The sequence below is a fragment of the Thalia democratica genome, chromosome 2 (assembly GCF_965202585.1).
Source record: "Thalia democratica chromosome 2, ktThaDemo2.hap1.1, whole genome shotgun sequence".
NCBI lineage: Eukaryota > Metazoa > Chordata > Thaliacea > Salpida > Salpidae > Thalia > Thalia democratica.
In genome coordinates, this window is record NC_139166.1 from 67,567,108 (window position 1) to 67,711,286 (window position 144,179).

At 30.9% G+C, this 144,179-nt stretch overlaps 5 protein-coding genes across 5 annotated transcripts; 1 reads left to right on the forward strand and 4 right to left on the reverse strand.

Annotated features, from left to right (window-relative positions):
• Positions 1-7,458: 7,458 nt before the first annotated feature.
• LOC145829522 (uncharacterized) lies at positions 7,459-10,684 on the reverse strand. The gene is made up of 9 exons (XM_082937348.1): positions 10,559-10,684; positions 10,088-10,277; positions 9,436-9,754; positions 9,210-9,370; positions 8,936-9,143; positions 8,757-8,866; positions 8,433-8,619; positions 7,904-8,195; positions 7,459-7,833 (listed from the first exon to the last, which is right to left on the reverse strand). Exons 1-9 carry the CDS (start codon positions 10,592-10,594, stop codon positions 7,540-7,542), a joined length of 1,797 nt encoding a protein of 598 aa, XP_082793474.1. The 5' UTR covers positions 10,595-10,684; the 3' UTR covers positions 7,459-7,539.
• Positions 10,685-17,843: 7,159 nt separating this feature from the next.
• Positions 17,844-21,045, reverse strand: LOC145829293 (uncharacterized). The gene is made up of 9 exons (XM_082937052.1): positions 20,930-21,045; positions 20,466-20,655; positions 19,816-20,134; positions 19,590-19,750; positions 19,315-19,522; positions 19,136-19,245; positions 18,817-19,003; positions 18,287-18,578; positions 17,844-18,216 (listed from the first exon to the last, which is right to left on the reverse strand). The coding sequence occupies exons 1-9, from the start codon at positions 20,963-20,965 to the stop codon at positions 17,923-17,925; spliced, it is 1,797 nt and encodes a 598-aa protein (XP_082793178.1). The 5' UTR covers positions 20,966-21,045; the 3' UTR covers positions 17,844-17,922.
• Positions 21,046-26,879: 5,834 nt separating this feature from the next.
• On the reverse strand, positions 26,880-30,036 carry LOC145829332 (uncharacterized). The gene is made up of 9 exons (XM_082937097.1): positions 29,900-30,036; positions 29,503-29,692; positions 28,854-29,172; positions 28,622-28,782; positions 28,343-28,550; positions 28,166-28,275; positions 27,844-28,030; positions 27,322-27,613; positions 26,880-27,252 (listed from the first exon to the last, which is right to left on the reverse strand). Exons 1-9 carry the CDS (start codon positions 29,933-29,935, stop codon positions 26,959-26,961), a joined length of 1,797 nt encoding a protein of 598 aa, XP_082793223.1. The 5' UTR covers positions 29,936-30,036; the 3' UTR covers positions 26,880-26,958.
• Positions 30,037-61,320: 31,284 nt separating this feature from the next.
• LOC145829511 (splicing factor 45-like) lies at positions 61,321-99,776 on the forward strand. The gene is made up of 11 exons (XM_082937332.1): positions 61,321-61,445; positions 65,489-65,587; positions 67,654-67,811; positions 94,394-94,475; positions 95,072-95,141; positions 95,357-95,425; positions 95,961-96,018; positions 97,000-97,093; positions 98,323-98,505; positions 99,157-99,351; positions 99,577-99,776. The coding sequence occupies exons 1-10, from the start codon at positions 61,353-61,355 to the stop codon at positions 99,265-99,267; spliced, it is 1,017 nt and encodes a 338-aa protein (XP_082793458.1). The 5' UTR covers positions 61,321-61,352; the 3' UTR covers positions 99,268-99,351; positions 99,577-99,776.
• Positions 99,777-106,365: 6,589 nt separating this feature from the next.
• LOC145828883 (kelch-like protein 6) lies at positions 106,366-107,941 on the reverse strand. Its single transcript, XM_082936629.1, has 3 exons — positions 107,911-107,941; positions 107,301-107,754; positions 106,366-107,257 (listed from the first exon to the last, which is right to left on the reverse strand). The coding sequence occupies exons 1-3, from the start codon at positions 107,939-107,941 to the stop codon at positions 106,366-106,368; spliced, it is 1,377 nt and encodes a 458-aa protein (XP_082792755.1).
• Positions 107,942-144,179: the final 36,238 nt, after the last annotated feature.

Below are 144,179 nucleotides of genomic sequence, written 5' to 3' on the forward strand. Positions count from 1 at the left end.
AAATGACTTTTAGCTATATACCGAAGGCTTTTTAAATTTTACGTATTTATTTAACTAAAATATACTTTGACTAATATAATTAATTCTTAATAAGCTATTTACTGTTTTGGAAACTTAATACATTTAGTACTAGGTAAAAATCCTACGACAAAATAACAATGCTTTATTAACTAAATAAAGACAAAAGCATGATTTATTTTGAACTTCTAATAACTAATCGGTTGAAAACTGATTTTGCTATTTTTATCTAAGTAAAAATTATAAAAAAGTTGGAATCTGGGAAAAAAAAATTCAAACTAGTATGAGCTAGCCTGGTTTTTACAAAATTTAACACATGTCTGAGAATGTCTAAGTGTATACAAACACTAAAAACTATGATTTTTATCAAATAATAAATCTAATAAACAATTAAAGTAAACAAAAATTATTTTTACATAGTACAAACAACAAAAAAAAATCTTAAAAGTTGTATTAGTTTTAACCATAGAAATAAGTAGGTTATTTTTTTATATCTATCATATTTTTTTACTGTTTTGTTTTATGAAAGATCGTTTTTCCTGTGTAGTAACCATGGCACATGAAAAACAAATAAAAAAATTTTTGTGTGCTATTTTAACCCTTAGAAATAATGTAAACACAAAACACGCCATGAATACTGTGTTATTATATATTTTTATTCTTTGTAAAGTCAGTTTCGTATACTTTTTTTACAAAGCTAGGTATTGTTAAGTACAGCTTTGTACTATAAAACAAAGTTTAAAAGTAAAATAGTTTGTTTAAATTGCTATTCAAGTTTAAGAGGATCAGGGCTTACATGACTTTAAGGTAAAGGAAAATTAGTCTTAGTGACTAAAACCTAGCATGAATCAGCCTGGGTTTATTAAAATATTTCAAAAAATAGTTTTCAGGCTTAAATGCAGTTGCCTTAAAAGCCAGTGTAAACTTAAATCTATACAATTAATATAAATTTTATTTTAATACATAGCACCTTCAGGGTTTAAAGTTTTACATATAAATGTAACCAAAACTGTAAATTGAAAAAGACATACATCATAAGTTTTGTTTGCCACATTTCAAAGCAAAAAAGTCATCCTGATGATCAAAACCTATCCGAAGATTTAAGAATTAATAACAGTTCAACTAAAAATATTTTTTTTTCAAAAAATTAAGAAGTGTCGCTATAAAACTTTCGTTAAGTCGCCTTGAATTGGGTACAAGTGTTTATGTGATGATTGTCACATGTAAAAAAATTGAAATAAAAACATTCAGTTTGCATAATTTGGGTCCTATATAATTTGTATTGGGGTGGTTTTTAAAAATCGAATATCGCCAAGATGAAAGTTTCTTCAAATCATCTAAAGTTTTACACAGGGTGTTTTTGTGGTATTTACCACTAAAATAATTAGCTGAAAACTTAAAGGTCACAACATATATAAGCACCTTTATTATGAAAAAAGTTTTCTGTTACATAAATTCTTATTAAACTAAGTTTTTTGCATTTTTTAGCAAAGTCTTTTGTTTTAATTTCGTCTCAAACAACATAAAATTTTGTCCTTATATTACCCCAAACACTTAATAAACTTGTCTTATAGTTCTTAATTGATAAAGTTTACCTTTATTCAGTTAAAATTGAGTTTTTATTTTAAAATTGTAAACTATATTCAAATAAGGTGATACGAGAAGTATAAAAGAAAAGTCTTAACAAATTTAAGGAAACTTGTAATGTAAATTAAAATAACTGGCTAAAATTAACGAAGTATATGTTACAAAGTGCAAATTAAATTAAGCTAAACTTAGTTTAAAAATTTTAGTAGATCATACAATAAGTCTAAACTGGTTTAAAATGATAAAGACACAAAAAAAAAGTGTTAAACTAGACATAAATATCTTTGTAGTGCAACTAGATTTTATAATTATCAACAGTATATTTTGTATTTGTTTAATACCTTTAAACTACTTGTTCAAGTAAAAGTTAACTGCCTTCTAAAAATATTAAACTTATATGTGTTAGTTTTTAAAATCCAGTTTAACTTTTTTTTATTAATAGAAAACCTTTAATCTTTAACCATAAGAATTTATAGAAAGTAGTTGTTAGTAGTCTTGCAAAAGTTTCTTTTCAAATCTTTTACAAATTAAATATCAAATTTACTAAGAAATATAACAGATTTTTGTAAATTACTAAAATTCATACTTTTAGATTTAACAAGGTATATTTAAAAACAATCTTATGTACTAGTTAATTTTCAAACTGTATGAAACATATGATCTATTAAATGATACTAATTTGTTATAACTTAATTGCTTATTTAAAATATTGATATGCATAAAAATATTTTTTATACAAATCTTGTACGGACTTAAACTTTTATAGACTATATAAATATAACACCCGGGTTTATTAAAACTTGTTATTTTATATTTTTAACTTAAGATGTAACAAAGCTATTTTTAACTTAAGATGTAACCTAGTTAGTTTTAATAACTAAAAAATGCGGAAAAATTTTGTAGAATTAAATTATTAAATACAAAAAACTTTATAGCGAAGGATGTTAAATAAATGAAGTTTGCTTTTATAACTGTCCAATAATCGGGTGACATTAAATATATTGTAATTTTTTTAAAAGAACTTCAGACAATGATCTCTATTTTTTCAGTCCAAAGCAGTTTTAAGTACTATATTTTAATTGAAGTTCAGTAGAAATTATTGCCAAATATTTTCGAAGTTGCGACTATAAATTAAACCAAAAATCTTCCCAGTCTGTGAAATTTAAATAAAAGTATGTGCACAAATTATTACAAACACTCATTGTGTTTTCTATAAAGACTTCCATTCATTATTTGATTCTTTTGAACAATGCAGAAAAGTTAAAAGCGTTTGAGATGTTTTTGTCCACAAAATACTTACTACTAGATTAGCAATATATGGCGGAACTGGCCCGTAACTGAATTCTCTGGCCGCGACGTATTTTAGCAATAAATCACCTGTTCGAATGAAACAAAGGCTGATTAATAACATATATTTCAAATGTGCACCAAACTTGGTTTTTATGCATTTTTAGTGTAACTGCAAAACAGTTTTAGCGCAATTCCACTTTCAAAAGAGTTTTTATGTCAAATATTTAAATAAAAAATTATTTGACACTAAAATAAATTCTTTAAAACAATATAAATAAGACTCAATTTTTCAGAACAAAATATATTTCATGCTTTTTTCGTCAGTTGTATAATAAGCAATAAAAATAAAATTTCAAATCTAAATTATATAGTGAAAATGCAATCAACGTAATTAATAATAATAAGGCAAAGAGTAATTAACAATACATAAGTACTTCTAATTACAATGCAACTAAAAAAATAATAAAACAGAGCAACAACTTATAAAACAATTTAAGAAAACAACGAAACAGTATAATCAAAATCTTTATGTTTACACAACTTAGGTTTTCTTAACAAAATACAAATAGCTTCAAGTTTAATTAAATCCAAAATGTGAAAACAATTTTTAACAATTTTAAATCTTTTTAAACTATAATTAATAACACAGTCAAGGTTATTTACTAAGTGTTCAGCAATAGCAGATCTTTTTGAAGCATTTATTACTCTAAAAGATTTAGTTTTCTTATTACTCTTACAAAATTCATCGATACTTTTTGGACTATGTTCCTTTATTCTTTTGCCAAATTGTCTTGAGGTCATCCCGACATAACTAGCTTCACAGAAGCAGTTAAACTGGTAAACTACCATACTTTGTTTAAATTCTGCTATCGGATCTTTTCCTCCAGGTCTGAACATTGGTTTGGATACGAAAATAACAATCGACTTTGCCGAATGATAAGTCCTACTTACTATTTGATAAATCTCTCTTTCTAAAACTCCTGAGTTCTTATTGACATAAGGCAATACTAAAGAAATCAAGCATTTCTCTGGCCCAGCTGGCTTTATTTTGTTCAAACTAGTAAGATGTAAATTTATAATTTTACTAACAAGTTCTTGTGGATAGCCATTTTTATTTAGTATCAATTATATCTGTTTTATTTCGTCATTAAATAACTCTCTTAAACAAGTCTTATGTACTCGATGGCAGAGCGTTCTTATTAAATTTGTCTTTCTCTTCATGCTACAGAATGAATGAAAGTTTAAGTAGTTCCCAGTGAAAGTTTTCTTTCTATAAACGGATGTCAAAAAGTTGTTGCTCTGTTTTATTATTTTTTAGTTGCATTGCAATTATAAGTACTTATGTATTGTTAATTACTCTTTGCTTTATTATTATTAATTACGTTGATTGCATTTTCACTATATAAGTTAGATTTGAAATTTTATTTTTATTGCTTAGTATACAACTGACGAAAGAAGCATGAAATATATTTTGTTCTCAAAAATTGAGTCTTATTTGTATTGTTTGAAAGAAATATTTAAAAATAAAGTGACTCGCAAAATATGTTTTCCGGTAAATTTTTAAAAAGCCGCCTAACCCCACACTGGAAGGTTTTTTTAAGTAAAATCATAGTATAGTAGTAGTTTACGGCCCAAGAGCCATATCTTGCAAAGTACTTTTGATTGAAAATAAATTTTGCAAAATACATGAAATGAGTTTTTTGTAAGAAATTCTTTCAAGTGCGCTCTCAGTTTTTACTCTCAGTACACAGTAGTGTCTATTAGATTATTTTTAATTACAAGTTAGCTTAAAAAAAGTTTTGTTTTTATATATTAGATCTTCAAAACAAATCAATCTTCTACCGCTTTTATTTTTTAACAAGTCCGTCCCTTAGAATAATTTCTTTGGTGAATCTGGCCTGTCTACTAGAAACGTTGCCCACCCTTATTGTAATACAAGGCACATTTCCTCTTAGTATTTAAATTGTAACAAAATTGCATTCAAACCAATTTTTATTACACTTTTAACACTAACTAATTATCTGAAAAGCCAAATTCATAACATATGGTAATTAAAAACTTTTTTAAATGGTTTAAAACGAAATTTAGATTAAGATAAGACATGCAAAGCTGTAAATAGGCTGACTTATTTTTATGTCTTGTTTTTTTTAAACTTATAAGTTTTACTTATAAAATATACACGTGTTTTTAGTTGTAAAACGAAATAGAATACCCATTTTTAGTAAAGCATTGCTTTATAAGCTCTGACTGGGACACGTTCAAAATCCACCCTGTCAAATTCGAGAACAGCTTACCGATCGAGGGTAAGGATTAGAGGTAACATGTTAATGAAAAATAATAAATAAGTAAACAAAAAAATGCAAAAAAATATAATAATAAATTAATAAACAAAGAAAAAAGAAATCGGGTAGATTTTGGTAGTATACCGCTCTGAACATGTTTGTACACTTTTCATATTAATACAGTCTTTATGTAACGAAAAACAAACTTATTTGATTTACAACAGAAGTTTAACTATTCAGTTTGATGGAATAACTAACTTTAGTTCAAACCAATGGCGTCGCGTGGTCTTTTTTTTGGGGGGGGGGGGGGTGCTGCAGATTGACATTGTCAAATTAAATAATCCCCTAGTTTGAAACATTTAGATTAAAATCATAAAGGTAATATGAAAAAATAGCAACATTTTCGGAAAATTAATTGAAAATATTTTTTAATTAAATAATAAATATAAAAATAAAAAACACACTTCTCATACCTTTGTATATCATCACCCTTTCCTAACAACTATAGCTATTTTCATTTTTATTTATGCCCATGTAAGTTTCTGTATTTGCACAATTAAAAATTTACTAACTTAATTTTATGACATGTCTAACTAGTAATAAAAAACAAAAAAAAAACATGCAAGTAACTTAAAAAACGAGGTTGCCTCTGCTCCAGATGCTCCTGCTCGAGTTTTTCTTGCTCGAGTTGTTCCTGCTTGAATTGCTCCTGCTTGAGTTCAACTTGTCTTATTGTTCTCGCGGTGTAGTAAATTTAAAACAACGATCATGATTTAATTCACATAGAGCTGCAAGTCCATTCAACTTTTCAACATTTTTTGTATTGAAAACTTGTTAACATTTGATATGCAGCTGACACAGATTGAGATTGCAGTTCCAATTTTACGAACAATTTAAACATCAAATATAAGATTTTGAAAAAAAAAAACAGAAAATTAGCAGAGAAATTAACGACGTTCATGTACACATTTGGCTGTATTTTTCGTACAACTTCATGATAACATAACTTTCTTATTTTTAAGCTAATAAAAAAAATATATCATTTAAAAGCTTAATTACTCACCTTTAAAATAAAGTTACTTTGACGTAGTTTCGGGTGATACAGCTGAAGCAGGGGCCATTTAAAGCAGCGTTTAAAGGCTTAAACTCTAAAATACAATAAAAAAAAAATTAGCATAATTTTTAATTTTTTTAGGTGGAGCTACAACTCCAGCGTTCCACCCCACGCGACGCCCCTGGTTCATACTAAAAAAAAGGTCTTACAGTTCAATAATTGCAGTCGTGCTAACAAAATATTTTGAATTACGTATTTAGTTTAAGTATTTAAGTTTACCTGCGTTCAACAAAGAACAGTCTTGTATGAGTTTTTAAACTTAATTAAAAAAAAAAAGTATTATTGCAATTATAAACGTAAAATTATAACTTATCTATAAAATCGACTCTATTTTTTTGAAGTTTAAATTCTTCTATTTTGATTCTTCTGTTTAGCTCATTTTGCTTTTGACATTAATAAAACTACTCTGCCGTTTAATTTGATTGAAAAAATTGTATTCAAAGAACATTTAAATAACTTTATCTGAAAGCGGTAAAAAAAAGTCCTAAATTTTAAACCAATTATAGAATCTTTTTAAAAATGCTTTATAACAAACAGTGAAAAAAACATTTACTTAGTAAAAATGCTGTTAAAAGAATTTCTTTTTTTTTTGATATAGCAGACTCTTATGCTGTTAACAATTTTTTGAAAGCATTCTGAAAAACAGCAAAAAGCGGTTAGTTTCCGGTTTGCATAAATACCGTGCATTTTTGCTTTATCCTTCGGAAATTAAGAACATTATGACGTAATAGTAGTATCATTTTTTAGCTCATCCACATCAGAGCGAGCATAAACTAACTCTTAAAGGCGGGATGTTTATTTTTGATAAATGCACTTACAAATGTACTTTTAAATATTTATTAATGTAAAAAAGTTTGTAATTTTTCTAGCTACTGTCCGAATAAAGCAGTTACTTTTTTTTAAAATCTAACTTAAACATGTGTACGCTTTAAATAAATTAAACTAAATTAGTTTATAAAGAAAACTTATATTGCTTGTTTAGAAATAAAGTGTTTGATTCGATCGGTGAGTTTCTTCGATTTTTAATTAAGATTTGTAAAATTTCTTTTCAAATAATTAAGTTTTAAATGTATATTTAAAAAAAAGCATTTGAAAATTTTTCTACGAGCAATAGTTTGTTTAACAGTGTTATAACTTAAAAAAATTTCAGTTACAAATAAAAAAAGCTTTTTTTTGGGTTAACAGTTTATTTCAGATAACATATCAAAACAATCTGTAATTTTTTTCAAAGACTTCTATTGTTCAAAATTAACAATGGAAGACACATGAGTGAAGTGATGGAGCACAGAGTCTCCAGTTGAGGCAAAGTCTCATGCATGGAACCTTGTAGTGGATGTTGATTCTGTGGGTACAGCAGTAGTTGACGATGATTCTTGGGTCCCAGTAAAGGTGGAAGTAGTCGTATTTGTCGAGGACCTTTTGGACCTTTTCCATGACGCAAGCGCAGTAGTGAGTTCTCAAAGTCTTGATCAAATCATGTGGGTTAGTACCGAAAGCACTGTAGAAGAACTTGTCGAATTGGATCAAGTGACAACGGGCACGCTGCAAAATAAAATAAGTTATAGAGTTTGTGATCAATCGCTAAAAGAAAAACTATAAAAACAATACTTACTTCCTTCAATCTTTGTTCAAGACAAGCACGAGTGTGATCACGTTTACCGTAAAGGCACTTAGTGAAGATTGAGACCTTTGATTTTCTTGAAACCATGCAAGCTTCCCATTTAGCCTTGACAGTGTAGACCATTTGTTCGGAGCACAATTTCCATTGTTTGATGCGGGCGTCCCATTTTTGGTAGAGGCATTCGACTTGACGGTAGAGTTTGTCTTTTTGGAGACGGACCCAGACCTTAGCTTGTTCTCTGAGGAGATCATGGAATTGGTCGATTTGAGCTTGAGTTGGGGATCTGTTTTAAAATAATATATACAAAATTGGTATAATTAGTGTCGAGCTAAACTTGAGTTATGATTCTACGTTACAATCATACACCACAAATTATCCCTTTTGTTTGTTATTGATATAATTCTATGAAATATTTTTTAAGTGTGTTGAATCATATATCATATAATCAATGTTAGTTTAAAATAAGTTATACTGTTTATCTAAACTTTGAATAAGCTAATTATCAGTAAAAGTTACCAACTTGTAGTATCTTGGGTATTTGCACAAGAGGATTTGTTCAAGACCAACCAAAGCTTTACCGCACCATTCATCGATTTGTCTGTGCCATTCAGTGTAAGCCAAGACGAGTTCTCTGTTGTAACCTTCGAATTTCTTGTTGATTTCGTCGATGTAGAATTGGTAAGGGAAGAGACCTCCAACAATTTGTTCTAAACATTCAAGGTGGTTGTTAAAAATAATCATAAAATTTTTGGCTATTTATTACTTTTATCGATGTGTTTTTAAACTAAAAAACATCAAAATTTATAAATATCTATGTTTAGTTTCTATTTTACAGTTATCTTACCTTTAGCACAGGTCTTGAGGTTTCTGTAACCGCAGTGGTTCCAGTCGGCCTTGAAAGCACTGACACCGCAAAGTCCGAACTTGGTTGAAGGGGCACATGGCAAACGGACACTAGAAAAATATTATTGGTACAGAAACATTTTCACAACATAACTATATTTACAATGTAACTAAACTTACCATGATCTTCTGCGGTGCATTCTTGACAAACCGTAGCAGTTGCCTCTGAAGTAGACTTTGTAGAAACATCTGTAGTCGCATTCGATGGTGTAGACGGCTCTGTAGACTTCGTTGTAGAATCCTTGAACCAAAACTTGGTTGTAACGGACTATTTCTTCGCTCCAGTGAGTGATGACTTCTTCGAAGTTTTCTGGCATAGCTTTACCGGCTGTCAAAAAAAAAAGTTAGACTATACTTGTAAGCAAGCATAATTATCTTATTTTCTAAAATTTACCGTAAAGACAGGTGAAGATGTTTCTGACGAAAGCGATCTTTCTCAAACGAAGTTTTTCAAGAGCTTCCTTGTAGCAAGCGATCATTCTGTCGGCTTTTTTGTACAATCTGTCGTGGAAACAGGTGACACGGGTCTTACGGGTAGCAAGAGCTTGTCTGAATCTGTATTTTTTTTTTGTTAAGATTTTGTTTGTTTATATACAAGTGAGCTAATGTAAAATACTCACTGAGCAATGATTTGGTTGTGGAAGTGTTCGATTCTGAGCATGAATGAGTGAATTTGGTTGATGTAGCGGCCTTCGGCTTGTTTCTTGAGAGATTCAAGTTCAGCTTCGTAAGCACCGACTCTTTGTTCGTACATGTTCATGGTGTAAGCTTGGTAAGCACGACGGAAGTATTCTCTGAAGATTTCAACGTAGTATTTGTTGACTTCGCAGACTTGTTTTTTCCATTGTTGCATTTGAGCGAAGAGGTCCAATTGGATCTTGGCTCTGGCTTCGGTGAGCTTTTCGATCATTTCGTTGACACGAGTATCGGCTTGGTCCTCTGAGAATTAAATAAAATTAACAAAATGGTTTTAAGTTTCAAAAAGTTGCATAAATTTTATAGAATGTTTTAAAAATTTGCAGGCCAATTCTTTTCAGTATTATATAAATTAGCCTTTTATTAAGGATTTGCTTTTAATTATCATTAGTAGAACTACCTAAAACTTTGTACCATTAGCAGAAAGTTTGTAAGATTATAAGTTTATATAAATATTTCTATATAATCGACTTTAAAATGAGAAAATAAGTCTTTAGTGTTAAATATTAAGTCTGTTATAAAGTCAAAGTTACAATTTAATGATTGACTAAAGTTTGTAGAACTTTAGAAACTAACCGGCTTCACAACCCTTTGGAATAAAGCATTTTGGGAATTCAACAAGGATGTCTCTGTAGTAAGCACCGGTGCACCAAGCGTGGTTGAAGTGAATTCTGTAGCAGTAGTAGCTGTTTCTGGGCAACACATGGAAGTTGTGAGCGCACCAGTAATCGTATGATGGGCAGCTAAAAGTAGCGGCCTGGGCAGCCTGAGAACAAAAATTTATTTAAAACAAGTTGTCTAATAATAGTTTTTACAACATGCAAGTAGAAAAAGATCAAATTACCTCTTATTTGTTAGCATTTAAAACAGTATAAATATTTTTCCTTTTTTGTAAAAATGATACAGCAAAAAACCTTTACTAAAGATAACTTAACTATAGAGTTTAAAGTATAAACTATCAGTAGTTTTACTTAAAGATTAAAATGTTGTAAGTTAAAATTTTCTAAAATAAGCAATGTTATTAAATATATAAAACTATAAACTTACAACAATGCATGCCAAGAAGGCAACGACGAATTTCATTTTTATTGATTGTCTGTATACCAAACACTCAATATCAATGTGTACTGTCGATTGAATGTCCAGCCCTTTTATACGAAACTATAAAAAGCTGTTAAATAAACAGAGCTTAATGTATTTTATGTAACAACATACGACTAGTGCTCGTAATTCAAGTTAAAACAACAAACTGAAGTGATTTGTTTATTTGCGTTTAATGTGGTTTGAAATTAATCTAAAACAAATGTCATAAGAATTTGCAATGATTAATTAATTGTTTTAATTGACAATATTACAATGTTGTTTTAACTAATTAGTGTTGTTACAACAGTAATTTTAAACTAAACGTAATACGCACTTATGATAAAATTATGGCTAAAAATAATGATTCAGTGGTTATTTAAATAAAACAATAATAGGAAATTAACTCTCGACCAAAAAAAAAAAGCGAAAAAATTAAATATCTATTTACTAAAGGTTCTTTTTAGAAAATTGTTTAGTTAAATACTTGAAACTGTTTCATATACATAAAAATCAAGTAAATTATTTTTATGTGTGTAATACCCTATTAAGGTTGTTGTAAAACCAAAATCAGTTAACCTTAAATTTTAAAAACTTAACTGCAGCAGCTTTTTATCAAGCCGCGCCTTATAAATACAGTAATCTTCTGCATTAGTACGCACTTTGAACTTAAAAGAGCGTACTTAACCGGAAGTGGGCACTCAACAAAAAGTAAATATCTAAGAAGTGCGTACCACAGAGCAAGATTACTGTATTTACTTAAGTCATATTTATGCTCAATATAGAAGTACTTAGTATATTAAAAGCCATGATTTATAGTTTTTTACTGAAAGTTATGTTCAGTTTTCTAACTTACACCAAAAAGGATTTATTTTTGTTACAAAGTTCCACTTGGATCAAGAAAACTTTCAAGAAAACTATCAACAAAACAGATAGGTTTTACTTAATATAAACATTAAATTAAGACTTAGCTAAACTTTTCTAAAGGTACAGCACAACTATGTTGAACTATACAAATATATTATTCAATAACCATTTGAAATACGACTAAATTTTAATTCTTTATGTTATTTTAATTAATTTAAATTATTTTTAGCAGTATAACAACTTTTTTATAAAAGTAATAATTGACTAAAAACACTGAATTATACTATTAGATAATTAGTTTAGTAAAAAGAGCTGGAAATTGATATTAATATATTTAAAAGTGTGAAAAGTAACTTAAACTTATAACAGAAATACTTTGATGCATTTGAACATATACTTAATTACTATTTTTAACTAATAGTAACAACTATTTCTAAAACATTACGTACTTTTTAAAATAATTTAATGATAAGTTTTTTTTCTATCTAGTATATGATTTGTATAAGAACTAATTTAGTTTTATCCTTTATTTACTTCAAACATCACTAAACTTAAACAAAGATTTTTTAAATGTCATTCTTATATGCTAGTTGTAAATTATGTAAATCTTAATATATATTAATCATTTAGTTATATTAAATTCTCTATTTTCCTACAAAAACAACTTAGGTTAGTGTCTATATTTAACTTTATTAAATTTTAGTTTCACATATATAAGTTCAGCTCGTAGATCGAAAGTTTTTAGATTGAGGCTGAACAACAAGTTTCAATAGAAAGGAAATAAAGATGTCACTCTACTGGAAGTTTGTTGTCTGATGGTATTGGGACAAAAATTTTTTTAAGTTATCAGCAGGGGCGTCGCCTGAAATGGAACACTGGAGCTGTCGATCCACCTAAAAAACAAATATAAAGTGTACAAAAATTTTCAATATTAGATTTTAAGCTTTTAAACACGTTGCTTTAAATGGGGCCCTGCTTCGGCTGTACCACCCCAAACTGAGTCAAAAAATTTTTTTTAAAGCTTAGGAATTGAGCTTTAAAATAATAATGAAACTTTTGTGTAAGCTTAAAAAATAAGTAAGTTATTTAATCATGAAGTTGTACAAAAAATACAGCCAAATTGATACAACATTGGTCTTAATTACCCAGCTAAATTATTTTATTTCAATATTTTTTATTTGATGTTCAAAATGGCCATAAAGTTAGAGCTGCAAGCTCAATCTTTGTCAGCTGCATCTTAAACGCATACTAGTTTTCAATGCAATAATTTTAAAAAGGTGTATTCTGGAGCTCCATGAACTTTCAGCACTATGTAGATTAAATCATGGTAGTTGTTGAAAATTCACTACAACGCGAGAACAACGAATAAAAGCAGGAGCAACTTGAGCAGGAAAAGTTCGATCAGAGATAACTCGAGCAGGAAAGCTTTAGGAGAATCAGAACAGATTTTTTTTCGATTAAAAGTAGTTAAAACTTTTAAGAACCTGTAATTTTTGCACTATATATATATTTTTATAATCATTTAGATTTTTATAGCAAACAAATGTTTTGTTACATTTACAAATTTATGTAGTTGTATTAAAAAAGGCCTGGACTAGTTCAAATAAAAGTTTAGAAGTATGGTAGTCTTTTTAAATCTCTGCATTCCCTAACAAAAATACCACGCGACGCCACTGGTTATCAGTAAAATTAACAAACAAAGAACGGTATTTAAACACTAGTGTAGATATTTTTTATTTGATGTTCAAAATGGCCATAAAGTTAGAGCTGCAAGCTCAATCTTTGTCAGCTGCATCTTAAACGCATACTAGTTTTCAATGCAATAATTTTAAAAAGGTGTATTCTGGAGCTCCATGAACTTTCAGCACTATGTAGATTAAATCATGGTAGTTGTTGAAAATTCACTACAACGCGAGAACAACGAATAAAAGCAGGAGCAACTTGAGCAGGAAAAGTTCGATCAGAGATAACTCGAGCAGAAAAGCTTTAGGAGAATCAGAATAGATTTTTTTTCGATTAAAAGTAGTTAAAACTTTTAAGAACCTGTAATTTTTGCACTATATATATATTTTTATAATCATTTAGATTTTTATAGCAAACAAATGTTTTGTTACATTTACAAATTTATGTAGTTGTATTAAAAAAGGCCTGGACTAGTTCAAATAAAAGTTTAGAAGTATGGTAGTCTTTTTAAATCTCTGCATTCCCTAACAAAAATACCACGCGACGCCACTGGTTATCAGTAAAATTAACAAACAAAGAACGGTATTTAAACACTAGTGTAGATATTTTTATAATGCTTTTTAAAAACGTTCATCTTGAGTAGCAAAGACAGTTTTAACAAAAAAATTCTGTTACACACCATACAAGGGTCTGCAGCCTTTTTAAGTCGCTGGTCATTTTTCTATAAAAGTTGCTCGTAGGCCGCGGGTAGTTGAAGTAGTAATAAATTAAAAATATTAACCTAAACCAATGATGTAAAAAAATATGCAATAATGAAGCTTTCGTAACTAGTAACAACTTAAAATCGATCCTAGTTGTAAGTTTTTACAACATTTATTTTATTTTTTAGAAATAGTATCATTTTAGCAAACAAGTATCTCGCGGGCTGCAGCTTTTCGCTTCGCAGACCACAATTTGCCAAATTTTAATTCATCTTACTTGACATCAACTTAAACTTTTAAATATTAGCTACAATTTTATTTTCAATTACTATAAAGAGGTCAGTCTACTGGAAGTTTGTTGTCTTATAGTATTGGGACAAAAATTTTTAAGTTATCAGCAGGGGCGTTGCCTTAAATGGAACACTGGAGCTGTTGATCCACCTAAAAAATAAAAATAAAAGGTACAAAAAGTTTTAGTTTTCGAGTTTAAGCTTTTAAATACGTTGCTTTAAATGGGGCCCTGCTTCGGCTGTACCACCCCAAACTGAATCAAAATAATTTATTTAAGCTAAGGAATTGAGCTTTAAAATAAAAATAAAATTTTTATATTAGCTTAAAGAATAAAAAAGTTATGTAATCATGAAGTTGTACAAAAAATACAGCCAAATTTGTACATGAACGTCGTTAATTTCCCTGCTAAGTTAGTTGTTTTAATATTTTTATTTGATGTTCAAAATGGCCATAAAACTAAAGCTGCAAGCTCAATCTGTGTCAGCAGCATTTTAAACGTATACAAGCTTTTAATACAATAAGTTGAAAAAGGTGAATTCTGGAGTACCATGAACTTTCAGCACCATGTATATTAAATCATGGTAGTAGTTTAAAGTTCACTACAACGCAAGAACAACGAATAAAAGCAGGAGCAACTTGAGCTGGAAAGCTTAAGGAAGGAAATTCGAGCAAGAAAAACTCGAGTAGCGGCAACTCGAGCAGGAAAACTCGAACACAGACAACTCGAGCAGGAGAAACTTGAGCAGGAAAGCTTAAGGAGGGAAAAATCGAGCAGGAAACACTCGAGTAGCGGCAACTCTAGCAGGAAAAACTTAAGCAGGATCAGAATAGATTTTTTCGATAAAAAGTAGTTAAAAATTTTAAGAAACTGTAGTTTTTTGCACTAATTATATACTTTTATAGTCACTCAGATTTTTATAGCAAACAAACGTTTTGTTACATTTACAAATTTATGTAGTTGTATCAAAAAAAGGTCTGGAATAGTTCAAATAAAAGTTTAGAAGCATGGTAGTCTTTTTTAAATCTCTGCATCCCCTAACAAAAATACCACGCGATGCCACTGATTTTCAGTAAAGTTAACAAAAAGAGAACGGTGTTTAAACACTAGTGTAGAGACTTTTATAATGATTTTCAAGAATGTTTAATAAGTCTTGAGTAGCAAAGACAGTTTAAAAAATAAAAACCTTACGTCTTAATATTGGACTCGGCAGCCACTTATAAGTTGCGGGTCATTTTTCTATAAAAGTTGCTCGTAGGCCGCGGGTAGTTGAAGTAGTAAATAATCTAAACCAATGATGTAAAAAAAAAATGCAATAATAAAGCACTCGTAACTAGTAACAACTTAAAATAGGTCCTAGTCGTGAGTGTTTACAACACTTATTTTATTTTTTAGAAATAGTATGTTTTTAGCAAAATTCTATTTTAAATTCTATTATTTTGATTTTAGCAAAAAAGTATTCCGCGGGCTGCAAGTTTTCGCTTCGCAGACCAAAGCTTATCAAATTCTATCTAAATATAGTTCATCTTACTTGATATCAACTTAAACTTTTAAATATTAGCTACAATTTTAGATTAGCATGTTCATCGTAATCTAATAATACAATAATTAACTTGGTCAATGTTACTTGCAATGCAGAGGTGATGGATAAACAGAAAAACTTTCACTTTTAGTTTGTATACCGTTTGAAGTGTTTCAATTAAATTGTAATCACAAAACAAAAATTCAACTAAGTTAGAAAACAAGTTTTATTGTATCAGGATTCGGCAGCTTTTTAAGAGGAACGGGCTAAATTTGTTAAAAAAGAACTTTGTGGACTAAAATTAGTTTAAAAAAAATAGTGCACCTGCCGAACGAAATAAACATATAAAAGGGAGCATCACATACATAAAAAAGCCGTATTTGTAAAGGTTATTACATTAAAGTATATAATTTATTAAACGACGAAAAAATACGCTCAAAATATTTGGTCCTAGGATCTGGTGCACAAAGAACCTTTCGATTATCGAGTCGCACACCACGGATACCTTTTAACGTCTTGTACAGAGCGTTAAAGCTTAGATTTATATTTTCAACCAGTTGTTCTCAGTTAAAAAACACGTCGCGGGCTATAAATGTTTGGTTATCGCAGTTTGTTGATCCCTTACTTAAAACTTTGTGAGTTAAAAGTAAAGAAAAACTAACTTAGGTCGCTTTACTACCCATAAATTTCTCTAAGTTGCTATAAAGTGCGAATTAGTTTACCAAATTAGATATTTTTGTTACTTAATAAATGATAGCTAGCTATTTATACAAGATGTATATAAATATTTTTTCATATAGATTTAAAACTTCACTACTTACATATTTCTTTGTATTGCTAAGTGCATGTTCGCTTTTTATAAAAAAAATACGTTTTAAGTTTAAAATATATAGCAAAGTTGTTGTAAATTTATTTACAGCTGTTTATTCTTTTATAGATATTTCTTAAATCGTTAAAAGGAATAATAAAAAACTTTGAAAAGTTTACCGAAAGAACATGATATTGAAAAAGAATTCAAATTTTTTATTACATTTTTAAAGCTGTAAGTTGTTAAATAATTTCATCTAAACTTTGAAGAAAAAAAAACTTTGATTAACACCTGTAAAAGGAATAATGATTTGTTTTAGTATAGAGACTTATTTCAATGCTATGCTTTAATAGTGTCTATAAATTGCTGTGATGCAAAAGTAGAGAAAGATTATTTTTTTTGAGTCTAAATATGTATAAATTTAAAACGTTTTCTTGCATCATTCATGAAATGAAAAGAACTTTTATATAAAAATTTATTTTGTTAATGTAACTAAACAGTGAAAAAAAATTCTCGTAAGTAAAAATGTATAATTGATTACAAAAGTAAAATAACACTTCCAAAAAGAACTGTAAAATGAACTTGATTGCACAAATACTCTTTTCTTTTATTATTAATGTACCTTTACTGTTGCTCCATGAGTTAATCAGCTGTTGAATTAGCTGTTGTTCATAATATTTTAAATTTTAGCTTTCAGCTCTAAAGTTATGTTGGTTTGTCATTAAAATAATTCATAATGAGTATTTTTTTACTCGCTTACTTATTTCCGTTAAGATTGAACAATATTATTACCATAAATAATTATACTTTTTTTAAGAAAAAAGCCTGTTAACCTATGAAATAGTAATTAGTCGTTAATTAGTTGTGTTTAAGTTTGTGATAGCTTAAAAGTTAAAGCAGTATAAAATAGTGGGCATTTTGTGCATAATTGTTTTCTTGAAACTAGTACATTTTTACAATGATTTGTCTTAAAAGAAGTCAAAGTTTTGTTTTAGTTTTATTCTAAAAGTAAAATCTTTAGTTTTAAGCATTTTTAGAAATTTTTATATATAAATATGGACTACTATATGTATGTGTTAGGATTTTGAAAGGTTTAGAACTTTTGTAACTAAAGTGTGGGTATATTTTTACTAAAATTTAAAATATAAACTTAAATCTTAGTACTTTTGACATGTCTGAGCTTACTTAAAATCAATAAAAAACAAATAATGACTTTTTTCAAACTGTAAAGTTTCTGAATACAGTTATCAGTTTCTTTCCATTCTTACGTAAGAATAGTCAAAATAATTTTAAATATATATTTAGATAATGGTTTAAATAAACAAAAAAAAAACTTTAAAATGTTTTATCATAGAAAATAATAGTTTTAAAAATACAAGATGTTTTTGGTTTACAGTTTATTTTAGACAAAATATCAAAAAGAATCTGCAATTTTTCTTCAAAGACTTCTATTGTTCAAAATTAACAATGGAAGACACATGAGTGGAGTGATGGGGCACAGAGTCTCCAGTTGAGGCAAAGTCTCATGCATGGAACCTTGTAGTGGATGTTGATTCTGTGGGTACAGCAGTAGTTGACGATGATTCTTGGGTCCCAGTAAAGATGGAAGTAGTCGTATTTGTCGAGGACCTTTTGGACCTTTTCCATGACGCAAGCGCAGTAGTGAGTTCTCAAAGTCTTAATCAAATCATGTGGGTTGGTACCGAAAGCACTGTAGAAGAATTTGTCGAATTGGATCAAGTGACAACGGGCACGCTGCAAAATAAAATAAGTTATAGAGTTTGTGATCAATCGCTAAAAGAAAAACTATAAAAACAATACTTACTTCCTTCAATCTTTGTTCAAGACAAGCACGAGTGTGATCACGTTTACCGTAAAGGCACTTAGTGAAGATTGAGACCTTTGATTTTCTTGAGACCATGCAAGCTTCCCATTTAGCCTTGACGCTGTAGACCATTTGTTCGGAGCACAATTTCCATTGTTTGATGCGGGCGTCCCATTTTTGGTAGAGGCATTCGACTTGACGGTAGAGTTTGTCCTTTTGGAGACGGACCCAGACCTTAGCTTGTTCTCTGAGGAGATCATGGAATTGGTCGATTTGAGCTTGAGTTGGGGATCTGTGTTAAAATATTGCTAATAAAATTAATACAATTAATGTAGAACTAAGTTTGAGTTGTGGTTTTTGTTAAAATCGTATACCATTAAGTAATCCATTTGTTTGTTATTGATATAATTTTAAGAAATAATTTATTTTATTAATATTTCAAATATCATACAATCAATGTTGTTTTGAAATATTATACGACAGATTATCTGAAATTTGAATAATTATTTCTACCAGTATAAGTTACTTACTTGTAGTATCTTGGGTACTTGCACAAGAGGATTTGTTCAAGACCAACCAAAGCTTTACTGCACCATTCATCGATTTGTCTGTGCCATTCAGTGTAAGCCAAGACGAGTTCTCTGTTGTAACCTTCGAATTTCTTGTTGATTTCGTCGATATAGAATTGGTATGGGAAGAGACCTCCAACAATTTGTTCTAAACATTCAAGTTGGTTATTTCGAATAATTATTATATTTTAGCTATTTTTTACGTTTATCGATGTACTTTTAAAATGACATCATAAGTTAAAAATATTTATGTTTAGTTTAATTTTTTCAATAATCTTACCTTTAGCACAGGTCTTGAGGTTTCTGTAACCGCAGTGGTTCCAGTCGGCCTTGAAAGCACTGACACCGCAAAGTCCGAACTTGGTTGATGGGGCACATGGCAAACGGACACTAGAAAAATATTATTGCTATAGAAACATTTTCGAAAAATAACTATGTTTAAAATGTAACAAAACTTACCATGATCTTCTGCGGTGCATTCTTGACAAACCGTAGCAGTTACCTCTGAAGTAGACTTTGTAGAAACATCTGTAGTCGCATTCGATGGTGTAGACGGCTCTGTAGACTTCGTTGTAGAATCCTTGAACCAAAACTTGGTTGTAACGGACCATTTCTTCGCTCCAGTGAGTGATGACTTCTTCGAAGTTTTCTGGCATAGCTTTACCGGCTGTCAAAAAAAAAGAGTTAAATTATACTTGGAAGCGAGCATGATTATCTTTATTTCTAAGGCTTACCGTAAAGACAGGTGAAGATGTTTCTGACGAAAGCGATCTTTCTCAAACGAAGTTTTTCAAGAGCTTCCTTGTAGCAAGCAATCATTCTGTCGGCTTTTTTGTACAATCTGTCGTGGAAACAGGTGACACGGGTCTTACGGGTGGCAAGAGCTTGTCTGAATCTGTATTTTTTTTTTGTTAAGATTTTGTTTGTTTATATACAAGTGAGCTAATGTAAAATACTCACTGAGCAATGATTTGGTTGTGGAAGTGTTCGATTCTGAGCATGAATGAGTGAATTTGGTTGATGTAGCGGCCTTCGGCTTGTTTCTTGAGAGATTCAAGTTCAGCTTTGTAAGCACCGACTCTTTGTTCGTACATGTTCATGGTGTAAGCTTGGTAAGCACGACGGAAGTATTCTCTGAAGATTTCAACGTAGTATTCGTTGACTTCGCAGACTTGTTTTTTCCATTGTTGCATTTGAGCGAAGAGGTCCAATTGGATCTTGGCTCTGGCTTCGGTGAGCTTTTCGACCATTTCGTTGACACGAGTATCGGCTTGGTCCTCTGAGAATTAAATAAAATTAAGAAAATGGTTTTAAGTTTCAAAAAGTTGTATAAATTTTATACAATGTTTTAAAAATTTGCAGGTTTATTTTTACAATATTCAATTATTTAGCTTTTTATTAAGGATTTGCTTTTAATTATCATTGGTAAAGCTACTTAAAAGTTAGTATCACTAGCAGAAAATTTGTTGAATCATAAGTTAGTATAGCTATTTCTATATAGTCGTCTTTTTAATAAGAAAATAAGCCTTAATTACCAAATATAAAGTCTGTTAAAAAATTTCACTTGCAATTCAATATATGACTACAGTTTGTATAACTTTAGAACTAACCGGCTTCACAACCCTTTGGAATAAAGCATTTTGGGAATTCAACAAGGATGTCTCTGTAGTAAGCACCGGTGCACCAAGCGTGGTTGAAGTGAATTCTGTAGCAGTAATAGCTGTTTCTGGGCAACACATGGAAGTTGTGAGCGCACCAGTAATCGTATGATGGGCAGCTAAAAGTAGCGGCTTGGGCAGCCTAAGAATAATATTAAAACCAAATCAAAATGTTTAGTAACAGTTTTTACACAACTAATGAAGCAAGTGCAAAAATACTGAATATATTTATTGTTCACTTGTTGATCCAATTTAAAACATTAAAATGTTATTTTGTTTAAAACTGATTTAGTAAAGATAACGTAAAAAAGGGATTTGAAATAAGCTACTTTAGTTTTACTGAAAGTTTTAGTTATTACTACGCATAAGCTTTTAGGTTGAATATTATTTTTTTAATACTTCAAATTTAAACTTACAACAATGCATGCCAAGAAGGCAACGACAAATTTCATTTTTATTGATTGTCCGTATACGATACACTCAATAACAATGTGTACTGTTACTTGAAAATCATGCCCTTTTATAGGTTTCTTATAACAACAAATTACTTGTACAAACAAGTTTAATTGGATTAAGCTGCAAAACTGCACTTGAAAATAAAGTTAAAACAACAGACTTAAGTGGTTTGTTATTAATGTCGTTGGTTAGTTGTTTTAATTGCAAATAAAGTTACAATGTATGGTTAAACACTGACTGCTGTTTTTATCCAATAGCGGTTGAAGTTTTAAACAAACTTTTGCATATTATAGTACTTAACGGTAATAAAGTAGTTTGTTTTCGAAAAATAGTGAATTACAATAAAACTTGAATCATATTCAAAAACATTCACCAGCTTTTATTACTGCCTGCTAATTATTTTAAAATTTAAGAAAAATTTAAGCGAAATTTTCTTGTTAAAATATAGCTGAGGTTATATAAGTAAGTATTTTTTATAAACATATAGTTTAATTGTAATCAATAATTCACCTAACAATTTTTTTTGATAATACAAAAACCTTTCTTTAATGTTTTGTTTTATAAATGATGAAATACATAAAACGTTAAAAACTTAACAAAGCTATCTTTGAGGAAACTTGTTTTTTATATTGTTTTATTTACATTAAATTCCTACTATAAAGCAGGGGTAGGCAAACTGCTGCCTGCCAAGCAAAATTTCTGATCCCTGACGTTTTTAAGCTACCATGCAACTAATGCATTTAGAAGCAAGTATAAGCTTTTTCATTATTAAGATTTAAAATATGGCACTTTTTGCTAGAAATGTTTGTCACATGTGCTATATTTTTATGCATACTCACTTATACAGTAAAAGCGATTATTAAAGGGCTGTTTCTTTTCGAAGTGGTTTGCAAAGAACTTGTACCAGTAATTATTGCTCTATCCTCATAAAAAGATAGCAGATCTCTATTATAAAGATTATATTTGAGTTGAAACGGAATATATTTTGATATATTATTCTAGATTTTTTAGTCAGTTATACTACATTTATCTATTTATTTCAGCTTTTCTCAGTCGATTTCTTAATTGTATAAATACTTTTAGAAAAAAAGTTGAATAAAATGTTGATAGTTATATCAAAAAGTTGTTTTTAAATCTTATTTTAAAAGTTAAATTTTAGCAACTTGATTTAAACACGTTTATGTTAACCATTTAGTAAAAATGTGTCAGTAAAAATTTTGTATTTCAACTTGAACCAATTGATTATTTTAAGTGTGTAAAATTCACTAAAAAAAAAACTAATTTAAAAAAATATTAACTTTTTCTAAACGGTCAAAGTAATCACAAAACTTAAAAAAAAACTTATTTTTATGAACAATATTAACTAGTTATACAGATAGGTTAGCATATAATTACTAAAAATAAATATTAAGTAGCCTAAACTTGCAATTTGAAATGATTGAATGCTTTTAGATTGTTTATAACTAAATTTTAGTTGAAACCCTAGTTCAAGGGTCGGCAGCCTTTATAAACTAAAATCCTGATTAACAAAAAAAAACAAATTATCAAATCTGTGTTCTTCGGAAAAATTACATTATAAGAAAAAAATATCTTTATTGAAGTAGACTGCAAATTAAATTTATGTTTTGTAAATAATTTAACTTTTATTTTAAGCTAGTTCAAAAAAAACGTAAAAAACGTTTAAAAAGTAAATTACGGCCTGTAGTTTTGTATACTTTTCTTTGAAAAAATATAATACAACAAACGTGTAACTAAAAGAAATCACTAAAGTCTCGAACGAGATGAAAACTTTTTTTAAAACTTATAGTCAACATAAAACCTCTTAACTAGTAAACTTTTAGCTCAATTCCTTTTTTTATAATAAAATTTTTTGGAAGTTGTTTGACTTGCAAACTTATTTATACTCTTTTTCTTTTCTAGCCAAGTAAATTTTGTTTATCTATTTAGAAAAGTAATTCTCTGAGTAATTTTTATTTACAGGAAAACTTGTTACAGTATTTTGGGTTCTTTAATAAAGTATCTGATAGGTAAAATTCCTTGTTTTAAGTTAAACATCTTAAAACTTTACGGTTCTAAATAATTTTAAAAAGATTATTTTAGGCAGTTAAAAGTTACAACATTTGACATAAAAGTACAAAATCTAAATTTTGCGATGTTTACTAAACAAAGTTTTTAACAGGTTTTTGTTTAATTAACGTGGTTCTGTATAATATATCAGTTTATTGTTTAAACAAGTATTCTTTGATCGTAGTTTATTTTTGTAATAAAGTTGTCTTTTATTTTTAAAGTAATACTATTGAAATCAACATTTCATTTTATAGCTTATATTTTTTTAATAACTTTAAAGCGTGTCAATAAATATAGAATCTTTTGTAAAAAAAATTCTTTAAGCTTTTTCAAAACAATTTATCCAATTTCCAAAACAACATTGTTTATTTGAAAGAGTTAATTTCTTTACAATTAATACGTAAGAAACGAGAAGTTTTCTTTACTTTTGTCATAAAATAGACAACATTTTGAATGTTTTTTGGCATTTGGCAGTAATTGTAGAAGACGATGTGCTCAAGTATGTTTTATTACAAACACGTTAAGATGCTCCTTTTTTTAAGCTCTAAGATACTTGTTAGTATTCTTTGATCATTTGTGTTCAACTGTAGTTATAGTACAGCGTGGTGTAGTTATCATTTATATTTGATCATGATACTTATGTTACTTCTAGTTAAAGTAAATAAAACATTAGTTTTCATTCGATTTGTATATTGTTCTGTATGTTTCTACAACCTATTCTCTATTCTCTACAAGCAGCCCCTTTATGGAGATAAATTCATCAATTACAATTGTACACAATTTTATATTTTAACAAACAGGTATATTTGTTATATATGAAAACTATTTACTTTATACAATTCACGGACTGGCTTAAATATGGGAGTAAAGCCAGAAATATTTTGTATGCGATAAATATTTAGAAACATGTAAACATTTAACAACAATAGGTGCATAAAAGATCATAACTGCTTATTTACTTTATTAAAGATACTATTTAAATGTCTAACTGTTTTATATCAATGTTAATTTTTATAGTTAATAGTTAGGAAATGTATAAAGTTGTAAAAAATTTTATTACTTTCAAAAGTTTTTGTTAACAATGACAAAACTTAACAAACTATTAATTAAGGATGCTTTATTTTTGTATCATTATTTTCTGAAATTCCTTTAAGTTTTTAGTAGGTCTAATAACATTATGATCTAAATAGTAATTTATCTAAAATTTACCTACTATTTTCGAAATTAAACTAATGATTTAGAAGTACATAGTAAAATAAACATAAAACAACAAAAAATTTTAAATAAAATTCTTTAGAAATCTCATATGTTATTATTGTATAAATTAAACTTAAAATTTCTTTTACGCATTAGCTTATTTTTTATGTTTTAAAACTTTTTAAGTGTTTTTATTTTAGAAAAGTGACTGACCTAATACGATTTTTTAATCAAAATTTAGACGAAATTGGTTATAGGTTTTTTAATTATGAGGTCGATTCTGGAACCGGATCCAGATAATTTTAAGCTAATAAAATCATACATATAATACTTTATTTTGTTCAAACCTACAATGGAAGAATATAAGTTTTAAAAACCGGTTTACCAGGAAATCCTTTAGCGGACTTTGTCTTATATCAAAAATTAAACCTCGGCAGACCATGTATTTTTTTAAAATCAAAAATTTTATTTTTGATTTTAAATGCAAACTGTATTGTTTTTAAACATCTTGTTATCAGTACTGCTGTTAACGGTAAACAAAATTTGTAACACATTGTAAAAGTTATGCAATATAAAGCTTAACATAAGTTTTTATAAGCTAAAAATCACGTTGCGCAAAAGAGCTTTGGCAAGTTCTGCACGTTGCTTATCTCCACAGTTGCGAAAATTATTTAGCTATCAATTGCCCTTCTATTAGCTTAGTAGGAAAAATGAGGTATAGAATTTTTTAACCGTTGAGTGTCGCTCAAGTGCTAAGTCTGACTACAATTTATAAACTTTGATAACTTGTTTTTCAAAACGTTTTATATGAGGCGATTATTTAGTCGGCTTCAAGGTCAAAAACATAAAAAGTCTAATTCAAAGAGGCCTATGCCAAATTAACAGCCGTTGTAAAATAAAGGTGATTTTAGAACAAACTTTCAGCGTTACTTTAGTTTCTATGCTCAACTCTGAACTGCGGCTATGATTTAGCGAACAAATGTTTAATTTAAAGAAAACAAGCAAACAGTCGGTAGTTTACTTATTTTAAGTTCAGCAAGTTCTGTCATAAAACAAGAGTGGACAACAAACGGCTTACAATGTTAGGATATGGCCCGCAATTTAAATTTTAACGACAAAAATCTTATATAAAATTAAAAATTAAAAATTTGATTTAATAACATTTTAGAAGCAGAATAAAATTTTAAACGAGAGTAAACTGTAATGCTAATTTCGCGGTCATAGTGTAACAAATTGTAACTTACAACTAGGTGCAATTACAAAACATCACAAAACAATAGTAACACTTTATTGTTACTTTCTAAAAGAAAAGCAGATATTCTAAAGAAAGGCAATAATTGATGGCGGAAGAATCCGGTCCGTCACGTACAGAAAGGCTATCACGTTTAGATAAACTGCCAAGTTCTTTTATAGAACGTTAAAAAAGGTATACAACAGTTGATCGAAGTTCAAAAAAGTTTTATTACAATTCACACAGTAAAAATAAGTCAATAAAGATAATATCAATATGTACGGGAAACAAAGAATCGAAACTAATACTATCAATCTTATTGCTTTTATTGGTTCAATTAATGATAAGATAGGCCAATGAAGGCAAGTTAAAAATATACCTCTAAATTTTTCAAACACCAACGAGATAAGATTTATATATATTGTATGTCTACCGCAGGGGTCGGCAAGCTGCGGCACGCGGGCCAAATGCAGCGCTCAAACCCAAAATCTGCGGCCCACGATGTACTTTTCAGCTAAAAACATACTTTTTAAAAAATAAAAAAAACAAAAGGTCTTGCTATAAAGAAATATTATTAGGCTCTTAATTTAATCAATACTCTTTACTAGTGCTACTATACTGTTTATTTAGTTGTACTTTTGGTTTAAAATAGTAACTTTCTAATAATTTTAAAGAACTGCGGCCCTCGAAGACTTTTTTCTAAATTGTGCGGCAAGCGAGCAAATTTTTTTGAAAAAACTGGCTCGCGAGTTACAAAAGGCTGCCGACCCCTGACCTATACATCAAGTGTACATCAATTATAGTACTGAACATAAATTTGGAGTTTTTCAGATGCGAGTATTACTACAGCATAGAACTTTCTTTATTTATTTAAAATCACTTTTTGTTGTGTAAGGCTAGAAATTTTAAAATTTTGTTGATTAATTGTTTTTAAATTATAGAACATAATTAAATTAATGTATTTCTTAATCGGAACAACAATGGTTCTATAAGTTTTTAGTTATAAGAAAAAGTAGTTATTTTGTTTTATGAGGAAATTAGTTTGATTTTCGTTAGTCAATAATTAGATTTGAACAAGATTAGTATTAATCTATAGCAGTTATTTTAATTCTAATAAAAATATCTTACAAAGTACCGTTCAATTTAATGTTTCTTAAAATTCAAAAAATTTAAGGGCTTGTTTCAGGAATTTCAAATTATTTCTAGATAAAGTAAAAACAAAATGCTGCATTTTTATAAGATTGTTTATCAAAACCAAAAATATTTTTTTTCGCTTTAGAACTTTAAAAATAGTTTAATAAAATAAAAAGTGTAGGTCTTATAGTAGAAAATATAGCTTTACTGTTTTTAACTAATAAAAAAATACTTAACTACACTGAAACTAAAACATATCACAGTTATATAAATACAAGCTGTTTTTGGTTAGCAGTTTATTTTAGACAAAATATCAAAAACATTCTGCAATTTTTCTTCAATGACTTCTATTGTTCAAAATTAACAATGGAAGACACATGAGTGGAGTGATGGGGCACAGAGTCTCCAGTTGAGGCAAAGTCTCATGCATGGAACCTTGTAGTGGATGTTGATTCTGTGGGTACAGCAGTAGTTGACGATGATTCTTGGGTCCCAGTAAAGATGGAAGTAGTCGTATTTGTCGAGGACCTTTTGGACTTTTTCCATGACGCAAGCGCAGTAGTGAGTTCTCAAAGTCTTGATCAAATCATGTGGGTTGGTACCGAAAGCACTGTAGAAGAACTTGTCGAATTGGATCAAGTGACAACGGGCACGCTGCAAAAAATAATAAGTTTTAGAGATTGTAATCAATCGCTAAAAGAAAACTATAAAAACAATACTTACTTCCTTCAATCTTTGTTCAAGACAAGCACGAGTGTGATCACGTTTACCGTAAAGGCACTTAGTGAAGATTGAGACCTTTGATTTTCTTGAGACCATGCAAGCTTCCCATTTAGCCTTGACAGTGTAGACCATTTGTTCGGAGCACAATTTCCATTGTTTGATGCGGGCGTCCCATTTTTGGTAGAGGCATTCGACTTGACGGTAGAGTTTGTCTTTTTGGAGACGGACCCAGACCTTAGCTTGTTCTCTGAGGAGATCATGGAATTGGTCGATTTGAGCTTGAGTTGGGGATCTGTGTTAAAATAAAGCTGATAAAACCAATACGATTAGTGTAGAGCTAAATTTTAGTTGTTGTTTTTTTAACAATCACTTAGTAACTCAATTGTTTGTTATAGATAAAATTTTAAGAAATAATATCTTAAATGCATTAATATAATATCATATAATCAAGGTAGTTTTGAAAAGGGATAAAATAGATTATCTGACTTTGAAAAATTATTTCTATCAGTATAAATTACTTACTTGTAGTATCTTGGGTATTTGCACAAGAGGATTTGTTCAAGACCAACCAAAGCTTTACTGCACCATTCATCGATTTGTCTGTGCCATTCAGTGTAAGCCAAGACGAGTTCTCTGTTGTAACCTTCGAATTTCTTGTTGATTTCGTCAATGTAGAATTGGTATGGGAAGAGACCTCCAACAATTTGTTCTAAACATTCAAGTTATTAATGTTTACAAACATTAAAATAAATTTTTGGATTTTTTTATTTTTGTTGATGTGTTCCTAAACTAACAAACATAAAAATTTAAAATTGTTTAAGTATCTTTATTACAATTGTCTTACCTTTAGCACAGGTCTTGAGGTTTCTGTAACCGCAGTGGTTCCAGTCGGCCTTGAAAGCACTGACACCGCAAAGTCCGAATTTGGTTGATGGAGCACATGGCAAACGGACACTAAAAACATTTTTCTTATAGAATCATGTTTAATAAATGACTTTGTTTATAATATAGCAAAACTTACCATGATCTTCTGCGGTGCATTCTTGACAAACCGTAGCAGTTGCCTCTGAAGTAGACTTTGTAGAAACATCTGTAGTCGCATTCGATGGTGTAGACGGCTCTGTAGACTTCGTTGTAGAATCCTTGAACCAAAACTTGGTTGTAACGGACCATTTCTTCGCTCCAGTGAGTGATGACTTCTTCGAAGTTTTCTGGCATAGCTTTACCGGCTGTCAAAAATAATTGATATGTTAGAGTTTTATTGACTAGCAAGTAGAACTTATTATTTTCTAAAACTTACCGTAAAGACAGGTGAAGATGTTTCTGACGAAAGCGATCTTTCTCAAACGAAGTTTTTCAAGAGCTTCCTTGTAGCAAGCAATCATTCTGTCGGCTTTTTTGTACAATCTGTCGTGGAAACAGGTGACACGGGTCTTACGGGTGGCAAGAGCTTGTCTGAATCTGTATTTTTTTTATTGGTTTTAGTAACATTTTGTTTTTTTAAATACAATCAACTGATGTAAGATACTCACTGAGCAATGATTTGGTTGTGGAAGTGTTCGATTCTGAGCATGAATGAGTGAATTTGGTTGATGTAGCGGCCTTCGGCTTGTTTCTTGAGAGATTCAAGTTCAGCTTCGTAGGCACCGACTCTTTGTTCGTACATGTTCATGGTGTAATCTTGGTAAGCACGGCGGAAGTATTCTCTGAAGATTTCAACGTAGTATTTGTTGACTTCGCAGACTTGTTTTTTCCACTCTTGCATTTGAGCGAAGAGGTCCAATTGGATCTTGGCTCTGGCTTCGGTGAGCTTTTCGATCATTTCGTTGACACGAGTATCGGCTTGGTCCTCTGAGATATTAATATATTTTAAATGATGGTTGTGTTTATCATATTGGTATAGATTGTTTGTAAAAACAGCTAATAAAAGAAATTTGTCACAGGTAACTAAAAGTATTAAAAAAGACAGGTTTAATCTGAATGCTTTTTGTTAACACTGTTTGAAATTAGGAACCATAGTTAGAAAGTCGGAGAAATCAGAAGTTTTTCATTAATACAGTTTTTTGCTACAAATTTATCTCTTACTTGAAAATTAAACCTATTCATAAAACATTTAGTTTATTAAAAACCTGTATTGATTATAACAAGAACAATTCGAGTTTGTAGAATTTAGAAACTAACCGGCTTCACAACCCTTTGGAATAAAGCATTTTGGGAATTCAACAAGGATGTCTCTGTAGTAAGCACCGGTGCACCAAGCGTGGTTGAAGTGAATTCTGTAGCAGTAGTAGCTGTTTCTGGGCAACACATGGAAGTTGTGAGCGCACCAGTAATCATATGATGGGCAGCTAAAAGTAGCGGCTTGGGCAGCCTGTTAGAAATATTCATTTTTAAATTATTTTTTTTCGTCACGCTAAATTAGGTAAGTATAAAATAGTTTTAGACACTCAAAGTTTAGTTTTTTATTCCATTAAAAAAAGTTAAAGATATTTTTGAAATACTTGAAGTAACAAAACCTTGAATCAAATTGTGTTTTAAAAGTTTATTTAACTAATTAGATATCAATTTATTAACTTACAACAATGCATGCCAAGAAGGCAACGACAAATTTCATTTTTATTGATTGTCCGTACACGAAACACTCAATAACAATGTGTACTGACAGTAGAAAACCAAGCCATTTTATACTAACACTGTAACAACAGTTCTAATGCAATAGGCTTTAAAAACCACTCCAGATATTATCTAAAACAACTAACTGAAGTGCTTTATTGTTCCCCTTTATTGTGGAACATGCTTTTTAATGTATTAATTAATTATAACTGTCAAACTAACCCATGCACTTTGTTTATTTAATGTCAGCTGATTCGTGTAGTGGATTGATTTCTAAATAAACTTTTTGTTGTAACACTCATTATAGATTGCGATTAATTGCATCTATTTTTACGCGCTCTGTGTTTTTAACGGCCAATTGAGTAGTTGGCTTAAATGTATTTTCCTTTCCGGGTAGGACTTAATGTTACAAAAGTTTTGACATGCTTGTTTTGAATGTGTTCAGTACGAACGAAACTGTTTTGTAAAAAGCGCATAATTTAATTTTAGCTGTAGTTATTTTGTTAGTAACCAGGTTAATCAAAAACTTATTTATCTAAAGAAAACTATTTAAATGATAATTGTTATTAATCTAATAAACTATGACTTTATAAAAAACTTTAAAAAATGTAAATTTATAAAGAGTTCATTTACTTTATAATATATAAAATTTAAAAAAAAACAAGGATTTTTAAAACTTATTTAGGCTTAAAACACATTAAATTAATGATACATTTTTATCAATAGAAAAAATAACTTAAACTTAACTAGTACTTTTGTATTTTACATATCTCAGAAACAAAAAGAACAACTAAACAATAAGTACCTGCACAAAAGTAGTTAGAAGTAAATAAAGTTACACGTTAAAAACAAGCTATAGTTACGGCAAAGATATACTTTAATGTAATGTTTTAGTAAATGTTTGTTTTTTAGAAAACTATTATTACTTTTTAAGCTTTTCTTAAAAAAAAACTTTTAATTTGTTTAAAAACTTCAAAAGCTGCTTAACTACAGTACATATTTTGTATATGATTATTAGTTTTCAAAGATAATTTATATCAGATGACTATAAACAACTTCTAAAACAAACAACTTCTATTGATTGTATAACAAATAAGTTGCTAGAGTTTTAAAGTTTTTTAAATGTTTTACAGAGAAATTGTTTACTTTAATGAGTTTGCAGCTCGATAAAAAACCACTTTACTTGTATAAATAAGTCTGAGCCCTTATATTTACATAATTATTTTAAGTATATGTCGTTATATTTATTATAAAATTAAACTTTTTATCAACACAGCATGTTCGTAAAAAACGAGCATAAATTGAACGAAACAAGTATAACGAATATTATGAAACAAATTTCGTAACTTAATTTTTTATCATAAGTTAGTAGTAAACTTAAAATGCATATACAGTAGTTTTTTTCCCAAATCCACACTTCATGTTGAGTACGCACTTTTGGGTTCAAAGTTCGTATTTAAGACTAATTCTACTTTACCTGATTATAAAGTGACAATACTTATGATTTGCTTAACCCGTTGTTCTAAAAAAACATTGATTTATTTTTGCTTTATCACGAACCTAATATTTCATAATAAACTAATAACTTCCATCTGGTTTGTTTAAATAATCTAAAACTAATGGGAAAATGAGTTACATTCGTTTTACTATGTAACAATAAAAAAATTTTATTCGAAAAGTGTATATCAAAACTTGATGGACAGTTACACTATAATCTAATTTAAATTCAAGACTAAGTCGTTATATTTTTTATGAATTATGTCTCATATACTTAATTAAATGATAAAGTTTCCTACACGATAAAATAATAGTAGCGTTTTTTTTTAAGTTTAAATGTAACTATTACTTTCCACTTAATTATATTAATTAGTTTTCTGAAAACCATAATAATTTTTTTCATTTTTATACAAACGCAAACACTGCTTTGAAGCTCAATCTACGTTATTAAATAGCAATGGCTTAAGTGTAGACAACTGTGTGATACATTCTTTTTCCAAAAATAAATCAGCCTGCAAACTCATGGTTTCTAGTGTTTAAAACGATTTAGTATGAATATATAAACATAGTGCATAAAAGAAACACGTTTTGCGAGTTTAATAAACTTTTTGAAATGTTCCAACAATACTTTAGAAAATATTTAAAAAAAAGTTTTTCAATAGTTATTACCCTAAAACATCAATTATTTATACCAACACTATTTTATATGTAAAAAAATATCAATTAATGTACTGTAACTAGTTTATCTGAAGATGTGTTTAGAAAAAATTGTAAGAGCTTAAACAAAACAAATTTTATTACATAACCCCTTAACATTTAATTTAATCTTTTAGTATGGTAATACTTTAATTTGAACGAGAAAAACAAAGAAATTTTGATAAAATTAAATCAGAATACAGGTAAAAAAAAGCTTGACTCTAGGTTTAAGTATTTTGAGTGCAAGTCTCTAGTAATTAAAGCAATAATGTTAAGAGACTTGTCAAGGCAGAATAAATATTTAAATTTATCATAGGTATAATGAAGATCAATTTAGATCAGGGTTTTCCAAAGTGGGCCATGACAGATACTCAGGGGGTCATGAGCAGCAAAGGAGTAAGAAGGAGAGGGGGCATGATGTCACAATTCGAAAATTACGCTAGATATTCTGGACTTGATGATGAAGATTAAAAAAAAAGTTTTAGGTGTTTTTTATGGTAGTTTTTGAGTAATCTTGGTACAAGATGGCCATAGCTTTTTTAATTTCTTTAAAAATAGCCATTTGATAAAAAGTTTGGGAAACCTTGATTTAGACTCAATAAAATTAAAAACGTAGAGAAACTTGACTCTCATTAAGGTCGAAAAAAGTTACTTTATTCCAAGAAAAAAAAAACAACAATAACATATGCAGAAAAACACTGCCAAAAGCATTAACAACTCAACAGATGGAATACAAACTAATAATTAATTTTAATTAATTAATATATTTATTTTATTTAGTAATGTAAAATTTAAGTGCAGTTGTTAAGTAAACGTTGACTTTCTTTTCAAAAAAAAACTTACGCTTAAGAATTTTTAAGTCTCATGATTGATAATAAGGTTTATCTTATTAGTCGAACACATGAGCCAAGCAGGATATAATTCCCCTTTATCCGTGAATTGTACGAATGGCCGACCTTCTTTAAATACTAAATAATTGCTGAAAGTGGAGTTTTTTGCCTTTTTAGCAGGGACCTCTGGGACAGCAATATCATTGCAGTTTTTTAAAAATTGACTTAAAAAACTATCTAGTTGTTGGCTATTTAATATAATTTGAGGATCCCGATAACGAGGAAACTTAAGATCACTATCCCCTTTAAATGCCTTCCTTACATTAATAAATTGATTGTGAATTAGCACTTTCAGGTCACTCACAAAATCCGTTGGACTTAAATACAATCTTCCAACTAAACGCTTCACAAAATTATTACAAGATTCAGCAAGTTGTTAGTTAGGAGAAATTTAGGTGCCATTTAGGAAGTAGAACATGTAAATAAATAGTTATTATTGCATTGAATATATATTTTTCATTAATATTTGTTATGTTTTTTAAATTATTACTTTGTAATATTCGACTTACATTATAATTGAAAAATTGGAAGAAATCAAGTTTAAATAATTTACTTATCTTTTTACTTTAATCGATGCTATCCACAGTACTTTAAATATTTCCTTGTCAGTGGGTATTACAATAAATTTTAGTGCTGAAAGGAAAGGATTTTCTAATTTTATTACTTATTACCTTTTCCTGATCTGAATAAAAGTTCATTTTATAGTGATAGTCATTATTACAATTTAATTTTACACTTAATTGATCAAATGGTCTTTGTCTAAATTGGAGTTTTAATACTAAAAAATAAATAAAAGTTTGTAGATAGTAATTTTTCTCACAAAATTTTAAGGTGGTGCAATTGCGGCAGTGCAACACCCCTGTTTGGTACGAGTTTATATATATAAAATAATGAATTAAAATTAAAGCTTTATAACACTAGTACTAATTTTTCTACTACTGTAGAAAAATGGTGTATATAAGAGCTTTAAGATCAAAAAAATTGATTAAATTAAGTAGGAATATAAGGCTCAGATTAAAATGGATTTGAAAAAGTTAAGAAAGTTGACTTTGTAGACCGTCTAATAAAACTTCCAACTCATAATTCCAAGAGAAAATGCATCAATAATAGAAGCATTAAGTACCATCTAAATGCAAAGTGGTAAAATTTAATTACTTGACGGAAAGAAAACCGATTGTTGGAAGATTATTTTTTGGGAAAGTTTAACTTGTTCTGTCAGTGAGCGTCATGTGATTACAATGTACTCTCCAAAAAATTACAAAATGCCAGCTGTTCAAAGAAAGTAAAATTAGTAAATGTTCACAGGACTGATAGTCAAAAATGTTTTGCTTCAAAAGCTATTATTATTGGTAACAATCTTTAGAAAAATGATATCTTTAAGTGTATTAAGATTCCAAACTGAACAAAGATATTTTGATGAAATTAATAAAAAAACAAATAAAAATCTGGCCAGCTCCGGGTAAAATACTACAAATTCTCAATACAAACCTCTTGCAGTTGTAGCTTTAAATAAAAATGTAATAAACATTACAAACAAAAAACTTATACTTTGAATATATTGAAGACCAGTTCATTTATTAACCATGTACACTCAAATAAAAAAGTAGATAAAATTGTAAAACAATAGGAAACATATTTTTTATTAGAATTGAGTTTGCAAAAATGCAAGTGAAGATGTTTAAGTGAATAAAGTTTAAACACTATTATAGGAAGATTTGAGAAGAAAAATTCTCTGAAGAAAATCAAGAAGCTTAAAAAGTAGCAGTTAAGACAAATTAGGTTTACTTTCCAAAAATTCTAATATGAGAAATTATAATTTTTTACAAAAACTAAAATGAATACTGAAAATATGTTTTACACTTCAGCATTTAAAAACACATATGAATTACATAAACATCTTTGTTATTTTTTGTAATCTCACGGGGGAGGTGGATGTATAATTTGATTTAAACAAATCCAATTAATCTTCCTCTGCTTGAGTATTCACGAGGGTTAAACGGACAGCAAATGCCTGCAGTAAAGAAAAATACTTTAGTTTAGATGGCTCCGCGAAAGTATTGGAAGATTCAGATGTTGTTGTTGAGGGTTGTGAGCACATAAGAGAAGATTCAGATGTTGGTGTTGAGGGTTGTGAGCACATAAGAGAAGATTTAGATGTTGGTGTTGAGGGTTGTGAGCACATAAGAGAAGATTTAGATGCTGGTGTTGAGGGTTGTGAGCACATAAGAGAAGATTTAGATGTTGGTGTTGAGGGTTGTGAGCACATAAGAGAAGATTTAGATGCTGGTGTTGAGGGTTGTGAGCACATAAGAGAAGAATTAGATGCTGGTGTTGAGGGTTGTGAGCACATAAGAGAAGATTTAGATGCTGGTGTTGAAGGTTGTGAGCACATAACAGAAGATTTAGATGCTGGTGTTGAGGGTTGTGAGCACATAAGAGAAGATTTAGATGCTGGTGTTGAAGGTTGTGAGCACATAAGAGAAGAATCAGTTGCTGGTGTTGAGGGTAGTGAGCACATAAGAGAAGAATCAGATGCTGGTGTTGAGGGTTGTGAGCACATAAGAGAAGATTTAGATGCTGGTGTTGAGGGTTGTGAGCACATAAGAGAAGATTTAGATGCTGGTGTTGAGGGTTGTGAGCACATAAGAGAAGATTTAGATGCTGGTGTTGAGGGAGGTGAGCACATAAGAGAAGAATCAGATGTTGGTGTTGAGGATTGTGAGAACATAAGAGAAGATTTAGATGCTGGTGTTGAGGGAGGTGAGCACATAAGAGAAGATTCAGATGTTGGTGTTGAGGGTTGTGAGCACATAAGAGAAGATTTAGATGTTGGTGTTGAGGGTTGTGAGAACATAAGAGAAGATTTAGATGTTGATGTTGAGGGTTGTGAGCACATAAGAGAAGATTTAGATGCTGGTGTTGAGAGCACATAAGAGAAGATTTAGATGCTTGTGTTGAGGGTTGTGAGAACATAAGAGAAGATTTAGATGCTTGTGTTGAGGGTTGTGAGAACATAAGAGAAGAATCAGATGTTGGTGTTGAGGGTTGTGAGAACATAAGAGAAGATTTAGATGCTGGTGTTGAGGGAGGTGAGCTCTTAAGAGAAGATTCAGATGCTGGTGTTGAGGGTTGTGAGCACATAAGAGAAGATTTAGATGCTGGTGTTGAGGGTTGTGAGAACATAAAGAAGAATTAGATGCTGGTGTTGAGGGTTGTGAGCACATAAGTGAAGATTTAGATGCTGGTGTTGAGGGTTGTGAGCACATAAGAGAAGAATCAGATGCTGGTGTTGAGGGTTGTGAGCACATAAGAGAAGATTTAGATGTGGTGTTGAGGGTTGTGAGCACATAAGAGAAGAATTAGATGCTGGTGTTGAGGGTTGTGAGCACATAAGAGAAGATTTAGATGCTGGTGTTGAGGGTTGTGAGCACATAAGAGAAGATTTAGATGCTGGTGTTGAGGGTTGTGAGCACATAAGAGAAGATTTAGATGCTGGTGTTGAAGGTTGTGAGCACATAAGAGAAGATTCAGTTGCTGGTGTTGAGGGTTGTGAGAACATAAGAGAAGAATTAGATGCTGGTGTTGAGGGTTGTGAGCACATAAGAGAAGATTTAGATGCTGGTGTTGAGGGTTGTGAGCACATAAGAGAAGATTTAGATGCTGGTGTTGAGGGTTGTGAGAACATAAGAGAAGATTTAGATGTTGGTGTTGAGGGTTGTGAGCACATAAGAGAAGATTTAGATGTTGGTGTTGAGGGTTGTGAGAACATAAGAGAAGATTTAGATGTTGAGGGTTGTGAGCACATAAGAGAAGATTTAGATGCTGGTGTTGAGAGCACATAAGAGAAGATTTAGATGTTGGTGTTGAGGGTTGTGAGCACATAAGAGAAGATTTAGATGCTGGTGTTGAGGGTTGTGAGAACATAAGAGAAGATTTAGATGTTGAGGGTTGTGAGCACATAAGAGAAGATTTAGATGCTGGTGTTGAGGGTTGTGAGAACATAAGAGAAGATTTAGATGCTGGTGTTGAGGGTTGTGAGAACATAAGAGAAGAATTAGATGCTGGTGTTGAGGGTTGTGAGCACATAAGAGAAGATTTAGATGCTGGTGTTGAGGGTTGTGAGCACATAAGAGAAGATTTAGATGCTGGTGTTGAGGGTTGTGAGCACATAACAGAAGATTTAGATGCTGGTGTTGAGGGTTGTGAGCACATAAGAGAAGATTAAGATGGTGGTGTTGAGGTTTGTGAGCACATAAGAGAAGATTCAGATGCTGGTGTTGAGGGTTGTGAGCACATAAGAGAAGAATCAGATGCTGGTGTTGAGGGTTGTGAGCACATAAGAGAAGATTCAGATGCTGGTGTTGAGGGTTGTGAGAACATAAGAGAAGATTTAGATGCTGGTCTTGAGGGTTGTGAGCACATAAGAGAAGATTCAGATGTTGGTGTTGAGGGTTGTGAGCACATAAGAGAAGATTCAGAAGCTGGTGTTGAGGGTTGTGAGCACATAAGAGAAGAATCAGATGTTGGTGTTGAGGGTTGTGAGCACATAAGAGAAGATTCAGATGTTGGTGTTGAGGGTTGTGAGAACATAAGAGAAGATTCAGATGTTGGTGTTGAAGGTTGTGAGCACATAAGAGAAGATTCAGATGCTGGTGTTGAGGGTTGTGAGAACATAAGAGAAGATTTAGATGCTGGTGTTGAGGGTTGTGAGCACATAAGAGAAGATTCAGATGCTGGTGTTGAGGGTTGTGAGCACATAAGAGAAGATTTAGATGTTGGTGTTGAGGGTTGTGAGCACATAAGAGAATATTCAGATGCTGGTGTTGAGGGAGGTGAGAACATAAGAGAAGATTCAGATGCTGGTGTTGAGGGTTGTGAGCACATAAGAGAAGATTCAGATGCTGGTGTTGAGGGAGGTGAGAACATAAGAGAAGATTCAGATGCTGGTGTTGAGGGTTGTGAGCACATAAGAGAAGATTCAGATGTTGGTGTTGAGGGTTGTGAGCACATAAGAGAAGATTTAGATGCTGGTGTTGAGGGTTGTGAGCACATAAGAGAAGATTTAGATGTTGGTGTTGAGGGTTGTGAGCACATAAGAGAAGATTTAGATGCTGGTGTTGAGGGTTGTGAGAACATAAGAGAAGATTCAGATGTTGGTGTTGAGGGTTGTGAGCACATAAGAGAAGATTTAGATGCTGGTGTTGAGGGTTGTGAGCACATAAGAGAAGATTCAGATGCTGATGTTGAGGGTTGTGAGCACATAAGAGAAGATTCAGATGCTGGTGTTGAGGGTTGTGAGCACATAAGAGAAGATTTAGATGCTGGTGTTGAGGGTTGTGAGCACATAAGAGAAGATTCAGATGCTGGTGTTGAGGGTTGTGAGCACATAAGAGAAGATTTAGATGCTGGTGTTGAGGGTTGTGAGCACATAAGAGAAGATTCAGATGCTGATGTTGAGGGTTGTGAGCACATAAGAGAAGATTCAGATGCTGGTGTTGAGGGTTGTGAGCACATAAGAGAAGATTAAGATGGTGGTGTTGAAGGTTGTGAGCACATAAGAGAAGATTTAGATGCTGGTGTTGAGGGTTGTGAGCACATAAGAGAAGATTTAGATGCTGGTGTTGAGGGAGGTGAGAACATAAGAGAAGATTCAGATGCTGGTGTTGAGGGTTGTGAGAACATAAGAGAAGATTTAGATGCTGGTGTTGAGAGCACATAAGAGAAGATTTAGATGCTGGTGTTGAGGGTTGTGAGCACATAAGAGAAGATTAAGATGGTGGTGTTGAAGGTTGTGAGCACATAAGAGAAGATTTAGATGCTGGTGTTGAGGGTTGTGAGCACATAAGAGAAGATTTAGATGCTGGTGTTGAGGGTTGTGAGCACATAAGAGAAGAATCAGATGCTGGTGTTGAGGGTTGTGAGCACATAAGAGAAGATTTAGATGCTGGTGTTGAGGGTTGTGAGCACATAAGAGAAGATTTAGATGCTGGTGTTGAGGGTTGTGAGCACATAAGAGAAGATTTAGATGCTGGTGTTGAGGGTTGTGAGCACATAAGAGAAGAATCAGATGCTGGTGTTGAGGGTTGTGAGCACATAAGATAAGATTTAGATGCTGGTGTTGAGGGTTGTGAGAACATAAGAGAAGATTCAGATGTTGGTGTTGAGGGAGGTGAGAACATAAGAGAAGATTTAGATGCTGGTGTTGAGGGTTGTGAGCACATAAGAGAAGATTTAGATGCTGGTGTTGAGGGTTGTGAGAACATAAGAGAAGATTTAGATGCTGGTGTTGAGGGTTGTGAGCACATAAGAGAAGATTTAGATGCTGGTGTTGAGGGTTGTGAGCACATAAGAGAAGATTTAGATGCTGGTGTTGAGGGTTGTGAGAACATAAGAGAAGATTCAGATGCTGGTGTTGAGGGTTGTGAGCACATAAGAGAAGATTTAGATGCTGGTGTTGAGGGTTGTGAGCACATAAGAGAAGATTTAGATGTTGGTGTTGAGGGTTGTGAGCACATAAGAGAAGATTTAGATGTTGGTGTTGAGGGTTGTGAGCTCATAAGAGAATATTTAGATGCTGGTGTTGAGGGAGGTGAGAACATAAGAGAAGATTCAGATGCTGGTGTTGAGGGTTGTGAGAACATAAGAGAAGATTTAGATGCTGGTGTTGAGAGCACATAAGAGAAGATTTAGATGCTGGTGTTGAGGGTTGTGAGCACATAAGAGAAGATTTAGATGCTGGTGTTGAGGGTTGTGAGAACATAAGAGAAGATTCAGATGCTGGTGTTGAGGGTTGTGAGCACATAAGAGAAGATTTAGATGCTGGTGTTGAGGGTTGTGAGCACATAAGAGAAGATTTAGATGTTGGTGTTGAGGGTTGTGAGCACATAAGAGAAGATTTAGATGTTGGTGTTGAGGGTTGTGAGAACATAAGAGAAGATTTAGATGCTGGTGTTGAGAGCACATAAGAGAAGATTTAGATGCTGGTGTTGAGGGTTGTGAGCACATAAGAGAAGATTTAGATGCTGGTGTTGAGGGTTGTGAGCACATAAGAGAAGATTTAGATGCTGGTGTTGAGGGTTGTGAGCACATAAGAGAAGATTTAGATGCTGGTGTTGAGGGTTGTGAGAACATAAGAGAAGATTCAGATGCTGGTGTTGAGGGTTGTGAGCACATAAGAGAAGATTTAGATGCTGGTGTTGAGGGTTGTGAGCACATAAGAGAAGATTTAGTTGCTGGTGTTGAGGGTTGTGAGCACATAAGAGAAGATTTAGATGCTGGTGTTGAGGGTTGTGAGCTCATAAGAGAATATTTAGATGCTGGTGTTGAGGGAGGTGAGAACATAAGAGAAGATTCAGATGCTGGTGTTGAGGGTTGTGAGAACATAAGAGAAGATTTAGATGCTGGTGTTGAGAGCACATAAGAGAAGATTTAGATGCTGGTATTGAGGGTTGTGAGCACATAAGAGAAGATTAAGATGCTGGTGTTGAGGGTTGTGAGCACATAAGAGAAGAATCAGATGCTGGTGTTGAGGGTTGTGAGCACATAAGAGAAGATTTAGATGTTGGTGTTGAGGGTTGTGAGAACATAAGAGAAGAATCAGATGCTGGTGTTGAGGGTTGTGAGAACATAAGAGAAGATTTAGATGCTGGTGTTGTGAGCACATAAGAGAAGATTTAGAGGCTGGTGTTGAGGGTTGTGAGAACATAAGAGAAGATTTAGATGCTGGTGTTGAGGGTTGTGAGCACATAAGAGAAGATTTAGATGCTTGTGTTGAGGGTTGTGAGCACATAAGAGAAGATTTAGATGCTGGTGTTGAGGGTTGAGAGAACATAAGAGAAGATTTAGATGCTGGTGTTGAGGGTTGTGAGAACATAAGAGAAGAATCAGATGTTGGTGTTGAGGGTTGTGAGCACATAAGAGAAGATTTAGATGCTGGTGTTGAGTGTTGTGAGCACATAAGAGAAGATTTAGATGCTGGTGTTGAGGGTTGTGAGCACATAAGAGAAGATTTAGATGCTGGTGTTGAGGGAGGTGAGAACATAAGAGAAGATTCAGATGCTGGTGTTGAGGGTTGTGAGAACATAAGAGAAGATTTAGATGCTGGTGTTGAGAGCACATAAGAGAAGATTTAGATGCTGGTGTTGAGGGTTGTGAGCACATAAGAGAAGATTTAGATGCTGGTGTTGAGGGTTGTGAGCACATAAGAGAAGATTTAGATGCTGGTGTTGAGGGTTGTGAGAACATAAGAGAAGATTCAGATGCTGGTGTTGAGGGTTGTGAGCACATAAGAGAAGATTTAGATGCTGGTGTTGAGGGTTGTGAGCACATAAGAGAAGATTTAGATGTTGGTGTTGAGGGTTGTGAGCTCATAAGAGAATATTTAGATGCTGGTGTTGAGGGAGGTGAGAACATAAGAGAAGATTCAGATGCTGGTGTTGAGGGTTGTGAGAACATAAGAGAAGATTTAGATGCTGGTGTTGAGAGCACATAAGAGAAGATTTAGATGCTGGTATTGAGGGTTGTGAGCACATAAGAGAAGATTAAGATGCTGGTGTTGAGGGTTGTGAGCACATAAGAGAAGAATCAGATGCTGGTGTTGAGGGTTGTGAGCACATAAGAGAAGATTTAGATGTTGGTGTTGAGGGTTGTGAGAACATAAGAGAAGAATCAGATGCTGGTGTTGAGGGTTGTGAGAACATAAGAGAAGATTTAGATGCTGGTGTTGTGAGCACATAAGAGAAGATTTAGAGGCTGGTGTTGAGGGTTGTGAGAACATAAGAGAAGATTTAGATGCTGGTGTTGAGGGTTGTGAGCACATAAGAGAAGATTTAGATGCTTGTGTTGAGGGATGTGAGCACATAAGAGAAGATTTAGATGCTGGTGTTGAGAGAACATAAGAGAAGATTTAGATGCTGGTGTTGAGGGTTGTGAGAACATAAGAGAAGAATCAGATGTTGGTGTTGAGGGTTGTGAGCACATAAGAGAAGATTTAGATGCTGGTGTTGAGGGTTGTGAGCACATAAGAGAAGATTTAGATGCTGGTGTTGAGGGTTGTGAGCACATAAGAGAAGATTTAGATGCTGGTGTTGAGTGTTGTGAGCACATAAGAGAAGATTTAGATGCTGGTGTTGAGGGTTGTGAGCACATAAGAGAAGATTTAGATGTTGAGGGTTGTGAGAACATAAGAGAAGATTCAGATGTTGGTGTTGAGGGTTGTGAGCACATAAGAGAAGATTCAGATGTTGGTGTTGTGAGAACATAAGAGAAGATTCAGATGCTGGTGTTGAGGGTTGTGAGCACATAAGAGAAGATTTAGATGTTGGTGTTGAGGGTCGTGAGCACATAAGAGAAGATTTAGATGCTGGTGTTGAGGGTTGTGAGAACATAAGAGAAGATTTAGATGCTTGTGTTGAGGGTTGTGAGCTCATAAGAGAAGAATCAGATGCTGGTGTTGAGGGTTGTGAGCACATAAGAGAAGATTTAGATGTTGGTGTTGAGGGTTGTGAGCACATAAGAGAAGATTTAGATGCTGGTGTTGAGGGTTGTGAGCACATAAGAGAAGATTTAGATGTTGGTGTTGAGGGTTGTGAGAACATAAGAGAAGATTCAGATGTTGGTGTTGAAGGTTGTGAGAACATAAGAGAAGATTTAAGTTGGTGTTGAGGGTTGTGAAGAGCTATTGGCAGTTTCGGAAGTTGGTTTAGAACATAAAAAGCGATTTATTGTTGAAAAAAAATCAGTTCTTAGGTGGAGCTTGACTATTAAAAAACTCATTACTTACTTAAACTTCAAGCCAAAACCATGGGTAATTTGCGAAAAAAATTTATCAAATTAGAATAGGTTTCAGCTGTTTTCTCAGCCATTTTGTTTGTAAAACAAAAAGATTTTTTATATCAGTAAATAACAAGATATTATTTGTAAAAATTTAATATACTAGGTATTTGTTAATTTCTTTTTTCAAATCAAGATCTGTAATTTAAACAGGTGGGCTTTTAAAAACTTTGTTTTAACTTTCAACACAATACTTTCACTTAGTCACTAAAGTTAAAAAGTATTTACTTTAATGTTTCAATTAAAATATGCGTTTTTAAGTATATGATAATAATTTCAGTTTTTCATTGTCTTCGCATATAAAAACCACATCAAATGATTTCTATATGAAGTTAATTAAACTACTTTAGTTTGAGCAACTCCTTTATTAAACACAAATCATTTTAAAAAAACAACAAAAGCAAATATTGAATACTTTACTGTCTCCTCTAACTCAAACCTTAGGTGCCTTTTAAATTTTAAGAAAAAAATTGAATCACAACTAAAGCATTATTGTAGGCCAACACACAGAAACTTGCAGATAGTTTCTCAATTAGCCAGCAGAAATGAATGAGGGGAAGAGACCTCTTTTTTTGATAAAAAAAGGAAAAATTTGTCTTGATTTGCAAAACAAGCGCCGAATAAAGAACAACGACCTTGGAAAGACAGAGGAACTTGATAGGTGACTTTCTAACGAAACCTGATGACGGAATTTTTTGCGTGAAACGAAAATGAGCCAAACCAAATAGAAAAGAAGCCAAAATTTCAACTTACCACGCCGAAGTGGAGAAACAGGACAGCTCTAATGAGGTGTTAAAGAAAAAGTACCGAAATGACTCAGTCGAATCACGATCATAGCGTCGATCTTCTAAGCGCAGGCATGGTGTTGTATTGTCTCTTCAATGAAAGATCGCTGGTACTCATGCATAGGAACCGAACAAATATTAATGTAACATAAGAACAGGCCGAAAACGGGTTAAAGTAACTTTAACATAAAAAATTTATTGATGAAAAACCGTAGATTGCAACACAACGTAAAATACCTTCTTTTTGAAGAAAGGGCGATGAGTGGACCAAACAAAAGATCGAAAATCTTGAAAGCTCGCTCCACCGTGTTTGATATAATTTTATATATAGTTGTCATATATTCATTTAGTACGTTAAGTTTCCAAACTGACCAAAGACATTTTATTAAAATAAAGCCAGAGTACAAATAAATAAATTGCCGGTCAGTTAGTAACATAGTTTAAATACTTCGGAACTCTTATTACAAATATCTTGCGATTGTAGTTGCGAAGAATACTGCAACAAAAGTTGAAGTTTATTTAGTATATGTAATGTAAGTTTATTATGAATCATTTACACTCAACTGGAGTTGAATTTAAAATAAAAACTTTTTTTGCTAAACTGGATAAAGACTAAAAAATTGTGCTTGTAAAACAATAGCTTATTGTTCTAATTTTCTAAGATCTCCTTACCATTATGACAACATTCTCAATGAAGCCCGCCAATTTTTGGCGCTAAAAGTTATAAATAAAGTTCAGATCAAACAGGGAAAGATTAGTCTAGGTTTGCAAAAGAAGCGCCAAATGAAGAACAGTAGAATGAGAAGATCGAGTTTGCTGAGGAGTTTGTTGGACGAATTTCTAAACGAACCGGCACAAGTGAATGAGGGGAGAAGGCACGTAGAAACCTGATGACGGAGTTTTTTGCGTCAAACGAAGACGAACCAAGTCGTTTTAGCCGCCGAGATCAAGACTTAAATTTTTTTCTAATATTTGAAGACAAGGATTTGGAAGAGGAAAGTTCCGAAGAGCGCGCAGGAGATGCAGACGTGATGAGACTGTTTTCAGAAGCGGAAGCAGACGCGAAAAACGTAGCGGGCTTCGTGCGACTCTTCAACAACTACCAACCCCGTGGATTCAGGAGACCGCAGCGGGAAAATGAGAAGGCCGGCACGGAGAAACTTATTTTTCAATGAGCCAGCGCAAATGAATGAGTGAACGGGAACAGGAGAAGGCACAGAGAAACCTGATGGCTGAGTTTTTTGTTTCAAACGAAGACGTACCAAGTCGCCGAGATGCAAACTCAAAAACTTTTTTTTTTAGTTAGATACGGATACATTTAAAAGTCTTTTACAAATAACTTTTATAAAATTTTTGATCCAAATAAAATGTAGGCATAAACTTTGATTTTTCTTGAATTAAAAAATGTTTTGTGCTTTAAAGTTGTAAAAAATCAATGCCTTAAATAAAATTAAATCAATGTGTAATGTTAGGCTTATTCAAAAAAGTTAATTATTTCTAAGAACGCTAAAATCAAAAGATATTACGTAACAATAGATAAGTTTTGTTGTTTTCTTGAAGACACTTTTTTATATGGTAGAGTTGAATGATAAGGCTTGAGTTGACATTATATGTATTGAAAGTAACATGTTAAGGCTTCAGAGAACTGCTGTCTTGTAAATGCTGTTTATCTCTCTTTATTATCTTTAATTGCAAGTTTACATTTCTAATTTGTTTAATAATAAAATTTAGTAAAAATTTGTTGTTTATAATATACTAGTGATTTATTTAGTGTATTAGTGGTAGTTTAAGTTATCTGTATTTATATATAATATTTGAGAACTATTAGGTCCTATTAAATGTTCATATTATTATTAGTATTTGTTATTGATTCCATATATTTATATTCCCTATGTTGATATGCATATTTGATATTGTAACTAACAGTATATTAAGATGATATCAAGTTACTCAGAGGCAGTATCTGTTCCGACGTGGCTGCCAGGCCCTGCGAGCGGACAAATGGAAAAATACTCAATCCCTTATAAGGTGATTGTGGGTGAATAAAATTACATAAGTTTGTAGTCAATGACTTCTACCCTACTATTTCTTGCAATTTGATGCCAGAATAAAGTTGCTCAAATGACACAAGAAGTAATTGAACTCATTTAAAATTTTGATACACCTATGTTAAAAAGTATTGACAAAAAAATATTTTTAAAGAACTTCTTAAAATTGGTTCAAGGCCACTTGACACATAACGACAAAATGTGCACTTTGAACCACCTCATAAAGTTGATAATGTTGCAGTCAAATTACAATTTGGATTACCCACGGACTGTATACCAATCCAAAACTCGGGGGCTTGGGATTATTTGTTTAAGGCTATTTCCCAGTCCCTCTATGGTGTATCACAGTTAAATCCGTCTTAAAGTTTTTATTTGGATGGTTAACAACTAAGACGCTTTTGTCTAAAAGAAAAATAAAAGAAATGTACAAACATTTTACAGTTGACTCAATGTTTCTTTGAAACTTCAAGTGGTAATAAAAAACATGTAAAGTTTAGAAAAAAATTATGTTTTATATCAATATCAGCTCAACTAAATACTGATTAGAAGTTTTCTGAAGAAAATATAAAAAATATTGAAAAGCAGCAGTAAAGAAATAGAAAATAGGTTTACTTTCCAAAAGTGCTATCATGAAAAAAGAATTTGAAAAAATTAAACTATCTATGTCAGAAACCATATTAAAATATTCCAAGGATTGTTTCCCAAGAGCGTTTCGACATACATGGACTTTTTCTGGTTCAGAACGATGGTATTCATCAAATGTTTAAAAACGATTTAAAAGAGCTACCGCACGGCAAAACAAGTAAAAAGACTCTAAGTAGATTGGTCGTATATCAAACTCAGAGAAGAAAACAAAGTTTAAGCAAATATTTTGAAGTAAGACAATTAAATATAAGTACAATCCTATTATTTCTAATAAGAGATTAGTAAAGGAGAAACTAACAGTTTCTAATATGTTCTTATTTTACATGAAAACAAACTTAATAGTATGATAAAAATTGAACTGAAAATGTAAAACATGTTCAGTAGAACTACTGGACTAAATTTGTAAAAATATATACTTGTAAAAATTTCTTAAACTCTGAAGACTTAATAAAAACTTTACTTAACACAAAATCAATGCTTAGGTAAACCAAAGAAGTTGCATATTGTACCAAACTTTTTGACAAATGAGCTGCCGGGCAAAAAAATTGAGTTTTTGAAATTGCATTATTACGTCATTTTGCTCTGAACGATTAAGAAATTCTTGTTTTTTCTAGCTGAAACCGGTTAATGTAATGGTAAATATTTTTTAGCCAAGTAAAATAAAAGAAAAACGGTGTTAATATTTAGTTAGATGTGCTTGTTTTGTAAATTATTTAAGTATGAACTAATGTAAAAAAAATTATTAAAAGTTAACAAAAAACAGGTACACGAAGATGCAAAAATTGGCGTTCTTGGAGGAATCGTAGAAATTGGTGAAACACTAACGTCCTCGGAAAAAAAATCTGCGAATAGCACTCACAAACGAGCAACATAGGCTGTTTATGGAATGGAACCAACAAAAATTGGCTTGTGGAAAGGGTTTGGACAAAAACTTGATAACTGTTATCTTGATTAAATGTTGACTAAAAAACAATAATTTATGTGTATAAACAAGACCATTTTGTTATGACTCTTTTTGACTTGAATGTCACCGTTGATAAAACAATGATTATAAAACAACAATAGTTATTTTGTTTGTAGGTACAATGAAAATCAACTCATTCTAAAAACTTTAAAAAAAAAAATATTTTTCAAACTACAGGAGTTTAAAACAATGTAAACGAATACATTTGGGAAACTTAGCTACATAATGGAATAAAGCATTAGTTAAACTATATTAAAAAGTGTTGAGTTTTTAATGGCGACGTTAAGCTAAAGGTGACCAATCATCCATGAACACCTCCTCAATAATCCTAGTTGTGCTAAGAACTGCCTGGATAGCAGATACGAAATTATATCCAGAGCGAGAAACTATTACCATCTCTCAGTTCTGAAATCATTGTTCATTAGAACTCGCGAGCTGATATAGCTCCAATTATAATGGAAACTGAGAAAACTTACTTAAAAAATTTAAATTCTTGGCAAAATTCGTATTTCTCAAACACAAGTGTTTGGAAACTTCGTAAACTAAAATTTCTGCTGAAAATAGCTTCATATTGGAATGAACAAATTATTTTAAAAAAGTTGTAGAAATTCTTAGATTGTATTTTGCAATGATGGTTATAATCGCAATGACAGAACAAGAGCAGTCACTTATCGGGTTCAAGCCAATTCTTGTGTGATATTATTTTATAGACTTATGTAAATTTATTATAATCAGCTGCAAATCAAAAATAGTTAATTTTTTCTTTTTGTTTCATTAGTGTCGGTAAAAAAAATCAAAGTCAAAAACCAACCATCGCTCACTGTTCGATTTTAAACTTGGAGAAGTTAGTTAAAAAAATATTAGGAACGTCTAATTCAGGGTTTTACTAAGTGCGTTTCTTCCTTGTAAAAACTGGAAAGCAAAATGCTTTGGCAAAAACTCATCGAAGAAAACCAGGAAAATTCATTTAGTGTTAACAGAAGTTTTAAAATGGTCATTGAGGTGTTTATAGTTTCTCTTCAATAAACATAATTGGCCAAAAAAATAGATTAATTGGAAAAGCTTAACTATTGGTAGTCCTTGTTTCATTCTAGTGTATGTAATAAGTACAAAATTAGAGACAAAAACATCCACCATCCGTTAGACTTTGTGATAAGGAAACTTGGAAATATTAGTTTAAAGACTAAAAATATTAAAAAGTTTTAGGTTTAACCTCTAAATCAGGATTTCACTAAGTGAGCACGAGATAATTCTACCGTGAAAAAGATGGACCTTATGAAAGTCAAAAAATCAAAAGAATTTGATAACCTAGAAAACTTGATAAATGCACCGGGAATTTGCAAAAAAAAGTAAATCCAATAGCACTGAAAGTAAATTGTATTTAAATAGCTTTTGGGTTGGGAATTGAAGCGAGTAAAAACTAGTTAGTAATTTTAAATGTGACTCCACAACAACTGTTGAAAATTACATTTTTTATTCAAATTTTGAAACAGGGTTGTGCAAAGGTTCCCCTTTTTTTCTTATTTCCAATCAGTACGTATTGCAGCTGAGCATAATACTAGTAAAAGATTATACTTTTTACTGCTCAGCTTTTTTAAACTTGTTTTGTTAAAGTATGTGGAACTTTTTCAGCTAAGGTCTGCTACACAAACGGTTAATGACAACAAAACTTGAAATGCTATTCAAACTTCCGTCTCAAAGCATACGTGATGTGCAAAGCAGGAAACATGATATTAACAAATTACTTGAATAGAATAAGATACACTCCATGTTTATTATCAGTTGCATCACACGTTTTTAAAATAAACAGATGACAAACTAGTAATGGTAACAAAAATAATTTCAAATGATATGCTGAAAAAAAACTGAAGAAAATGGAAATAAATCTTTCCCCTTTGTTCACAAAACGGTTTTGCGCATATTTCAATAAAGTGCTAGTAAAATCGGACATAGATTGATCCCAACTCTTACACTCCCTACATCAAAGACTTCGGAATTTGTAAAATCTCTCCATAGCCAGCTTCGGCCAATCCTTTATTTTACAATCTTGTACATGTGACAGGTACAACATTGAATTTTAAGCGGTCGCAATACGATAAAAACATCACAAACGATGCCAAGGAACAGCTGCTCAGGTTTGCATGTGTCTTAAGAATTTCAGCAGTTACAGGTGTATATAGCTTAAAAATTAGAAGAAAGACAAGCCCTGGTACACGAAATGAAAAAAAAAGTTTTCACAAAACTAAGAATAATTGACTGGAGAAAAAACGCTTTTTAGTTTTTTTTTTTAAATATTTTGTGTATTTTTAAATCCAATACTAGTAAAGAAAAAGAAAACTTGTAACAGCAACATTTTTGTCGACGAAAGATTAAGTCAATATAGTGGCGTTTTAGAAGATGGTCTGCTAATCGAAAACAATACTGTATTTATTCACATGTTATTGAAAAAAGGGCTGCTCAAACTACTTTATTTTTCATTAGGACGGCAGAACAAAAAAAATCAAAAATAGTTACAATCCGAAACCATTAGAGAGAACCCATTGAGATTAAAAAAATTGCCTATAATAAGAAAAACAATTCAAAAAATCTAGAAACCAGTAACGGCAACATGTCTTTTTGGGAAATTTTTTTCAATTTAAAATAACTTAAATACATTACAAGTTCCTGGAGATATCCATTAAAAATGACAGAAAAAAAAAACTTTCATAAACATCAGACTTTATAAAAGTTTGTTTTGAGAACTTAGTTATTTATTGTGGCACTAACTAAGTCAAAAATCGATTTATTTTATTTCTTTGCTGCCGTACTTAGCAAGGCTCCATAATCATTCAAACGAACTCATCGGACATAGAAAAACACAACACAAGCGTTAACCTGTTAGTGATATGTGCACAAACAAGTTAAATAAAAACTTCTTCTTAATTCATAATGTGATAAGAAGTGAAAAAGATTTGTCATTCAAGCTTCAGCAAAACAATACTATCTTTTTTACTGAAATTCTTATTAGAATAAGATTAAAAGTTGGATACAACTTCGGTGCAGACTCAACAAAGATTTTTGGAAAAGGGTGTTTTGCAACTGTCATTGCAATAAAACACTCAGAAGAAAATGCCAATTATGCTCTGAAAACACAAACAGTTTCTTGTAAAAATGATGTTTTGAAAAATGTTTGTGAAAAGTAGCAAAATCACAATTGACTGAAGGAAACGAAAGAAGGGTAAACTTGTATCATAATAATGAAAGAGTTGATAAAATATCTGTTAGTGTTCTCAGAAAAAACTGACGTGAAAATTACTTTGGTACAAAAGTTTTAAGGGAGGGCTCTTTTGCAACGACAACACAAATTAAGCGTTCAAGAAACAAATGTTCTGGTGCAACAGGTAATATATACAAAGAACTATACATTGGTCGAACAATGAATACCTTTGTAAAAGAATGGAACAAGCACAGATACATTTGGAAAAATAACATGGTTAAAACAAGTCATGAAAAACCAACTTCTGTAACGATACGTTATTTATTACAATTTTCCATTTTTAATTGAAAACACTCTGTTGTTGGGCAAGCTATAAACAACAACAAATGAGATGTTGAAAAGTTATAGTACAATAAGTTTGAAATTGGTGCTATAACAACTGAATAGCATGTCGACTTTGTTAATTCTTTAAAAGGAACTTCAATAAGATTTTAAACTAGAGATTTTGAGCAATGAAACTGAACATTTTTAGCTCTAATGAAATACAATCAATGTACGTGTACGTGTGTCGGCCACGGTTTTCGATCTTGCAACGGCCAACTCGTGGTTTTCAAAGCGCGTTCAAGAAAAAAATGTATCTGAGTCAAACCATGTATAGCTTGCAAAAAGCAGGTACACGTACAAGTACATATGGAAAATAATATAAATCAAATCATTAACTGAAAGAATCAATTTGCATTAATTATTCTTTGTAAAAGCTTTCAAAAAAAAACATTCCTAAAAAATAGAGACTGTCCTGGACAAAACATAAAATCCGTGGTGTGCGACTTGATAACCGAAAGGTTTTTCGTGCACCAGGTCCTAGGACCAAAATTTTGAGCGTCTTTTTTGTCGTTCAATAAACTTTAATAGATGGTCCAAATAAAGTAGAGTTTTTTAAAAGACCAGATTTAGACTAGTTAACTCAATGAAGTTGAAATTTTGCTTAAAGGAACTAATATACAATGACATATACAAGAAACACAATTTAAAGTGACACACCAATAAGAGATAAGAATTGGAAACATTCAGAATGTACCTGTGTATTGAAGAAAGTAGTTGTGAAATAAGTGTTTTGAACATGGTTGACTCAAAAATTGATCAGGCAGTCAATTATAAGGCGCTTGGGGTGATATATAATAAAACAAACTACAAGAAAAAAGCATTTAATTCTGTAAAGACATTAAAATATTAAATTGAAATAAATGTGATTCAGAGCACCTAATCAGAATGTATAAAGAGTGATTTGCGTTTTTGAGATCTGCGGTGAAACTGAGTAAATTGTTTTTTCTCAAAAATAATAAATTATTAATTATCAATCTCCTATTAGTGGATAGATTACTGTGTCCTATTTATTTGTTCTAAACTCTATAGTTAAACATTGTTAAATTTATTTAAGATTAATAAACAATGGAACATAGATTGAGTTTTTGTTTTAGCTGCAATCAGAACACACAAAACTCTAAGAAACTAATTGACAAGAAGAATTTGACCAATTAAAACGTTTAAAAGTCTGGGAACAGCAAAGTGTAAATAAAACTCCCAGGAGAGGTAGATGAAAGACTAATGATTAGATCTCTAATAACCCAAGAGATCGCCATTATGCTTCCGAGGCAATTAAAAGGTTGAACGCGAAGCTTTGGGAAGCGGCAGAAAAGAAAAGTTTAGAAGATTTTGACGGGTCTCTTCTCGTAACAGGATTGGAGGCGATTATTTGTTTTTAATATATATGCTTATTTTTCCTACAAAAGAATGGAGGTCGTTTTTATATTAAGAGTCGACTTGTACTCTTGCGGCATTACAATGTACTGCACTATCAAAGAATGCTGCATACAGACAGGAGCGCAGTTGTGCTTTGAAAACGTAAGTTGTCATCTGATAACAGATCTTCCCGGACAAGGCTGTTAGACAAAGGTTAAAGTTACTAATTGAGCTGGAAATACATTGGATAAAAGTGGGTAGAAGATAATATGAAGTTGATCAATTGGAACGTTTGAAAAAAGAATCAGGAAACAGCAAATTATCATTGAGCTGCAAAAAGATACTTTTTGTAAAGCTTTGAGAGTTTAAACCAAGTTCAAACACTTATAAACGCAATAGAATTAAGTTAAAGGTTGCAAACTGACATACTGTATCAATTTAAAGTTCTCAAAGTGCATACAAGGTGAGTACACCAATTGCATTGAAGGAAACTTTGGATTGAAGATATTGAAGTTTGCTTTTGTTTAATAACATGCAGGTTACAATTCAAGGTGTGAATTGCAAAAGATTATTGGACTGAATCATTAAACCAGAAGTTTTGACTATTTTGATCAATAACACGCAGCATGCAAATACTAGCATTATTATCATTAAAGTGATAGTTGAAAACCAAAGTAAAATAAATCTGTTTTGCATGAAAAATTTAAATTAAAGAAGAAGCTTGAAAAGTAACAGAGTATACAAAATTTTTGACAAATAAAAAGCAAAAGTTAAAATAAATTGACTTTGCAAAGCTGAATTATTACGTCATTATGCTTTAAGTAATAAAAAATACTTTAGTTTTCCCGCCATTTAATGTACTTATTTAAGGCAAACTTAAATAGTATCCATTAACGATAAACTGAATCAATTCAGTAAAGCTTATGCATTAGGTCTTTGCACTAGGTCTACCTTACAAGAAGGTCCAAATGTGGTTAGAAGTTTGAAAAGGAAATAGTATCCTATGAAGATATGAAAAAAAAAATGAAGTATGAATTATTTTAAACAATAATATGTAAATAATAAATTGCAACATTTGCTTTATAATTTTATAAACATTTGTTTAAAGTTCATTATACAGACAACAGAGTGCTAGATTAGGAATGTCAAGCAAAAATTTAAAGAAGTTTAAGGTAGAAGGCACAAAGCATAATCTACAACTTGACGGTGTAAACTGTGGAGTACATGTTATTGAGGTATAAACAAATTATACTGCAACATCAAGATATTCTGTTAACCTCTAGATTTCTGTTCATAGAACTCAATGACTAGTGTTAGAATTCTATATTTAAACCACATTATAGGTTTAACAAGTTTGACTTTGCAAAGTATAACAAGGTTTTCCAATAGTAGATATACTTTGGTTGATGTGTAAAACATATTTAACTTTAGAAAATTAAGCTGCTAGTTGTTCATAACTCTTTTAAGTTAATATAAATGACACAAAACAGATAAATATTCTAATTTAGCTCCAACTAAAATACATATTTACTGCATCTTCTAGTAATTCAGCTCAAATTAAAACTCTGTGGTTTGAAATTAACAAATAGTTTAGCTTTACATGTGTAACTCATACTGTAACTAAGTTTTTAGCAAATGATACTTTTATTTATAAAAGTGAATCTATTTTGCAAGCTTTAATTATTACGTCATTATAATTTAAACGATTAAGAAATACCTGTATAATCCCGCCTGAACTAGTTAACAAATCGAAGTATTCTTTTAAACTTTATCTACTTATGAAAGATTCAGAACAGCAACCAAAGATATTTTAATAATGTAATTTTTATTTTTCCTTACAACATTATAGCAATAAAAAAAAACTATTTTCAATGTCAGTCTAACGTCAATTAATTTGAGTTATAATTAAGTATACTGTTACCTAAAATCAATTTGTAAAGTAAACTATCAAACAGTAAATAAGGTTTGCTTCTTTTAAAATAAAACAATAATGCAATTAAAAGAAATATTTTGTTCCTACACTGCTTTTAACATAATAAGTGCAAAATCTAGAACTACATTTGTTTTATGAAAAATTAAAGACTCGAGTTTTCTCTAGGCATTTCTTTGTTTGTAAATAAATTGTTAGAGTAAATAATTAATCTGAGTAAACGAAAGTAGGGTAATGACTTAAATTAGAAAAAAAATATTTTTTTATTAACTTTAACCTGCGGTATATAAAACACTAGATCACTTTTATTGCATACGAATACGAAAGTGTTTTATACAAAAAGTAATAAATGTTATTAAGTTGGAAAAGTAACATGCTAAAAATGTTTTTAAAAAAATAACTAGAGTAAATTAGCTAAGTGTCTGTGTAGCTTGAGAAAAATAAGTTTATCAGTCAAACTATTTTCTTAAGTGAATATAAACTTTTATATCTGATTTTTTAAATACTTCTCGGATAGCGTGATTATCTTTCCGCATGACTTGACTTTGTATAAAACTAAAACCTTAAATTTTTCATAGAATTTCCAAGCAGACATTGTACATGACAACTTTTATTACTAAATGAAAAAATTGAATAAATTAAAAGTGTTTGTTATTATATTTTATTATAAAGAAAAATTTATTGTACTTTGTTTAAAAGCTGATAACTTTAGGATATGTAAAAAAAAAACTTCTTTAAAAATAAAACAAACAAAATAATCCAATTTATGTTTTTTTTTACAATAGCATTTTGTTTGATTCAATTAAAATGAAAAACAAAACATACAAATTAAAAATTACAAAAAGTTTGAAAGATTAAATTAGAAGTATTCTTAAATTTCATATCAACTAAAATGTTTCTATTTGAAAATCGTGTATCTTTTTGCCTACCTAAACAACTTTCATTAAAAATAAACAAAGATAGTCCTTTTAATAAATACTACTTTTTACTATTATAAACTTATACATTTTTACACACAACAGATTTGCTATAAGCGAGTAATGTACAAAACGAGTTATATACTAATCAAAAACAACATTTAAATAATAACCTAACACTTTTGTCTGCTGTTTAATGTACTTTTTTTTATTTCCTAGTACTCATTCCCAGTATTAACCAATTAGGATACTTCATCCTCGAGTTAAGTTGCTTAAAAATTTCCAAATGTTCATCTTATTTTATGTTTTTCTTAGGATCTAGGAAAGCATATCAGAGTCAGAATATCTCGTAGTTGGGACCTTTTTATTCTTTGTTCTGATTGGAGTGAAATCGCTGCTAAATCTCTATTTTTTGCTGGATTTCAAAGGGAGCAAGTCTCTTATTGTCTATATCTGTCGGAAATTATTCGCTCGGAGGATTATTTTCGATAGAGAAAAAATACTAGCTTTTTTTCTTGGGAAGGTTTTACCTGTTTCGTACTGGACATGACATCAAACTGTATCCTGGTGTATGACTCGATAACCAAAAGGTATTTTCGTAAACCAGGTTCTTGGACCAAATTTTTGAATGCTTTTTTTTTAGTTCAATAAGCAATAACAATGTTTTGCTTTTTTAAGACGAATTCTTAGGCTTATTGTCGAAACTATTGCAACCAATATATTAGATCTGAAACAAGTTTGAAAAACTGATCTGTTTTAAAAGTACCAAATGGCACTTCATCGTAAAACTGTTCAATTTCGTAATTTAAGCTGGTTTTAAGTCAAGCTTCAATTCAGGAATTACGTATTTGCTTGTTAAAAGTTTAACTCTACAGTATAAGCCATGTTTATAATTTTGATCTGATTTTCTACAGAGAGAATGTTGCTTCGCTTTGTTTTAAGATATTATGAGTTATGTTTAGACTAATATTGACTTTTATACAACATTATTCATTTTATGAGGTTTAAGACGCCTCAGACTTGAACTGTTTTGTTGCTTTTTCGAAATTTATAGTTTTTAAATGACTTTGTTTATGAGTCTATTTGTAAAATAATATAAGTTTTTGTTTATTTAAAATAAGAGTTAGAATAAGAGAGCCTAAAGCATTTATTTTAAAAAGTCTAGTATAATGTTAAACTATTGCTAATACAATAAAAATAGTTGATCAATAAAAATCTGAGCACAGTCTATTATAGGACATAAAAAAATGTGGCTTTTGTAGTTATTAGTCCTTTTGTATGAAATTAAAAGACTATTTTTAAATTATCAATTTTTCCACCGTGCCAAAAGTTGCAAAAAAGTATCTGAAAAACGTATCAAAATTACTATAACAAATTACATACTTTCAAAAGTTGTTTGATATATAACAGCCTTTATAAGCAAACTAACATAGTTGCTTTTTCAAAAATGTTTGGATTTACAAAACTGCTTAAACTTGTAACATGCATACGTTTACTAGCCATTAAGTATTCAGAGTTCTTTGTTCCTTTACAGCTTAGTAAAACCCAAAAACAACTTTTAAAAGTACTAACTTTAGTTAAAAAGCCAAACAGAGTCCCAAGTTAGCAGACTGATTAAAAAAACAGCACTGGGCAACAGGATTAGCAGGAATGTTGCTATGCCAATGCCATTAGAAACTCGTGTTTATTATGGCCTAGATTACCATGCTTGAATGATTTTTTTTTACAGTTTAAATAAAAAATTGAAACATGCAAAAAAAATATTTTTGTTGTTCTGGTGTAGATGCAATAGTTTCTTACAGCTAGGACGTTGTATCATATTGTTTTAATGAGTTGACTGCGAAAAAGTATAAGTTTTCAAGAATTAAGAAAGTCTCCTGCTCATCTCACCTATTGTATTTTTTTTTTTAATTTTCTCCTCGGCTGCAAAGTTGTTGAAAAGAAAGTAAAAGTTGTTATCAGTCTATCTAAACCATTTAAAAGTAGTATTTTAATAGTTTTGCATGTCAAGTTTCGTTTTAAACTCAAGGTTTAGATTTACTACGTGATGTGAGTGTATTGCATCCAAAAATAATTTGACATATTTTTCACCAGCCAAAGTTTATTTATTTTAGGTAAAATAACTACATCTAGTACACTAAAATCTCAAATAAGTTGTTTTATTCTTTGGTTAGTATTTTTTATTGTTCAAACAATATTTTAGTTTTTTAGTTTCTACATTTTTTTTTCAAAACTTTGTTACGAGCTCAACTTAACAAAACTTTACAATTACAACAAAAAACAATTGTGACAAAATTTTTGAATTTGTTGAATTTCGTTCAAACCAACTAATAATTCAAACTTTGCCTGAAATTAAATAGAAGATAACTATTCATTTTACTTATAGGTACAGCTTTAGCATTGTGGATGTTGAATTTTAGTCTAGATATAATAACTAGAATAAGGGATCCTAAAGCAGTTATTTTTAAAAGTTTAGTACAATGTGAAACTATTGCTAATACAATGAATCAATTAAAATCTGAGCACAGTCTATCATAGGAAATAAAAAAATTGTTGCTTTTGTTACCAATAGTTTATTTATCTGAAATTAAAAAGTTATATTTAGTTTATAATTTTTTTAAATGCATAAGTTGCAAAAAGTTATCTAATAAAAGTATTAAAATTACTAAAAGAAAATTATATACCTTTAAAAGTTGTTTGTAATAAAACAACCTTACTAAGCAAAATATCATAGTTGCCTATGTTTGGATTTACAAAAAGGCTTGAACTTAAAACATGCCAATTGCCAACGTTTATCAAAAGAACTTTTAAACTTCCTAAGTGTAGTTCAAGTGCCAAACTAAGTCCCACATTGGCAGACTGACTAGATAAAAAAACAGCACTGGGCAACAGGATTAGCAGGAATGTTGCTATGCCAATGCCATTAGAAATTCGTGTTTATTATGGCCTAGATTACCATGCTTGAATGATTTTTTTTACAGTTTAAATAAAAAATGTCAAGCCGGCAAAGAATTTTTTTTTTGTTATACTGGTGTAGATGCAATAGTTTCTTACAGTTAGGACGTTGTATCATACTGTTTTATTGAGTTGACTGCGAAAAAGTACAAATTTTACAACGTCAAGGTTTATCTAATCTCATTTAATTTAACACAATTTTTTAAAGTTTACATTTGGCTGCAAGGTTGTTAATAAAAAAGTAAGAGTTATTAATAGTCTAAAGACTCTAAAACATTTACAAGTAATATTACAGTAGTTTTGCATATTTAGTTTCTTTTTAAATTCATAATTTAGATTTACCACATGATTTAAGTCTATTGCATCCAAAAAATATTTCATTAATTTTTACACCAGCCGAAATTTTTTTTTAAGAGCATTGTTATTTCTTTTAGAGCACAACAGTTACATCTAGTGCACTAAAAACTTAAAAATTGTTTACTTTTTTTTTGTCAGTACTTTTTTTTGTTTAGAAAAAATACTTTTGTTTTTCTTTTTGTTTGCACTATTTTATTTTTTTCTAAACTCAGTTTTGAGCTTAAGACTAAAAACAAGTAAAAACAAAAAAAATTTTATGCAAAAATATTGGTGATAAAATACTTAAATTTTTCAATTTCGTTTACTTCAACAAATATTTCACATATTGCCTGTAAATGTAATTAAATAGAAAACAAACACTTATTTTTTTACAGGTACAGCTTTGTGAATGTTGAGTTTTGATTTTTACTTGAAACTTTTATTTGTAGAATAGCTATGCATGGTTGGTTTCAGAAGCTTTATTATATTATTATAATAATATTTCAGCTAAATCTCAAAATAACTGAAAAAATAAATTTATTTAAGAAAAATTAATATAATTATATAATATGCATAATCTAAATTACTGCACTATTTTATAGGTGGTGATAACGTTTAAAGCTTGTAATGTTCATAGCAAAAATTAAAACTTTTTTCCTAACTTATTTTGAAGTTCTTGGTTTTATAGTAAAAAATATCAGTACACAATAAACTTCTCACAAAGGTTCAACAACATAGCTACATCTTATGTAGTTTTACTTGCTATAAATAATTAACCTTTAATAATTTAATAATCCCCAGAAAATGTTTATTGTTGCAAGGGGTAGAGTTTGAGACTAAATTACTTTAATTTAAAGTAATTTCTAAATGACTTGCCACCTAAATTTTTTCAATTTTAAATAGCTCTTTTTGCTTTCAATTTTTTTTTATGATAAAAAAAAATCGAAAGCAAAAAAAGCTATTTAAAATTGAAAAAATTTAGGTGGCAAGTCATTTAGAAATTACTTTAAATATGAACAACTAGGTTGTGAAATATTCAGGCAAATCTTGACTTTTGTTTTCTATAGATGTCCTTTCAAATTTCAGGCTATTTTAATGATAACTGTTTTTGTTTTCTAGACATCAATTAAATCATCCTTAATCTAGAATGTGTGGAGTTAAGTGTGTGACAAATTAAGTAAACAAAAAAAATATTTATTATAACAACATAAAATCAAATTTTCACTGTTTTTGAGTTTTTAATAACTAGAGTATAAATAATATTTTGTCTTTTTTGATGCTTCATAGCTTTCAAATTTCTTGCAAAAGTCTTGTTTAATTGATTATAAGGTGAATGGTATTACTTTATATATAAACCCCTATTGCTTTAAAATTAAGATGTTTAGTGAAATTATATTATTGTACTATCATATTTGAACTTTTTGAAATTAAATAGATTTAATTTTTTATATGAAGTCCTAAAGCAGGGTTTCCCAAAGTGGGCCATGACAGATACTTAGGGGTCCATGAGGTCATAACTTGAAACTTTTACTAGAAATTCTGGAGTTGCTGATGGTGAGCAAAATAAAAAGGGCCATTTGAAAAAAAAGTTTGAGAAACCTTGTTCTAAAAGAAAATATCTTTGTAAAAATTGTCTTTTAGTTTACAAAATTTTTAAAGTTTTAAGGTTTTTAAATTTTTACTGTTCTTGAAAAATGAAAAAAAGAATTTTATGTATACTAAACTACCTCTACTAAAAAGTTCTAGTTATTTTTGTTTATAAATATTGTAAAAGAGTAAAATAATATTGTTTTAGCTATCTACCTAATTGATATATTTTCAAAGCTCTTACTAGTATTTTTAATTAAAACCTAGGATTCATTAAGTATTTTAAGTTAAGTAGTGTCAAAACAAAATAGAATATTTTTAGAAAAATAAATAAATATTGATTTATTTTATGATTTGAGGAAACCTTGAGTTTGGTTTGACCTAAATATAAAAAATAGTTCAATGTATAAAATATAAGTCACCTTTCACAATATAAATATAACTTATTTTTAATTTATAAACATGTTGCACACAAACCTAGTTTTAACTGCAGTTTTTCTGTAGATTAAAAATTTCTTAAAAGTTTATCTACACGTTTTTAGCTATATAGTAAGTTTTCAGAAAATTATACTTTATATTATTTTAATACTAAAAAGTTGGATCATAAAGAACTTTATATGTAACTTATTTTTAGTTATTTAAAAAATGTTCTAAATCTCAAAGACTGTTTGTAAAAATTAGGAGAACATAAATTTTTATATAATGGTCTATTTTACCTTTACAGTTTGTATATCAATAAGAAATATTTTTAACTCACTAATTTTGACTATTTCATTTCGAAATGACTTTGACTTTTGTTAAGCTGTAAAAAAATCTGGTAGCTGTGATAAAAAGTCTAAATTAAAAGACCAACTGAAAAAATAATAAGTGAGACTTGCTTTGGCCATGATATTTTCAACAAAAACTACTTATGTAACTTTACTCATAAGCCGAGCTAGTATCAAGATATTTTTTATGTTTAGATATTTTAACTTTGAATTTTTCTCGAGGGGACTTTAGTTGCATTTTAGAATTTTAAAATACAGAGAGCTTATCATAAGTTACATTATGCAAATTATTAAAATTGATACTAGATTTCTTCATATAAAATTTTTCTATGAAAAGTATTTGATTTACTTTTTTGAAATACATTTTCTATTTTTTGACCTTTAAATTTATACTTTCTCTAGAAGTTTGTAAGCTAAAGCTTTTCATCTGAAAATTTTTCTAAAATATTAGAATGTTTCAAAATTTACATAGTTATTCAAATATTTTTTAAACTGTGTATAATTAGGTTTTTGCTATAAGTAAAATTTTTTAAAGAATATTTATATTTATTATTTGTTTACAATTAATTTTATATCTTAAAAGGTTATAAACTTCATAAAACTTATAAAAAAGTTTTAAAATACAAAGATAAATATGTCTCTTTATGATGGACTTGGTGTGGACAACAACCAAAACAAAGTAAATAGCTGGACTCCAAGCTTTCAAATGCTCAAAACTCAATTGCAGGTTTGTTTTAATTTTTACTAATTCCAGTTCATTTTTTTAAACTATTCACAGTTGTACTCCCTGTATAAGATGCAGATTATTTTTTTTAATTCAAAAGTAGTTTATTAAGGGCATAGGGGGGAGAGGGGTAAAACACTTTTTTTGAAATTTGATCCTATTTTATATTAGTTCTATAAATGTAAATGCTTTTTACAGATTTTAAAAATTCAAAATAAATTTTGAGATATAGTCAATCAAAGTTGGGGGCAACAATAGGATCCTTATGGGAGGCGCAAAAAAAAACTGCAAATAACAAGAAATCACTAAAAATCTATCTTCTCCTACGTTTTTTGAGATAACTTCTTCAAATTTTAGGGAAAAGCTCCTTGCAATATTTAAAAAAATTTGTTAAAACAAAATTTAAAAGAAATTAAAAATAAAAATATTAAAATAAAAAACAAAGTAAAACTATTTTTTTTGTTTATTTTTTATATAAAATTTTTATTTTTTTATTTTCTAAAAATTCTTTCGAACAGAATTTTCTAAATATATTAAGGAACATTTCCTAAAACTTTAAGGTAGTTATCTCATAAAACGTAGGAGAAGATAGATTTTTAGTGATTGAGTCTATGTGCGCTGTTTTAGTTTGCGCTTCCCATAAGGAACCTATTGTTGCCTCCGACTTCGACCAGCTATATCTAAAATATTATTTTGAATTTTTAAAATCTGTGAAAAGCATCTTGTAGCTAAGTATAAACTATATAAAAAAGATCAAACTGTGAAAAGAGTGTATGACCCCCCTATGCCCTTAAGTAAAATGAACATTTTGCCAATTAGATTTTAATAATAAGACCCAAAGGAATTATTTTTTGTTTATTTTAAAATGTTTTTAGTTGCATCTAATAAAGTGTTATCTTTCATGTTACAAGAAAGAGAGAACAGTTATTAAATGTCAAATTTACATAATTTATAATTTGTTAGTTTCAGGGTTGCCACACACTCAGGGAACTCAGGGAATCTCAGGGAATTTTCAAACTGTAGAAAATCTCAGGGAAACTCAGGGAATCTCAGGGAAACTCAGGGAATTTTGGCATTTTTCTTTTAACTCAGGGAAACTCAGGGAAGTTTTGATTTTTTCTCTAAATTTCAGAGAAGTTTTTGAAAATCTCAGGGAAATTTTTTTCTAGATCTAGAATGAGGTTTAGTTAATCCAGTTTCAATATTTTGTTCAAAAGTAGTAATTTTTATTATTTAAGTGGTTATTTAGACCACAAGATGGTTAGAGTCAAAGCAGGTAGCTGACAGAGCCATTTTAATTTGGCCTAATGTTGTTAAAATGGTACAGTACTGGAAAAAACTGCCTGGTTACAAACAGCCATTAGGTCAAGATTTTATAACTATAAGCAATGCTATAAAGGATGATGTTGTGAAATTGAATTTTTTTAGCTTTGTTGCCTCAATTTTGGTTCCATATTTAACAAGCTATCAGGAAAACAGCCCAAGCATTCCTTTCATGTATGATGATATACAGAAGTTAGTATACAAGTTAATGAATATTGTTTTTACTACTTCTTTCATGGAAGCCCATTCAAATGGAAAAAAGCTACTTGAACTAAATAATGAGCATTTTCAAGATAAAAGTTTTCACAAAAAAGATGTAGAGTTAGGATGTGCTGCTTCTACTTTAATTCAAGATTTGCTAAATCGAGGTAAAGTTTCTAACATTTTTTTCAAGTCATTTCACAATGAATGTAAACTTTTTATATTTGCTATAATAATAAAAATTAAAACAAGAATGACTGTTGGTTTGAACTTTTTAAGAAGGGCTGCTGTTTTAAATCCGGCATGTCTAATTGGAATGGGTAGAGACCGTTGTGTCAGAAACTTTACAAGGTTGGTCCAACAACTTGTCAGCATGAAGATACTAAAAGCAAAAGAGGGTGATGACAGCATTAATCAATACATTGATTTGTTAAGTTCTTCTAACACTCAAATACTTTTTGAAAATTTTCTTAAAAAAAGTCACAGTTTAGACACCTTTTATTTTGACACACTCGATATCCCAAGCAAGTATAAAGATTTAACAAGAGTCCTTGAGGCTGTTTTTGTGCTTCACAATGGCTAGGCAAGTGTTGAACGGGGCTTTAGCTTAAATAAGGAAGTAATATCAACTAATATGGGAGAGATGACAATAAGGTCCCGAAGAATGATCAAAGATCATCTATATGCAAACAGTCTAGAACCAAGCACAGTTAAACTAAGTTCTGAATTGTTAAAATTTGTAAAATCTTCTAGGGCCCAATATTTGGCATATCTTGAGCAACAGCGCTTTGCTAAAAATGTTCCAAATAAAGGTGATACTTTGAGCAAGTTAGGAGAACAAAAAAGTAAACTTACAAAGATTGAGTTTTTGAAAACAGTTTTTTTATAAATTTAATGCAGAAGCATACACATACAACCTTACTTTTATTATTAAAGAAGAAAAATGACAATGAGGTATTAATAATTTGTGTTAGAAGAGAAAATTTTTTTTTTAAGATTTGAAAAATACTCAGGGAAACTCAGGGAAATTTAAGGTTACTCAGGGAAATTTTTGGTCACTCAGGGAAGATTTTTTGGCTCAAAGAGTGGCAACCCTGTAGTTTATTTCATACTTATTAAATAAAACTCAAAAATACTTTTCAAGCTTAATTTTATACATACTTTTTTAACTTGATTAACATTATCTAATGTTAGTTTAAGTATTGTTCACATTAAATAGTTATTGGTTTTATTTCTTTTAAGTTTTTGTTTCTATTAAATAGCCAAAAATTTTATCATTAAAAAAATCTTTTAAAAAACTAGTTGAATTGCTTTTTGATATATTTTCTACAATTTAAAAGTTTAAAAATGCATAAAGTAGCAAATGAGTTTTTAATTTAATGTTTTTATTCACTGTCATTCTAAAACATTGAAAAAAGATTAAACTATAACAAAAGTAAGTCTTCAATTATTTGTAGTGTTAGTTATTTGTCCTGGACAAGACATTAAAAGTTATTCAGACAGTGTGCAACTTGGTAACCCGAAAAGTTTTTTGTGGACCAGGTCCTAAGACCAAATATTTTAGTGTTTTATTTTTGACGTTAAATAGACTATATAGTGACATATCAACAAGTCAAAACTTAATACAGAAAAATTTAGCAAAAAATAAGCATATAGTTTGCTTAAACTGTTTATAATTATCAGTTAGTTTAAGCTAAAGTTTTTTTAAGGCAGCTAACTTAGTTATCAGGTTTAAAAACTTAGATTGAACAGTACTCAGTTGTAAGCTTAAAAATATTTTTATGTTTATGAGCAGTGAACACCAACATAAGTGTCTTAACTAAATTTTGTTTCACAGGCATCATTACTTTTATAAGTACAAAGTTTTTTTACACTTTTCATGTTAATATCAAAATTATTTTAAGCTGCAAAAATCCTATATCAAGATAAACAATAATATTTTTATTTTGTAAGCAGCTAGACCTAATTTAAATAAGCAGTTTTATTTTTATAAATAATTAAGGCTTAAATACATACTTGCTCTTTAATACTAAAGCTAAATAACTTTAAAAAGTGACTTTTTTAATCAAATCTATTTTTTTGAAATTTTAAATTAGGAAATTTTAAAACAAGGAGTAACAAAATATGTTAGTTTTTTATTTTTTTTTTAATTTTGTTTATTTTTCAATTTATTGTTAGGTTATATATGAAATTGAAACTCCCATTGGACTTCATTTTTTTTTAGTTTTGTAACTCAATCATTTAGAAAAAAAACCACATTCATAAAAGCATCAGACTTTCATTAGAAAATTGTTTTCAAATTAAGTTTTGAAAGCATAATGAATATTGTATCCAGTTTTTCCAGTAAAGTTTTCAACTATGTTTATACATTCTTGTCAAATAAAGCGTGTTTAACAAAGCAAAACTTGAGTATGAGCTAGAATTTTATTTTAATTAAATAATAGACAAAATATAAATTGTATTCAATGTTTTGTTTAAGTTTTCGATTAAATATAATTTTATTTTGTTTTATAATTTTCCAGGCAAAGAAAGCCACACTGACAAAAGCAAAAGCTGAACGGGCAAGAGTTTCAACAGTGGCGCCCGTGATGGACTTTGGTAAATCCAGGCAGGAGATTATTGTGAGTAAAAGTTGTTACTACTTACTTTTTATATTTGAATTAAGATATATATATAGTTTTGTTATGCGTATGTTAAGTCTGACAGTTGTTTTATAATGAAATTGGGTAAATATCTTTTATTATCATTTAAAATTTAAATATAAATATAATTTGATCTTTTTTATTTATTTCAATTATTGCAAATTTGTAAGTAAGTTTACAATTAAATACTTTTTATCTATCTTTTTAGTATACAGAACAGTTATTTTAGTTATGTTTTTAAACATAACATATTTTTTTAATGATCTTCAGTTTTGTTTGAGAATGCCTTTGTTGAATTTAATTTTTTATGATACAATTTTAATACAATTTCATCCTTATTTTTTTTTCTATATATATTAATGTATTTCATGCACTTTTCATAGCTTATGTGAAATAAACAAATATTATAATACGCTCCTTTAAGTAAGTTTATTAAATAAAACGTTTCTTAAAATTTACTTTTGACTTTTTAAAGTTTTGAGTTTCAAAGCTAAACGTGTTTTTAGACAGTTAAGAAATATCACTTGATATATACTCGATTTTCATACTTGATATAATACTTTTAAAATATATTTTTATAAAAAAATATTTTTAGATTTTAGATTTTTTAAAAAGTAACTTTATAACATTTCTGTAATAGTTTTTGTATGTACTTCTAATATTTTAAATAAGAATGGAAGTAATGTGTAACCTAAAAAATTTTTTGAATTGTTCTAATTTATTATGTAATAGTTGTATCTGTTTATTTTTTAATAGACTTGTAGTTTAAGACCACGAAAAAAAATCAACTGAAATCAAACAGGTATTTAAATTTACAATGATTATATTATAACTTTTAAATTAAACACATATCTTTGTACTTATAGTTGCTTTGCTTTTACTTTGAATTTAGTGGGTATACATTTTGAGTTTATATTATCCGCATGTTTTCTGGTTGTAATTGCGATAGTTTATTCAAGTTAATAAGCATTTGTATGTGTTTACCATGTTTTAATGATATAACTTCAGTAATAAAATGAAAGTATTAATTATAAATACAACTTAGTACTTTGAAACTTTGTTATGTTAACATTTTTTGTTTTATTTCTTTTACTTTGAAATTGTTTTACTTAAAAATTTAAATTTTTTAAAATATGTTCTATTGCAATGTTTTGAGTTTTTAGAAATATTATGTATGTTTTTAAATTGATCCAGTTTTTCTCAAGTTGTGCACCTGTATAATTCATTTTTAAAAATTGATTATGACCAATAGTCAAAACAATTTTCTAAAAAGCAAATATTTTATCTTAGCGCTGCATTAAAAATAATATTTTTGTTTTTTTTTATAAGTTTTGAGTAAGTAAAAAGTACATAACAGTAGTAATTCATCTAACAAGAATAAATTTCACTTGTTTATCGTGTGATTTATTCTGCACAGTTTTATAAAATATTGAGAGTTTTTAAAATAAATATTAAATAAATGGGCTTGCAATAATCCATTTTCACTTTTGAGCAGGGTGTGTTTTCTACTAAAATGAGTTGAAGTCAAGTTTAATGCGTATACATATACATTATTGGCCTTGAATAGATATTAAAAGTCCAATAACCAGAAGTTAAGATTCAGAGTTTTAAGTGTTAGGAGTTGCACAATGCACCTATAAGAGAGTAAAACTTAGATTCTCAATTGATGCTTATTTTTAAGTTTTTATTTTTTCATCAACTCGCAGTATGTACAATTTAAAACTGTTGCACTGTTTTTTATTACATAACAACAAATTTTACATTATTCATACATTATTCACGACGAGCTACCACAATCAAACTCAGTGTTTTTGGTAGCAGAAAATCTTTGAAAATAACTATAACATACTAAATATTAAAAAAAAAAACCATATTTTTTAACATAAAAAATAATATTAAAAAACATAAATTCATGTATAATTAACAGGCACATGGGGAACAACCACATAAAAAGATAATATAATACCTTCCCCACACACACACACGACAAGCTAGTTAGTAATTTAGACATGTTACAATAATTATTAATCTACTTATTTCAACAGACGCACGACGAACCACCGCAAACAAACAGTGTGTTCCTGGGAGGAGAGAGTTTGGAGAAGTTCACTGACGAGTACGATCCGTCGCATCCCAACGATTACGAGAAGATCTGCAAGAACAGGGATAAGGAGCAGAAGAGGATTGATGAGGAGAAAAACAGGTTTGTGTTTATATTGTGTTCGTGTTATTCAAAAGAATTAAGTTATGTTATAATACTATTAATTATATTCGTTTAATTAACTTTTTAATGTTTTGGTATACCGTAAAGAGACCAGGAAAGTTCAATTAAATCATATTAGAAATTCTAACTAAAAAAACCATATAATTTTTTTATACTTGAATTTTTAAAAGAAGTAATAAGGATTAGGCAAGGTTAATTTATTATTGATTTAACTTTATATTATTTTAGTATACCTTAAAGTGATCAGGAACACTCAATTTATTAAAACAAAAGTTCATAAAAACGCAGTATTTATTTTTTTCGTGCTTGCAACCCCTATAGTTTCATAAATACGAACTGTTATTTTTAACTACTAATTTTACTACAATATTTTCTTTTAACAACATCAAAATCAGTGAAGCTCAGTTAATCAACAGACAAAACAAAAAATTAAGGAATTTTTTTTTTGCATACTTGTAAGTGAGCCTTATATTGCAAGAGCAGGGATAAGAAAGCAAAGGAAATCTGAGGTTGAAGTTTAGTTCAGCATTTAGTCCAGGATTCCGTTAGCATGTCAGAAAACCAAGAAAATTAGTGGGGATAATCACTGGTTAAAACTAATTTTAACAAGTTTTAAGAATCCTGGTTTTCGAATAAGCTTTGTGAAGAGTAATTTTCAACTTACTTTAAGTAAAATTATGTCAGTGAAAATTAAGTTTATATTAATTTTGTTTACGCCGATACAAATCAAAACATTTTTTATAGCCTGTAATCAATTACAGCTAGTGACTAAAACTAAATTAGATCATGTTACAAATTATTAAACTTGCGTTTAAACTGCTTTGTGACGTAACGAGCTTTAATTCGTGAACGCTCACTCGTGCGTTCGGTATAAATTCAATGTAATTAACAACCCGAAATGATATCAAAGTATGCCAATTAATTTTAAGCCGTCAGTCAAACGGCTAATAATATATTACAATTTGCAGCTTATCGCTACGTTAATTAGTGTCACTTGCTGTAATTAACTGCTTTTGTACTAGTTGCTAATTTTAGTAAAGGCAGACAAAAGCTGTGAATTCTAAGTTTTTGTGGTGTACTATATTGTTCAAAGACATAGTTGCTGTTACTTTCGACTTTTGTAAATTTTACTTTGTAAAGGCAAAATGTAAATCTGAAAATTATGAAGACCGTTGTAAATATTCAAAGTTTGGGCATGTTATCAGGGTTGCCAAAAAAGCCTGGAATTTTGAATAAAAATCACTAAAAAACCTGGAATTCGAACAATTTTTACATGCTAAGTTAAGTAGTAAAGTATTAATTTGACACGAAAAATCTACCATATAAACAAAAGTTTCTTGTCTTCATCAAAATTTTTTTTAAATAAAAATACACATTTACAGTATCTTTACATTTTTGTTGCACAACTTAGCACAGTTTTTAACTTTAAACATAGCTTCAAACTAAAACCAAACCCAAAATCGTTTCCTTTTAAAATCTGGAAGAGTTTTAGAAAACCTGGATGAAATTTCTCAAAAAAATTTGGCAACCCTGTATTATTTAGTTCATGAATTTTTACACTAAACTTTTGCATTTCGTGTTGCAAAATGAATTTAATTTATACTTGGTACTTGAAATACTCACATGATTGCAGTGATCAAAAATTAAAAAGCTGTGAAATTTTAACGTTTATTTTCCATTTTAACTTTTTTTTTATCCCGTGTAGCAAAGACATTTATGCTTAATTCAAAATTTGAAAAATGCGAACTTAAACGGTAGGTTGTAATACTTTAAATTTAGAAATATTGTAACATAAAACGGGCTAAATTTAGTAGCTAGATTTTTACTGATAGGTATTTTTATTAGTATACTGTGTTACTTTTTTGACCATATTAGTTGTTAGTTGCACTTGAATATTGTTTTTAACTTTTTGCACTTAGAATTAGTAATTTTACTTATAAATATTGTGACCATCAGTTATGTCTAAAAACAATGAAAACCAAAAAGAAAAAAATAAGAATTTAAATGTTATATACTCTGCTGCTTAGTTCAATCAAAAATGAAAGAATATTTCAAAATTATTTTTATCTTTGATTGAAACTCCTATTAAATTTCTGATGATTATGCTTGACTACATTTTTTTTTTATTATATCTAGTTATATAAATTACTATTAAAGGTTAACAGGTTTAATAGTTTCAAACTGTTAAATGGATAAATGTAAACTCTAGCTTTTATTCCTCAATCTAAAACATAATAATTTATATTAACTTTATATTAATTATACAAAATAAACATTAACGAAATACCAAACTTTTTGACGTATACTTCCAACTTGTCACCCTACCCAATGAGACTAAATCATAACATTCAATGTTTATTCTTGATACCTGACTCGTTAAAATCTTGCTGGTTTTTTGCTACGAACATTTAAAAAATATCGTGTGGAGAACCTAAGAAAAAAAATCCACAGCGTTTTAAATAAGTTGTTAAATTTCTTTGTTCTTTTTTGGATTTTTGTCAAATATTGGTGGTTTCTTTGTTTTTTATTGTTAATAGTAGTTATAAGTTTTTATTTGTTTTTGTTCTAGTTATTGATTTAACTTTTTTTTTAAATATATATGGCTATTATTAATCCTCTAATTTTTTTTCAATTGTCAAAGTAATTGTCATTTCAATTGAATTGCAAATAAAAAATGTTGAAGTAATTCAACAAATCGTTCTAATTAATATTTCAAAAATGTCATAGAGAAGTTGTTCAAATGAATACAATTATTCTTTTCTGCTTAATTTTATTTTGATGGTTTCTTTGTTATTTTTATAATTCAGTTCAAAAACCATGACTTATTTTATTGCGTTTTGTATTAAGATTGTATTGTATTTATTACTAAATTACTAAGAACTTAGATAAATTTTCTGTCAATAAATAGTGTTGAAATAAACCCAACCCATCTTGTTTATATAATTTTTTTTCTCGAAATCCATAACTTAATTTACGTTACGCTTGGAAATTGTAGTGACGTAACTGGAATAAATCGCAAACACTGAAAATCTATTTTACTATTTAAAATACTAACGATTGAATAAACTTATCAGCAACATCATGGTCTACTGGTGCAATTTGTAAGCTGTAGAACTACAGCTATAATATCAATGATTTAAAACAATTTTGAAAAGCAATAAATATTTTATCAAAATAAAATCCAAACAAAAAGCATCTAATTTAGGTGGTCATTCATTGCCTAAGTATGTTTTAAGCTCAAATCATTAAATTCGAATAATCTTTATTCAAATAATTTTATTAGCTTACTTTCAGCAAAAGAAATAGTAATTTTAATAGCAGGATTTTACAGAAATATAAAATTTCGCAGATTTTGTTGCGTAACATTATGAATTTAAGTAGTTAATCTGCTTACAAATAATAATACAGCACTGCGAACTCGAAATAATTAATTTATATAAATATTAAAGAAAAAGTGGATTAGGTAATAATTGTCTTTAAAGCACTAAATAATTTTTTACAGGAATACAGGCTTGCTACTCGGACTATTTTTTATAATTTAAGTAACTTTTTAAGATGTAGCCCCTTGAATTATTTTACATTTATTTGTGTTTTCGGATTTTGAGATGAAATGTTGTTGTTTGTATTTTCATGTAACCGTATTACCATTATTTATTTTAAAATTCACATTAGTTGAACTATGAATAGTTAAGTCGTTGTTTAGTTATTTTACTGCATAACATTTGAAAAGTATGAAAAACTTTAAATTCTTTTCAATGTTTTTGAGTAAAGTTGTTAAATCTTACCTACGAATATTTATCCACTTTTAAAAAAATCTTTGATGGTTGTTCTGTTATTTTTTTTGTTAGCTGTCATTCAAAACTTTAGTTTTTGTTTTGAACCAGGAGTTATTCAATTCTCAAAAAAGTATCAATTTAATTTTTGCTTAAGTAGCTGTCATTATTAACAAGTCGTAAATAAATTGTTTAAGTTGAAAAATCGTTTAGTTGTTTAACTTTTTGATGAACATTTGTTAACGTAAACCAACATATCGTTCAAATTAATACACTTATCATTGAATTGTTTACCTCTATCATGAAAAACTGATGATTTTTACCCAACAACTCGTATTTCTTTTTTCATATTTTTTAAATCCATAACTTATTTTTGCGTTTTGTATTAAGATCTTATTGTCATTATTGTTCAATTACAAACAAAATTGCTCAAGTAAATCAAGAATATGCCATGAAAAGTTGATAAATTAAACACAACGGATCTTGTATTTTATGTTTGTTTTTTCAAAATTCATTATTAATTTTCGTTACGTTTGAAAGTTGTAGTGACGTATTTGAAATAAATCGCAAACACTGAACTACAATTTTAATATTTAAAGTACAAACGATTAGTTATGGATATATGAGATGTTCAATGCTCTGGTTATAATTTGTACGCTGTAGGAATGCAGCAATAAACACAAATGATAAACTTACAATTTAAAATAAACTTTAGCTAGCTTTCAAAATAAGATCAAAACAAAAAACATCTCGTTTAGATGGTCATTCATCGCCTTAAATATGTTTTATACCCAATCACTATATTCGGGCCTGTTTTTCTTAAATATTTGGTGTACATCTGAAATAGCGCTCTTATTTAAAAATAGTGATTGAAATTCTCGAATCAAAGTTAAAGGTGAAAAACTCAGGTTCTTTCAAATGGTATTTTTTCTAAATACCAGGGAAATTTTATAACTTAACTAAAGGTCGGCAAACAGCAGATTGCATTAAGATATATATATTTTTTGAATGTTATTGCCCATTTTTATGGTATTATATTTTAGGACTAGTTTTTTTTGTATATTATTTACTAAATATTGTTTAAAAGTAAGATGTTTTAAGAATATTAAGTTAGTACGTTTTATACTTTCTGTTCCCTTCATTTGATTCTCAATTTTTCTTAAAGTTTTCGTTTATTTTAGCTGGTTAAGTTGTTATTTGAATAAGTTTTCTTAGTATTTAATATCGAATAGCAGTAAAAAATTTCTATCTAAGCCTCATTAGTACTTTCTTTTTATTTTTCTCGATCATTTATGGTGATTGCATCTATTTTTGGTCACTGAGTTTTTTGTTTTAAAAAGTGACTATAGGATTAAATTCAAACTGTAAAAAAATAACTTCTTGATTAACTACTTATTTACTGACCTTTCTCGCAATCACAAGTTTCTGTCGAAAAAACGTTTACGTGTAGTTTTTTTTCATTCTTATTATTTAATTATTTTTTAGTGAGTAAAGTAGATAACAAATGAAACAAAATATTTTAATAATTTGTTCCTTTTCACGCAAATCTGATAATGGCTACAGTGGTTGATTAAACGCTTTGTATTTGTTTTACATCAAAACGATACAAACTGCCTTTTGAATTCGTAAAAATAATATATTTTTTACTTAAATTAAATGAAGTAAATTTATTAAAGAGTATGTCAATATCATTTGGTAGCAAAATTATTTTTGAATAATTAAATACTTATGTTAAAGTTATTCCATGACAAATACTGAGTTTTGGTTTTCAATTAATTATTTTTAAAGGAAGTTAAGCTTTTATAATTGAAAAATCCTACTACTCTGATCATAGATGCCATAAATTAGTTTTTTCTAAAAATTAACATGTTCTAAATATTATTATTCTGTTATATCTTAAATGAGTGATTTATAATTAAAAAAATTTTTTTTTTGGTTTGAAAAATTATTATTGCTTCAATGTTAGATGCTTTTTTAGTGCTGATACTAATTTGAAACCACAAACGTTAGAATTCTTTTTATAAATAAATTTTGAAGCGATGTATGCTGAACTCTATATTCCATGATCGAGTAACAATTTGTAAGCTGTTGGAATACAGCAAGAAAAATAAACATTGCAATAATTACTAAATTACCACTTTACGTCGATAAATTCAAAAAAAAAAGTTCACTTCTATTTAAGAAAAGTTGTTATGTCTCACCCGAGAGCTTTATTAGTTTTATTATTGATTAGTTTTCTGTTTATTTTAAATCCTTAACTTAATTTCATTAGTGTGAAGATCATAGTGACATAATTAATAAACTTCGCGAACATTTAAATATGCATGAAGATTACATAAAGACAAACAGATTCTGCGTTTTTACCTAATTCAAGGCCATTTCGGAATTGAATTAGTAAGTTGTCACAATACCGCACTAAACAACTTTAATTTTGAAAAACTCAAGCTAGTTATAAGTTTATCTAACAAAATAGGTCAGGCTAGACTTTATGACTTATACATGGTACACTGCAGACCCTATTCGAAGTGTTTTATACGTGATATGATAGTTTCGTATTTTATTTTAATTGTATTGTATTAATTTGTTTTGTAATATTTTCAGTTTAATATGCTTTACGAGTTTCTTTTTTTTGTTATTTCTAATTATATAACTTGTTATTTAAGATTAATAGGTGTTATAATTGCAAATTATTTAAAAGAAACATATAGACTCTAGTTTTTTTTTTCAATCGTAAACAAAGCAGAAACCTTTTCTGTTTAATCCAAACTTGTAACCCTATCTACTGAGACTCAATCACGATGTCAATATTTATTCGAAAAACTAACTTTTTAAAATCTAGCTCGTTATTGTATTTTTAAATAATCTATTTGTATTTTTTTCCGAAAAAGACCTGTTAAAAACAAAATAAAAAAGTTTTATTGATTTAGACTTGCTGTCACATTTGGGTCTTTGTTTTTAATATTTGTCTGTTATCAGTTTATGCTGAGTCTGTTTTTTTTGCTTTAAAACATGGTAACCAGGTTAAAATGGGGAAGATACCTTTTTGATTATAATTGGTTTAACTCGTTTATTTACTGAGCTCTTGCATAACAAATGGTCAATTAAAACACCTTTACATATAGTTTTTTATCAATCTTTTTTTTTAATAAATTTTTGTGAGAAAACACCATAATAAATGAAACAGAATGCAAGTTGTTCTCCATCACGAAATTATACTGTTGACGCTTTGTTTTTGTTTTGGTTTCAAAACAGTATGAGCTACATTTTACATTTGTACGAATAATGTTTTTTTTTCACTTTAAATGAAATAAGTTTATTAGATACCAATAGCACTAATCAAGGTAAATCAGTTAGCAAAATCAGTTTAAAGTTATGAAATATTTTTATTGAAGATATTCTATTACAAAAATGAAACATTTTTATTGTTTAGCATTGAAAATAGTGTTATAATAAAATTAGATCATTTATAATTGAAAATTACTAGTATTTCAAACCTAATTGCCAAAAATTAACTTTTTTTTTTGTAATTCTAGTTTTAAATGATATTTTCTCATACATTTAAATTGTCAATTCTTTTTTTTTTTTTGCAAAAAGTATAATATTTAAAACCACTTAATAAAAGCTTTATTCAATTATATTTTGCCACATTAAATTAACGTTTGGCTACAAATTAAAAACAATTTTCAACTATTGTTGAAAAAAAAATTTAAGTTAGTCTATTCTAAGTTTTTATAATTTTGTTATATCTCAAGTGAGTGATTTAAGGGATTTTTAATTTTTTAGTTTATTTGAAAAAATATTGCGTTATTGTTAGATGCTTTTTTGTGCTGATACTAATTTAAAACCACAACCGTTAGAATTCTTTTTATAAACAATAGTTAAAGCGATATATATGGAATTAGAATAAACCACAAACACTGAGATACAATTTTAATATATAAAATGATAACATTTGTAGTAAATTAGCATCTTCTGCACCATTAGCAATTGGTGAAATTTGTAAGCTGTAGTAATACAGCTGTAAATAACTATAATTAATAAAATACTAACGACTGCTAGAAATTATCAGCAATATCATTTGATTCAATTTTGTAAGCTGTTGTAAGACAGCTATAAGTATTCATTATTAAAATTGATTTTTACCATATAAGATGTTTAGTCGTTATTTAATTTTGTTAAATAATATACAATATTACTGCTTAACAAGTGCTAATTTTACTGCTTAAGTATGGAAAACTTTCAATTCTTTTCAATGTTTTTGAGTAAAATTGTTAAATCTTACCTACGAATACTTATCCACTTTTTTAAAAATCTTTGATGGTTATTCTGTAATTTTTTTGTTAGCTGTCATTCAAAACTTTAGTTTTTAATTTAAACCATGAATTATTCGATTCTTAAAAAAAATATTAGTATCAATTTAGCAGCTGTTAAAGTAGTTGTCATTATTAAGAAGTCGCAACTAAATTGTTAAAGTTTAAATAACGTTTAATTATCCACTATTCTATGGAAATTTCTTAAAGTAAACCAACACTTTGTTCGTATCAAAGCTTTTATCATTGAATTGTTTACCTATTTTATAAAAAGCTGTTGATTTTAACCAACAAGTTCTAATTCTTTTTTCATTTTTCTTAACTCCATAACTTTTTTTTTGTGTTTTGTATTAAGATCTTATTGTAATTATTATTCAATTACAAAGAAAATTGCTCAAGTAAATCAATAATTTGTACTGTAAAGTCAATAAATTAAACCTAACGGATCTTGTATTTTATTTTATATTTTTTCAAAATAATTTATTAATTTTTGTACGTTTGAAAATTGTAGTGACGTAACTGGAATAAATCGCAAACACTGAAATTCAACTTAAATATTTAAAGTATTAACAATTAGCATTTGCTGAAATTTGTAAGCTGTCGCAATACAGTTATGAAGAACTTTGTTTAAACGTAATTTTGAAAAGCTTTAGCTAGAGCTTTAAATAAGATTCAAACAAAAAACGTCTTCTTAATATTGTCATTTATTACTTTAAGTATATTTTAAGCTCAAATCACTTAAACACCCCATTTAGGTAGTCATTCACTGCCTTAAATATGTTTTATACTGAATCACTATATTCAGGCCTGTTTTCCATTAAATATTTGGTGTACATCTGAAATAGCGCTGTTATTTAAAAATGTTTTTGAAATTCTCCAATCAAAGTTTAAGGTTTTGAAAGCTTAGGTTCTTTCGAATTATACCTTTTCTAAATATCAGGGAAAATTTTATAACTTAACTAGAGGTCGGCAAATTGCAGATTGCATTAAAATATTTATTATTTTTGAATAATATTGTCCATTTTTATAGTCTTATCTTTTAGAACTAGTTTATTTGTATTTCTTACAATATTTGGTTAAAAGTAAGATGTTTAAAAAATATTAAGTAAGTACGTTTATATACTTCCTGTCCCCTTCCTTTGATTCATTTTTTTTAAAGTTTTTGTTTATTTCAGCTAGTTCAGTTATTATTTAAATAAGTTTTCCTAGTATGTGAATTCAAATAGCAGTAAATTTTTTTATCTTGTTCTGGTAACTACTTTCTTTATATTTCTCTCTTTCATTTATGCTGACTGCAGCTATTTTCAGTCACTGAGTCTGTTTTTTTGTTCTAAAATGTGGGAACAGGATCAAATTATAACTGGGAAAAATTAAATTTTTGATTACAAGAGATTTAAATCGTTTATTTACTGATCTTTCTTGCAATTAAAAACATGTTAATCAAAAAACCTTTACATATAGTTGGAGTTTTTGTAATGAAGATAAAGTTTTTATAATTAAAAACTGCTACTATTCTGAACTTAATTGCCATGTCTTTTCTTTTATTAAAAAGTATAAAATTTAAAACCTCTAGATTAATAAAAACTTCATTTAGTTAGATTTTGGTTAAAAATAAATAACTTTTGACTTCCGAAATTGTAACCAATTGACAACTATTGTTTAAGAAATAATTTTCACGGTTGTTGACATATTCCAAGTTTATTTAATTTTAATTTTGACATATCAAAAATGAGTGATTTAAGGGTTGTTTGAACTTTTTTTTGACTTGAAAAAATGCTATGCTGTATGATGTTGCGACGAAACTAATTTAAAACCACAAACGTTATTTTTTTTTATAATCAAATTTTGAAGCGTTTAAATATAACTAGAGGTTCCATGGATTAACATTAATTTGTAGGCTGTTAAAATGCAGCAATAAAAGTAAACATTGCAATGATTACTATATTAACACTTTGTGTCGATAGTCTCAAAAAAATTCACTTATATTTAAGAGAAGTTGCTATGTATTACACGAAAGCTTTTTTAGTTTTATTATTGATGAGTGTCCTAATTTTTTTAATCCATAATTTACTTTTAGCGTTTGAAAATTGTACTGACAGACTGACTGAGCTTTCTTGCAGTTAATAGTGGTCAGTCAAAACTAAAGTACTTATCAATTTTTAGTTGAATAATTTTTTTCAAGCGAAACATAATGTTTTAGTAAGTTCTTCATTATCACTAGATTCTGCTGTTGGCTATAGTATGTGATTAAACGCTTTGTTTTTTTTTTTACATCAAAACAATATAAACTGCATTTCCATATACTTGTAAAGTCTTTTTTTATCAAAAAAAAAGAATTTATTAAAAAGCGTACCAATAGCATTTGTTAGCAAATTCAATTTATAGTATTAAAATGTATTTTGAATTTATCCTATGACTAAATTAAATTTTAGTCTTCAATAAATATTTTTTAATGGAAATTGAGCTTTTATAATTGCAAATTTCTACTATTCCGAGCATAGTTGCTACGAATTAGTTTATTTTTTTTGTACATCTAGCGGTATTGAATGATATTTTCTCATACACTTAAATTTTCGTGTCTTTTTTTTCTTGGCATAAAGTTTAAGATTAAAAAATAAGCTTCATCTAGTTACATTTTGCTTTAAAACAAGTTACGTTTGGATACGAAGTTGTTACTAATTGACTTTAACAAAAAAGAACTTTAACCCACGTCCAACATATTCCAAGTTTATTTCAACAATTTTTGTTAAAATACATCAAAGTGGTTGATTTTAGAGTATTTTTTGAATTCAATTTTATTTGGAAAATGTATTGCGTCTGATGCTTTTTGTGACAGCACTAATTTTAAACCACAAACGTTAAAAAACACTTTTTTTTATAATTAAAGGTCGAAGCGTTGTAAATAGACCCAGGGCTTCCGTGTAACAAATTCAATTTAAAAACTGTCGAAATACAGCAATAAAGTAGAGAGCAAAGTGACAATATTGTTTTAATTAAGACATAAGTTGTATATAATTATGAAAAAGTTTACTTCTATTTTATAAAAGTTGTTATGTATTACCCGAGAGCTTCTTTAGTTTTATTATTAATTAGTGTCCTTTTTATTTATTTATAAGCTGTTGGAATACAGCAATAAAACTATATTTCTTAATAATTAGTCTATTAACATTTTAATGTCGATAGTTTCAAAAGAGAAGTTCTATTTGACTGAAGTTGTTATGTTTTACCCGAGAGCTCCTTTAGTTTTATTATTAATTAGTGTCCTGATTTTTTTGAATCCATAATTTACTTTTGCGTTTTAAGGTTACGCTGACAGACAGACTAAGCTTTCTTGCGGTTAAAAGTCAAAACGTGTATTATTTTTCAATTTTTTTGTTGAATGATTTTTTGAAACATGATGTTTTAGTAAGATCTTCATTATCACTAGATTCTACTGTTGGCTATAGTATGTGATTAAACGCTTGGTTTTTTGTTTTACATCAAAAAATATAAACTGCATTTCCGTATATTTGTTAAGTATTTTTTTTAATTTAAAGTGAAACATTTTTGTTAAAAGTCTACCATAGCAGGTGTTACCATAAATCAGTTGAAATTATTTAGATATATGTTAAAGATGTTCTATATCAAAAATGAATTTTTACTATTGTCTACAATTGAATATAATTTTTTTATTGAAAATTATTATTAATTTTATAATTAAAAATCAATACTTTTATGAACCGAGTTGCCATTAATGGTTTTTTTTTGGAAATTTAGTGGTTTTAGATGATATTACCTAATACAGTGAGATTGTCTTGTCTTATCAAAAATATAAGATTTAAAACCACTAGATTAAAAAAAGATTCAAAAGTTAGGTTTTGCTTGAAAACAAATAACTTTTGGCTACTAAATTGTAACCAATTGACAATTATTGTTTACAAAAATTTAAACCGCTGATAACATATTCCTTTTTTTTTTGTTTTTAGCAAAATTAAGTGATTTAATTTTTTTTTGAAGTTTTTTATTTTAATTTGAAAATGTTATTGCGTCATTGTTAGATGCTTTTTGTGCTGATACTAATTTGAAACCACAAACGTTAGAATTCTTTTTATATATAAATCTTGAAGCGATTAATGAAACTAGAAGTTCCATGAAATAGTAAAAATTTGAAAGCTGTTGGAGTACAGCAATGAAAATAAACATTGCAATTATTACTAAATTAACAGTTTATGTCGATAGTTCAAAAAAAAAAAGACTTTAAGAAAAGTTGTATTGTATTACCCAAAAGTTTATTTAGTTTTATTATTAATTAGTGTACTGATTTTTTTTTATCCTTAATTTATAAATTTGCGTTCAAAAATCGTACTGACAGACACAAAGTAAAATCGTGAACAAATTTAATTTAAAAGAAAGAAAAACTTGCTGGTTGTATTGAAGTTCTTTTTTCGATAAATAAAATAATTGCGTCTGATGCTTTTTGTGAAAAAATTAATTTGAAACCACAAACGTTCAAAAACAATTTTCATTATAAATAAAGGTTGAAGCATTGGTCAAGAATGGATTGGTTCCGTGTAAAAGTAATTAGTAAGCTGTGGGAATACAGCAAGAAAAATAGATAAAGTTAATTAACATTTAAATGTCGATATTTTCAAAAAAAAACCACTTCTATCTAATAGAATTTGTTATGTTTTAACCGAGGGCTTCTTTATTTTTATTATTAATTGAAAGTCCTGATTTATTTTTAGAATTTTTTATTTTTATTTGAAATTATTGTTTTCCATAAATAGTTTTGTTTATTGTTTTTTTATGTAACAATTTATTTAAAAAGATCAATATAATATATTTTTGTTGTGACAAAGTTGTTTACAGAGGTAAAGCTGTCTTGTGAAAATAATTATATGTTTTTCAACTGGAAAAGTTTTTTTTTTTTATATGGTATATTTTTTTAGTTTTTAAACTAAAAAAATTATTTTAATACATAGTTTTCATAGTTTTTGTTCTAGAAATTTGTAGCTTTTTTTCTTATGCTTAGATTGCTTTTTAACAAATTAAAAATAAGATTTAAAATCAGTTTAAAGTAGTTTTATTAGAAGACTGTGCTTACTAAAAAATTAATTGCTTAAAATCTTGTAGTTTTATGATAAAACTCTGCTAACAAGCAAACTCATGCTTTCTTAAAAAATTGTAGCCAAATAAAGTTATTGTTTCTGAGTAAACTAAAACTTTTTTTTGCAAACTACTGTAAGTGTATTACATTATTAAGTTATTTATGATCATCTAAATAATCTAAATTCCACTGGAAGAATCAGACATTCTCATGCTAACATTTGTTTTATTAAAGTTGCTTTGTAGTATTATTTGAAACTATTGAATTTTATTTTAGTTTAGATATATCATAATTGAGTGATACTAGATTATTTATTGAAGTTCTTTTTTCGATCAATAAAATAATTGCGTCTGATGCTTTTTGTGAAAAAATTAATTTGAAACCACAAACGTTAGCAAAACAATTTTCATTTTAAATAAAGGTTGAAGCATTGGTGTAGTAAGTATTTGTACCGTGTAAAAGTAGTAATTTGTGAGCTGTTGGAATACAGCAATAAAAATCAATTAAGTAAATTAACACTTAAATTGTCCGAACACAGATTTCAAAAAAAAAAGTTCACTTCTATTTGAGAGAAGTTGTTATGTCTCACCCGAGAGCTTCTTTAGTTTTATTATTGATTAGTGTCCTGATTTTTTTGAATCTAAAATTTACTTTTTGCGTTCAAATCTAACACAACTTTTATAAAGGTTTTCTTGTAAATTATGCCGATTAAAGTCAGTTTTGGTTGCTCAGGCTGTTTTATGTTGGCAAAGAATGTTGAATGGCAAAAAGGTTGAAATCCTAAATAAATTTTTCTGTCTAACATTCTAACTACTTTTGTTTTTTCTTTGTTTTTAGTTTATGCCGATTCCAAATATTTTTAGTAACTCAGAGTTTTTTTTTAGTTTTTTAAATGTGGCAAACATCTTAAATTCAATATGCTTTTTTTAACAATCGTTTTGGTTACTTAGTTTTTACTATAAGAAACTAGTATGTAACAAATTAAATCTAAAATTAAACAACTAAGTTTTGAGTGATAATTGTGTATCATATAATTTATCTTTTGTATGTGTTTTCATGCCTCTTTTTGATTTTAATTATACAAAAATGTATTTTTTGAAGTTTTTATAAATTTTTATATTTTAGATATGTCAAAAGTGAGTGATACTAAATTATTTATTGAAGTATTTTTTTCGATTAATAAAATCATTGCTTCTGATGCTTTTTGTGAAAAAAATAAACTCAAACCACAAACGTTAAAAAACAATTTTCATTTAAATAAAGGTTGAAGCATTGGTAAAGTAAGTTTTGGTACCGTTGAGTAGAATTTGTAAGCTGTTGGAATACAGCAATAAAACTATATTTCTTAATAATTAGTCTATTAACATTTTAATGTCGATAGTTTCAAAAGAGAAGTTCTATTTGACTGAAGTTGTTATGTTTTACCCGAGAGCTCCTTTAGTTTTATTATTAGTTAGTGTCCTGATTTTTTTAAATTTGAAATTTTTTTTTGATTTTATTTACTTTTTGCGTTCAAATCTCACACAACTTTTATAAAAGTTTTCAGATTGTTACTATTTTTTTAAATGTTATTTTTTGAAGTTAAGATATTTTTTCTCTGTTCGTGATTTTCAATGTAAAATCACAAACGCTTTGTTGAAAAATTGTTACATAATCAAATTACAATTACAGACATTAAAGACTTTACGTTGCAATATTTTCAATTTTAAAGCTGAAATATCTCGGCTATAATACACATCAGAAGTAAAATGAAGATTATTTTTTGGTAACAATTATTTTGAATCTACTCTTAAAACTTTGTATTGTTTATAAATTAAGTGAAAGTAATTAATGTAACCGTGTAAATAGTATGACTTTTATTTAATACTAAAATAAAATCTAAATTAAGATGATTATTCTTAATAGAATTAGAACTAATTTTATTTGATTTAAAAAACCAAAACTCAATTTTATTTCCAAATACTTCACATACAAAAAGATTTTTTTTATATTTAGTTCACTAGTTTTCACAATGTAAACACCTGTGCATTGAAATAATTTAACAGTACACACAAAATTTAGCAATATTTTATTAATCACGTTTGTTTCGTCTCTTTTTTTAGAAAATTCTTATCACGTTAATTATTTATACACATTTATTTCTATTTATTTAGCGTTTTGTAAGCTGTCGGAATACAACAAAAAAAATATTTGTAAATAATAATAACCTAAATCGTGCTTGAAATGATTACAATAATCTGCCGCGCAATTTCGCACTTTTCAAAAAAAAAATTCTCTAGTAAACATTTGACCTGCTGCACATCTTTGCATTTTTAATATGCTTATCACTCATCAGGACTAAATTAATTAATCAATTCCTAACTAACTAGCTTTATAAATTTGTTTACAATTACATACAGCGCAACTTCGCCCACTTGCAAATATGAAAAAAAGAACCTAGCATGGCTTGAAACTGAGTTGGCTTTAGTTCCTGCCGTGTATTTTAGCGCTGTATTAACATTTAAACATAGACATGCAAAGTAATTTTCTAGTTCTCAAAATAGCGCGTATAACACACTATACAGGTGTTTTTGAAAATTTAGGCCTGAGTAATTTTTTTTGTTTTGAGAGTACTGTAAAGTTTATTGAGAGTTCCAGAATTAGATGGTTATTTTACAAATTATATTGCCTTATTTAAATCATACAAACCTGTTGAAGGTTAAAAAATATATTTGATTTTAAACCTTAAAAAAAGTTTGTATTAAATATGAGTAAAGCATCTACAAGTTTTAATAGTTTTAACCCCATCAAAAGTTATCTGTAGTATTGAACATTCATAACATTTTGGATCAGATTGTTAATATCTGTAGATTTTGAAGTTTAAACTTAAAAATAAATACACTATTGTCTTTTATTTTGATTAAAAAAGTTAGATTTTAAAATGTTGTTGCAAACGACATTATAAAATTAGAGCTGAAGTAAAAAAGCTTTAAATTGCACAATTTTTAAGTTCTGTTAAAAAAAGTTTACAATAAAGCATAGTTTTTCAATTTAAATTTCATAGAACTTAGATTTACAAATGTTGAATCATACAACACTATAAATTAGAAAAAAAGTAAAAAATCTTTAAAATATAAATTTTTTTAAAAAGTTTAAAACTTCCAATTTTCAAAATCTGTTACAAATATTTTACAAAAAAGCATAGTTTTTATAAATTGATTGTTTCAGTTAGTTACTTTTTTAATGAAGACAATTTTTCAAGTTACATTTTTTTCTCTATTCGTGATTTTCAATATAAATTCACAAACGCTGGGTTGAAAACTTTTTATATAGTACTTCATCAAATGTGAACATTATGTTTTGAAGTATCATACTCTTTATTTTAAAGCTGAAGCATTTCGGCCAAAAGAAAACCATAAACAATAAGAAGACAAGCTTCGTGTAAATATTTAGTTTTGAATTTATTTTAAAACTTTTTTGTTGTTAAAAATTTCTAAATATTTGAAATTCAAATAAACAATGTTGACGTTTAAATTTTTTGCTTTTAATTTGTTAAATATGTGTTGAAATTTCCAAACATAAATACAAACTTAAATAAGATCATTAAGTATCAAATTAGAACTGAAGTAAGTTAAATTTAAATACCAATCATATATATTATTTACAAGTTCGTTACAAATGCAGTATTTTTTTAAAGGTTGTTAAATTTAACTTTTTTCTTTAACTTAAATCGACATGTGCCTAGTCTTGACAAATTAAGTATGATATTTAAAATCAGTTTAAAGTATTTTTTTAAGACTCACAAGCTTACTAACAAGTTTATGCTTGGTTACGAAATTGTTGCCAAATAAAATCTTTGTTTCAGAGTAAATCACGTTTTTTACTGCAGACTACTTGTAAGCGTAACAAAAAATTACATTGCAAAACTATTTACTCTGAAAACAACTTGAAATGCGTTGGAAGCATCGAGTTTTGTGACGAACTATTATAAAATCGCGAAAACTTGAATTCAGTTTTAATATTTAAGAGGCCGGCGTGCCGAAGTTTATAGCAAATAAGTTAATATTAATTTTCAAGCTGTGGTTATACAGCAATACTTTCATTCACAATTGATACAAATGAGACCAATGGTTTAATTTGTATTAATTACACTAACATGCCTTTTAATTTTGCAATCTTCAAAAATCTTAAGTAGTATGCCCTTTTTTGCCGTACACATTCGCACTTTTAAGGTGATGATTCCATCAGGACTAAAGTGTTTTTAGTTGAGTACATATAAACACAGTTTAACTTTACACATTTACAATTGTGGAATTGAAAAAAATCAAAACTGAATCTGCCTTGGTTTTAGCATACTTTATCTTCGCTCTCATTCAAAAGTGAACGTGCAAAGTTACGTAACAAGTTTACTTAAAATAATTTATAAAACGCACTAAACAGAATTATTGAAATATTTTTTTTTTAATTTTTAGCCTGAGAAAAGTTTTAAGTATGATTAAGTGAACTAGATTGTGTGAAGTTAGATTTAAAACTTTTGAGTCATACAACACTATACAGTTAAAACTTTAGTCAGAAAGCTTAAAAACGTCCAATTACTAAATCTCCCACAAATACTTTACTATAAATCATAGTTTTTATAAATTGGTTGTTACAGATTATTACTTTTTTAATGAAGATAATTTTTTTAATTACAATTTTCTCTCTGTTCGTGATTTTCAATGTAAAATCACAAACGGTGGGTTAAAAATTTTTATTTAATAGTAAATAAATATTATATTCGATAGTCAATTCTTTTCAATTTAAAGCTATTTTAGCATTTCGGCTAAAAGAATATCATAAAATTGTTAATTTTAAAGAATCTTTTTAAGTTTTCTTGTAATTCATGCCGATTAAAGTTAGTATTGGTCGCTCAGGCTTTTTTATGTTCAAACAGTGGCAATAAGGTTAAATTCCTAAATAAGTTTTTCTGTCTAACATTCTAACTACTTTTGTTTTTTTTATAATTTTTCAGTTTATGCTGATTCCGAATATTTTTAGTAACTCTATCTTTTTTTTTTTGCTTTAAAGAAATGTGGGAAGCATGTTATATTCAACATGCTTTGTTGATTACACAAGGATTAATTGGAATATTTTGCGCGGCTTTGTTGCAAATAAAACTGGTCTAATCAATAAAATTTTATTTTTCAAAAATTGTTTTTGTTACTTTTTTTTTGCTGTAAAAAACTAGTATTTAACATATGAAATCTGACATTTACTTAATTAAGCTTTGAGTAATAATTGTGTATCACGTTAAAACAAGGCATGTATAAAACATACTGAAGAATAATTCTTTTAAATTATACATCAATGTAAACTGAATTTTTTACTTATTTGAAATTATTGTTTTCCATAAATGGTTTTTTTATAAACGCTAAGAAACATTATTTTTATATGAAAATGATAACATGTTTGTGCTTTATTGAAAAGTCTTTGCTATTTTGGCATTTTGTAAGCTGTCTGAATACAGCAGAAAAAATGATTTGTGTATAATGACAACCTAAACCGTGGTTAAAATAGTACATTTAAAGTGAGCTACCTCTTAATTTCGCGCTGTTCAAAAAAACTCGATAAATAAACATTTGAACTGCTGTACGTCTTCGCATTTTAAAAGGTTTAATCAGGACTAAAGTGTTCACAGTTTAGTCCATTTACGTGCAGCGAAACTTCGCGCAATTGCAAATACGAAAAATAAATTTCCAGCATGAGTTGAAACTGAGTTGGTTTTAGTGCCTGCCGTGTATTTTAGCGCTTTATTAACATTTAAACATAAACACGCGAAGTTACACTTCTAGTTCTCAAAATAATGTGTATAACACACTATACAGGATTTTTCGAAAGTTTTGGCCTGAGTATTTATTTTTTCAGAGTACTGTAAAGTTTATTTAGAGTTCCAGAATTAGATGGCTGTTTACAAATTATAATGCTTTATTTAAATCATACAAACCTGTTTTAGGTTAAAAAATATGGTTGATTTTAAACCTTGAAAAAAGTATGTATTAAATATGAGTAAATCATCTACAAGTTTTACTAGTTTTAACCCAAACAAAAGTTATCTGTAGTATTAGACATTCATAACATTTTGGATCAGATTTTTAATGTCAATAGATTTTTAAGTTTAAACTTAAAAAATAAATACATTACTGTCTTTTATTTTGATTAAAGAAGTCAGATTTCTAAAATGTTGAAGCATATGGCGCTATAAAATTAGAAAAAAAAGAAAGCTTTAAAATCGTCTAATTTTCAAATTATGTTCAGATACTTTACAATAAATTGATTGTTTCCGTTTGTTAAAATTTTAATAAAGAAAATTTTTTAAGTTAAGATATTTCCTCACTGTTCGTGATTTTCAAAGTAAAATCACAAACGCTAGGTTGAAAACGTTTTATATAGTTGTTTAACTAACGGGAAGCCTAATTGTTCGGATTGTTCTTTCTAATTTAAAGCTGATACATTTCGGCTAAATATAATCAGTAATATAAAGCTCAGTTTCAATATTTAGTAGCATTTAATTTTGATTTACTTTTGAAAATTTTAGTTGCTTTTTAATGAAATACAAATAAGTAATATTGATGTTTAAATTTTCTACTTTTAAAATGTTAAATATTTGTTCTAATTTCTAAATAAAAACTTTAATAAGATCTTTAAGTATCTTTTTATAACTGAGGTAAGTTAAATTTAAATAGCAATAATATAAATTGTTTACAAATTGTCATATAAACTGTATTGTTTTTAAAAGGTTGGAAGACTAGCTTTTTTCTTGCATTTAGATTGACATAAGCCTAGTTTTAACTAATTAAACACAAAATTTTAAATAAATTTAAATTTTTTTATTAAAAGACTCTACATACAAACAAATCTATGCTTCGTTACAAAATTGTAGCCTAATGAAATTTCTCAGTAATTTAAAATTTTTGTTGCTAACTACTGTAAAAGTACTATAAAACTGTTTATGATCATGTAAATAGGCTAAATTGCACTGTTAGAAGAAGTAAAGTTGTCTTGTGAAAATAATTATATGATAAGTATTTTGCAATTGGAAAAAGTATTTTTTATATGGTCACATTTATTTAGTCTTTCTACTTAAAAAATTATTTTATTCCGTACATAGTTTTCACAAATTTTGTTGTAGAAACGTTGTTAATCTATTTTTTTTCCTATGCTTAGATCGCTTCTTGACATATTGAGTATAAAATCATTTAAAAGTAGTTTTGTTAAAAAAACTCTGCTTAAATTTAAATCTATGCTTAGTTACAACATTGTCGCCAAACAGAATTTTTGTTTCAAAGTAAATTAAATTTTTGTTACAAACTGGTGTATGTGTACTATAAAATCATTTATGATCATGTTAATACGTTAAATTGCACTGTACGTATTGAACTTTCTTGTACATATTTTTGCGATATTAAAGTTGCTTTGTAGTTTTATTAGAAACTGTTGCATTTTATTTTTCAATGCAGATAACATTTGTTTGATTTTGCTTAACTGTTTTTTTGATGAAACTAATTTAAAACCGCAAACGCTAAGAAGCATTATTTTAATATGAAAAGGCCTAAATTATATTATTGTATGCCTTTTGTATTTTTAAGCATTTTGTACGCTGTCAGAATACAGCAGTTAAACTTTCATTTATATTTTAAATGTTGCCAAAACCATCTGGTGAAACAATTGTAGTAATTTTTACCGCGTAACTTCGCACTGGTATAAAAATTTGTAAAATATTAAACCTGTGTTCGCACCTGTTAACTTCATTACCATAAAATTTTTAAAAGTTAATTTATTTAAACATACTGCGTAACTTCGCACACTTACAACTGTGCACTTAAAGAAATAGTACGACCTTCTAAGCATAAATTGAAAGTGCAACGTTTTTTAATTACAAGTTTTGATAGTGATTTTACACTTAAAGTTTTTCGTTATATATCTTCGCACTCTGTTTACACTTTAAGTTTTAAAAATGCAAGTTTATGCAGCGTAGTATAAAAAAATATATTATCAGGAATTATGCAATAGTTTGATATAAATTTATGTGTTTGCTCTTTTTTTTAGACACTGCTAAGTTGTATCATGATTTTCAGACCATATGTAAACTAAAATAATTTATTAAAATAAGACAAACCCAAGCCTGTTCAAGTTTGTAGAAAACGCTGGTTTGTTTTATATTTTAACTTATAATTGTTTTTAATTATGATTAAAACAAAAATAACTCTTACTAGTTTTAAACCCCATCAAAAGTTATCTGTAGTATTAAACATTCATAAAATTTTGGATCAGATTGTTTATATCTGTAGATTTTTGAGTTTAAACTTAAAAAATAAATACATTATTGTCTTTTATTTTGATTAAAAATGTTAAATTTTAAAATGTTGTTGTAAACGACATTATCAAATTAGAACTGAAGTAAAAAAGCTTTAAGTCGTCCAATTTTCAAATTCTGTTAAAAATACTTAACAATAAAGCATAGTTTTTATAAATTAGTTGTTTCAGCTTATTACAATTTTCAATGAAGACAATTTTTTAAATTAAATTTTTTCTTTATTCGTGATTTTCAATGTAAAATCTTAAACGCTGTGTGAAAAACTTTTTATATATGTGTATAACAAATGAACTTCTAATATTCACAGTTTTACCCTTCAATTTAGAGCTGAAATATTTCGGCTAAAAGGCAATCAGTAATAATTAGAAGACTAGCTTCGTTTCTATATAACTTTAATTTGTATTACTTTGAAACTTTTTGTTGTTTATAAATGAAATACAAATAAATAATGTTAATAAATAAATTGATTAATTTAATTTATTTCGACAAGCTCAAGCCTGTTGAAGTTTTTTTGGAAAACTCTGGTTATTTGAAACCTGAACTAAAAATTGTTTCAAATTTGAATAAGTATTTTTTATTTTTGTAATTTTACTACAACAAAAGTTATCTGTAATACATTTTTAACATTTTTGGTCAAATTTTTAATATTTTTAGATCGTTCAATTAAAAACTTAAGACCAGGGGCGTCGCGTGGGGTGTTGCACTGCCGCTACTGCACCACCTTGAAATTTTGTAAGAAAAAAAAAGTATCTGTAGCGTTTTCGTTATTTTTTAGAACGAAGTCTCTTTAAAAACTTCAATTTTGAAAACGACCATTTTGCCCACTTCACTGCCGCAAACTCTTAGCTGACTGCCGCAAATGAACTCAAAAAAGCAAAATTTCTTCAAGAATTACCGCAAAATCAATATCTTGCGGTAAGTAAACTAAATTGAAAATTCCCTAAAACAGGACATGCTTAAGTATCATCTAGAAGCTATTGTAAACATAAAATAAAAACAAAGCTAAGCTACTGCAAAGGATTAAACTTGAGTTTATGTACCCACATGATTTTTTGAATTTAACAGATCACTTCTATTAAAACTGGACAATAAAAGAACAAAACTTGTCATGAATGAAATATTAAAAAAAAAGATAAGAACCTTAAATCACTAAAGTCTAAGAAATTCGATTTTTTATTTTAATCTGTATACATAAACTTAATTATAACTGATTATTGTTATCATAAAATTAATAAAATATTTAATTAAATTATTTTTAAATGTAAAGTTAAAGTTCTATAAAAAAATAAGAAGTTTAATATAAACTTCTAGTTCACTCTTGCAGAAAAATAATTTAGATTTATATTAAATGAAAATTAGTATTATTGAAACAGTCACATCTTTAAATAAAGTAAATAGCCATAACTTAGAAACTTTGATTACTTATAGTAGTTTAACATTTTAGGAAAATTTAGTCTACTTTATATGACTTTTGGTTTAATTTTTTCATAAACAAAGCAACAGTTTTAGATAAAATTGTTGAAACATGGTTGCCTTGCCTCATAATCAGGATAACTTAAAAATGTTAAAAACTCAAGATGACCCAAGATAAATTAAAACAGACCAAATTATAAAAATATTCAGGCTGACTAAAGCAGTTTTAGTTTTTTACTCTGAAAATAACAAGCTTATTTAAAATTAAAAATTAAGTGTTTTTTCCCTATGGCCACATGAAAACTAACTAACCAATTTTTTACTACTATTAGGGTTACTTATTTATAAATTATCTTTAAAATTCTTTAAAAATTCAAAAGCCTCACCAACTAAACTTAAAAAAGTTGAGCTCCTGAGAAAAATACTGCCATCAAAATGAAAAACATATTAAAATTAAATAAAGAAAAGATACCCTTAAAAACTATTGAATTTTAAACCTCCAAAAAAAAAAACATTAAAATTAGAAAAAAAGTTAATTAAAATCTTAATGTTTGTAAAAAAAAAGTGCAAAATAGTGAGGGGTAAGGGAGGGGGGGGGGGAGGTTTATAGGCACTTTTTTACATATTGTTCTTATTTTAACTTTTTCAAAAAGCTAATAGTTACTCTTTAATAAACTTGAAATTTCCAATTGAACTTTTAGTTACAGTCGGTCAAAGCCAGAGAGTACAATGATTTATTATACAAGGAGCAAATCAAAACAGTAAAAAAATACAATTTTACTGAAAACCTATATTCTCCATTATTCTTAAAGCAATTTTTATCAAACTTTTTCATCCTAAGTTTTATAAAATTTGTTTACTTTTGTTAAAAAGAAATTTTAATTTTTAAGTATCAATATATATTTTTATATATACAAAAAAAAACTTTTGTTATTTTTTTTTCTTAGTGTTTCAAATATCTATTTCAGCAATTTGTTTTTTTTATAAAAGAAACATCTAATGATTTTGAAGCCAACTTATAAAAAAAAAAGATATGATTTTAGTGATTTGATTTATTTGTTGTTTGAGTTTATATTATATTAATAAGGATTCTTTTGTACCTCTGACTGTTAGTTACCATATCTCAAAAGTTAATATGATTTTTTTATATTTTCAAAAGATGAGTTGTAGTAAAATTAAAACTTTATAAAATAATTCCAGTCAAATAATTCTAAAGTAGATGTTAAGGGCATAAAAGGGGGGGGGGGGTAAAACACTTTTTTTAAGCGCTGATTTAGTTTGTGCCTCCCATAAGGAACCTTTTATTGCCTTTGACTTTGACCAGCTATATCTGAAAAAATATATTGAATTTTTAAAATCTGTAAAAAGCATCTTGTAACTTTGTAAAAACTACATAAAATAAGATCAAATTGTGAAGAAAGTGTTTCTTTTTTTGTAGTGAAGATTTTTTTTTTTGTTTGTAGACTTTTTAATTTCCTTGCCAAGTCTGATAAGACATTTATTTTTTTGTTAAGTTAAATATTAATGAAATAACCATTCTTAGTATGATGTTTAATCAAATATTTTTTAAATAAAGTTGAGGCAAAATAAAAAAAACTATTAAAGTTGCTGTATTTTCATTATAATAACAATTTGTTTTGTCTAAATATTTTCTACTGTTAGTTTTAACTTTAAAGCCTTCTTAAAAATCAATACTCATAAGTAAGCTAAAAATTTTTGAGTCTTTTAAATTAATTAATTTTTTTTTAATATTCCTATATTTGCTTTAATTTTCAAAGTATTTACTTTTTTTTTAAGTTGTTTTCTTAAATAATTTTTTTTTTTGAAAAAATAAATGTTTTATTTTTAAACAAAATTTCCCAAGTTACATTAGCAATTTAATGTAATTGTTGTATAAAAAAGTCTTTATTTAAGATAAAAAAAGAGTTTTAAAGTTAGGGATTTTTTTTAATTCTGCACCACCTAAAAAAAATATCACGCGACGCCACTGCTTAAGACTAATACTTAACTGTCTTTTATTTTGATTAAAGAAGTTAAATTTATAAATTTTGAAGCATACAACACTACAAAGCTAGAACTAAAGTTAAAAAGCTTTAAAACTTCCAATTATCAAATTTTTGTAACAAATACTTGACAGTAAAGTGTGGACTCAATTAATTTTATGTTTCAGCCTTTTACTTTTTTAAATTACAATTTTCTCTATGTTCGTGATTTTCAATGTAAAATCACAAACGTTTTGTTGAAAAATTGTTATATAATCAAACAACTACTTCTAATTTATATTTATGTCATAATATCTTCAATTTTAAAGCTAAATATTATAGCTAAAATACACTCAAAATTAAATGAAGAAAACCTTTATCAGGTTATCAATTAATTTTAAACTTGAATGAAGTAGAAGTAATTAATGTTACTGTATAAATAGTATGACTTTAATTTAAAACATAAATAAAATCTTAACTAAGATGATTATTCCTAATAGAGAACTAATGTTATTTAGATTTAAAATACTAAAACTTTGGTTTATTTCCAAATACTTAACATACAAATAACAGTTTATTTCAGTGGTTTTCACAATGTACACACCTGTTCAGTGCATTGTAATGATTTCACTGAAAACTTAGCAAAAATTTTAATTCTATTTGTTTCGTCGTTTTTTTACAGAAAGTTCTTATCACGTTAATTGCTTAACAAGACACGCACAACATTAAATCTTATTTATACTTTTAAAGACACGTGCACAGAATTTATTTTGCAGCACTTTAGTGCGCGAAACTTTTACAACGGTTGAAGACCACTTATTTAATTAACAGTATGTTTCAATATTTTTAATTGTATGCTATGTTTTTATATTCTCTGAATTTTGTTCAGCATGCGAAGTTTTGCTCAGTGCTTTGAGTAAAATATCCGAAAAAACATTTTAAAGTCATGAATTAAACAGATTTGTATTACTATTTACAATTATTGTATGTTCTGGTTCCTTTTAGTCTCACTTTTTTTTGTGACGCAACCAATGTAAAACCACAAACTCTGTAATTAAGACTTGTTAAAAGAAGCAAAGCATCCGGTAACTGGCAATGATTTCGTTGATAAATACAATTTAATAGCTGTATTAATACAGCTGACAAAACAATTCACACTGTTTTAAATGGGGTACACACCCGGAGACTTTTTGAATTCTTTTGCCAAACTCCGGCTAATTTGGATACCTTTTTCTTAATCTCAGGATATTTTTTCTAATTATAAATCTTTATACTAAAAAAAAATTGATTATACAAGGTCAATTTGTTGATATTCTGGTATTTTCTTGTGTATAAACTCGGTAGCAGTTTTTCTTTAAATAGTTTTTCGTTTATGTAAATTTTTATTTTATATGTTTTTTTCTTAATTTTTAGGTTACTTTTTGGTCATTCAGACTGACTTTTTTCTTAAAATAGTGGTAACCCTGTTTCATAAAAAAAACAATTAAAACTTAATTTTTTTTTTAAACTCTTTATTGTATTTAATTTAGCTACAAACGTTTTTTTTTTCTTAATCTGCTAGTACTGTAATCTTAGGTTTGAATAGTTTGGTATTTTTAGTAATATTTTTGTTGTATTTACAAAAAAAAATATGAATAAAGCTTAAAAAAAGGTTATTTATTACAGAGTAAGAGAGTTAGAAGAACGGAGGAAGCGCAGAGCACAGAGACACGCGAGAACAGGATACGATCCCAATTCTCCTAATCCGGTATTTATTTGAATTATTATTATTGTTAAATATTTTGAATTTATTTGTCTTGTTAAAATATATAATTAAATCAAAGACAACTCTCCTAATCCGGTTTTTATTTGAATTATTATTATTAATTATTTGAATTTATATATATTGTTAAAATATGTAATTAAATCAAAAGTATTTATTTGAATTATTATTAAATATTTCGAGTTTATTTATATTATAAAATATGTAATTTCAATATACTAGGTCATTATGTAGGTGATAATTTGAAGAATTAAATTAATTACTTACTTTTAACAGTTAAATCTAGGACACGCAAGAACTGGATATGATCCTTATAAAACAAGTCCAGTATTAATTTGAATTTTTTTTTTTTAATTTTAGTTGAGTTATTTAATTTGAAGATTCATATAATCAGTCAGAAATTTGTTTAAAATTAATAAATTTATAAAAAAAATATCTATTTAGACTACTTAATAAGCAATTTGTAATAAAATATAAAATACAACTTATCAATGTTGAATCATTTGTAACTAGGACCTGAATTTATCTGATCAGGCTAAAGTGATAAAATTGAATATTTTTTTCAATAATTAATTTTTCAGGTAACAAGTTTGGTCTCCAGAGATTACGAAACAGAAGACATGGAATATGAAAAAGCTAAATCTGCTAGAGGTAAATTATTAAATATTAACTCAATTATTTTAATATGAAAAAGCAAAGATTGCTAGTGGTTAAAAAACAGTTTAAATTTTAGTTTTTTTTAAACTAAAGCTAACAATCATTGGACAACATTTATACTAAATAACAAAATTAAAAATAATAGTTAGATTAACATGAAAAAGTAATACCTTTTAAGTATTACTAATTTTTATTAATTTTATTTACAGCGGCCACCAAAGCTGCAATAGCGCCACCTAGCGTATTGATGGAATCTGACAGCAAGCTTCTATCGCAACGTTTGTTTAATTATTTGTTTAATTATTAATACAATTAAATAGTGTGTAAAATAAACAAATATACAATATATATCTATATCTGACAGCTACTATCACAACGTTTGCTTATTTATTACATAAATAGTTTAAAAGCTAATAAAATTACTTTTTGTAATTTATGATTTTTTTTTTTGTATATTTTTATAAAAAGTTGTTTCGAAATTCTTCTTACTTTTTATTCATTTTTACATTTTACTAGAACAAATTGTTTCATGTACTTAAAACATAATAACTTACTTGTTTTTAGTTTAATTGCATTTAGCTTTCTTATGATCTTACTTTTAAACTAAAATTTTTCAACGCTTCCAACTTCTGTTTATAAATTAATTTGTTTTCAATTTGTGATGAAATTTGATCGTGTAAAAAAAAAATTACAAAATTACATGATATGATACTCGAAGTTTTTTTTTAAATTGACTTACATCAACATAAAAGCTTCATTTAATTTTTCAAAATGTTACCATGTATTTATTTTTAATTAATTTAAATTTTTTAGCTGCAACACCTGCACCAGTCATGGGCAAGGGAGGATTTCAATTTGCTAAAGATCTTAAGTAAGTAAAAAGTAATATGATAATTAAAATATCAAACATTTGCCGTACACGAATAACTTATTCGTGTACGGTAAATTTAGAGAATATCATTAAGGCACACAACAAAAAAATTTTAAACCAAAACTCAGGAATTCAAAGTCAATGTGGCTGCGCTGGTGGCTGTAAATATAATTTGAAAGGGGGTAATTTCCGTTCAGAGAATATCGTCTACAAGGCCACAGTTAAATCTGGCATTGAGACGAGGTTCTATGTCGGCTTGTGCTCGACTCAGTTTAGATTCAGGTATGCCAATCATAAAAAATCTTTTAAAGGCGGAATATATGAAAATGACACTGAACTTTCGAAGTATGTTTGTGGCTTAAAGCGCAGCGGCATCGACTTCGAAATATCCTGGGAAGTTATAAAAAGAGCACAGCCTATAGCCGACGGCAATAGCCCAATATGTAGGCTGTGTCTCAAAGAAGCATCAGCCGTTGTATATGCACTGAAAGACAAGAGATGTTTAAACAAAAGAAGCGAGTTTGTATCGTCTTGTAGACATATAAAAAAGTCGCTTTTAAAGTTTAACAAGTTTTAATTTCATCTTAAAATAACCTAAATTTCAATTTGCATCTTAATTTTATCTTTATCTCTTTCAATTATCTGCCCTAATATATAGTGACTCACTGAAGTTATATGAATTTTTGCTAGTTTATTGTCGATTGGTAAATTAATTTTTGCACAAGCCGTTTTGCATGATTTTTGATAGTTTCAAAATTACGTCATAATCTATTTATGCAAAAAATTTTTAACTTTCATTAGTGATTTTGTTTTGTGCTTTATTTTAAACTTGTTTTGAAGCTGATGAGTGAATAGTCACGAAACTCGAGTCCTTCGAGTTTTGCATCTTTAAATAAACCTTTATATATATATATATATATGTATATATAATTTTATTAATTTTTTTTTATAATTTTTTTAAATAAACTTACATGCTTCCAGGGGAAGTGTAGCTCACAAAATTATTTCAAAGTATGGATTCAAAGAGGGTAAAGGTTTGGGAAAAGATAATACTGGAATGAGTCATGCTTTGATTGTTAGTTTTATTTCTTGTTTAATTTTAAAATAAATCAGTAAAAAAACATAATACTGAAATGTTACATGTTTTGATTGCAAGTTTTATTTACTATTTAGTTTGTTAAGCATTTTGATATTTACTAAAAATGATACACGAATGCTAAGTGCACTAATAGCTTATTAAATATTAAATAATAAAATAATTAAATTAAATTATATGAATATATTGGAAAAACATAATATTGGAACAAGTGATGTACTAATCGTTAGTTTTATTTATTTATTTTGGATTTGATTGTAAGTAATTTGCTATTATGTGTTTATTTATGTTGATAAAAGATAATACAGGAATGTCACATGCTCTAATTGTTAGTTTAATGAACATAATATCATTTAAAAAATAGTATTTTCGATAAAAATAATACTAGAATGGGTCATGCTTTAATTTTTGATCATTATTTTACTAAACCTTATACCAAATAGAACGTTTTTTTCTCTCCTTAGCACAGAAGTTCTAATTTTGGGAGGTAAAATCACCTAAACTAGTTGAAAAAATCTTGATACTTTTCAAAATTTGAAGAGAATCATAAGCACAACTTGTTATTTTAAGACTCGTAAAACTAATAACTTAAAAAGAATCCTCCAGGTTGAGAAATCATCAAAACGAGATAATGATAATTTTAAATATTAAGTTTAAGAAATAAAAAGGTACATGATTTAAAAACTTATGGATTTTTTTGTTTGACCTTATATGTCACCATTATTTTGTTCCATCAAGGTTTTAAAAAAGACTTAAAAAGTTACTGCAACTAAAGATATATATTTAATTAAGTTTGGGCTTTCGGTCTAATTTTTACTTTCATCAAAGTACTCTTAGTTAAAAAGCATATGTAACCTTTTTAACTTGTCATTCTGACCCAACAAACATTTTGAGCAGTTTTCACATTCAAGTCTTATAAACAATTTTATAAGTTAAAAATTGTTAAAAGTTAGAACATAGTTAATTTAACAATAAGAAAGCTATCTAATCGTAATAGTATAAAATATATAGTAACAACAAAATTATTGTAAAAAATACAATTTTGTTTTTACTGTCTTTGAAAAAATTAACAAAAAACGTTTTTGTTTCATGAGTATTTTTGTTTATTTAAAACATCTTCAAGTGATAAACGGCTTTTTCAATATGATTATATATCATATTATATATTTAAATTTTACTTTTTGTTACATTGTTAAAAAACTCCCCAGGTTGAGAAAACATCGAAGCGCGGGGGCAAGATAATATCGTCGAACGAGCAGGAAGCGAGGAACCAGCAACAATTCGTGAAACCTGATATGCCTCCACCTTCGTTCAACGCCATGCCACCTCCTGCCAGCTTGCAGAACGATCCCTTGGCTGAACCTACTAAGATTGTGTGTTTGAGGAATATGGTAAGAGTTTATTATTGATTAGTAAATTGTTGGTGCATTGAATTATTATTATTGTATTATTAAATAATTATTAGCTGAACCTACTAAGATTGTGTGTCTCAGAAATATGGTTGGTTATTTATCTTTTATAAGTTTTTTGGGTAGTATCTAATAAAAGCGGCGGTTATTTATTTCTGCCAGGGGATCACGGAAATCAATTTAGAAGATCCTGTTGTAAAAAAAATTGTAAAGACTTATTTGCTAAACGAACGAAAAACTGTTAGAAATAAGGTTGTTATGTTAGTTTGGTGGTGCGGGTTCTTTAAACATTTAAAAGTTGTTAAAAGGAGAACAAATATATCATTTGTTTTTTAAAGGTTTATTTGACGAACTAAGTCTCGTACAAAAAACTCTTTAGTGCTTGAAATAAACTAAAAAGTTCTGACATAATATATTTTTGATTAACGGAAAGTCAATCGTTTTCAAGCAATTAATTAAAACAGTGAGTAAAACATTAAATATACAGTGCTACCAAAACAATATATTATGTTAAAGTGAAAGCTAATTAACTAAGTTAGTAGTATTTAAATAAGTTAGTTTTTAATAACCATGGTAATATTACACTAAATTAGTTAGTAAATAAACTTACAAGAAAATAAAATCTTATTACAGATGCGAGGTATCCAAGTCCCTGACGAAGAAGCAATCACAATATTTATTGAATTTGAAAAAGTACCATCAGCTGTAAGAGCCTTGATTGACTTGAATGGGAGATTTGTATAAAAATGTATCTAAAATTATTTAGTTATTTATTGAATTTGAAAAAGTACCATTTGCTGTTAGGGCAATGATTGATCTCAAAGGGAGGTTTGTATAGAAACATTTCTTATTAACTTGCTTATATATTAGTATAAAATTAAGTGTTAATATATCTATATATTTGTTAATATATCTAAATATTTTTTTTTTTTTAAACATGTCCTGATAAAATATTTGTTATTTTATTCGATTATGTATGTAGATGTAACTTTTGTGGCTTAAGATCTGCCGAATATTTTCAACACATAATTTTGAAATTTGTTTTCTATTCAGATTCTTTGGAGGTAGAAAGGTGAAAGTAAATTATTATGATGAGAACAAGTTCAAAAGTTTTCAACTTGAAGAAAATATTTAACTTGGAAAGAAATGAGCTTTCCAAGTATTGTTGGATAGATTGAAATCGAATGAATAATAATGTTTTTAAGGGAATAAAATGTGTAGCTTTTAAACAATAATGTTCTAAAGTTTGTATAACTCCAACTCAGTGAAAGTAAAATTTAACTTTAATTAAAGCTAAAAGTTAAACTTAAATTGTTACTCTCAAAGTCATGGTTTATGATAATGTATTATAAAATTTAGAACAGTATTTATATTACATTCTAAAGCTATCTTATTCTAGATAATTGTATGAAAACTTTTTGCTCATGTTATTAAGTTTTTGTGTAATTATGAAAACGACATTACAAGTTTTTATTAAGTGCTTGATTTATTTTAAGCTTTTTTAGTTGAATTGTAGATTTTATAAAACTATTTAATTTTTTTATTATTTAAATTAAAACTTCAAAATTCTAACCTTTTATGAAACTAGATTTTTTATGTTTTTACTTGTATAAATAAAAGTTGTAAAATATTTTTTTTTCTAATCAAAGTATTAAAAATTACTAGTTTAGTTTATGTTGCTAAACGAAAATAGCACATCATTTTTAATTCAAAGCTCCTATCCCTTGTAATTTACAAACTTTAAAGTAATGTAAAGTTGTATTGAAGTGCTATTTTTTTCAATTGCATTACAAACTTTTATATATTGTATCTAAATAGAGTTTGTGAATTCTACAACTGCTTATTTAAATTTTTGTTTAAAAATGCTTAATTGGAATAACAGCTTTTTTAAAACCTAAACTGTAAATTTTCCAAGTATAAATTAATCTTTTCAAAAATAAATTTAATTTCTAATGCCATTAAAAAAAGATAGTTCACAATTCAAGTTACAAAGAACTTGTTCACTAAGTCAAGTTGATTAAAAATTTTATTCAATTGAATTATCTGACTTTTTTTCGAGTTCAAGGACTAAGGTTCCATAATTTTGATACAATTTTACAATTAAGTATTTTAAATGATATTTTATAATAATGTTATATGCACATAAAGATAAACCATATTCAAAAGATAGAACTAATAAAGTCAATCTAATTATTTTATATTTTTTGCTTTCAAACTAAATAAAATAAGCATAGTAGTTTAAAATAACTTCTAGCGGTGGGTAGGTGTCAAATTTGCACGAGCGGAAAAAATTGCACGAAGACACTTTTGCAAGATGGTAAATTTTGCTCGAGCAGACAATTTTGCAAAAGAGACATTTTTTCAAGGGTTAAATTTTTAATTTTTTTTTTTAATTAATTTCAATTTTTTTCATTAATTTAGTTTTATTTTACTGTCATTGTTACCTCTTACCTCGGTGGGTAACTTATTTTTCTTTTCAACTAATTTATTTTCGTTAATTCATTTTTCTTGTTTTTTATAATAATATATTTTCTAGTTATTTTCAGATTTTTACTATCACTGTTTTCCCTTACCCTCAGTCAGGAACTTTTTTTTTCGTTTTGTTTTTTTGTTAATTTTAGTTTTATTTTACTGTCGTGCATAAATGACCCTCCGTACAAAATTTTAAGTCGTGCAAAATTTGACCCTTGGTGTAAAATTGCTTTCGTGCAGTTTTGTTCCCTCGTTCAAAATTGTCTTCGTGCAAAGTTGAACCTTCGAGCAGTTTTGTCCCCTCGTGCAAATTTGTCTTGGTGCAAAAGTATCTTCGTGCAGTTTAGTCCTCCCTCTTGCAATTTTGACCCCTTCCCCATATTGCTATCATGTTGGTAATATTTTTGCAGAAGTAGTTAGAGTCACTGAAAAATCTACAAATAGACATTACAAAAGGTAGCAGAATAAGTTGTATGAAATACTGTTTTAACGATTAAGATTTAAGTTTGTAAAACAAAATTACATTTTATATCTTCTAAGATAAGAATAACTATCCTAAAAAACCTAATTTTAATTAATTATAAATAGATTTGCCAATGTGGCGAAAAGCGAGTAGCCTTAAACGTTTTGAAAATTATATTTTTAATTTAAATTATAATGTTTTTTCAGCTTTCAAAGCTTCTCTTTCTTGGATATTAAGTATTTATGCGTTTAAGTATGCAAACGTAATCTTGTTTAAATTTTATTTGTTATTAAGCAATAATTTTTGTTTTCAGTTTTAATAGTTTGCCAACAGTCTATCTATACTATATAACTTTAGCCAAAACAATCTTATTTCCGGAAATAACGGAACTTATATACGACAATTCATATTTAAATAACAAACTGTGAATTGACAAACAAAATAACTATTTTTACAACTTTCATAAATTATTTAAGATTGAGTTTGAAAAAAATTAAGTACACTTTTTTTATGTTAATAAAAGCATCATGGCTTTTTAGGTTGACAAGAAGGTTATTTTAAATAAGCGCTTTACCTTTATAAATATTTGTGCGAAATGGTTTTTGGTAAGTTTCTACAAAGTTGTGCAAACCAATCATTTGTTTTGTAAAATGCCTTTAAGAAATCTGTGGATCTTTAGTTTTTTCACTTTTCCCTATTAGTGTGCGTAATTATTTGTCTGATGGGTTGTAAGTTTGCATTTAAATTTTATAATGTATAGTAATAAGTAAGTTGTGCTGTTTTTATTCCTTATATGTTATGCATTATTTTGTTATTTATATTTAACTTGTATATTTTCAATCCAGTCTTATTAACTTTAAAATACCTGTGTTAATTTTTAATTTTGTTATCTTCTTAAGTGAGTTTATTGAACGAAGAAAAAAAAAGCGCTCAAATATTTGGACCTGGTGTACGAAAAAATTTTTCGATTATCGAGTCGTACACCAGGATACAGTTTAAAGTCATGTCAAGGACAGTTACTAATAAAACAATCATTTAAAAAAAATAATAATGAAAGAAAATAAAATGAATAAAATAAAACTGAAAAAAAAAACTAACTGAATTTTGTGTTTAATAATGTACTATGAATCTTGTTCAGTAACATAAGAACAAAAAAATAGATATAATTTTAAATTCACTTTTAAAAGGAGATAAGTAATATTAATAGCAAACTAATAATATTATTGCTTCAATTGCAAAAAACTTGCACTCAAAGTCTTGAAATACTTAAACCTAGTGTCAAACCCTTTTTTTACTTGTATTCTGATTTAATCTTATTTAAATTTATTTGTTTTTCTCGTTCAGTTTAAAATGTTACCATACAAAAAGATTGAATTAAATGTCAAGGGGTTATGTAATAAAATTTGTTTGAATTAGTTTCGTTCGACCACTTACAATTTATTTTGAACACATCTTCAGAAAAACTAGTTCAGTGATCAGCCAACTGCAGCCCGTGAAGGGAAAATCTGCAGCCCTCGAGCATGTTTTAATTTTGAATAGACTGCGGCTCACCAATATGTAAATGTGGCCCGCTGAGCAAAATTATTTTTTAAGTTAAGTTTTTTTCGGTTGTTTGATATAATTTGATTAGTTATTTCGTGTTAAGTCCATGTATAGCATTTTAAAACAACTAAGGACTTTACTGGTTTGGCTTAAAAATGTAAAAGACAGATTAGCGTTCGCGCAGTGTTTATTTCTCGTTTCAAATGACTTTCTTCTTACAATAGTACCTTGTGATCTGTAAGAAGACTGTTAAAAATACTTCGTTTCAGTGATATACTTATATAACAAAGTAAATAAACTGAATTATATTTTCCACCGTGTACAAAAATAATGCACAGTAGTTAACTAAAGTTTTTTTTTTACAATTAAGGTATTTTGTTTAAATTTTAATTTATACCTAAGTTTATGTTATATATATCTTATCACTACATGTTATATTTGAAAGTACACAGAAACAATTAAAATAAGATTATAGTACAAAGTTAGGTTTGTAGTAAATGTTATTGATCAATTTGGTTTTGAAAATTTTTGATCTTTCAGAAATTTTCTATGCACTTTAAACTAACTCTTATGTACAAAATGCTCATTTTTTAAACACCAATTTTCATGTAATTACATAAATTATATTTAGTGTAGGTTTCTTTTGTTATTGTTTCCACATGTAATATTCAAGTGTGAATAGACACATTTAAAACAACATATATGACAAAAGTTATAATCGCCTTTGTTCAGTATACATTTTTATTTTTTAGGTTTTCGGCATATTAAAATAATTACGTGCATTGCATACCAGGGGCGTAGCGTGGGGAGGTAAACTGGCACAGTTTGTATTGTTTTCACATTTACTCTTTTTAATGCAATATTTTATTGCAGATAAAACAATAAAGAATTGCTAGAATGCGCCCAACAAAAATAATTTTTTCTACGTCGTTAATGGCTTAATAATTTTTCATAATTTTATAACAATATTTCAGAAACTTATCTGTCTATTCAAGCTGACTTATTTTAACTTATATATTTTTGCTGTATTAATCTATTTCAATACAAATAAACTTCGTTATTTCTTCATTTTGTGAGTTTTATTTTTAACAGGGTTGCCAAACAAACAGGTGAGTTTGAAAAACTCAGACTAAGTTAAACCTGTTTAAAACTTTTTTAAAAACATAGGGGTGTGTAAAATTCTTACTTTAAATAATTTTTGAATAAATCTTCGAACTCTCAGAATAGTTTTTATAACTGTAGTGTAGTTCAATAGTTGTAATTTTTTCTAGTTTTGGTTTTATACTTTTTTATAATGATGATACTTTAGTTAGGTATTTAAGCTTGATAAACAACAAGTTTTTGACATTTTTCAACTTTGAATATACGTAGGCTGGTTTGATGTGACTTAGAAACTTTTGCTATAGAATGTGGCAACCGTGTAAAAGAATATTTAATTAATAATAACGCATTTTATTAAACTATACAAGCATTATTTATGTAATTAAAATTTTGTAGTTTTTAACTTAGTAGTTTATTCATGTATTAATTTTATTTAGTTAACTAGTTACTGAATTTCTTAAAGAGTAAAATTTTTTTGCAACGCAAAATTTGTTTTAAAAGTGATATTTTGAAAATATTAAAAAGTGGTTTATAATATAAAAATTTTACAAAAGTGACCAATAATAGTTTTTAAGCTCGGTTGTTATGGAAAGCTAGGCTGTACGTAAAAAATAAAACCGTTAAGTTAAACGTATTAACTGTTTAAGATAGTACATATATATATATATGTATGTATTGTTTATTGAACGTTTAAAATAAAGGCGCTCAAAAAGTTTGGTCTAAAGACCTGGTGTACAAAGGAACCTTTCGGTTATCGAGTTGTACACGGCATAGTTTTATGACTTAAGTGTAGTAGTCAATTTAAGTTTTACTCTAATAAATAGACATTCTATTTGTAGCTTAAAGTCATTTAATACAATAAACTGAATAAAAGTAAAACTGTCTTTTATGTGACTAAAATTAAAACGACATATTACATAATTAAATGTCAATAAAACTAAAACTGCGGCCCGCGAAAATTTTAGTACTTGAAATTTGGCCTGCGGGCACCAACTACCTGCCGACCCCTGGTCTAAACTAACTACCTGCGTTCTAATTTCCAGGTATTCTAAACAAACCATCTGCGTTCTAATTTCAAGGTCTTTCAAACAAACAACGCATTGTTCGACGACCATAGATTAATCTGCATCAAAATATTAAAACTTTGCAATTTGTTCGGATATAAGGCCACTCAAACTTAATTGTTTTGATTTTTGTTAAACTTATAATACTTAATAAGTTCATACTATTGAAACATATACATTTGTATCATAGTTGAAAATAAAAGTGTTTGGTAAAAGTGAAACTGACTTACAACGAGTTAAGTTTCATTATATTAAAAAATACATATTGATTGCAAAAATGTATGACTAATAGTTATAAGGTTGTTCGTTATTTAATTTATTATTACTATTCATGATAAAATTTTTAATCATTTATTTACTTGAAGTTATTTAAGTTTACTTTATATATATATATCAGACAAACGATTCGAGTAATGAATCTATTCTAAAAATGAACCTAAATAAAATTACTATATTTCAAAATTAAAAATTACTTTTCTAAATCACTTTTAAAAGAACTTAAACGTAGTAATAAATTAGTTTTAAATGAAATAATTTGAAAACTTTAATTAATGTGAGAGCTATAAAACACTTGAATCTAACTCAAAACAGAATTAAAACAATTAAAGTATTGTTTGTTAAAACTCTATTAATAAAAATATAACAATAAGTAAGACACGCAATTCTTAAAGTAGGTCTAATAATAACTTTAAGCAATATCTCAATTAAACTCCATATGCTAAAAATCTCTGTAACTAAAAATTCTGTTATTCAGTGTTGTGCTTGAATGCACAAATTCATATATGGTTATTTTGTCAACTATAACTACATATTCAATGTTCAAAGTTATGCAAGTTAACGCAGCAGGTTTATTGTGCGAAAGTGACCTCTCCTGCATATTTGACCCTTCGAGCAAAAATTTCTTAGTGCACATTTGACCCGTTATAAAATTTCCAATAATTTAATGTACATTCGAAAAGTTGTACTAAAATAATTCTCTTATATTCAAGACTAAAAACGATTTTTCATGCACAATTTATTTAAAAAAAAAAATTTCAAATGAATAACGGTATTTCTTATTTTATTATCTTTATACTTCTCAGTAAAATTAAATACCTAGACGACTGTTAGCTAAATAAATAAAAGACGTATATGTATAAAGAATAAGCTTTAATAAATTCAGCTCAACATAAAATACATTTACATTGTTGAACTCTTAACTTAATATTTTGAGATGGGAGCTTTAACACAAAAATACACGGAAAGAATGGCACTTACTTTTTTTGACTTTACTTCCGACCACTTTTCAGTCTCCGTGTCGAAAAACAAAATTTTGTTCGAACCGGGCACGACCACTTTGTTTCCGAACATAAATGTCATATTTTGATGGACAGCGCTACTCTTGAAAACCGGTGACGCTTTAGCGAGGAGGGCGAACTTTTCAGAAACCGCGTCGAACACCTCGCACGTGTTTCTTCCAACTCCTCCCACGACGAAGATCTTGTTTCTCATCGCCACCGACCCGTGACGGCTCCTGGGACGGACCATGTCGGGGAGTGGCGACCAAGAGTCTGACACGTGATCGTACCACTCAACTGTTTGCAGATCCACTTCAAATCTGTCGATGACGTCGTAACCGTCGGTTACCACGACTCTTCCTTTAAACACTACACTGTAGGCAGCCGCTCTGGTAGAAAACATTCCGGAAACTTCTTTGTATTTGTTCGTTTTTGTGTCAAACTCAGTACAAGAGTTCAAACTTTGCACGTTTTCCGTCCCCCCTGTGACGTAAACTTTATCTATCACGCCACAAACGGAGTGCTGCACCCGCCTTTGTTCTATTGTGGCCACTTTCTTATTTAAGATATAATCTTGCAAGCACGTAAAAACAGATATGGGTTTACCAAGCAATGGATCTTCACTGAAAAAATAAATTTTTCCTTTCAAAACAACACTTTTGTAATTGCAAGCTCTATCTGATAATGCCTGAAAAGTAAAACTGTTTGTTTTCGAATCATCTTGAAGTTTTACTTTACCAGTAAGCAGAGTTTGCCCGTACTTTGTAACAGCGCCCCCGGAGATCAGTATCTTGTAGGAACACTGGTTGCAATATCTGTTCGTAACAGGTTCGCTCGACGCTTTGCCACAAAACTTACTGTTTTCCAGATGGCGTTCCATGACGCCGAGACAACGACTTTGCTTTTTGAAAGACGACGAGTTTTGGAAAACGAACTTCAAAGCCGGTCGCGACAGCAAGCTCAGACGGTCTCGCTCGCATCTTTCCTGGTAGCAGTGACTCATCCAAGCTTCCGCCGAAAACTTCCATCTCCGAGGTCACGTTCAGCCCGGAGCTGGAAAGTATCTTCCGCACGTGATCAAAGTCCAGTTCTAAGAAGGCGGGAGTTTCGGCAACGCTGGCAAAGCACCTTTCAACGTAGCTGAAAATTTCCAACTCAAGCGGGCCGAAGATGCGAACGACCGGAAGGATTGCAGCCGCGTTGAAAATTTTTATTTTCTTTTTCAAGCTCGCCACGATGCTGCCTTCGATGTTTTTGCTCAGCACCATCTTGTTGGCTTTCACGCAACGGATGAGCGCAGTGTCACCTAAATCTGTATTAGAAAGTGTTTGAAATTAATCAAAGGTTTTTTTGAGATAAGGTTTAAGATAATGGTTACATGACAATTCAAGTTCCGACATCTCAAGTTTTTAAAAAAATACTTAAGAGACCATAATTTAAATAATGATGTAAAAAAATTAAAAAGTACGTTTGTAAGTCTTCTTAATATCTACAGACATTTTACTTTTTTTGCAAAATTTTATATCTTTTTCAAGATATTTATAAATTACGAGAAATAACTTTGTCTTTAAGCTTATCTTATCTCAAAAAATACTTAAAACTTTTCAATAATAAAAATGGCCTGTATATATTGACAATGGGTACGAGGGGACAAAACTGCACCAGTGCACAAAATTGCACAAAAATACTTTTGCACGAAGGGATAAAATTGCACGAAGGCACTTTTGCACGAAGACACTTTTGCACGATGGCACTTATGCACGAGCAGATAATTTTGCCTTAAGAAATTTTTGCACGGATTGATTTTTTTTTAATTTTTTTAATTGTTTTTTTTTCAATTTAGTTTTGTTTTTTACTATAACTGTTACCCCTAACCGTAGACCCTCTTGATCGGGGAAGCGGGTCAGAATGACACAGCGACAAAATGACACGGTCGTCAAATAGACACGGTGCGTCACTTTGGCACAGCGACAAAATGACACGGTGCGTCACCTTGGCACGGTGCGTCAGTTTGGCACGGAGGGTCACTTTGACACGGCGACAAAATGACACGGTGCGTCACTTTGGCACGGTGCGTCACTTTGGCACAGAGGGTCACTTTGACACGGCGACAAAATGACACGGTGCGTCACTTTGGCACAGCGACAAAATGACACGGTGCGTCACTCTGGCACGGTGCGTCACTTTGGCACAGAGGGTCATTTTGACACAGCGACAAAATGACACGGTGCGTCACCTTGGCACGGTGCGTCACTTTGGCACAGCGACAAAACGACACGGTGCGTCACTTTGACACGGAGGGTCACTTTGGCACAGCGACAAAACGACACGGTGCGTCACTTTGGCACGGAGGGTCACTTTGGCACAGCGACAAAACGACACGGTGCGTCACTTTGACACGGAGGGTCACTTTGGCACAGCGACAAAACGACACGGTGCGTCACTTTGGCACGGAGGGTCACTTTAGCACAGCGACAAAATGACACGGTGGTTAATAAGGGAGGGAACGATTTGTTGTGAAACTTCAATCTTCATTGGTTTGGACAACGATCTTGTTTTTCTAGGAAACTTTTCGGTTTCCTGTCTTCTAACCGGTTTTGTAGAATCAGCAACAATCACATTGATTAACTTTAAAAACAAAGACCGCAGGAATTTTTGATTGTGACTTCATAAAATAAAGTGAAACACGTAATGTTTATACCTTCTATTGTCCATCGTTGTACTTATAAACAACATACTCATTTTTAAGCAGTAGCAAGGTGTAAGGTGTGCTTAAAAGCTGTGCTTAATAAACGACAAATAATTATTTGTATCAAACAAAGTTAACAAAGATGCAAAAGCAGCAACTTTTTTAACAAAATACGACTGCCAAAGTTAAAGGGAATCTATTTTTGATTTCTTTCAAATGGAAAAACTTAAACACAGTTTTGTACTAGAACTTGATACGAGTAATAAAAATTAAAAAATGACTTGCCATTTTACGACTAAAAAGATAAAAACTCATATAAACCTATTTTTTAAACTTCAGCAACATTCTGATTTAAAAAATACAATCTACATTTTAGATCAATCATTCAGCATATCAAAACAATAAACTAGTAGGTGTTAACACAGAGGATATTTTGTTTTATAAACTAAAACTCAGACGTTATCGAAAACAACTTTTCTGCTGTTGTAATTCTAAATTCTAATGCGGTTCTTATTTTTCGATTTTGTGCTTAAAAAAAGTGATACTTGCGCTATTTTGACGACTTAATAGCTGACAATTTTGAACTAAAATACTGCGTTTCCTGACGATTTACGTTAGTTGCAACATCTTCAAAAAATCATTGTGCACTTGACTTAAAAGATCGAAATTTTACGCCTCTATGCGACTTTTGTTAGTTGCAACATATATCGTGCACTTAAAAGTAGAAGTATAATGCTCTTTCGCAAATAAAATTGTGCACCTAACATTGAAACTGCATAGATAAAAGTATAAGTACAAATAACCGCAAATAAATTAGTTTTTTTAGCAAAACATTTCCTACATCAAGCATCTTTTTAAATAAAACTCAATAAACCACTATTACACACTTGTAATAGACTATTGTAGACTTGCTTTAACAAAGTACAATTTTTCTTACTATTATAATACTAAAACTAATAGTATAAATGCTATTTAATTCCTTAAATGCAAAAAAATACTATAATATCTGTCATACTCTAAGTTTAATTCTTTATATTTTAGGCTACAAAGTTTTGTAAAAATTAAAAAGACTTGAAGTATTAACTTTATTACAATTAACTAAATTGACGATAAACTTAACATTTAATGCACTATTTTTAAGAACAACTAATTTTGATTTATTAGGACTCAAGTTGTATAACCTCTAACGCTTAATTTTCTTAAAAGTGATAAATTTATAAATGCGCATGAATGGTTGCATCAGACTCTTAATTTTCTCTCAACTGTTCATAATACTATTTTTAACTTTTTCAAAAATTTAGGCTCCAGGACCGTTTATTTTAATTATTTGCTTTTAGACAAGTTTATTATACATTTTCAATACAGAGTTTTAAGTAAACATCCTAAGTTATTAACTTTTGTTGGATTTTTTTTTTTTTGTATGTTTTTGGAAATTTAGGACTTAACTTTAAAAAAAAATTATTTTTAATTGCACGTAATAGATTTTTAAAGCATGTGATTTACGACTCGATAACTGAAATGTTCTTTGGTATAACTTTTGGAGCGATAACCTTTTGTCGTTTAAAAAACAGTAATAATAAAACTTTTATGTTTAAACAAACTACTAGGTTGAAATATTAAACATATTTAATATAACTGGCTAGATACTACAAAAGCAGCTGAACTCTGTATTTTCAAAAACTAGAGTTAAAACACGCATGACTTATTCTTACAACGAAATAACACTGTATAAAATTAAATCTTAGTTATTTTTTATAACAATTCCTGATAATAATTAATTAAACGTTTAACAAAAAATACTAAATTTTATTCATTACATAAATATGAAAAGTTTTGAAACGTAAAAAATAAAACTTAAGAATATTTTTGTTTTTATACTTGGACTTAAATTTAAAGCATTGTATCATATATAGTTTCAAATGTATCAAGCTACTATAGTTTGGAAAAAATATATTAAATCTTTTGTTTAACTAATTACTATCAAAGTTTTACAATTAAAAGTTATATTACTGAAAAAGTTTAGTTTTGCTTATAAGTTTGTTTATCCATGCTATAGTGACGCACCGTGTCATTTTGTCGCTGTGTCAAAGTGACGTATCGTGTCATTTTGTCGCTGTGCCAAAGTGACGCACCGTGTCATTTTGCCGCTGTGCCAAAGTGACGCACCGTGTCGTTTTGTCGCTGTGCCAAAGTGACCCTCCGTGCCAAAGTGACGCACCGTGTCATTTTGTCGCTATGCCAAAGTGACCCTCCGTGCCAAAGTGACGCAACGTGTCATTTCGTCGCTGTGCCAAAGTGACGCACCGTGTCATTTTGTCGCCGTGCCAAAGTGACCCTCCGTGCCAAAGTGACGCACCGTGCCAAGGTGACGCACCGTGTCATTTTGTCGCTGTGCCAAAGTGACGCACCGTGTCATTTTGTCGCCGTGCCAAAGTGACCCTCCCTTCCAAAGTGACGCACCGTGCCAGAGTGACCCACCGTGTCATTTTGTCGCTGTGCCAAAGTGACGCACCGTGTCATTTTGTCGCTGTGTCATTCTGACACCCACCCCTTGATCGGTAACTTATTCGTTATTTTTTTTATACTCTCACTGTTACCCCTAACTCTTACCCTCGGTCGGTAGCTTTTTTTTATCTTTAAATTTTTGTTTCTGTTTTTTATATATTTTCTTACTCTCGTAAAAAAATTTAATTTGTGCAAAACTGACCCTTGGTGCAAAATTTTCTTCGTGCAATTTTGTTCTTTCGTGCAAATTTTTCTTCGTGCAAAAGTGTAATCGTGCAATTAAGCTTTCTCGTGCATTTTTGTTGTCTTCGTGCAATTTTGACCCGTTCCCACTCACAATGCATATATATAAACATTTTTATTTAAAAAATTAATATTACTTTATTAGTCAAGGTCCTTTTAATCTTTTTTTAAGCATTTGAATTGTTGTGTACAAAAGATAATGGCGAACTGTTACATTGTTTTAAAGGGTGCGGATAAACTGATGTTATAGTATCTATATCTTATTACCAAACTTTCAATATCAGCTGTTTTTGCAATTGAAAAAAAAAATGCACTGATGACTACAAAAACCAAAAGTATTTTAGGTAGAACAGGTAAACTAGGTAAAACAAAAGAATTTGTTTAGTAATTTGAACATCAAGCGACACCCTCGGTAGGTAGCATTAAGCTTAAAATGTGAATATTTAATTTAATTGAAATAATGGAAGGAAATGTAAAAGTTGTAGAATTTTTCACTTTAAAAACTGATTAATAATATTTTTATATTTATAGGTATTATGTTATGCATATTTAAACATTTTTTTTTCAAAAGATTAGTTTAGTCTATCCTAATTCAAAAAACTTTCTTTATTTAGGTTTACTTGTGTAAAATGTCTTCATTTTACAGATTTTTGGTTTTAATTGTTTAAATAAACAAACTGTACTTAAACGTTTCGACAACAACTAACGAAACATTTCATACAAACTGATAATGCTAAATAGTCTTCATTATGCATACTTGACTGCTCAACTAGTTGCAATGCCGATCAGCATTTATTATGTTATGCTTTTTACCAGATCAAAACTTACCATGATCAGCTTTTGAAACCTAAAATGACTTTATAGTTTGTTTTAAAATACTGTTAAAGTATAAAGAAGCGTGAACAAAATTTTTATGATAAGGCTTTATGGTGAGATTGACCTTGTTTTTTTTTTTAACTTAATCTATTTTATAGATTTTTATCTGGCCGTAATACATTTTCAACCGCTTTTAATATACTTTGCTTACTTTTATTGTTTTGATGAACTTATATAAAATATAATGATGTTGATTGTAAAGCATAGCTAACTTTTTTGGTACACAGCGGTTGAACATGCTAGCTTATCAATCTGATTTATTGTGTTTTTCTTGCAAGAATTCACAAATTTACCATCACTATTACACAATAAAAGCTCATCAAAGTCGTAGATTGGTTCTTTGAATTTTGTTTTTTTTGCATTAACGTTTTTGCACTCGGCTGATAAAGGTTTTTTTAAAGCTTTTCTATTCATACCTTTTACAATATTTCTGTAAAGTTTTTAATAAACTAATAAACTCGGAAATCATTTAAGTTTTAATTGAAATTTAAAGTTTTTAACATGTTGTAAAACATTTTTAATGGTTTTATACTCACTTATTTTAAAAAGTTGTAAGTCTTTAATATGCATTTTAAATACTTTACTATAGTTTTATTTAGTTTTATTTTAATAATTTAAAGTTCTTTAATTTCAATTTTATTTTATTTTAAAACATTAAAACTTATTTAATTTATGTTTAAATTAATAAACAAATGTTTAATTTTTTTTTTTCAAATTGAATCAAAATGTTTATTAATTTTTGACATTTTTGCAAAGACCTTAATTACTATAAAAAAATATATACAAAAAAAGATTTGTTAGTAACTTTAATTTAATATATAAACAAACAGTTTAAGCTGAGTACTTGCAGTTTTAACCATGTATCACTTTAACAAAAAAAATCTTAGAAAGCTTAAATTTTCTATCTGCTACATAATAAGTATAATTATAATTGTGACATGATTTTCTTTTTCTTAATACCGATGAAACTTATTCACTTATACTTATAAATGTTCTTTGAAGATAATGTAAGATAACTCAACAAACTAAATGATACAGACTGTATGTAACGTTTTGCAGGGTTGTAGTTAAAAAATTTAACATAGCTTTGACACATAAGAGAATATTTACAAAACAAATGACATCAAAAATGCACAACTTAGCTTAGTATTAGGTAATAAGTATAATTTTTTTTGACTTGAATCTAATTAAAATTTCAGTTTATGCTAATAAAAATTACTAGTTAAACTATTTAAGGCTTACTTTGTAAAAGAAAACTTGACAATAAATGCTTTAATAAAAAGTTTATTTTAAATTGTTGCTATATTTCTGATTTTTGCAACTTATTTGGCAAAATAGCAGCCTTAGTGACTTTGAACTGGCCTGAGTCAGCTTGAGTATGAGAAATTTAAAATCAATAAAATAAGCCAACTGTGAAAAAGTACTGTAGTTTTTAGTAACGTACCTTAAATTATTATAACAATAACATTTGGGCTTAACAAAAACACAATTTTAGGTCAAAAAAAACTGAGTTTTTAGATTACTTTACACTAGTCTGAACTATCCTGGGGTAGCCTGAGTGGCAAAAATGTAAGAGGAAATTAATTTTTCACTAAGTTCTAAAAAATTTACAAAAAACATTATGTAACTTTACCAAGTTACAAATCCACCCTGTATCACCACAAAATAACTTGGTAGCTAATATGCTTTGAAGAAGTAAGAACAGTGGCTGTATGTCATTAGATACTATACTTCAGCAATTAATCTGATTTCATAATGGGAATTTAATTCATAGGTATTTATAATTTAAGGTATTCTAGACCAATTAAATTTTAAATAGAAAATAGTGATATACTGGATCCACTATTTAGGATCCGGCAAGATCCGGATCTTTTTTCAGTTTAAGACTAGGTAAAATCCGGATTTAACTTTTAAATGAGAGTCCTAAATGTTATAAGTTTTATTTAGTTTAAATAGAGAACAAACTTATAAAATTTAGTTACTATAATACAACTAATTAGTAAAAACTGTTTAGTATAAATAATTTGTTAAAAAGTCTGATTTTATTGTTTAAATATTTATTTGAACACTAAGAAAAAGAACTTTGTAAAAAAAAATTACCTATACAAGATCTCAGTTTAAATGTTAAATTTCAAGCTACTTATACGACTAAACTTGAATTTTATACCTTATATGACGTAAAAGAAAGTTGTTGAAAACTACAGGTTATCCCATAAGTTTTCTTCTAACATAGTTTTAACTAATTTCTTGTTTTTTTTTAGTAAAACTTAAATTAATATTTTTTTTTTAATAGATCTACCTGATTGTTGCAAGTTTTTTCTTTTATTTTTTTAATTCTAGGTTTCGAGGTTATTTTCTGCTCAGAACAAATTATGGTTGTCCTCTAAGTTTTAAAACTGTCCTGAAAAACTAAAAACTATACTTTCTTACCTAAAACTAGCCTGATTTATCCTGGTTTTTTAAAGTCCTAAAAAGTATTCCTCTTGCTCAAACTTATACCTTAAAACATTTTAACTTTTAAGGGATAACAAAAAATTCTGCTAAATTTCATGTTTACTAAACTTATGTTATAAAAATTTGTCAAAGTGTAAAAAAAGAAAGCCGTGGGTTTAAAAGAAAACTAAATTAACATTTATAAACTAGTGTTTCTATAAAATTGGTTATATAAAACAAATTAGTAATAACAAAGTATTGTTACTGGTTCATTTTATTCTCATTTAAATTCAAATCTTAAGTGTGAAATTTAAAAAAAGTTATAATTGCCCAGAGATTTTAATAAAATACTTATTTAGCATTATTTTCTAAAAGTTTAACTAGGCATTATATCTTCACTTATCTAAAATACTTAACAAATTAAAAAACATTCAGAGTGTAATGACAGTGCAAAATTCCTTGCATTGTCATTGTTTTGGAGAGTATTTAGAGTTAGATACGCTTCATTGCACGAGCCAATGAGAATCATCTGATGTTATGTTTCAAACTAAATACTGATAGAACGGGGCGTCAAGGCGTGATAGGCAGTTTCATGTAAGCAGTAAGTTTAGTTTTGGTGTGCAGCTGGAAGCAACAATATATCTTGAACTGATTTGTGAATGTTTATTGTTAGTATTGTTTTAAAGTTAATATTTCAACTGGCGTTTTATTGTTTAAATATTTAAGCCATGTTTATAGTTTAATAGTTTATTCTTTTACAGTTTCTTGTTTACTAAAAGTTTTATTTAATTTTTAGTTTATTATTTTAAATCTTTTGAAATAGATTTAAATAACTTCCAGTTCTTAAAGTGTTTATCATATTAATTTATATTTGTAATATTTTGTTTGTATTTTTTTGTGGTTCTTTATATAATAGATTCATCACTCCAAACTGTCTTGTTTGATTATATAAAGTAGTCTTAAATAGAATTTAGTATTTATTAGATAGTAATTAAATAGGGTAGGATTTAATTATGATGGGTAGTACTAATAAGTTAAGTGTACCACAATCCAATGCTAAAAGAGTAATCCTGAGTGTAATTAGAATACTGAGTTTGTGGCTGCCATTCTTGTTTTTATAAAAATTTTCCTTAATAAACTACTTTATATATACAGAATAAATTATTTAAATTATTAGGTTACTTAAATTATAAGAAACAGCAGTTGTTCAACAAAGTTTTAAACTTTTCACAGAAATATTTCCTACTATTATATACTATTTTTCATCTAAACCAGTGCTAAACAAATTTATTTTTATGTGAATAATTGAAAAATCAAAAAAAACTGTTGAACAACTGCTGCCACTTAAAGTTATAGTAACCAAATATTAAATGAGGCGTATTTGAAGAGTTTTTACGTTATTCATTATATTTAAATGAGAATAGATCAGTTATATTTACTTTTAAGAAATTGAAATGCGTAAAAGTTTAAATACATGTTATATGTTAAAAATTGTAAGTTGTTTAAGTAGAACTAAACTATAAGGTCAGTAAAATAATCTAATCTGCAATTAACTTTAAATAAGCAATTCACTTTTTTAACTCTAATGAATGTATATACTTGTATTTTTATATCAAACAGTTGAATTTAATAAACTTAAATTAGTCTGTTTCGCTTGACTGGTTTTATATATATCAAATACTCAAAACACAATAACCTAAGTATATAAAACTGAAAGAATCTGATCGCTGATAACAAAGTCTTCAAACAAACTGGATCCAGATCTCGATATCTTTTAAAGTTAAGATTTTATCGGATCAGGATCTTTTTTATAATTAGAATCCGTATTTTAGATCCGGTAGATCACTAAGAAGAACAGTAAGACAATATTGATATTTTGCACTATTAATGTTGTGTAAGTATTAGAAAATTTTCAAGTTAATAAGACTGGATTGAAAATATACAAGTTAAATATAAATAACAAAAATTGCATAACATATAAGGAATAACAACAACTTAACTAACAGAAGCATCGAGTACTATCTAAAAGCAAAGTGGTAAAATTTAATAACTCGACGGAAGGAAAACAGATTGTTAGAAGATTATTTTTTGGGAAAATGTAACTTGTTCTGTTGGGTTTTTTAAATTTTAAACCGCAAACTTGTCTTGTTATACTGCATAACAAAGTTTAAGGCTGATATAGTAAGATTAATTAAGACCAATTATTATGAACCATTTAGAGTCAATTAGTATTTAAAATGTAGATTAATTTAAAACTGAGCTTGTAAAAAGTGAATTTGTTTAAACAAAATAAACTTTAAGCACAACTACTTTATTACAGTCAGCTTGTAAATGAGAATTGAAAACTTAATTTTGGTAAAACTCGTGAAGTAAATCACCAGCTGATTATTATTAGTGAGATTTGGAAAGAAAAGAATCTTGCGGTAGTAAAATATAAAAAAGTACGAAAAAAAAATTATTTGCTTTTTTAAAATTTGAAGAAGCTTGTACAAAAAAATAGCAGAATAAATCTTCAAAATCTTTGTTTAGAATACAATTTTGTGCTTGTTCCAGCCTATGAATGGTAAACAGAAAAAGAAAAAAACTTTCAACACTAATTTCATGCAAACAGTAAATCCTAATGTTGTCTGAAAAAAGCCTGAAGCATCACTTGGTCGGATACCGCTCGAAAGTGGAGAAAACACAGCAGTACCATTCTATCAAATCGTATACCGTACTAATGAATCGTTACAACAGAACTATGAGAGAACTTTGTGTTTAATCTATAGGTTTATTCCTACAAAAGAATAGAAGTTTTTTTTTATAACAAATCAACTTGCACCCTTCCGGCATTACAATGTACTGTACTTTCAAAGAATGTTGCGAACAGACAGCAGCGCTTAACAGGCAGTTGAGCTTTGAAAACGTAAGATGTCATCTGATAAGATATCTTCCTGGACAATAATGAGCTCAAAAAGGATAATGCCACGTTCTTGAAGCGATCATGGAGCCAGACAGGAAATGAACGCTCAAAGGAGCTCAAGTGCCGAGAAATGCGCGATGCTGTTTAAAAAGTAGCGTAAAATAGCAGTAACCAGGTAATGTATCAAAACCATCAAGCACCTAAAGGTGAAAAGAATTATTTTTTACTGCACTTCTACCAACTGATTTTTAAAAACTTGTCCCGACAGTTCCTTTGTGGGCAAGTGCCCTAATTTCCTTAAAACTCTACAAAAGACATACAACAACCAGTTTGTCGAACCTTAGTTTTTAAATACTAAAATTACTTGAATAAAAAACTATAAAGCATAAAAAGGTTTTGTATTGTCTCTTCAATGAAAAATCGCTGGTACTTATACGGAGAAGCCGGACGTCTGAATATTTGAACGCAACAAAAGAACAGACCGAAAAACAATTTAAAATATTTTTATAATACTAAATTGACGTAGAAAACGTGAGATGGCATTTTATTGTGAACTACCTTCTTTTTTATGGAAGGTCGATGGGTTACTAAACAAAGAAAATTGTGAACAGGCCGAACACGGCAGGCTTTATAATAAAAGTACTTTTCGAAATTCATTGAAAGAGACCACATTTTAGACGACATGCCAATAAGACGACTAGAATGCAAAGAAACCAGTAAAGAGAAATCTGCTTAACAAACTTTTGGTGCCATATAAGCTTTAAAATAAATAAAACTACATATAAATTGACTTACAACTAGATATCAATTAACTCATAATCACATCTAACGGTGAGCCTCATTTCTTAAGACAGGCGCACATTAGGACAGTGCGTGAATGAAAACTTTGGACTGCAAATTACCAGCACAGATTACAACTTCCATTTCTAGCCAGAGGAAGGCAGGTTTGGCACATCTACAGAAGGAAGACACCCCGCGTGGCCCCTACCCAACAATCTCAAATCCTAAACCAGAATAAACCCTTCCTGAAACACATCGGGGTAGGGGAGTTAAAGCACGAGGAAGAATTTATTACTCTCAAGCCAGAGTTCTTTGAAGACTTGTGCTTGGAACGTAATGTGCAGACAGACCGATTTCGTTACATACTGCTAGATAAATTCGTAGCATGGGGGAGTAGACAGAATTACAGAGACAGGTTCGATCGGGATCATCATACCCTCAAGGAATACCTTATAGGTGGAGATGGACGCTTGAGTCACGTGCTACTTAATAGAGCTGAGAAACACTTAGCACCCATTAGATTGAAGGGAAAGATTAGAGAAAAACTCCATCTAGATATAAATTTAATCTTGCCGTTAGAACTATTATCGACACGGCTAACCAAGAGACAAAAACAAGACCGATTCAAACACATCAACATCGACTAACGATTATAGAAAAGTAAATCAGGGTTTCCATTGTAATCTTAACTTTGATGAGAGACCACGTTACTGCGCAGACACAGGTGCAGTGAGCGTCATGTGATTACAATGTACCCTCCAAAAAATTACAAAATGCCAGCTGTTCAAAGAAAGTAAAATTAGTAAATGTTCACAGGACTGATAGTCAAAAATGTTTTGCTTCAAAAGCTATTATTATTGGTAACAATCTTTAGAAAAATTATATCGTTAAGTGTATTAAGATGCCAAACTAAACAAAGATATTTTGATGAAATTAATAAAAAAAACAAAAAAAAATCTGGCCAGCTCCGGGTAAAATACTACAAATTCTTAATACAAACCTTTTGCAGTTGTAGCTTTAAATAAAAATGTAATAAACATTACAAACAAAAAACTTATACTTTGAATATATTGAAGACCAGTTCATTTATTATCCAAGTACACTAAAATAAAAAAGTAGATAAAATTGTAAAACAATAGGAAACATATTTTTTATTAGAATTGAGTTTGCAAAAATGCAAGTGAAGATGTTTATGTAAATAAAGTTTAAACACTATTATAGGAAGATTTAAGAAGAAAAATTCTCTGAAGAAAATCAAGAAGTTTAAAAAGTAGCAGTTAAGACTAATTAGGTTTACTTTCCAAAAATTCTACTATGAGTAAATATAATATTTTACAAAAGCTAAAGTTAATACTAAAAATAAGTTTTACACTTCAGCATTTAAAAACACATATGATTTACATAAACATCTTTGTTATTTTTGTAAATCTCACGGGGGAGATGGATGTATAATTTGATTTCAACAAATCCAATTAATCTTCCTCTGCTTGAGTATTCACAAGGGTTAAACGGGCAGCAAATGCCCGCAGTAAAGAAAAATACTTTAGTTTAGATGGCTCCACGAAAGTATTGGAAGATTCAGATGTTGGTGTTGAGGGTTGTAAGAACATAAGAGAAGATTCAGATGTTGGTGTTGAGGGTTGTGAGAACATAAGAGAAGATTTAGATGCTGGTGTTGAGGGTTGTGAGAACATAAGAGAAGATTCAGATGCTGGTGTTGAGGGTTGTGAGAACATAAGAGAAGATTTAGATGCTGGTGTTGAGGGTTGTGAGCACATAAGAGAAGATTTAGATGCTGGTGTTGAGGGAGGTGAGCACATAAGAGAAGATTCAGAGGCTGGTGTTGAGGGTTGTGAGAACATAAGAGAAGATTTAGATGCTGGTGTTGAGTGTTGTGAGAACATAAGAGAAGATTTAGATGTTGGTGTTGAGGGTTGTGAGAACATAAGAGAAGATTTAGATGCTGGTGTTGAGGGTTGTGAGCACATAAGAGAAGATTCAGATGCTGTTGTTGAGGGTTGTGAGAACATAAGAGAAGAATCAGATGCTGGTGTTGAGGGTTGTGAGAACATAAGAGAATATTCAGATGTTAAAGGTTGTGAGCACATAAGAGAAGATTTAGATGCTGGTGTTGAGGGTTGTGAGCACATAAGAGAAGAATTAGATGCTGGTGTTGAGGGTTGTGAGCACATAAGAGAAGATTCAGATGTTAATGTTGAGGGTTGTGAGCACATAAGAGAAGATTTAGATGCTGGTGTTGAGGGTTGTGAGCACATAAGAGAAGAATTAGATGCTGGTGTTGAGGGTTGTGAGAACATAAGAGAAGTTTTAGATGCTGGTGTTGAGGGTTGTGAGCACATAAGAGAAGATTTAGATGTTGCTGTTGAGGGTTGTGAGAACATAAGAGAAGTTTTAGATGCTGGTGTCGAGGGTTGTGAAAACATAAAGGAATTTAGATGCTGGTGTTGAGGGTTGTGAGCACATAAGAGAAGATTTAGATGCTGGTGTTGAGGGTTGTGAGCACATAAGAGAAGATTTAGATGCTGGTGTTGAGGGTTGTGAGCACATAAGAGAAGATTTAGATGCTGGTGTTGAGGGTTGTGAGCACATAAGAGAAGATTTAGATGCTGGTGTAGAGGGTTGTGAGCACATAAGAGAAGATTTAGATGCTGGTGTTAAGGGTTGTGAGCACATAAGAGAAGATTTAGATGCTGGTGTTGAGGGTTGTGAGCACATAAGAGAAGATTTAGATGCTGGTGTTGAGGGTTGTGAGCACATAAGAGAAGATTTAGATGCTGGTGTTAAGGGTTGTGAGCACATAAGAGAAGATTTAGATGCTGGTGTTGAGGGTTGTGAGCACATAAGAGAAGATTTAGATGCTGGTGTAGAGGGTTGTGAGAACATAAAAGAAGATTTAGATGCTGGTGTTGAGGGTTGTGAGCACATAAGAGAAGATTTAGATATTGGTGTTGAGGGTTGTGAGCACATAAGAGAAGATTTAAATGCTGGTGTTGAGGGTTGTGAGCACATAAGAGAAGATTTAGATGCTGGTGTTTTGGGTTGTGAGAACATAAGAGAAGATTCAGATGCTAGTGTTGAGGGTTGTGAGCACATAAAAGAAGATTTAAATGCTGGTGTTGAGGGTTGTGAGAACATAAGAGAAGATTTAGATGCTGGTGTTCAGGGTTGTGAGAACATAAGAGAAGTTTTAGATGCTGGTGTTGAGGGTTGTGAGCACATAAGAGAAGATTTAGATGCTGGTGTTGAGGGTTGTGAGCACATAAGAGAAGATTTAGATGTTGGTGTTGATGGATGTGAGCACATAAGAGAAGATTTAGATGCTGGTGTTGAGGGAGGTGAGCACATAAGATAAGATTCAGATGCTGGTGTTGAGGTTTGTGAGAATATAAGAGAAGATTTAGATGCTGGTGTTGAGGGTTGTGAGAACATAAGAGAAAATTTAGATGCTAGTGTTAAGGGTTGTGAGCACATAAGAGAAAATTTAGATGCTGGTGTTGAGGGTTGTGAGCACATAAGAGAAGAATTAGATGCTGGTGTTGAGGGTTGTGAGCACATAAGAGAAGATTTAGATGCTGGTGTTGAAGGTTGTGAGCACATAAGAGAAGATTTAGATGCTGGTGTTGAGGGTTGTGAGCACATAAGAGAAGATTTAGATGTTGGTGTTGAGGGTTGTGAGCACATAAGAGAAGTTTTAGATGCTGGTGTTGAGGGTTGTGAGCACATAAGAGAAGATTTAGATGCTGGTGTTGAGGGTTGTGAGCACATAAGAGAAGATTTAGATGCTGGTGTTGAGGGTTGTGAGAACATAAGAGAAGATTTAGATGCTGGTGTTGAGGGTTGTGAGCACATAAGAGAAGAATTAGATGCTGGTGTTGAGGGTTGTGAGCACATAAGAGAAGATTTAAATGTTGGTGTTGAGGGTTGTGAGCACATAAGAGAAGATTTAGATGCTGGTGTTGTGGGTTGTGAGCACATAAGAGAAGAATTAGATGCTGGTGTTGAGGGTTGTGAGCACATAAGAGAAGATTTAGATGCTGGTGTTGAGGGTTGTGAGCACATAAGATAAGAATTAGATGCTGGTGTTGAGGGTTGTGAGCACATAAGAGAAGATTTAGATGCTGGTGTTGAGGGTTGTGAGCACATAAGAGAAGATTTAGATGCTGGTGTTGAGGGTTGTGAGCACATAAGAGAAGATTTAGATGCTGGTGTTGAGGGTTGTGAGAACATAAGAGAAGATTTAGATGCTGGTGTTGAGGGTTGTGAGCACATAAGAGAAGAATTAGATGCTGGTGTTGAGGGTGGTGAGAACATAAGAGAAGATTTAGATGCTGGTGTTGAGGGTTGTGAGAACATAAGAGAAGAATTAAATGTTGGTGTTGAGGGTTGTGAGCACATAAGAGAAGAATCAGATGCTGGTGTTGAGGGTTGTGAGCACATAAGAGAAGATTCAGATGCTGGTGTTGAGGGTTGTGAGAACATAAGAAAAGAATTAGATGCTGGTGTTGAGGGTTGTGAGCACATAAGAGAAGATTCAGAAGCTGGTGTTGAGGGAGGTGAGCACATAAGAGAAGATTCAGAAGCTGGTGTTGAGGGAGGTGAGCACATAAGAAAAGATTCAGATGCTGGTGTTGAGGGTTGTGAGCACATAAGAGAATATTTAGATGCTGGTGTTGAGGGTTGTGAGAACATAAGAGAAGATTTAGATGCTGGTGTTGAGGGTTGTGAGCACATAAGATAAGATTCAGATGCTGGTGTTGAGGGTTGTGAGCACATAAGAGAAGATTTAGATGCTAGTGTTGAGGGTTGTGAGCACATAAGAGAAGATTCAGATGCTAGTGTTGAGGGTTGTGAGCACATAAGAGAAGAATTAGATGCTGGTGTTGAGGGTTGTGAGCACGTAAGAAAGATTTAGATGCTAGTGTTGAGGGTTGTGTGCACATAAGAGAACATTCAGATGTTGGTGTTGAGGGTTGTGAGAACATAAGAGAAGATTTAGATGCTGGTGTTGAGGGTTGTGAGCACATAAGAGAAGATTTAGATGCTGGTGTTGAGGGTTGTGAGCACATAAGAGAACATTCAGATGTTGGTGTTGAGGGTTGTGAGAACATAAGAGAAGATTTAGATGCTGGTGTTGAGGGTTGTGAGCACATAAGAGAAGATTTAGATGCTGGTGTTGAGGGTTGTGAGCACATAAGAGAAGATTCAGATGCTGGTGTTGAGGGTTGTGAGAACATAAGAGAAGATTCTGATGTTGGTGTTGAGGGTTGTGAGAACATAAGAGAAGATTTAGATGCTGGTGTTGAGGGTTGTGAGCACATAAGAGAAGATTCAGATGCTGGTGTTGAGGGTTGTGAGAACATAAGAGAAGATTCAGAAGCTGGTGTTGAGGGTTGTGAGCACATAAGAGAAGAATTAGATGCTGGTGTTGAGGGTTGTGAAAACATAAGAGAAGATTTAGATGCTGGTGTTGAGGGTTGTGAGCACATAAGAGAAGATTTAGATGCTGGTGTTGAGGGAGGTGAGAACATAAGAGAAGATTTAGATGCTGGTGTTGAGGGTTGTGAGCACATAAGAGAAGATTTAGATACTGGTGTTGAGGGTTGTGAGAACATAAGAGAAGAATTAGATGCTGGTGTTGAGGGTTGTGAGCACATAAGAGAAGATTTAGATGTTGGTGTTGAGGGTTGTGAGCACATAAGAGAAGATTTAGATGTTGGTGTTGAGGGAGGTGAGCACATAAGAGAAGATTTAGATGCTGTTGTTGAGGGTTGTGAGCACATAAGAGAAGATTTAGATGCTGGTGTTGAGGGTTGTGAGCACATAAGAGAAGATTTAGATGTTGGTGTTGAGGGTTGTGAGCACATAAGAGAAGATTTAGATGCTGGTGTTGAGGGAGGTGAGAACATAAGAGAAGATTTAGATGCTGGTGTTGAGGGTTGTGAGCACATAAGAGAAGATTTAGATGCTGGTGTTGAGGGTTGTGAGCACATAAGAGAAGATTTAGATGTTGGTGTTGAGGGTTGTGAGCACATAAGAGAAGATTTAGATGCTGGTGTTGAGGGAGGTGAGAACATAAGAGAAGATTTAGATGCTGGTGTTGAGGGAGGTGAGAACATAAGAGAAGATTTAGATGCTGGTGTTGAGGGTTGTGAGCACATAAGAGAAGATTTAGATACTGGTGTTGAGGGTTGTGAGCACATAAGAGAAGATTTAGATGTTGGTGTTGAGGGTTGTGAGCACATAAGAGAAGATTTAGATGCTGGTGTTGAGGGAGGTGAGCACATAAGAGAAGATTTAGATGCTGGTGTTGAGGGTTGTGAGAACATAAGAGAAGATTTAGATGCTGGTGTTGAGGGAGGTGAGCACATAAGAGAAGATTTAGATGTTGGTGTTGAGGGAGGAGAGCACATAAGAGAAGATTTAGATGCTGGTGTTGAGGGAGGTGAGCACATAAGAGAAGATTTAGATGCTGGTGTTGAGGGTTGTGAGAACATAAGAGAAGATTTAGATGCTGGTGTTGAGGGTTGTGAGAACATAAGAGAAGATTTAGATGCTGGTGTTGAGGGAGGTGAGCACATAAGAGAAGATTTAGATGTTGGTGTTGAGGGAGGAGAGCACATAAGAGAAGATTTAGATGCTGGTGTTGAGGGAGGTGAGCACATAAGAGAAGATTTAGATGCTGGTGTTGAGGGTTGTGAGAACATAAGAGAAGATTTAGATGCTGGTGTTGAGGGTTGTGAGAACATAAGAGAAGATTTAGATGCTGGTGTTGAGGGTTGTGAGAACATAAGAGAAGATTTAGATGCTGGTGTTGAGGGAGGTGAGCACATAAGAGAAGATTTAGATGTTGGTGTTGAGGGAGGAGAGCACATAAGAGAAGATTTAGATGCTGGTGTTGAGGGAGGTGAGCACATAAGAGAAGATTTAGATGCTGGTGTTGAGGGTTGTGAGAACATAAGAGAAGATTCAGATGCTGGTGTTGAGGGTTGTGAGCACATAAGAGAAGATTTAGATGTTGGTGTTGAGGGAGGTGAGCACATAAGAGAAGATTTAGATGCTGGTGTTGAGGGAGGTGAGCACATAAGAGAAGATTTAGATGCTGGTGTTGAGGGAGGTGAGCACATAAGAGAAGATTTAGATGCTGGTGTTGAGGGTTGTGAGCACATAAGAGAAGATTTAGATGCTGGTGTTGAGGGTTGTGAGAACATAAGAGAAGATTTAGATGCTGGTGTTGAGGGTTGTGAGCACATAAGAGAAGAATTAGATGCTGGTGTTGAGGGTTGTGAAAACATAAGAGAAGATTTAGATGCTGGTGTTGAGGGTTGTGAGCACATAAGAGAAGATTTAGATGCTGGTGTTGAGGGTTGTGAGCACATAAGAGAAGATTTAGATGCTGGTGTTGAGGGTTGTGAGCACATAAGAGAAGATTTAGATGTTGGTGTTGAGGGTTGTGAGCACATAAGAGAAGATTTAGATGCTGGTGTTGAGGGAGGTGAGAACATAAGAGAAGAATTAGATGTTGGTGTTGAGGGAGGTGAGCACATAAGAGAAGATTTAGATGTTGGTGTTGAGGGTTGTGAGCACATAAGAGAAGATTCAGATGCTGGTGTTGAGGGTTGTGAGCACATAAGAGAAGATTTAGATGCTGGTGTTGAGGGAGGTGAGCACATAAGAGAAGATTTAGATGCTGGTGTTGAGGGAGGTGAGCACATAAGAGAAGATTCAGATGTTGGTGTTGAGGGTTGTGAGCACATAAGAGAAGATTTAGATGTTGGTGTTGAGGGTTGTGAGAACATAAGAGAAGATTTAGATGCTGGTGTTGAGGGTTGTGAGCACATAAGAGAAGATATAGATGCTGGTGTTGAGGGTTGTGAGAACATAAAAGAAGATTTAGATGCTGGTGTTGAGGGTTGTGAGCACATAAGAGAAGATTTAGATGCTGGTGTTGAGGGATGTGAGAACATAAGAGAAGATTTAGATGTTGGTGTTGAGGGTTGTGAGCACATAAGAGAAGATTCAGATGCTGGTGTTGAGGGTTGTGAGCACTTAAGAGAAGATTTAGATGCTGGTGTTGAGGGTTGTGAGAACATAAGAGAAGAATCAGATATTGGTGTTGAGGGTTGTGAGCACATAAGAGAAGATTTAGATGCTGGTGTTGAGGGTTGTGAACACATAAGAGAAGAATTAGATGCTGGTGTTGAGGGTTGCGAGAGCATAAGAGAAGATTTAGATGCTGGTGTTGAGGGTTGTGAGCACATAAGAGAAGATTTAGATGCTGGTGTTGAGGGTTGTGAGAACATAAGAGAAGATTTAGATGCTGGTGTTGAGGGTTGTGAGCACATAAGAGAAGATTTAGATGCTGGTGTTGAGGGTTGTGAGAACATAAAAGAAGATTTAGATGCTAGTGTTAAGCACATAAGAGAAGATTTAGATGCTGGTGTTGAGGGTTGTGAGAACATAAAAGAAGATTTAGATGCTGGTGTTGAGGGTTGTGAGCACATAAGAGAAGATTTAGATGCTGGTGTTGAGGGTTGTGAGAACATAAGAGAATATTTAGATGCTGGTGTTGAGGGTTGTGAGCACATAAGAGAAGATATAGATGCTGGTGTTGAGGGTTGTGAGAACATAAAAGAAGATTTAGATGCTGGTGTTGAGGGTTGTGAGCACATAAGAGAAGATTTAGATGCTGGTGTTGAGGGATGTGAGAACATAAGAGAAGATTTAGATGTTGGTGTTGAGGGTTGTGAGCACATAAGAGAAGATTCAGATGCTGGTGTTGAGGGTTGTGAGCACTTAAGAGAAGATTTAGATGCTGGTGTTGAGGGTTGTGAGAACATAAGAGAAGAATCAGATATTGGTGTTGAGGGTTGTGAGCACATAAGAGAAGATTTAGATGCTGGTGTTGAGGGTTGTGAACACATAAGAGAAGAATTAGATGCTGGTGTTGAGGGTTGCGAGAGCATAAGAGAAGATTTAGATGCTGGTGTTGAGGGTTGTGAGCACATAAGAGAAGATTTAGATGCTGGTGTTGAGGGTTGTGAGAACATAAGAGAAGATTTAGATGCTGGTGTTGAGGGTTGTGAGCACATAAGAGAAGATTTAGATGCTGGTGTTGAGGGTTGTGAGAACATAAAAGAAGATTTAGATGCTAGTGTTAAGCACATAAGAGAAGATTTAGATGCTGGTGTTGAGGGTTGTGAGAACATAAAAGAAGATTTAGATGCTGGTGTTGAGGGTTGTGAGCACATAAGAGAAGATTTAGATTCTGGTGTTGAGGGTTGTGAGAACATAAGAGAAGATTTAGATGCTGGTGTTGAGGATTGTGAGCACATAAGAGAAGATTTAGATGCTGGTGTTGAGGGAGGTGAGAACAAAAGAGAAGATTTAGATGCTGGTGTTGAGGGTTGTGAGCACATAAAAGAAGATTTAGATCTTGGTGTTGAGGGTTGTGAGCACATAAGAGAAGATTTAGATGTTGGTGTTGAGGGTTGTGAGCACATAAGAGAAGATTTAGATGCTGTTGTTGAGGGTTGTGAGCACATAAGAGAAAATTTAGATGCTAGTGTTGATAACATAAGAGAAGATTTAGATGCTGGTGTTGAGGGTTGTGAGCACATAAGAGAAGATTTAGATGCTGGTGTTGAGGGTTGTGAGCACATAAGAGAAAATTTAGATGCTGGTGTTGAGGGTTGTGAGCACATAAGAGAAGATTTAGATGTTGGTGTTGAGGGAGGTGAGCACATAAGAGAAGATTTAGATGCTGGTGTTGAGGGTTGTGAGCACATAAGAGAAGATTTAGATGCTGGTGTTGAGGGTTGTGAGCACATAAGAGAAGATTTAGATGCTGGTGTTGAGGGTTGTGAGCACATAAGAGAAGAATCAGATGCTGGTGTCGAGGGTTGTGAGAACATAAGAGAAGATTCAGATGTTGGTGTTGAGGGTTGTGAGAACATAAGAGAAGATTTAGATGCTAGTGTTGAGGGTTGTGAGCACATGAGAGAAGATTTAGATGCTGGTGTTGAGGGTTGTGAGAACATAAGAGAAGAATTAGATGCTGGTGTTGAGGGTTGTGAGCACAGAAGAGAAGATTTAGATGTTGGTGTTGAGGGAGGTGAGAACATAAGAGAAGATTTAGATGCTGGTGTTGAGGGAGGTGAGAACATAAGAGAAGATTTAGATGCTGGTGTTGAGGGTTGTGAGAACATAAGAGAAGAATTAGATGCTGGTGTTGAGGGAGGTGAGCACATAAGAGAAGATTTAGATGCTGGTGTTGAGGGTTGTGAGAACATAAGAGAAGAATCAGATGCTGGTGTTGAGGGTTGAGAGCACATAAGAGAAGATTTAGATGTTGGTGTTGAGGGTTGTGAGCACATAAGAGAAGATTCAGATGCTGGTGTTGAGGATTGTGAGCACATAAGAGAAGATTTAGATGCTGGTGTTGAGGGTTGTGAGCACATAAGAGAAAATTTAGATGCTGGTGTTGAGGGTTGTGAGCACATAAGAGAAGATTTAGATGTTGGTGTTGAGGGAGGTGAGCACATAAGAGAAGATTTAGATGCTGGTGTTGAGGGTTGTGAGCACATAAGAGAAGATTTAGATGCTGGTGTTGAGGGTTGTGAGCACATAAGAGAAGATTTAGATGCTGGTGTTGAGGGTTGTGAGCACATAAGAGAAGATTTGGAAGCTGATGTTGAGGGTTGTGAGCACATAAGAGAAGATTCAGATGCTGGTGTTGAGGGTTGTGAGCACATAAGAGAAGATTCAGATGCTGGTGTTGAGGGTTGTGAGCACATAAGAGAAGATTCAGATGTTGGTGTTGAGGGTTGTGAGAACATAAGAGAAGATTTAGATGCTAGTGTTGAGGGTTGTGAGCACATGAGAGAAGATTTAGATGCTGGTGTTGAGGGTTGTGAGAACATAAGAGAAGAATTAGATGCTGGTGTTGAGGGTTGTGAGCACATAAGAGAAGATTTAGATGCTGGTGTTGAGGGAGGTGAGAACATAAGAGAAGATTTAGATGCTGGTGTTGAGGGAGGTGAGAACATAAGAGAAGATTTAGATGCTGGTGTTGAGGGTTGTGAGCACATAAGAGAAGATTTAGATGCTGGTGTTGAGGGTTGTGAGAACATAAGAGAAGAATCAGATGTTGGTGTTGAGGGTTGTGAGAACATAAGAGAAGATTTAGATGCTGGTGTTGAGGGTTGTGAGCACATAAGAGAAGATTTAGATGCTGGTGTTGAGGGTTGTGAGAACATAAGAGAAGATTTAGATGCTGGTGTTGAGAGGGTGAGCACATAAGAGAAGATTTAGATGCTGGTGTTGAGGGAGGTGAGCACATAAGAGAAGATTTAGATGCTGGTGTTGAGGGTTGTGAGCACATAAGAGAAGATTCAGATGCTGGTGTTGAGAGCACATAAGAGAAGATTTAGATGCTGGTGTTGAGGGTTGTGAGAACATAAGAGAAGAATTAGATGCTGGTGTTGAGGGTTGTGAGCACAGAAGAGAAGATTTAGATGTTGGTGTTGAGGGAGGTGAGAACATAAGAGAAGATTTAGATGCTGGTGTTGAGGGAGGTGAGAACATAAGAGAAGATTTAGATGCTGGTGTTGAGGGTTGTGAGCACATAAGAGAAGATTTAGATGTTGGTGTTGAGGGTTGTGAGAACATAAGAGAAGATTTAGATGTTGGTGTTGAGGGAGGTGAGAACATAAGAGAAGATTTGGAAGTTGGTGTTGAGGGTTGTGAGCACATAAGAGAAGATTTAGATGCTGGTGTTGAGGGTTGTGAGCACATAAGAGAAGATTTAGATGTTGGTGTTGAGGGTTGTGAGAACATAAGAGAAGAATTAGATGCTGGTGTTGAGGGAGGTGAGCACATAAGAGAAGATTTAGATGCTGGTGTTGAGGGTTGTGAGCACATAAGAGAAGAATTAGATGCTGGTGTTGAGGGTTGTGAGAACAAAAGAGAAGATTCAGATGCTGGTGTTGAGGGTTGTGAGCACATAAGAGAAGATTTAGATGCTGGTGTTGAGGGTTGTGAGCACATAAGAGAAGATTTAGATGTTGGTGTTGAGGGTTGTGAGAACATAAGAGAAGATTTAGATGTTGGTGTTGAGGGAGGTGAGCACATAAGAGAAGATTTAGATGCTGGTGTTGAGGGTTGTGAGAACATAAGAGAAGAATTAGATGCTGGTGTTGAGGGAGGTGAGCACATAAGAGAAGATTTAGATGCTGGTGTTGAGGGAGGTGAGCACATAAGAGAAGATTTAGATGCTGGTGTTGAGGGTTGTGAGAACATAAGAGAAGATTTAGATGTTGGTGTTGAGGGTTGTGAGCACATAAGAGAAGATTTAGATGTTGGTGTTGAGGGTTGTGAGCACATAAGAGAAGATTTAGATGTTGGTGTTGAAGGTTGTGAGCACATAAGAGAAGATTTAGATGTTGGTGTTGAGGGTTGTGAGAACATAAGAGAAGATTTAGATGCTGGTGTTGAGGGTTGTGAGCACATAAGAGAAGATTTAGATGTTGGTGTTGAGGGAGGTGAGCACATAAGAGAAGATTTAGATGCTGGTGTTGAGGGTTGTGAGCACATAAGAGAAGATTTAGATGCTGGTGTTGAGGGTTGTGAGCACATAAGAGAAGATTTAGATGCTGGTGTTGAGGGTTGTGAGCACATAAGAGAAGATTTGGAAGCTGATGTTGAGGGTTGTGAGCACATAAGAGAAGATTCAGATGCTGGTGTTGAGGGTTGTGAGCACATAAGAGAAGATTCAGATGCTGGTGTTGAGGGTTGTGAGCACATAAGAGAAGATTCAGATGTTGGTGTTGAGGGTTGTGAGAACATAAGAGAAGATTTAGATGCTAGTGTTGAGGGTTGTGAGCACATGAGAGAAGATTTAGATGCTGGTGTTGAGGGTTGTGAGAACATAAGAGAAGAATTAGATGCTGGTGTTGAGGGTTGTGAGCACATAAGAGAAGATTTAGATGCTGGTGTTGAGGGAGGTGAGAACATAAGAGAAGATTTAGATGCTGGTGTTGAGGGAGGTGAGAACATAAGAGAAGATTTAGATGCTGGTGTTGAGGGTTGTGAGCACATAAGAGAAGATTTAAATGCTGGTGTTGAGGGTTGTGAGAACATAAGAGAAGAATCAGATGTTGGTGTTGAGGGTTGTGAGAACATAAGAGAAGATTTAGATGCTGGTGTTGAGGGTTGTGAGCACATAAGAGAAGATTTAGATGCTGGTGTTGAGGGTTGTGAGAACATAAGAGAAGATTTAGATGCTGGTGTTGAGAGGGTGAGCACATAAGAGAAGATTTAGATGCTGGTGTTGAGGGAGGTGAGCACATAAGAGAAGATTTAGATGCTGGTGTTGAGGGTTGTGAGCACATAAGAGAAGATTTAGATGCTGGTGTTGAGGGTTGTGAGAACATAAGAGAAGAATTAGATGCTGGTGTTGAGGGTTGTGAGCACAGAAGAGAAGATTTAGATGTTGGTGTTGAGGGTTGTGAGAACATAAGAGAAGATTTAGATGCTGGTGTTGAGGGAGGTGAGCACATAAGAGAAGATTTAGATGCTGGTGTTGAGGGTTGTGAGCACATAAGAGAAGAATTAGATGCTGGTGTTGAGGGTTGTGAGAACAAAAGAGAAGATTCAGATGCTGGTGTTGAGGGTTGTGAGCACATAAGAGAAGATTTAGATGCTGGTGTTGAGGGTTGTGAGCACATAAGAGAAGATTTAGATGTTGGTGTTGAGGGTTGTGAGAACATAAGAGAAGATTTAGATGTTGGTGTTGAGGGAGGTGAGAACATAAGAGAAGATTTAGATGCTGGTGTTGAGGGAGGTGAGCACATAAGAGAAGATTTAGATGCTGGTGTTGAGGGTTGTGAGCACATAAGAGAAGATTTAGATGCTGGTGTTGAGGGTTGTGAGCACATAAGAGAAGATTTAGATGTTGGTGTTGAGGGTTGTGAGAACAAAAGAGAAGATTCAGATGCTGGTGTTGAGGGTTGTGAGCACATAAGAGAAGATTTAGATGCTGGTGTTGAGGGTTGTGAGCACATAAGAGAAGAATTAGATGCTGGTGTTGAGGGTTGTGAGAACATAAGAGAAGAATTAGATGCTGGTGTTGAGGGAGGTGAGCACATAAGAGAAGAATTAGATGCTGGTGTTGAGGGTTGTGAGAACATAAGAGAAGAATTAGATGCTGGTGTTGAGGGTTATGAGAACATAAGAGAAGATTCAGATGTTGTTGTTGAGGGAGGTGAGAACATAAAAGAAGATTTAGATGCTGGTGTTGAGGGTTGTGAGCACATAAGAGAAGATTTAGATGCTGGTGTTGAGGGTTGTGAGAACAAAAGAGAAGATTCAGATGCTGGTGTTGAGGGTTGTGAGCACATAAGAGAAGATTTAGATGCTGGTGTTGAGGGTTGTGAGCACATAAGAGAAGAATTAGATGCTGGTGTTGAGGGTTGTGAGAACAAAAGAGAAGATTCAGATGCTGGTGTTGAGGGTTGTGAGCACATAAGAGAAGATTTAGATGCTGGTGTTGAGGGTTGTGAGCACATAAGAGAAGATTTAGATGTTGGTGTTGAGGGTTGTGAGAACATAAGAGAAGATTTAGATGTTGGTGTTGAGGGAGGTGAGAACATAAGAGAAGATTTAGATGCTGGTGTTGAGGGAGGTGAGCACATAAGAGAAGATTTAGATGCTGGTGTTGAGGGTTGTGAGAACAAAAGAGAAGATTCAGATGCTGGTGTTGAGGGTTGTGAGCACATAAGAGAAGATTTAGATGCTGGTGTTGAGGGTTGTGAGCACATAAGAGAAGAATTAGATGCTGGTGTTGAGGGTTGTGAGAACAAAAGAGAAGATTCAGATGCTGGTGTTGAGGGTTGTGAGCACATAAGAGAAGATTTAGATGCTGGTGTTGAGGGTTGTGAGCACATAAGAGAAGATTTAGATGTTGGTGCTGAGGGTTGTGAGCACATAAGAGAAGATTTAGATGTTGGTGTTGAGGGAGGTGAGAACATAAGAGAAGATTTAGATGTTGGTGTTGAGGGTTGTGAGAACAAAAGAGAAGATTCAGATGCTGGTGTTGAGGGTTGTGAGCACATAAGAGAAGATTTAGATGCTGGTGTTGAGGGTTGTGAGCACATAAGAGAAGAATTAGATGCTGGTGTTGAGGGTTGTGAGAACAAAAGAGAAGATTCAGATGCTGGTGTTGAGGGTTGTGAGCACATAAGAGAAGATTTAGATGCTGGTGTTGAGGGAGGTGAGCACATAAGAGAAGATTTAGATGCTGGTGTTGAGGGTTGTGAGAACATAAGAGAAGAATTAGATGCTGGTGTTGAGGGAGGTGAGCACATAAGAGAAGATTTAGATGCTGGTGTTGAGGGTTGTGAGCACATAAGAGAAGAATTAGATGCTGGTGTTGAGGGTTGTGAGAACAAAAGAGAAGATTCAGATGCTGGTGTTGAGGGTTGTGAGCACATAAGAGAAGATTTAGATGCTGGTGTTGAGGGTTGTGAGCACATAAGAGAAGATTTAGATGTTGGTGTTGAGGGTTGTGAGAACATAAGAGAAGATTTAGATGTTGGTGTTGAGGGAGGTGAGAACATAAGAGAAGATTTAGATGCTGGTGTTGAGGGAGGTGAGCACATAAGAGAAGATTTAGATGCTGGTGTTGAGGGTTGTGAGCACATAAGAGAAGATTTAGATGCTGGTGTTGAGGGTTGTGAGCACATAAGAGAAGATTTAGATGTTGGTGTTGAGGGTTGTGAGAACAAAAGAGAAGATTCAGATGCTGGTGTTGAGGGTTGTGAGCACATAAGAGAAGATTTAGATGCTGGTGTTGAGGGTTGTGAGCACATAAGAGAAGATTTAGATGTTGGTGTTGAGGGTTGTGAGAACATAAGAGAAGAATTAGATGCTGGTGTTGAGGGAGGTGAGAACATAAGAGAAGATTTAGATGCTGGTGTTGAGGGTTGTGAGCACATAAGAGAAGATTTAGATGCTGGTGTTGAAGGTTGTGAGCACATAAGAGAAGATTTAGATGCTGGTGTTGAGGGTTGTGAGCACATAAGAGAAGAATTAGATGCTGGTGTTGAGGGTTGTGAGAACAAAAGAGAAGATTCAGATGCTGGTGTTGAGGGTTGTGAGCACATAAGAGAAGATTTAGATGCTGGTGTTGAGGGTTGTGAGCACATAAGAGAAGATTTAGATGTTGGTGTTGAGGGTTGTGAGAACATAAGAGAAGATTTAGATGTTGGTGTTGAGGGAGGTGAGAACATAAGAGAAGATTTAGATGCTGGTGTTGAGGGAGGTGAGCACATAAGAGAAGATTTGGAAGTTGGTGTTGAGGGTTGTGAGCACATAAGAGAAGATTTAGATGCTGGTGTTGAGGGTTGTGAGCACATAAGAGAAGATTTAGATGTTGGTGTTGAGGGTTGTGAGAACAAAAGAGAAGATTCAGATGCTGGTGTTGAGGGTTGTGAGCACATAAGAGAAGATTTAGATGCTGGTGTTGAGGGTTGTGAGCACATAAGAGAAGAATTAGATGCTGGTGTTGAGGGTTGTGAGAACAAAAGAGAAGATTCAGATGCTGGTGTTGAGGGTTGTGAGCACATAAGAGAAGATTTAGATGCTGGTGTTGAGGGAGGTGAGCACATAAGAGAAGATTTAGATGCTGGTGTTGAGGGTTGTGAGAACATAAGAGAAGAATTAGATGCTGGTGTTGAGGGAGGTGAGCACATAAGAGAAGATTTAGATGCTGGTGTTGAGGGAGGTGAGCACATAAGAGAAGATTTAGATGCTGGTGTTGAGGGTTGTGAGAACATAAGAGAAGATTTAGATGTTGGTGTTGAGGGTTGTGAGCACATAAGAGAAGATTTAGATGCTGGTGTTGAGGGTTGTGAGCACATAAGAGAAGATTTAGATGCTGGTGTTGAGGGTTGTGAGCACATAAGAGAAGATTTAGATGTTGGTGTTGAGGGTTGTGAGAACATAAGAGAAGATTTAGATGCTGGTGTTGAGGGTTGTGAGCACATAAGAGAAGATTTAGATGTTGGTGTTGAAGGTTGTGAGCACATAAGAGAAGATTTAGATGTTGGTGTTGAGGGTTGTGAGAACATAAGAGAAGATTTAGATGCTGGTGTTGAGGGTTGTGAGCACATAAGAGAAGATTTAGATGTTGGTGTTGAGGGTTGTGAGAACATAAGAGAAGATTTAGATGCTGGTGGTGAGGGTTGTGAGCACATAAGAGAAGATTTAGATGCTGGTGTTGAGGGTTGTGAGCACATAAGGAAGATTTAGATGCTGGTGTTGAGGGTTGTGAGCACATAAGAGAAGATTCAGATGCTGGTGTTGAGGGTTGTGAGCACATAAGAGAAGATTTGGAAGCTGATGTTGAGGGTTGTGAGCACATAAGAGAAGATTTAGATGCTGGTGTTGAGGGTTGTGAGCACATAAGAGAAGATTTAGATGTTGGTGTTGAGGGTTGTGAGCACATAAGAGAAGATTCAGATGTTGGTGTTGAGGGTTGTGAGCACATAAGAGAAGATTTAGATGCTGATGTTGAGGGTTGTGAGCACATAAGAGAAGATTTAGATGTTGGTGTTGAGGGTTGTGAGCACATAAGAGAAGATTTAGATGCTGGTGTTGAAGGTTGTGAGCACATAAGAGAAGATTTAGATGCTGGTGTTGAGGGTTGTGAGCACATAAGAGAAGATTTAGATGTTGGTGTTGAGGGTTGTGAGAACATAAGAGAAGATTCAGATGCTAGTGTTGAGGGTTGTGAGCACATAAGAGAAGATTCAGATGCTGGTGTTGAGGGTTGTGAGCACATAAGAGAAGATTCAGATGCTGGTGTTGAGGGTTGTGAGCACATAAGAGAAGATTTAGATGTTGGTGTTGAGGGTTGTGAGAACATAAGAGAAGATTTAGATGCTGGTGTTGAGGGTTGTGAGCACATAAGAGAAGAATTAGATGCTGATGTTGAGGGAGGTGAGCACATAAGAGAAGATTCAGATGCTGATGTTGAGGGTTGTGAGCACATAAGAGAAGATTTAGATGCTGGTGTTGAGGGTTGTGAGCACATAAGAGAAGATTTAGATGTTGGTGTTGAGGGTTGTGAGAACATAAGAGAAGATTCAGATGCTAGTGTTGAGGGTTGTGAGCACATAAGAGTAGATTCAGATGCTGGTGTTGAGGGTTGTGAGCACATAAGAGAAGATTCAGATGCTGGTGTTGAGGGTTGTGAGCACATAAGAGAAGATTTAGATGTTGGTGTTGAGGGTTGTGAGCACATAAGAGAAGATTCAGATGCTGGTGTTGAGGGTTGTGAGCACATAAGAGAAGATTTAGATGCTGGTGTTGAGGGTTGTGAGCACATAAGAGAAGATTTAGAAGCTGGTGTTGAGGGTTGTGAGCACATAAGAGAAGATTCAGATGCTGGTGTTGAGGGTTGTGAGCACATAAGAGAAGAATCAGATGCTGGTGTTGAGGGTTGTGAGCACATAAGAGAAGATTTAGATGCTGGTGTTGAGGGTTGTGAGCACATAAGAGAAGATTTAGATGTTGGTGTTGAGGGAGGTGAGCACATAAGAGAAGAATTAGATGCTGATGTTGAGGGAGGTGAGCACATAAGAGAAGATTCAGATGCTGATGTTGAGGGTTGTGAGCACATAAGAGAAGATTTAGATGCTGGTGTTGAGGGTTGTGAGAACATAAGAGAAGATTTAGATGCTGGTGTTGAGGGTTGTGAGCACATAAGAGAAGAATTAGATGTTGGTGTTGAGGGTTGTGAGCACATAAGAGAAGATTTAGATGTTGGTGTTGAGGGTTGTGAGAACATAAGAGAAGAATCAGATGCTGGTGTTGAGGGTTGTGAGCACATAAGAGAAGATTTAGATGCTGGTGTTGAGGGTTGTGAGCACATAAGAGAAGATTTAGATGCTGGTGTTGAGGGTTGTGAGCACATAAGAGAAGATCTAGATGCTGGTGTTGAGGGTTGTGAGCACATAAGAGAAGATTTAGATGCTGGTGTTGAGGGTTGTGAGAACATAAGAGAAGATTCAGATGCTGGTGTTGTGAGCACATAAGAGAAGATTTAGATGCTGGTGTTGAGGGTTGTGAGCACATAAGAGAAGATTTAGATGCTGGTGTTGAGGGTTGTGAGCACATAAGAGAAGATTCAGATGCTGGTGTTGAGGGTTGTGAGCACATAAGAGAAGATTTAGATGCTGGTGTTGAGGGTTGTGAGCACATAAGAGAAGATTTGGAAGCTGATGTTGAGGGTTGTGAGCACATAAGAGAAGATTCAGATGCTGGTGTTGAGGGTTGTGAGCACATAAGAGAAGATTCAGATGCTGGTGTTGAGGGTTGTGAGCACATAAGAGAAGATTTAGATGTTGGTGTTGAGGGAGGTGAGCACATAAGAGAAGATTCAGATGCTGATGTTGAGGGTTGTGAGCACATAAGAGAAGATTTAGATGCTGGTGTTGAGGGTTGTGAGAACATAAGAGAAGATTTAGATGCTGGTGTTGAGGGTTGTGAGCACATAAGAAAAGAATCAGATGTTGGTGTTGAGGGTTGTGAGCACATAAGAGAAGATTTAGATGTTGGTGTTGAGGGTTGTGAGCACATAAGAGAAGAATCAGATGCTGGTGTTGAGGGTTGTGAGCACATAAGAGAAGATTTAGATGCTGGTGTTGAGGGTTGTGAGCACATAAGAGAAGATTTAGATGCTGGTGTTGAGGGTTGTGAGCACATAAGAGAAGATCTAGATGCTGGTGTTGAGGGTTGTGAGCACATAAGAGAAGATTTAGATGCTGGTGTTGAGGGTTGTGAGAACATAAGAGAAGATTCAGATGCTGGTGTTGTGAGCACATAAGAGAAGATTTAGATGCTGGTGTTGAGGGTTGTGAGCACATAAGAGAAGATTTAGATGTTGGTGTTGAGGGTTGTGAGAACATAAGAGAAGATTCAGATGCTGGTGTTGAGGGTTGTGAGCACATAAGAGAAGATTTAGATGCTGGTGTTGAGGGTTGTGAGCACATAAGAGAAGATTTGGAAGCTGATGTTGAGGGTTGTGAGCACATAAGAGAAGATTCAGATGCTGGTGTTGAGGGTTGTGAGCACATAAGAGAAGATTCAGATGCTGGTGTTGAGGGTTGTGAGCACATAAGAGAAGATTTAGATGTTGGTGTTGAGGGTTGTGAGCACATAAGAGAAGATTCAGATGTTGGTGTTGAGGGTTGTGAGCACATAAGAGAAGATTTAGATGCTGGTGTTGAGGGTTGTGAGCACATAAGAGAAGATTCAGATGCTGGTGTTGAGGGTTGTGAGCACATAAGAGAAGATTCAGATGCTGGTGTTGAGGGTTGTGAGCACATAAGAGAAGATTCAGATGCTGGTGTTGAGGGTTGTGAGCACATAAGAGAAGAATCAGATGCTGGTGTTGAGGGTTGTGAGCACATAAGAGAAGATTTAGATGCTGGTGTTGAGGGTTGTGAGCACATAAGAGAAGATTTAGATGTTGGTGTTGAGGGAGGTGAGCACATAAGAGAAGATTCAGATGCTGGTGTTGAGGGAGGTGAGCACATAAGAGAAGATTCAGATGCTGATGTTGAGGGTTGTGAGCACATAAGAGAAGATTCAGATGCTGGTGTTGAGGGTTGTGAGCACATAAGAGAAGAATCAGATGCTGGTGTTGAGGGTTGTGAGCACATAAGAGAAGATTTAGATGCTGGTGTTGAGGGTTGTGAGCACATAAGAGAAGATTTAGATGCTGGTGTTGAGGGTTGTGAGCACATAAGAGAAGATTTAGATGCTGGTGTTGAGGGTTGTGAGCACATAAGAGAAGAATTAGATGCTGGTGTTGAGGGTTGTGAGCACATAAGAGAAGATTTAGATGCTGGTGTTGAGGGTTGTGAGCACATAAGAGAAGATTCAGATGCTGGTGTTGAGGGTTGTGAGAACATAAGAGAAGATTTAGATGCTGGTGTTGAGGGTTGTGAGCACATAAGAGAAGATTTAGATGCTGGTGTTGAGGGTTGTGAGCACATAAGAGAAGATTTAGATGTTGGTGTTGAGGGTTGTGAGCACATAAGAGAAGATTCAGATGCTGGTGTTGAGGGTTGTGAGCACATAAGAGAAGATTTAGATGCTGGTGTTGAGGGTTGTGAGCACATAAGAGAAGATTTAGATGTTGGTGTTGAGGGTTGTGAGCACATAAGAGAAGATTTATTTGCTGGTGTTGAGGGTTGTGAGCACATAAGAGAAGATTCAGATGCTGGTGTTGAGGGTTGTGAGCACATAAGAGAAGATTCAGATGCTGGTGTTGAGGGTTGTGAGCACATAAAAGAAGATTTAGATGTTGGTGTTGAGGGTTGTGAGCACATAAGAGAAGATTTATTTGCTGGTGTTGAGGGTTGTGAGCACATAAGAGAAGATTCAGATGCTGGTGTTGAGGGTTGTGAGCACATAAGAGAAGAATCAGATGCTGGTGTTGAGGGTTGTGAGCACATAAGAGAAGATTTAGATGTTGGTGTTGAGGGTTGTGAGCACATAAGAGAAGAAGTAGATGCTGGTGTTGAGGGTTGTGAGAACATAAGAGAAGATTTAGATGCTGGTGTTGAGGGAGGTGAGCACATAAGAGAAGATTTAGATGCTGGTGTTGAGGGTTGTGAGAACATAAGAGAAGATTTAGATATTGGTGTTGATGGATGTGAGCACATAAGAGAAGAATCAGATGCTGGTGTTGAGGGTTGTGAGCACATAAGAGAAGATTTAGATGTTGGTGTTGAGGGTTGTGAGCACATAAGAGAAGAAGTAGATGCTGGTGTTGAGGGTTGTGAGAACATAAGAGAAGATTTAGATGCTGGTGTTGAGGGTTGTGAGAACATAAGAGAAGATTCAGATGTTAGTGTTGAGGATTGTGAGAACATAAAAGAAGATTTAGATGCTGGTGTTGAGGGTTGTGAGCACATAAGAGAAGAAGTAGATGCTGGTGTTGAGGGTTGTGAGAACATAAGAGAAGAATCAGATGCTGGTGTTGAGGGTTGTGAGCACATAAGAGAAGATTTAGATGTTGGTGTTGAGGGTTGTGAGCACATAAGAGAAGAAGTAGATGCTGGTGTTGAGGGTTGTGAGAACATAAGAGAAGATTCAGATGTTGGTGTTGAGGGTTGTGAGCACATAAGAGAAGATTCAGATGCTGGTGTTGAGGGTTGTGAGCACATAAGAGAATATTCAGATGCTGGTGTTGAGGGTTGTGAGCACATAAGAGAAGAAGTAGATGCTGGTGTTGAGGGTTGTGAGAACATAAGAGAAGATTTAGATGTTGGTGTTGAGGGTTGTGAGCACATAAGAGAAGATTTAGATGCTGGTGTTGAGGGTTGTGAGCACATAAGAGAAGATTTAGATGCTGGTGTTGAGGGTTGTGAGCACATAAGAGAAGATTCAGATGTTGGTGTTGAGAGTTGTGAGCACATAAGAGAAGATTTAGATGTTGGTGTTGAGGGTTGTGAGCACATAAGAGAAGATTCAGATGCTGGTGTTGAGGGTTGTGAGCACATAAGAGAAGATTTGGAAGTTGGTGTTGAGGGTTGTGAGAACATAAGAGAAGATTCAGATGCTGGTGTTGAGGGTTGTGAGCACATAAGAGAAGATTTAGACGCTGGTGTTGAGGGTTGTGAGCACATAAGAGAAGATTCAGATGCTGGTGTTGAGGGTTGCGAGCACATAAGAGAAGAATTAGATGCTGGTGTTGAGGGTTGTGAGCACATAAGAGAAGATTTAGATGCTGGTGTTGAGGGTTGTGAGCACATAAGAGAAGATTCAGATGCTTGTGTTGAGGGTTGTGAGAACATAAGAGAAGATTTAGATGTTGGTGTTGAGGGTTGTGAGAACATAAGAGAAGATTTAGATGCTGGTGTTGAGGGTTGTGAGCACATAATAGAAGAATCAGATGTTGATGTTGAGGGTTATGAGCACATAAGAGAAGATTCAGATGCTGGTGTTGAGGGTTGTGAGCACATAAGAGAAGATTTAGATGCTGGTGTTGAGGGTTGTGAGCACATAAGAGAAGATTCAGATGTTGGTGTTGAGGGTTGTGAGCACATAAGAGAAGATTTAGATGCTGGTGTTGAGGGTTGTGAGAACATAAGAGAAGATTTAGATGTTGGTGTTGAGGGTTGTGAGCACATAAGAGAAGATTCAGATGCTGGTGTTGAGGGTTGTGAGCACATAAGAGATGATTCAGATGCTGGTGTTGAGGGGTGTGAGCACATAAGAGAAGAATCAGATGTTGATGTTGAGGGTTGTGAGCACATAAGAGAAGAATTAGATGTTGGTGTTGAGGGTTGTGAGAACATAAGAGAAGATTTAGATGCTGGTGTTGAGGGTTGTGAGCACATAAGAGAAGATTTAGATGCTTGTGTTGAGGGTTGTGAGAACATAAGAGAAGAATCAGATGCTGGTGTTGAGGGTTGTGAGCACATAAGAGAAGATTCAGATGTTGGTGTTGAGGGTTGTGAGCACATAAGAGAAGATTTAGATGCTGGTGTTGAGTGTTGTGACAACATAAGAGAAGATTCAGATGCTGGTGTTGAGGGTTGTGAGCACATAAGAGAAGATTTAGATGCTGGTGTTGAGGGTTGTGAGCACATAAGAGAAGATTCAGATGTTGGTGTTAAGGGTTGTGAGCACATAAGAGAAGATTTAGATGCTGGTGTTGAGGGTTGTGAGAACATAAGAGAAGATTTAGATGTTGGTGTTGAGGGTTGTGAGCACATAAGAGAAGATTCAGATGCTGGTGTTGAGGGTTGTGAGCACATAAGAGAAGATTCAGATGCTGGTGTTGAGGGGTGTGAGCACATAAGAGAAGAATCAGATGTTGATGTTGAGGGTTGTGAGCACATAAGAGAAGAATTAGATGCTGGTGTTGAGGGTTGTGAGCACATAAGAGAAGATTCAGATGCTGGTGTTGAGGGGTGTGAGCACATAAGAGAAGAATCAGATGTTGATGTTGAGGGTTGTGAGAACATAAGAGAAGAATTAGATGCTGGTGTTGAGGGTTGTGAGCACATAAGAGAAGATTCAGATGCTGGTGTTGAGGGTTGTGAGAATATAAGAGAAGATTCAGATGTTGGTGTTGAGGGTTGTGAGAACATAAGAGAAGATTTAGATGTTGGTGTTGAGGGTTGTGAGCACATAAGAGAAGATTCAGATGCTGGTGTTGAGGGTTGTGAGCACATAAGAGAAGATTCAGATGCTGGTGTTGAGGGGTGTGAGCACATAAGAGAAGAATCAGATGTTGATGTTGAGGGTTGTGAGCACATAAGAGAAAATTTAGATGCTGGTGTTGAGGGTGGTGAGAACATAAGAGAAGATTCAGATGCTGGTGTTGAGGGTTGTGAGCACATAAGAGAAGATTTAGATGCTGGTGTTGAGGGTTGTGAGCACATAAGAGAAGAATCAGATGCTGGTGTCGAGGGTTGTGAAAACATAAGAGAAGATTCAGATGCTGGTGTTGAGGGGTGTGAGCACATAAGAGAAGAATCAGATGTTGATGTTGAGGGTTGTGAGCACATAAGAGAAGAATCAGATGCTGGTGTTGAGGGTTGTGAGCACATAAGAGAAGATTTAGATGCTGGTGTTGAGGGTTGTGAGCACATAAGAGAAGAATCAGATGCTGGTGTCGAGGGTTGTGAAAACATAAGAGAAGATTTAGATGCTGGTGTTGAGGGTTGTGAGCACATAAAAGAAGATTTAGATGCTGGTGTTGAGGGAGGTGAGCACATAAGAGAAGATTCAGATGCTGGTGTTGAGGGTTGTGAGCACATAAGAGAAGATTTAGATGCTGGTGTTGAGGGAGGTGAGCACATAAGAGAAGATTTAGATGCTGGTGTTGAGGGAGGTGAGCACATAAGAGAAGATTTAGATGCTGGTGTTGAGGGTTGTGAGCACATAAGAGAAGATTCAGATGTTGGTGTTGAGGGTTGTGAGCACATAAGAGAAGATTCAGATGTTGGTGTTGAGGGTTGTGAGCACATAAGAGAAAATTTAGATGCTGGTGTTGAGGGTTGTGAGCACATAAGAGAAGATTTAGATGCTGGTGTTGAGGGAGGTGAGCACATAAGAGAAGATTTAGATGCTGGTGTTGAGGGAGGTGAGCACATAAGAGAAGATTTAGATGCTGGTGTTGAGGGTTGTGAGCACATAAGAGAAGATTCAGATGTTGGTGTTGAGGGTTGTGAGCACATAAGAGAAGATTCAGATGTTGGTGTTGAGG

What these genes read in the sequence shown, in the direction of transcription:
- LOC145829522 (XM_082937348.1), bottom strand. Translation starts at nt 10,594, where the DNA reads ATGAAATTCGTCGTTGCCTTCTTGGCATGCATTGTT. An exon ending in CCTCAAGACCTGTGCTAAAG is followed by an intron (nt 8,620 to 8,756) that starts GTAAGATAACTG and finishes TTGAATGTTTAG; the next exon opens with AACAAATTGTTGGAGGTCTC. An exon ending in TTGAACAAAGATTGAAGGAA is followed by an intron (nt 7,834 to 7,903) that starts GTAAGTATTGTT and finishes TTTATTTTGCAG; the next exon opens with CGTGCCCGTTGTCACTTGAT.
- LOC145829293 (XM_082937052.1), bottom strand. Translation starts at nt 20,965, where the DNA reads ATGAAATTTGTCGTTGCCTTCTTGGCATGCATTGTT. An exon ending in CATCTTCACCTGTCTTTACG is followed by an intron (nt 19,523 to 19,589) that starts GTAAGCCTTAGA and finishes TTTTTTTGACAG; the next exon opens with CCGGTAAAGCTATGCCAGAA. An exon ending in ATGCACCGCAGAAGATCATG is followed by an intron (nt 19,246 to 19,314) that starts GTAAGTTTTGTT and finishes ATATTTTTCTAG; the next exon opens with TGTCCGTTTGCCATGTGCCC.
- LOC145829332 (XM_082937097.1), bottom strand. Translation starts at nt 29,935, where the DNA reads ATGAAATTTGTCGTTGCCTTCTTGGCATGCATTGTT. An exon ending in CACAACCAAATCATTGCTCA is followed by an intron (nt 28,783 to 28,853) that starts GTGAGTATCTTA and finishes AAAAAAATACAG; the next exon opens with ATTCAGACAAGCTCTTGCCA. An exon ending in ATGCACCGCAGAAGATCATG is followed by an intron (nt 28,276 to 28,342) that starts GTAAGTTTTGCT and finishes AAATGTTTTTAG; the next exon opens with TGTCCGTTTGCCATGTGCTC.
- LOC145829511 (XM_082937332.1), top strand. Translation starts at nt 61,353, where the DNA reads ATGTCTCTTTATGATGGACTTGGTGTGGACAACAACCAAAACAAAGTA. An exon ending in AAAAGCTAAATCTGCTAGAG is followed by an intron (nt 95,142 to 95,356) that starts GTAAATTATTAA and finishes TTTTATTTACAG; the next exon opens with CGGCCACCAAAGCTGCAATA. An exon ending in CAGCAAGCTTCTATCGCAAC is followed by an intron (nt 95,426 to 95,960) that starts GTTTGTTTAATT and finishes TAAATTTTTTAG; the next exon opens with CTGCAACACCTGCACCAGTC.
- LOC145828883 (XM_082936629.1), bottom strand. Translation starts at nt 107,941, where the DNA reads ATGTCTGTAGATATTAAGAAGACTTACAAAC. An exon ending in TATTAAGAAGACTTACAAAC is followed by an intron (nt 107,755 to 107,910) that starts GTACTTTTTAAT and finishes TTTCTAATACAG; the next exon opens with ATTTAGGTGACACTGCGCTC. An exon ending in GGAACGCCATCTGGAAAACA is followed by an intron (nt 107,258 to 107,300) that starts GTAAGTTTTGTG and finishes TGTTACGAACAG; the next exon opens with ATATTGCAACCAGTGTTCCT.